Source organism: Urocitellus parryii, chromosome 3, assembly GCF_045843805.1.
Source record: "Urocitellus parryii isolate mUroPar1 chromosome 3, mUroPar1.hap1, whole genome shotgun sequence".
Lineage (NCBI taxonomy): Eukaryota > Metazoa > Chordata > Mammalia > Rodentia > Sciuridae > Urocitellus > Urocitellus parryii.
In genome coordinates, this window is record NC_135533.1 from 47,638,179 (window position 1) to 47,782,357 (window position 144,179).

Sequence of the window (144,179 nt, forward strand, 5' to 3'; positions counted from 1 at the left end):
ATAGGCAGCTTTTTAGCAAGGTGGGTGAATGATCAAGAATTAGGAGGAACTTTACTGCAATTTAATACTGGACACTCAAAACAAATAAGGGATTCAGGATGTCTTATAGTTCCACAGCCACAGCAGTGTCTGGAGTCACAAACCAGAACAATCCCTCCATGAACACAGTAAAGCAATAAAGAAATTAAAGGAACCCCCATTCTCAGGAAGACTGAGATGTGTTGGGGTACAGAGTATAGAGATCAGAGTCACTGCCCAAAAAAACCAGTAAGCAGTGCTGCACAGTATCCATGTGCAGTAAAGAAGCCCCATCTTTCCCTGTAATATGTGTGGACTGCAGTGGAAGGAACCATTTTGCAGCTGCCACGTGGGGGCTGACAGCTAGGGAAGCTGGTTATTGGAAGACCTGAATGTGACTTGAAAAACAAGCCAGGAAAATCCATGCTGTGTGATGGAGAGTGTGCCTAAGTGACCAGGACAAAATCAAGCATGGAGGGGGTTTACACAGGGGAATACTGGTCACAGAAACCCACTTGGACTCCCCTCTTCCATTTGACTGTTCATGGGACTGGCTGGGAGAGAAGCACATGACCAGGAATTCGAAAGGGCAAGGATGGGAGACATTGGGTTTGGAACTGAATCAGAAACCAGAAATCATGGGGTCTACAGGCAAAATAGTGCACTAACAACTAGCTCCTACACCATTCAAATGTAATACAAAGGAGATTCCTGAGGCACACTCTTTTCAGTGTGTACTGGAAATTGTACTGGGTCCTGGGGGTATGTTGACTTAAAATCTCCAGAACAATTAGCACCCAGCAAAGAAACCAGAGCATACCTAGGCTTACACCCCACCTCCAAGAGTTCCACCTCCAGGACTGATTCTCTCAGGCTAGCAACCCCACTCATCCTGAGGGTGGAGCTTGCATCATATACCAAACAACCCCACCTACCTCTTGAGAAGGGAAGCTGAGAGACGTTTGAACTCCAATGGAAATAAGTGTTTGATTTTTTGAGGTTTTTTTTTCTTTTTTCTTTCTCTCACATTTCTACCATTTTTGAAACCACGTATTTTTCATTTATTTGTATATTGAGAACTAGAATTTCTGAATAGTATATTAGAGGTTTTTATGTGTATTCTTTTATTTTTATTGTTCTCTATTTTTAATTAAAAAATTTACATTATATGTATTTTTCCTCTCACCTACTTCCCTAGATTCTCTTTCTTTTCTTCTGCTAACAGCCAACCTCTATTAATCCCTCTTTTATTCTTCCTATAGTTTTTAGTTCTGTCTTTTCTCCTCCTTTCTCATAAGCATCAAATCCTACACCACTTCTGTTCTCTCTTTGCCCACAATTTGAAATTGTAAACTCTTTTGAAAACTCACTGTTTATATTGTATATTGTAGACAATAATTAAACACATCTTTCCTGTGTATTGCAGCAAAACTATAGATGTCTTAATAGGAACTATTTGATTTAAGGCTGTATATTGTTTGCATTTGGTTCTGTTATTATTTGTCTTTCCTTATAATCGAGGTACTGGAAACCTTCAAGGGCACTATAATTCTACAGGGTATAAAGTGAACTGCCTCAGATCCATATTGCTAGATGGGTAGACACACAAACAACATGAAAAAACAAGGGTACAAATCACCTCAAACAAACTTTGATACTTCAATAATAAAACTCATTGACAATACAGTAGAAAAAATGACAGAGAAAGATGCACATAGTTAGACTGATTTTGACATAAAAAATTATTTAAAGAGTGAAATCAGAGATAAAATTCAAGAGGTAAAAGGTTACTTCAATAAAGATACAGAGATTTTAAAAAGAAATCAAGCAGAAATCCTTGAAATGAATAAATCAATAAACCAAATTAAAAATTCAACACAAATCACCACCAACAGACTAGACCACTTGGAAGACAGAATCTCAAGCAATGAAGACAAAATATATAATCTTGAAAATAAAGTTGACCATGAAGAAATTATGTTAAGAAACCATGAACAGAACTTCCAAGAACTATGGGATAACATGAAAAGACCAAATTTAAGATTTATCATGATAGATGAAGGCACAGAGGTATAAACTAAAGAAATGAACAATCTTTTCAATGAAATAATATCAGAAAATTTACCAAACCTAAAGAATGAAATAGAAAACCAAATACTAGAGGCTTACAGGATCCCAAATGTACAAAATCACAACAGACGCACACCAACACACATGATAATGAAAATGCCTAGTGCACAGAATAAGGATAGAATTTTAAAGGCTGTGAGAAAAAAATATATCAGATTACATTTAGTGGAAGACCAATTTGTATCTCAGCTGTTTTCTCTACTCAGACCCTCAAAGCTAGGAGGTCTCGGAATAATATATACCAAGCTCTGAAAGAAAATAGATGCCAACCAATAACTATATATCTAGCAAAACTAGACTTTAGATTTGAAGATGAAATAAACAATGATAAACAAAAGTTAAAAAATTCACAACTAGAAAGCCTACAGTACAGAAAATTCTTAACAAACTATTCCATGAAGATGAAATAAAGAAAAGAAAATGTGAAAACTAGCAAAGGGAGGAACTACATGAAAGGAATGGTCAAAGGAGAAACTAATTCAAATTAAAAACCAGAAATAAACCAAATTGACTGGGAATACAAATCATACCTCAATAATAATCTTGAATGTAAATGGCCTAAACTGATCAATCAAAAGATATAGACTGGCAGATTGGATTAAAAAACAATATCCAACAATGTTCTGTCTCCAAGAGACTCACCTCCTAGTCAAAGACATCCACAGACTGAAGGTGAAGGATGGGAAAAGACATATCACTCAAGGATTGCATAAACAAGCAGGGGTTTCTATCATCATATCATATAAAGTTGACTTCAAGCAAAATTTAATTAGAAGGGACAAAGAAGGACATTTCATTCTGCTTAATGGAATCATACATCAGCAAGACATAAAAATCATAAATATTTATGCCTCAAACAATGGAGCATCTATGTACATCAAACAAATCCTTCTCCATTTCAAGAATCAAATAGAACACAAGACAATAATACAGGGTGACATTAACACACCTCCCTCACCACTGGATAGATCCTCCAAACAAAAACTAAACAAAGAAACTATAGAAATAAATAATACAATCAATAATTTAGACTTAACAGACACATATTGAATATTGCATCCATCAATGAGCAAATACACTTTCTTTTCAGCAGCACAGGGATCTCTCTAAAAAAATTAGACCATATCTTATGCCACAAAGCAACTTTTAGCAAATACAAAAAAAAAAAAAAAAAAAAACACCCAAAACCCAGAGATAATACCTGCATTCTATCAGATCATAATGGAATAAAATTAGAAACCAATGATAAAATTAAAAACAGAAGCTACTCTAACAACTGAAGACTAATAATACAATACTGAATGACCAATGGGTAGCAGAAGAAATCAGGGAAGAAATAAAAGAATACTTAGAAATAGGGCTGAGGTTGTGGCTCAGTGCTACAGCACTTGCCTAGCATGCATGAGAACCTGGGTTCAATCCTCAGCACCACCTAAAGATAAATAAATAAAGATACTGTGTCCATCTACAACTAAAATATATATATTTAAAAAAGAATACTTAGAAATAATGGAAATAGCGATACAACATATCAAAGTCTTTGAGACACCATGACGGCAGTGCTAAGAGGAAAGTTCATTGCATTGAGCTTATTCTTTAAAAGAATAGAAAGTCAACAAATAAATAACCTAACATTACATCTCAAAGCCCTAGAAAAAGAAGAACAAATCAACACTAAAAGCAGTAGAAGACAGGAAATAATTGAAATAATTAAAACCAGTGGAAGACAGGAGCTAAAATCAATGAAATTTAAACAAAAAAAAATTCAAAAATTTTACAAAACAAAAAGTTGGCTCTTTGAAAAAATAAATGAAATTTGTAAATTCTTAGCCACACTAATGAAGAAAAAGAGAGAAAACTCAAATTTCTAAAATTCATGATAGAAAAGGAAATATGATGACAGACACTACTGAAACAGAGGATAATTAAAAACTTTTGAAAATTTACACTCCAATAAAATAGAAAATCTTGAAGACATTGATAAATTTCTAGAGACATATGACAAACTGAATGAGGAGGACATACACAATCTGAATGGATCAATCTGAAGCAATGAAATAGAAGATGCCATCAAAACCCTTCCAACTAAGAAAAGCCCAGAACCAGACAGATTCTCAGCCAAGTTCTACATTACTTTCAAAGACGAATTAGCACCAATGCTTCTCATATTATACCATGAAATAGAAAAGGAAGGAACCCTTCAAAATTCATTCCCTGAAGCTAGTATCACTCTGATAGCAATACCAAACAAAGACACATCAAGGAAAGAAAACTTCAGACCAGTGTCCCTGATGAACATAAATACAAAAATTCTGGCAAATCATATACAAAAACATATTAAAAAATACTGCACCAGGATCAAGTGGGGTTCGTCTTAAGGATACAAGTTTGGTTCAACATATGGAAATCAATAAATGTAATTCATCACAACAATAGACTTAAAGACAAGAATCATATGATCATCTCAATAGATGCAGAAAAAGAATTTGACAAAATACAGCACAGCTTCTTGTTCAAAACACTAGAAAAACTAGGGATAGTAGGAGCAAACCTCAACATTGTAAAATCAATCTATGCTATAACCAAAGCCAACATCATTCTATACGGAGAAACACTGAAGCATTCTCTCTAGGAACTGGAATAAGACAAGGATGCCCTCTTTCACCACTTTTATTCAACATTGTCCTTGAAATTCTATCCAGAGCAATTAGACAGAAGAAAGAAATTAAAGGGATACTAATAGTAAAAGAATTTGAAATATCAGTATTTGCCAACAACATGATTCTATATTTAGAAGATCCAAAAATTCCACCAGAAAACTTATAGAACTAATAAACGAATTCAACAAATTAGCAGGATATAAAATTAACACCCATAAATCAAATGCATTCCTATATATCAGTGATGAATCAACTGAAAGAGAACAACTATTCCATTCATGATAGCCTTAAAAAAATAGGTAATCAATCTAACAAAAGAGGTAAAAGACTTCAACAATGAAAACTACAGAACACTAAAGAAAGAAAACAACAATTTGTTCACATCTTCTTTAAAATCAACTGACCTGTAAGCTTTTTATAATTAAATACCTTTATTCATTTATATTCATTCATAAAGTAAAAATATGGACTAAATGGCTTTCTCAGTAGACCAATGGCAATTTTTATTACTTTTTCCTTCTAGTGATAGAAGTATTTCATTATAGTGGTGCATTTTCATAAAGAACTAGAGCCCATCAGATTCTTGTTCTAAATAATGCTTTGCACAGTGGATGGAATCAGCCTGTGACTAATCCCAACCTCAGCATGAGAAAGAATAGCTGATCATCCAACTCTCTTGAGAATTCTTAAACACACTCTTGAAGGAATTCAGAGCAATAATTGAAAGGCAGAGAGCTCTATTAAATCATCATTTTTTCCTAAGAGAATTAAAAGAGGGATTAGAAAATGTCAACAAATAATTTTTGGAAAAATCTCATAATTCACAAACTGACATTACTTTATGGAGAAGACTTAGAAAAATAATGCTGGTAATATCTACTTAGTAATTCAGATACTTTCACTTTGCCTCTTAGGAGGCACTTAATCAGACTCTGATGAAAATGAACACTATGAAAATTCTTTGAGAATATATGATTATGGTGTGATACATTTTTCAGTCCACACACTGACATTCTAAGTGTTTTTAAAAGGTACTACATCAGCCATTTAGATAATAGGAATGAAAAATAGATGAACTGTGAAGAATAAATTAGGGACATAAAAATGAGAATCAATATCACTCCTGCACAAAACTTATCGCTCCTCCCCTCAAAACTTTTCCTACATCAATAATGTAAAACAACACTGACCCTAAAGAGATGTTCAGGACATGTCTGGTCAACATGTGATCAGGAACACTTTAAGAATTTGATTAGATCTGAGTTCTTAAAAGAGCCCTTCTCAGTGAAAAGTAAACACAGAGGATAATAATTTGTGATTATTAATTGAGTAAAGTTGAATAAGACTGATCACCCAGGAAATTTTCTGCAAACCTTCAAGCTGTGTAAAATTCCTTTTATTTTTTTTCCCATTGATATAGACAAAATTAAAGGTTACATTAAATGTTTGCAGTCTTAGAATCTTTAAGGAGATTAGACATACTGTTACTTCAGGAAGAACTGGAAGTAACATTTTAAACACAATCAGTTATAATTTTTCTTTTTGTGCCTTGTCTGGCCACTCAAAAACATTTTTTAAGTTAAATATATTATTTCAATATAATTACAGATTCACATGCAGTTGTAGGAAATAATACAGGAAGATCTGTATCGTGTGCCCAATTCCTCTAAGGGTAAAGTCTTCTAAAACTATAACAAACTATCCCAACCAGGATATCAACATTGAGACACAGATGAAGCAGAAAGTTTCCACCACCACAAAGAGTCCCGTTTCCTTTCTATAGCCATACCCACGGTATTCTGTCCACACCCTCCTGACAGCCACTAGTTTGCTTTTCCATTTTTTTATAACTGGAATCATATAGTATATAACCTTGAAAGATTTTTTAATTCATTATAATTATCTAGAGATGCATCCAAGTTTTTACGTGTACTAATAGCATGCTCTTTTTAAAAAACTTAAATTTTTTTTTTTAGTTGTAGATGTACACAATGCCTTTATTTTATTAATTTATGAGGTGCTGAGTATCAAACACACTGCCCCATACATGCAAAGCAAGTGCTCTACCATTGAGCCACAACCCCAACCCAATAGTATGCTCTTTTGAAATGTGGAGTCATTCCATGGTGTGGATGTACCAAGTTCTTCTTAACTATTGACACATTAAGGGAATTCAGATTGTTTACAATTTTTTTAAAAAAATATTTTATTTTATAAGCTGTGATAAATATTCATATGTAATTTTTGTATCAACAAAAAATTTCATTTCTCAGGAGTACAATTCCTGGGTCAAATGGTGGTTTCACTTCTAGAAACTACCAATAGGCTTCCCAGAATGGGTGTGACTTTCCTACTCTCACTCACACTGAGTAATTTTCTCTTCATCCTTGACAACCCTTGGTGTTCTCATAGTTTCTTATTTTAGCCATTCTGATAAGTGAGTAGAAACATCCCACTGTGGTTTTAATTTGTATTTCCATAATGGTTGATATCAAACATCTTTTTGTGTTTATTTGACATCTGTATTTCCTTCTTGGTGAAATGACTCTTCATGTCTTTTGACCATTTTTTTAAATTGGATTGTTTGCTGAAATTTCATAGTTCTTTATATATCATAGATATTGATCTATGTCAAATATGTGGTTTGAAATTCTTTTTTCCCATCCAGTAACTTGTCTTTTTATTTTCTTGACAAGGTCTTTTGATGAGGAAGTTTTTAATTTTGATGGTGTCCAACTTAATTTTTTTCTTTCATAGACTGTGCTTTGACTGTCAAATCTAAAACTCTTAGCCAAGTCCTATATCCTAATGATTTTTTTTCCAATTTTTTTTCTAAAAGTGTAATTTTATATTTTACATTCAAACCCATGTATTTTTTTGTTTGTGCCATGTGAGTTGAAGTTCTTTTTTCTTTTTATACTTTTGACTATACATGCCCACTTACTCCAGCACTGTTTGTTGAAAAGGTCATCTTTCTGACATTAAAATGCTTTTCTACCTTCCTCAAGAATCAGTTAAGCATAATTATACAGGACTATTTCTGGGTTATTCTGTCATTGATGTATGTGTCTGTGCCTTCCCCAATACCATGCAGGCTTGATTACTATAGCTTTATAGTCTTTAAGTTAGGCAGACTCTTCATTACTGTCTCTGTCTGAATTTAAAGTCTATTCTCAACTTACTTGAGAGTTTTTATTGTGTTCCTAGAACCACCCTCATGACTGTTTCAGTATATGGAACATTTGGAGAATAGATTCAGAGAGGGTTTACTAAGATACAACAGTAAATTACAGCAACTAACACTTAGATGTGTAGTTATTATCTCTGCTTTCCATGTAAGTTTTTCCAGGAGACATACAGTATTTGAGATTGTTATTTAAAAATTCTCTTTCTTAAAATTTACGTTACGAAACTGTGGTATATATATACACTATGGAATATTACTCAGCATTAAAAGAGAATAAAATTATGGCATTTGCAGATGAATGGATGGAGTTGGAGAATATCATGCTAAGTGAAATAAGCCAATCTCAAAAAAACCAAAGACAGAATATTCTCTCTGATAAGTGGATGCTGAACCATAATGGGGGCGGGGTGCATGGGAAGAATGGAGGAACTTTGATTGGGCAAAGGGGCGGGAAGAAAGGGGTGGGAGGATGGGGGCAGGAAAGATGGTGGAATGAGATGGACATTATTACCCTAGGTACATGTATGACTGCACATGTAATGCGACTCTACAGGTGACCGTATTAGTAGACAAGAACATCAAAACAAACATTAAAATAGTATTGTATTTATTCAAGAATGCAGACTACAAAAAGAGCTTGCTAATTAGGGACATGAAAAATACATAAAAACTAAAATACAATTTCCTTTTTCTTTAGTACTGGGGATTGAACTCAGAGACACTCACCATTGAGCCACATCCCGATTCTTATTTTGTATTTTATTTAGAAACAGGGTCTCACTGAGTTGCTTAGTGTCTTGCCATCACTGAGGCTGGCTTTGAACTTGTGATCCTCCTGTCTCAACCTCTGGAGCTGCTGGGATTACTGGTGTGAGTCAACATGCCTGGCTCAATTTCTAAAGTTGAACATTTTTTTTACAAGTAAGAGCAAAATAGAACTATGAAATTATTGAACTTAAAGAAAAGTAATAGAAGCTATCTAAAATGAAGATTTTGATAATTTTGATAGAAAATGACTGAGGAAAAAAATACCCCACAAACAGGTACAATGTTCTTTGGGACAACTTCAGATAGCAAATATATGTATAATTGTAGTAGTCCCTGAAGGAAAGTGGGTAGAGAGAGAATGTTTTAAGGAATAATGGATGAAGTGTTCTTCCAAATATGATTTTTAAAAATCTGTAAGTACATTACATTGAAGTTTAATGAATCTCAAACACATAGAAACAAAGAAAATTACATCAAGCTGCCTCCCAAATAAATTGCTCAAAATTAGTAATGAAAGATGAATTGAAAAGGTGTCAGAGGAAAAAAAAGAGATTATATATATATATAAAATATATATATTATATATAAATGTGTGTGTGTGTGTGTGTGTGTGTGTGTATGAACAAAACAAGGCATAAAAACACTTTTCTTAAACCCAGGAGACTAAGGACAAACATCTTTAAATTCCAGGAGAGAAAAACATTGCCAGTGTGGAGTTTTATTTTCAATGAAAATATTCTTTAAAAATAAAGGCAAAATTGAGATTGTTTTCAAACCTAAAAAGGTAAAAGAATGAGAATTTTACAAAGTGGACATATAAATTATAAGACAGTAGGAAAGGAATGAAGAAAGAGTGAATTAAGCAAGACTTTTAAATTTTTTGTGTGTTTTAAAATAATTGTAAAAGATAATTGAGTAAGGCACAAAATAATAGCACAGTATTTTGGGTTTATGATATATGTAGGAATAAAATCTGTGAGAATAGTGAAGCCAGATTTAAAGTTAGGTAGTCAGTGTAGTTAAGTAAATCGGGTCTAATATCTATCGAGTGAAATCCAAAATGAAGGCCATGCTGGGAATGACTCAGGGAAAACACAGGACAATTCATGGAATGTTAATGAAGTCCTGAAAAGGCCCTAGGCCAAAGTCCACCTCAAAGAAGTGTTAACCAACAGCCCCAACAGATTTGGAGATAGCCCATCCCAGAGAAGTGATAATCCCATCCCAAAAGGTGATAATTAGGTCCACCTGTGTCCTAACCCTTCCCCCTTGCATTCCATCACCAAACCTATAAAAAAGGGGAAACAACCACACTTCCACGGATTCCACCTCTTGGGTCCCCTTCTTCCTCCGGGAGAAGTCTTTTCTGCTGTCCTTTAATAAACTTCTAATTTCTACTCTGACCTTGCCTCGGCGTGCTTCTTTGGTGTTGTTCTTCAACATTGGGGAAGCAAGGACTCATCACCGGTCAACAGTGGTAACAATAGCACAAAGTTATAAGGGAGTTATATAGAACAATATTATAAAAATCTTATGCATGAAATAGTCTAATATCACTTAAAAAAACTGTGATAATTTAAAGTTGCATACTACAACTCATAAATAACCACAAGAAGCAAATAAGTCAACAAGTGAAATAAGATAAATAATAAATCAGTCAATTCAAAAGAAGGTAATACTAAAGGGAAATGATACTCATAACAAATAGTGACATGGCTCCTTAGCCACTGAGCCACATAGCCAGCCCACTAAACCCTGGTGAGAAATATTGTGGAGGGGTGCAACTGGTGGACTGGGAAGGCTGGAGCATGGGCAGTGAGGAGAGGCCACAGCTGTGCCAGAGGCAACCATGCCACATAGGTCTGAAGCATAGCAAGTCAGGGCTCAGGCAAGCCAGGGCATGCCTTTCTGTCATTCTCTGTTGTTGGCCTAGCCCATGAGCTATGGGAAAATGGAAGTGGGGGCATACCAGAAAATTCAGACTCAAGGGCTAATCAATAGTGTTGATACTTTCCAACACATGATTAGCATCAACTTGGACCAATAGTGTTGATGAAACCAGATTTACAGATAGGTAGTTAGTGTCCTTAGGTAAATCTGGTCTAATATTGAGAATGAAGGCCAAATTGAGAATGGAGTCCAGGAAAAGGGGAATTGAAAATGTCCCCAAGGCCCAGAGCCCATCCCAAGGAAATGTTAATGAAGCAGCTCCCAACAAACGTGGAAATGCTAATCCAAAAGTCCTTCCAGCCCAGATTACTTCTTCAGCCCACCTGTTCCCCATCCTTTGGGCCTTCCCACCTACATTCCATCACTGCAAGATAACAGAACTAAGGACAGGAATGCCACAGGAATGTGGGAAAGCTGAAAGAAGACTTTAGCTATAAAAAGGGGAAGACATGGCTCTTCCACGGATTCCACCTCTTGGGTCCCCTTCTTCCTCCAGGGAGAAGTCTTTTCTGCTGTCCTTTAATAAAGCTTCAACTTTCCACTCTACACTTGCCTCTACGTGTTTCTCTGGTGTTATACTTCAGCATCTGGGAAGCAAGGACTACTCACCAGTAACATTGATACTTTCCAAGACCTAATTAGCATAAATTTGGACCAGTAATGTTGACCTAAGTTATATAAACCCCTAGACTAACACTTAAAGAGTGTAATGTAAAATTTCTTAAAATTTTAGCAAACATAACATAGCATTGTATAAGAAATATTCATAGTTCAAAGTATCTTGCCCAGAGTTATTTTAGTTCAATATAATTCAGAATGTTATTAAACAAGATAAAGAACTATAACATTATCTCACAAGGTAAAAAAGAAACATTTGACAAACTCTAACATCCATTTCTGATTAGAACCCTCAGCAAACTAACAATTGATTACATTCTTCAATCTGATAAACAGCCTATATGAAAGTTCTGCTGCTACCATTCATAATTAATAGTAAAAAATGCTTTGCCACTGAAAGAAAAAAAAAAACATAGATATTGTAATGCTAGAATAAAAAATAAAAGTATCCAGATTGGAAAGAAATAAATAATCACTAACTTATTCAGCAACCTCATTACTTATATAGAGAATCATATGAAACTTAGATTAAAAGCAACTAGATCTAATAAGTAATCTAGATCTAATAAGTAAATTTATTGAGGGTGCAGGACTCAAAGTGAATTAATATAAATGTATTTCTAAATTCTAGAAATAATCAATCATACATTGAAGCTCAAATACCACTTATAATATATTGAACAATGAAATGTAATAGCATCAAAAATGAAATACATAGGGATAAATATGTTTAGATGCAGAAAACTATGTAACAGTTCTCAGAGAAATGAAATATCTAAGCATATAGAGAGATGTGGTATGATTTATGGATCAGGAGACTCAAAGTTTTTTATATGATGTCAATAATCCCCAACTTGATTTTTATTGATTATGACTAGAGTTCATTAGGTTTCTATTCTGGTCTCAAATACTTTTACATCTGCAATATAGTTTACTTTAGATTTTCTATAATAGTAAAAATCTATAAATTCTCTCAAGAAGTGCAAAGTAAGGAGGAACCCTGGAAATCTGTCTCAAGACCCAACATCTAATATATAAAATTTGTTAGCAGAACTGAAGTCTTTCTTCAGGGTAAAAGCAGATTTCAAAGCAGTGATGTTAAAGTTGATCAAAAAGCCTTTCTTAGGGGCAGCTTTACCTTCTCTCCAAGCTGCTTCCAACAACATTCTCTCCACCCTCTTTCAGGATGACTTGAAAGAACATTGCATGAACAATAATTTGAAAAGTATTGCATGGACAATAAGACTTGAACTTCATATTCAAGCTTTATTTTAAAATGTATTCCTGGGAGAGGTAGAAAAACAGCTATTTGTAATTTCTTTATGTAGGAGGGTTGTAAGAAGCCATTATTCTTAGACACAGATTCTGAAACAGACATCTAATTCTTCTGAAGAGTACAACGCATTTGCAGGTCTTCAAAAAAAAAAAAAAAAAGACAATGTGTCAAGAAAGAAGATGAGCTAAATAAAAAATAGTAGAATAAGGCAATTAGAGTAAATAAGAAAAATAATAGAGCGTAGAGCAAAATGGCAGCCCAGTAAGATCTTCTGGCAACAGTCTCCCCATAGACACTCCAAGTCAAACAACTATTCATGCAGCCAGCTATCAGCTCCAGAGCTAAGGAAATCAGGTGAGAGATGGGAGTACCTGTTTTTAGTAGAGCAAAATGATAAGACACATTATGTAATCCTTCTCTGAACTCTAAGCAGCCAGGAGAAAAGAAATACCTTTTACTCAGGGGAAGAGAAAGAATGAAATCCTGGCCTTAGACTTGAAACTCAATATCAGACTTGCTTTGTTTGAAACCTAGTGCTGGGCAAAGCCCAAGACTCCCTATAGCCAGGCTAAAACTTGTGGATTGAGCTACTAGAATTGTGTTAGGCAGGCCAGGTGACAAAGAGACTGTTTTTATGACCCCTGATCCCACCTGGGCAGCAGAACTAGAAGCAGGACTCCACCCACTGAGGAGCAGGGCACAAAAACTAGCAGAGAGCTTTTTCTTAGAGCCCTGTGCAAAACCATGGCAAAACCAAGTACCTCTAGAAACTAAGGGTCCTGTACACAAGTCAGAGTGCAGAGGAAGAGCCTCTAGACCAGATCCAGCATCGGTCAGAGACTTGAATTTCAGATTTATCAGTCCCAGCTTGACGTGGGCCTGGGAAATATCCACCATTCTCCTGAGACTGTGCAGGTCCCTAAGGCTGGGACTCAGATACAACCCAGTTTAGTACTGTTATGGTTTGGATGTGAGGTGTCCTGCAAAAGCTCACATGTGAGACAATGCAAGAAGGTTCAGAGGAGAAATGATTGGGTTGTGAGAGTCTTAATCCTGTCAGTGAATTAATCCTGTGATAGGGGTTAACTGAGTGGTAACTGAAGTGGTAGGGTATGGCTGGAGGAGGTGGAAATTAGGGGTGTGGCTTTGGAGTGTAGGTTTGTATTTGGCAGGTAGAGTCTCTCTCCTTCTCCATCTGATTACCATGTGAGCTGCTTCTCTTTGCCCTACTCTTCCACCATGATGTTCAGCCTCACCTTGAGCCGTGAGGAATATACTTGACTGTCTATGGACTAAGACCTCTGAAACCATGAGCCCTCAAATAAACCTTTCCTCCTTTATAGTTGTTCTGGTCACGTCCTTTAGTCACAGCAGCAGAAAAGCTGACTAAAACAAGTACCAACTTTGTCACCCAAGGGAGTATCTGCACCACCCAACCCCCAACTTTAGGCAGCACAGCTATGAAGGCCAATGCTCACAGATGGAGCTATAGAACTACCCTGGCAGAGAACTACACCCCAGGGGAATAAACTCATGTGTTTAGCCTACTTAACTGCTAGCTGTGGCATGGATCTTTCTGCATCCCTGAGTCCATACAGGTCCTTGTAGCTATGAGAATCCGGTACAGCCCAGCTTAGCATCAGTCCTGGTGGACAACGGGGTGTCTTCACCAATACTACCTTAATTTGGGGCAGCATAGTATGGTGTAAGACCCCACTCATTGAATGCAAAAAGCAGAAATTTTACCCTGGGTTTTATATTGGATTAGTAAAACTCAATATTGGGCAGACCCTAACAATTCCAGGTCAGCAAGTGGATGGAACTTCTGGAACTGTTCCAGTGCCAGGGGAAGACATCTAGCTCCAGTCTATCAGATTTCTATTCTAGTTAGCATCACATATGGCTAGATGCAACTGTTTTAAGTCGTGAGTCCACTTTAGCAATTGTCTGTCCACAGATGTGTGAGCCTTGGTCCCAATCCAACATTATGCTATTTTAGTGTGCTATGAGTTCAGGGTGTACAAAGAGGTTGGTGGCTTGGTAGTCACACATATAACATAGGCATCTGGTGCTAGCCCATCCATGGTGACTGTCCAGAGCTGGGGAAAATCCTGAAGTGTCTGTTCTTAGCCAATAACTATGGTAGGCATCTGGTCTTGTGTGGCATTCAGGCAGAAGTCTTCAGGGACAGGCTATTTTCCCTGAGTACTCCCTGTTTCTTTCTGCATAGAGCACCAACAAAGTATTTGGGACAAACTTGGTCTTGGATTGCCCTCTAGTACTGAAACAGAAGCAATATATTAACAGCAGACTCCTAGAAAATCTGAACATAGGAAACATCTAGTATTGAAACAGTAGAAATGACTATAGGCTTAGAGAAAATAAGCATCCTGCTTAGAATTTCTGGGAAGACAGGCACAGACAAAAGCAGATTAGGAAGACTAGAATAAATACATTCAATGCTCATATTACAATGCGCAACAAAATTAAGAGCTTTAGGAAATTATGTAATCACCTAATACTCAAAATAAGATGCCAGAAACTAAGCAGGCAGTAATCAACATGGGACAATTCTCAGGCAGAGAATTTAAGGTAGTTGTTTTAAGGAAACTCAATGAAGAGAGAAATATTTCAATATTCTAATTTAAAATCTTAACAATGAGATATAAAAAATTTAAAAAAAAACAAGCAGAAATTTTTGAGCTGAAAAATACATTTAGAGAAATTAAATATGAACTTGGAGGTATCACTAACAGACTAGATGAAACAAGAAATAATAAACTCAAAGACAGCTTAGTTGGAAGGGAAAATAGTGAAGAATGAAGAAAGCTTATGGAAACTTCGAGACAGGATTAAAAGAGCAAATATTTGGGTTATTCATTTGAAGAGAAACTGGAAAATGCCAGAGGGGCAAAATACCTTATTTAGTCAGTTTTTTCATCACTGTAATCAAAATACCAGAAAAGAAAATGTTAGAGGATAATTTATTTGGTGCTCATGGTTCCAGAGGTCTCTGTCTGTAGATAGCTGGTTCCATTGCCCAAGATGAGTTGGCTCATCATCTGGGAAGTGTCCAGCAGAGGAAAGCTGCCTAGTTTGTGGAGGGGTCAGAAGAGAGAGAGAGAGAGAGAGAGAGAGAGAGAGAGAGAGAGAGAGAGAGAGAGATTGCAAAAGAGTAAGGGAGCTCCTGGGTAGGGAGAGGAGGACTGCTGGGTGTGCCTCCAGTGACCCACCCCCCCAGCCTGCTCGGCCTGCCTTACAACCCAGGCAGTCCATTTAAACTAGGATTAACTGATTACAGCTCTCACAGTCCAATTATTTCACCAGTGAATATCTCTGTATTAATAGGAGATTTGGGGGGACACCTCACATCCAAACCATAACACAAAGATATGATAGAAAACTTCCTAAACCTAGAGAAAAATGAATAAATCCAGCTGCAGGAAAGGCAAAGTTACCAGTCACATGAAAAATAATAAGAAGACTCTCAAGGGTCGGAGAGAAAAGAATCAACACATAGGGGTGTCCCAGTTTGACTGACAGCTGACTTCTCAATGAAAACCTTACAGGTCAGTATAGAGTGGCAGGAGATTTTCATAGTACAGAGGAAAACAAAATAATAAAAAAACTATTGTCAACCAAGGATTCTGTACTTGTAAAGTTATCCTTTAGAAATGAAAGAGGGATACATTTTCCTAAACAAAGGCTGAGATAATACATCTCCATCAAACCTGTTCTACAATAAATGCTAAAAAAAACACAAAACTTCCTCAAACTGAAAAAAAGAGATGTTAGTGACTAAGAAGAAGACATAGAAGGTATAAAACTTACTCAGAGTATTTATATAACAAATTTAGAATGTTCTAAATGAATGGATGATTCAACATATGCAAATTAATAAATACAATACACCATCTCAACAGAATGAAGGATGAAAACCATATGATCATCCCAATTGATGCAGAATAGTCTTTCAGTAAAATTTAACATCTTTTTAAGATAAAAATACTGAACAACTTAGGCTTACAATAAATGTACCTCATCTTAATAAAAGGATTTATAATAAGCCGACAGCTAACATTACATTGAATAAGAAAAAGCAGAAAACTTTCTTTCTAAGATCTGGAATATAACAGAGATGTTCACTTTCATCACTTTTATTCAGTACAGTGCTGGGAGTCCTAATCAGAGCAATTTGGAAAGATAGAGAAATAAAGGGTATCCAAGTTAGAAAGGAAGAAGTCAAATTGTCACTATTTGCAGCTGACACGATATTATACAAAGGAAACTCCCAAAACTTCACCCAAAGTTATTAGAACTAATAAACAGATTCAGCAAAGGCACAAAAATACAAAATTAGGATGTTGTTATATGTTGATAGTGAATTATACAAGTACAAAATGAAAGCAATTCCATTTACAATAGCTGCAAAAAAATCTAGGACTTTAACCAAAGATGTGGAAAAATATGTACAATGAAAATTATAAAATGTTGGTAAAAGATATTGAAAAGGACACAACAAATGAGAAGACATTCCCCATTTGTGGGTAGGAAGAATCAATATTCTTAAAATGTTCATTCTACCCAGGGCGATTTACAGATTCAATGCAATTTCTATCAAAATGTCAATGGTATTCTTCACAGAACTAGAAAAAACAATCCTAAAATTTATACAGAAGTACAAATTGCCCTGAATAGGCAAAGTCATTTTGAGCAAAAAAGAACAAAGCAAGAGGCATTATTCAATCTGGCTTCAAAACATGCTATAAACTATAGTAAGAAAAGTAGAACAGTATTGGCATAAACACAGAGGAATAGAATAGGGGGCCTAGAAGTTAACCCATGCATCTATAGCCAACTCAGTTTCCACAAAGTTGCTGGAAAACATTATTAGAGAAAGGAGTCTGTTTGATAAATGAGGTTGAGAAAATGGATGTCTACATGCAAAAGAATGAAGCTAGTTACAAAGATCAGCTTGAAATGGATTAAAGATTTAAATGAAAAACCTGACACTATGAAACTACTAGAAGAAAACATAGGGGAAATGCTTCAGAACATTGGAATAGTAGAAAAATGTTTTGGAAAAGATCCCCAAGGTCCAGCAAATTAAAGCAAAAATAGACAAATGGTATTACATAAAACTAAAAAGTTTCTGCATAGAAAAGGAAATACTCAACAGAGTGCAGAGACAAACTTCAGAACAGTAGAATATATTTGCAATGTATACATCTGACAAGGGGTTGCAATCAGAATACATAAGACACTCCAAAAATTCAATAGCAAAACCCAAGTACCCTGGTTAAAAAAAATGGGTGCTAGATCTAAATAGACATCTCTCAAAAGAAGACATACAGATGCCCAACAGCTACATTAAAAAAAAAAATGTTCAACATCACTAATCATCAGGGAAATGCAAATCAAGAACACAATGATATATTATTTCATCCCAGTAAAAATGGCTAACATCAGAAAGACTAAAGAGAAAAAAACTAATGTTGACAAGGATGTGGCAGAAACCCTTGCACACTATTGTGGGGAATGTAAATTAGTAGAGCTATTGTGGAAAGCAGGTTCCTGAAAAAATTAAAAATCGAACTGCCACATGTTCCAGCAATATTATTATTGGGTATATATCCAAAGGAAATGAGATGGGTATGTTGAAGAGAAATCAGAAATACCGTGTTCATTGTAACAATATTCACAATAGCCAAGAAGTGGAGACAATTTAAGTGTCTAATATCTAATTAATAAATCAAGAAAATGTGGTATACACAATGAAATACTATTCTGTGATAAAAATGAAATGAAATTCTACATTTGTGACAACACAGGACAGAGATCATTATTTTAAATAAAGGAAGTCAGGCAAAAAAAGACACATACCACATAATCTTATATATGGAATATGAAAAAGTTGATCTCATAAAAGTTGAGAAGAGAATGGTTTTACCAGATGCTGGGGATAGAATGTGGGGGGATAGGGACATATTGATAAATGGATACTAAATTTCAGTTAGGTAGTAGCAAGCAGCTCTGGGGTAGTATTGCACAATATGGTAATTACATATTATGGTTTGAATCTGGAATGTCCCCCAAGAGTTCATGTAGTAGGAAATGCATCTGTGTTCAGAAATACAATGATTGGATTGTGAGGAATCCAACCTCATCAATGGATTAATCCACTTGATAAAGTAATAATTTGAATGGACTACTAGGTGATAACCATAGGCAAACAGGTGGTATATGGCTGGAAGAAGTAGGTCACTGGAGACATGGCCTTGGGTTCTCTATCTGTCCCTACCCACTTGTTCACCTGCTTTCTTTGTTTCCTGACTGCCATGAGCTCAGATGCTTTTCTCTACCTTGCCTATGGTGTTTCTACAGTGGAGTTGGCCAACCATGAACTAAATCCTCTGAAACTGTAGTCCAGAATAAATCCTTGGTCCTTAAGTTGTTTTTGTCAGATGTTTTGGTCACAGTGACAAAAGCACTTCAGATAACAATTTTATACTGTACTCTTCAAAAAGCTAGAAGAAAGGATTTTGAGTTTTTAAATGGTAAACATTGGAGAAGTTATGTCTAATACGTTTAGCCTGATTTAAGTCTTATTCAATGTATTCATGTATCAAACATTCCATGGCACTCCATCAATATTTATAATGTTTATTTTTGTGTTTTAGTTAAACATAAAAAAATGAAAAAAAAATAGAAATATTGGCTATTATGTAAGGATTCAATAGCACATCAATTTTCTTTGAATAAAGTAAAGGATGTGAAACATTTTTGGTATTTTGATAGTCTTCGAGACATATTTGTTATATAACAATAACTACAAAGGCACAGAATTGACTCAGTAGCCCTGTCAGGCTTGCTGCTGAGGAGAGGTCCAAGGGCTAGTTCAGCACAGTTGGTGTAAGGAACTACAGCTGCCCAGATTCATCTAACCCTACAGGTAACACTCCAGGGACCTCTAACAACATGAGGGATTTTGAATTATCTAAAAATCCCTGAAGTGAAAACTAATGATGAAGATCATTTAGTGGAGAGGCTCATTCTAAATTAACATGTTGCATTGTTCCAATAAGACAGTGAGCTTTTTCTTCAGCATTATACCCAGAGTCTTAATTTTCTTCCATTTTTTGTATGTTGAATCTTGTAAATGGAAATTTACTTTTTAAATACACACACTGTTTGCTCTTTTACTTCCAATGTTCTCTCAACCAAGGATTGGTTGTGTAAAAATTGAATAATCCTCTGAAAATTTCTGCTTGGGGGTTATAAACTATGAATAACCTTTCTGACTTAACAATATTTTCTTTTTGTGCTTTCAATTAGATTCTGGCTAACAGTCTTCTGAAGCCTAGTGATTGTGTGTGAACATTTACTTCTGTGTGTTGTGCTGAGGAATAATACTAGTATCTAGTATTTAATTTTACTATGATTAGTCACTGCTCAAAATGCTTTATATTTATAAATTTATTTAATCCTCATGATAGTAGGGAAATAGTCTTATGCTATTAGTAGCTCATTTAAGAAAATTTCAGTGTATCTCAAAGGAGACTACATTGAGTGAGTACTAATCGCAAAGACTAGATCCAGTGAGAGCTATGGACCCACAGAACCTAGATTAAAACTCCAAGAAAAAGGAAATTAAAGAGAAGCAAAAAACTAAGTTGACTAAGTTAAACTCTGAAATCATGATTAAAACACTGAAATGACTAAATTGACTTTGATTTGGTTAGATTAATTGTTCTACAATAAGAAAACTTAAAGCTTGAGAATTAAATTATACCAAGCACATGCAAGCAGAAGGCTGTAAAATTATACCATATGCACTTAAATTTTAATACACAGTAACGATGACTGTGTATGGTATTTACTTTTTGTGGTGGGAAAGATAGGGTGGAATACTGGGTAGGGAAGATATTATTATAGTCTCCAGTATAACCAATGTGATAAATGAGTCTGGGAAAAGTTATTAACTCAATGTTTTACTGCTAATAAATGATGGAGTTTGAACTTGAGTCCATGTCTTCCAGATCCAATTGTGCATACTTTCATTTGGACCACATTTATTTCTATTATGTGATGGTGAGCCCTACCAAAAAAAATCAAAGGAGGGCAGCTTCTACTCTAAGTAAGAAAGAGGAACTATTAATTTGTTAACATTTTAACATTCTTTCATGGTCATCACTTTGGATTTTATCTCCTGGATTTCTTTAAACTTGACTCCATGTTTTGAGTGAAAAACCTAGTATGTCCCCTTGGATATATTGGGGACAGGCTAAAAGAGAGATTTGTGAGTCTGTGGGGGATGTCATTCATCAGCATCATGTTCAGATGATAAGTTCAGTGAAGTAAGATATACAGATTCTTTAACAACTGTTGCTATGTCTGAGAAAAAGGCCCACTTCAACTACATTCAGCTCCAATTTCCCTTTCTTCTCTGGTAATTTTGGGTGTGAAAGTAGAGTTGGGGGAGAAAATATCACCATATCAATTTATAACTGGTTAAAAAGAAAGAAGAAACAGGGCTTTAAAATTATTCTTGAGTTACTGTTCACTTTTGGCAGTATGAGAATAAAGATGAAAGAATTGGACCATGAAAAGAGTAACTATAAGTATTCTTATATACAGACTTAGATTAAGGAAACAATTTGACACAATATTACTCATGGATTATATATTATATATGGATTATATATTATTTCCATATTATCATATGGAAGCCAGTGATGAAATATTTAACAGAAGAACCATCACTTTTGAAGAACTAACAAAAGTTTTAGCAAAGCATGATTGTTTTTGTCCGAAGTTCACAAAAAAATATCAATCAGCTAAATTAATTTTTAAAAGGTACAACATAAAGGTTAGGAAACATCATTTATGATTCAGTTATTGATTATTAGACTCTTGAAAAATACAAAATGAAAGTATTTGATGTGCTTATGAATTAGAGTCTTTGTATATTTTCTTAAAAAGTATTTCTCAGTGATGATGCTGATGCATAGATTCTGAAAAGCTTCTTTTTTTTGTCACTAGGGATTGAACCCCAGGGCGCTTAAGCACTGAGCCACATCCCCAGACCTTTTTATGTTTTATTTTGAGACAGGGTCTTGCTAAGTTGTTTAGGGCCTCACTAAATTGCTGAGGCTGGCTTTGACCTCATGATTCTTCTGTCTCAGCGTCCTGAGTTGCTGGGATTATAGGTGCATACCACCATATCTGTCTAAAAGCTTTTTTAAAAAATTTGGAGATATAAAAGACATATTGGGAAACAAATATATATAACTCTATTTTTATTTCCACCTTATAGCAAAATGTGGAGGAAGGACTTGAGCTAAAAGTCTAAAGACAGAAGCAGAGAATATGTTATCTGAAAGGATATTAGACTACTTATTGTCTACTGGAAGGGTTATCATTACAAAATTTTACTAGAACTTCTGGTGTTATGCCTTCAGATCAGGGAAAGGGGGAAAATATTTGAAGTTGTTCTTTAGTAGTGTTCGGGCTATTCTGGGTCCTTTCTTTTTAAAAATATTTCAAACTTGTCACATTCAAATCTACCTTCCAAATCGGGAGGGGTTTTGATTGCAATTACTTTGAATTGACAGATAATTGGAGGGAATTAATACTTGTACAATTAGCGTCTCCTTATCTCTAAATATATCAATTTTTGCTGACATTGTTAGATTTAATCCTAGGCATGACAGTACCTTTTCCTTTTAAATTCTTAATTTTCTACTAGTTTGTTACTATGGTATGGGAATATAATTAATTTTTGTATAGTGATTTTGTATACAGATACTTCATCAAAACAGTAATTTTGGCTTTCTCTGTAGAAAACCATATCACATGTAAGAAAAAATTGTTTCCTAATTTACACTCTAATTATTTTGCCTCTTCTTTTGCTTTACTTCATTTCCGAGAGTTTCTGGTTCAGTGGAAGAGGTGTTAGCAGGCATTTTTGTTTAATTCTTCATGATAAAGGAAAAGCTTTAATCCTAACCACAATTTTAAATGTTAATCTTACTTTATTCTGGATTTGAAAATTAACTTTGAACTGGTGGATACACTATTAAGTTTGATGTTTATTACAGGTTATGTGTTATAGTCTTTCTGTTATTGTTGTTAGTCTTTGGTAGTTTCCTTTCAAATGATTTTTAAATTGTAAATGGATTTTTAGATCCACTGAACATTTTTTTCTTCCTATATTGAAATAATTGTCAGATTTTCTTCTCACTATGTTAATGTGAAGAATCCCATTAAATTACTTTTTAATATAAAACTTTCAATTGACTGATAATATGCACGACATTTATGGAATTTCAACATTAAACTCAAATTGAATTAGCACACACATAAGATATTATAAGATATTATGTTTTCAGATTCGGTTTCCTAATTCCTATTTTTAAAGATTCTTTAAAAATATATTTTGGGGCTGGGATATAACTCAGTGGTAGAACACTTGCATAGCATGCACAAGGCCCCGGGTTGCATCCCTAGCACCACCATCATCACCATCACCATCACCAACAACAAAATCAAACAGGAGAGAAAATTAGTCCATAATTTCCCCATCTTGTACCATTATTGTCTGGCTTTGATAGCTCATCAAATTAATTGGGGAGGTTTTTTTTTTAAAAATTTTTTCTGGTCTCTGAAACAGTTTACACAGAATTAAAATTCTGTTCTAAAAGATTCACAAAATTGGCTGATAAATTTGTCTAGTTTTATTATTTTATGAGTCTTACTTAAAATATCACATGAAACTTAATCTTAGCAATTTTTGAGTGCCCACTTGAATAGCATATTCCTTTTGCTAGATATTTGAGAATAGTTTTAGAATAAAGTTTCAGGTTATGTTTTTCTCACTTATGGGTACTTACACTTGTGACTTTAGACCTACGAATCTCCAAGAGAGATTTTGCCCACATTGGCCAAAACACAGAAATCCCCTCTAGAAGGTGAGTTTTTTTCCCCCTATCTCATACTTTGAGAATATAGTCCTTGGGATCTTAACTCTGTGTCCCCCCTCTACTCCTATGTTTGTGAATCTTTGGATTCTTGCTTATGCTTTCTTTGATGATGTCCATTGTTTTCTTACAGACACAGTGATATATATTATACAATAATTTCTATTATTTGGCCTCAAGATTTCCCAGATAGACAAAGACTCTCGTCTTTGGAAAAAAACCTTTGAATTTCTGTCTTGGTTACATGCTATTTTTATTGTTTGCTCCAGATTACTGAGGCTTGTCTCTGCAGTGGGGGGCCTATGTTGGATATTTGCATTTCCAGAACTTACTAGGATATTTTTACTGAATTAAAGTGCTTCCCTTGGGAATGACATGGCTAATGCTGCCCTGGAGTAACAATTTTAACTATTTCCCTTTTTAGATTATGTTAGAATAATAAAACTGAAACCATGTGTTCACTTTTACTCTTTCATTCCTTAGAACAACACACTCCCTACTAAAAATAAGAAAAAAAAAAAAAAACATCTAATTTGGTAAAATCTACATACTCGAGTAAAAGCAATTCATTAAAGAAACCAATATAATTTTGGAACAAAGCTGTTACACAAAGCTTCTTATGGAATATTTGGCTGTGGCTGACATATAAAAATGTATTTAATAATAATCTTTTCCACATAATAAGATGCGGTGCCCATACCAGGACTGAAAAGGTGCCATGATATGGTTTTGTCAATTGTTGCCAATAGTGCTATTTGGCAGTATTGGTTAAAAGTGTGCTTCACTACCTCCCAGACTAAAAAGGAGAGAACAAAGACAGGGATAGTAAGGAAGGTGAAAGTACTGGACACATTTGAGTGAGAGGAGCTGTGAACCTAGAGAAGTCAACAGGAATGGCAGCAGCTGGGGTGAGTGAAAGGTACACATGGCAGAGGAGGTTTCCAGGAGCTTGCATTAATAGAGAATAGGCAGTTAGTGAAATTGCTACTATTATCTAGACAAGATCCAATCCTAAGTAAGACACTGGAATTTAAAGTGACAAAGATTTCTAGTTAACCTTTAAGTGATGTTCAAGATAATAACAAAAACACTATCTACTGTGGAGTGGGAGGACAGAGATTTGTTTGATCATCTGTTTTGGACTGCCTTTTAGAAACTTTCAGAGACAGTATGTAACCCTCAAACTAAAAGAGCTTGAGAACTTTGATGTAAATGAGACAAATGTGGAATGCAGAAGTCATTTTCGAAATATCAGCCAAACACGAAGATGTGACAGGAGAATGTAGTCCTCAATTAGACAATTTTGACTTAAGTATTACCTTTCTTGTATTTAGCTGACAGCTGTTGGAAATAATTCATTAAAATTATTCAAGCTGAAATGTTTGTATTATTTTCTTGAGACCCAAACTTACTATAATTTGAAAAGTCATTTTATTTTTTCACAGTGAAAATGTATCCATCAAAGAATATAATTCAGCTATAATAAATTGAATGACTAGAAAAGACCAGAAAAATGTTCAGTACTATGGATCATAAATATATGTGTAGCATATAATAGGAAAGAAACAAGCAAACAGAAAGAACAAATAATTTTCACAAAGTACCAACATTATATTTTAAGATTTAGAAGCACAAATTTTTTTTTGAAAAAAAATTTACTTTGTATTGACTAATAAAGAGAAATAATAAACATGGAAAATGTATCATATATTGTTTAAAAAGAAATATTTTAAAAACTATGTTTAATTTCAAAAATAATTTTATTTTCAAACAGTCCAAACTAGTTCTTTAACATCTATAAAGGTGCCTATGAATATGAAAAATGGAAAAGGTGTGCTTTTGACCTTGTCTTCTATTTTATTTTTAGCATGAGAATTCTGTGATCTAATATCTCCATATTTTCCTAATTGTGCACATTGTTTTGTTTTGATTGCTATCTCATTTGCTGTAGTCCAATTTTGTAATGCCAATTAACCTTACGTTTTTTAGGTCTTCTTTATTTTTTGTTTGTCTGAGCATTAAGGGTTTTTCCCCTTATTTTCCTTTTGGTGTATCCATAAATATTTTATTTTTCTCTTTTAAATATGTCATTTTAATTTTTCATTTTCCCTCTGATATCTCCTTTCAATTTTGATATAATGAAGTTACATGACATTTTTCTAGTTTCATATACACAGTGATAATCATTTAGATTTCTATATCTCCTATTTTAATATGACATTTCTAAAATAAGATGAAAACTTATGCATGTTGTATACTTGCATAAATGTATTAATAGTTTTATAATGTTTAGGTTTCCTTTCTTACTATGCTGTGCTAGTTAGTGAAAATCTTAAAAGTTTTATACATAGATATCCAAAATGCTTTCTAAGTGCAAAGATCATAATAAAGTATGAAATATTAATTTATAAAGAGGGTCAAATAGAAATTAATCTTTATGAGTTTTCTGTTGTTTTAGTGGATTCAGCTTATAATTTTGGAATTTTGTACTACTTCAAATTTCTATTTTCATATGATATATATATATGTATATATATACATATATATATATTAAAATTTATCCAATTGGATTTTTTAAGTGAGGGATTTCATTTTGATTAAACTTTTTTCTACACACCAGATGGCCCTGGCTTTTTGTTTTTCAGGAAATTTCCTTGAAAAACAGCACAGAAATGATTTATCTAAGTACATAATTGTTATGCTTTATTTTCTGTTTTTAGTTTGATGGGAAATTTCTGAAATAATACATTGCTGTATGAAATGTTATACTGAACTTTGAACTTTAACCGTAAGATGAAGCAAATGACCTACCCTCTTAAAGGTCAAGCTATAAAGTATTCTTATGATGAAGCAAGATGCAGATAGCCTAAGAGCAAAATCTCAACCCCGGGGTTCTTGATGAAGCACGCAGACACTCTGGTTGCATCTCAAAAGCAATATGAACTTCAAGTTATGACAGCAGGCCTTGAGTATTCATTGAAATAGTAGTGGCTACACTGTGAATGATTTAAATGAGTCCTTAGTTATACAACCGCATCTTATAGTGGATTCTTAATGGTTCTTCAAAGTCGCCATGAAATGGTAAGAAATTTTGTGCTTGTCATGGCATGGTGTCATTAACAATTGCAGGAGCCCAAGAAGGGTAAGTGTTGAGGTCAAACATGGGTTCAATCCAAGTGAACATGCCGAGCATCACCACTGCAACACCCAAAATATTAACACCAAGTCCAGCTTTAACCTTGAACAGGAAAGAGCACAAGTCATTCAGAATAGAGAAACAAAACAAAACAAAACAAAAAACCCTTGAAAAAAATCTGACCTGGCATATTAAATCAGTATTCAAGTTTTGTGGTTTTATATTTCAGTCGATGAGTTTCAGGATACCACATGATAACTATCTTTCATCTTCATTTAATTATTATTATTAATTTACCCAGAAACATTCTGTAATTGGAATTTTAGAATGTATCTGTATCTGTACTCATTTTTCTTAGTGTTCCCATTTTTCTCTCTTACATCATAATTATGGTGTCCATTAAACAGTTTCACTTATCTTCATTAAAATAGAGATTGCCAAACTCCTGCTCTTGATCTGTCTTTGTTAGTACAGTGTTACCAGACCATAACTATGCACATTTGCTTGCATATTGTCTCTGGCTGCTTTCATGATCTAATGGCAGAATTGAATATTTGTAAGAACAGACAGTATGGTCCACAAAGCCTCACATATTACAGAGAATGTTTGCTCACTCCTGAATTTTCTGCATAAAACATGGATCCCCAAAGTAAAAGAGGGACACTTATCAATGACTATTATTGAGGTCTCCTTCTCTCTCTATCTAAGCCAGTCATATTTCAGAATCTTATTTTTATTAATCTCAACACACAAACACATACACACACAGCATCACATATATTGTATGAAGCACCTTTCTTTTTACTAGAAAGATATTATGTGACTTCTGCATAGAAACATTTCCAGAATTTTTATGTTTCAGGGATTTAGACACAGCAATCTAGGTCGAAGGAAGGGATCAGGGACTTACCTTGGAAATGGATTTGAATAACAAGCTCACCAAGGGACATTGGTTATACTCTTGTTTGTATAGGTTTGAAAGTTGTTGATGAAAATTGGGCTGTCTAGAATATTCTCAAAGAAGTTCTTAACTGACACTAGTTTTGCATTTGGCAGAAATGTGCATATTTTATCACTTAAATTTACCATTTTACTTGCTCATGAATTAGAACAAGAAAGATGCCTTTTTATCTATCAGGCACTAAACCCAACGTCTTATTTAGGAAAAATGTTGTTGCATCAATATTCGTGATAGCAACCCAGTTAGTGGATGGTGTTAACCCTATTTTTTCCTTTTGCCTGGGTCGAGGTGGATTCTGATCTTGACACGTGAAGTTTAAGTTGTGTTAAGCAATTCTGTTTTTCTCCTTTCCCCCCAACCACTCCTGATGTGTTCCTTACATCTTTATTTGCATGTACAAATTCTAATGCCATGTTCACTACTGATAATCACTGTTATAAACAAGTTCCTAATCAGTCATGTGTACATCTTCCGAAGCAGAACTTAGACCGCGCTTTTCCTGATGGTTGATTAGTGTTTAAAAGTAGAGCTTATTCAAGATATTACATGCACATAATAATGTGTATTGATATGGTAGCTTTTTTTTTTTTTTAGCTAACTCACCATGTCTATAACTTTCAGATGGCCATATGAGAAAACAATGGCATTGGGTGGATTTGCTACTGGTAGAAGGAATGCAAATGAAGTACACAGAGTAGAAGGCAGCAAAATATGAAGAGGGTTCACACGAATGGCTTCAGACTATTGTGAAAGATAAAAAGGTAAAAAGAGTTAAAGGAAAATTTTGAGAGTGGGCACCATGCATCAAAACAAGCACATTTTTTTATAATCAGCTTTCCCAGAAGGAAGTTGAAACCTGAAGGCATAAAATTACACACATAAATGATTATTTAAATATTATAGTCCAATTAATTTAGAAAATAAGATATCATTTATTCCAGACACTAAATAAAAATATCAACCTTAGATTATTATATAGTGATAGCCACTGTGTTAATTGTTTTCATATACAATATAGTTATACATAATATATAATATAATAAATGCAATGCACCTGCATATATATTTAAAATTTTTATGAGATGGCAACTATAACCCCAAATAACACATGAATACACTGAAGTCCAGAGAGGCTACAGCAACTTCTCTAAACATGCATCTAGTGAGTAGGAGAGGTTTGGTAAAGTCTCAGGTTCCTCTGACTCCAAAGCTTCTAATTATACCACAAACTTTATTGCTTCTGTGAACAATATTCTGGAAGGAGAAGTGTCAACATGAGATGTTTAAATCCTAAAGTTGCCAGGAAACACTGAGTCCCCCTTATAGCTGGAAAGGATTGAGAATGGCTCTCTCATTTATGTGTAAATGAAAACAAAACCTGGTCAGAAAGAAGATAAATGGTTCACTTAAAATTATGCTATTTGAACATGGAAAATAGTTCTCTTGAGTCAAGGTCACCGAAGGAAGCATTAATATAAAGTCCCTATAAATTACTTCTAGGAGGCCTACTTAGGTCAACAAAGATTCCACACCACAATATTCAAATAAGCAGTCCAATGAACACTACTTTTTGAAAGAGGAGAACATAAATGGGATAAATAAGATACTCACCAGTGGAGCTAATATTGGGAAGAGGATGGTGATGGTAGCTGGGTTACTGGCTACCTCTGTTAAAGATGTGACCATCAAAGAAGATATCAGAATTATTAGCCATACTGGTAATGAACCTAGAGGAGACAATTTATTTCCTATCCACTTAGATAGTCCTGATACCTATAAGACAAATTTGCAATATTTATTCATTAATAATTCATTTTAATTGGACAGAATTTACACACATGTAAAGCATTATTGGCTGAGAACTTAGTTTCCAAAATATAATTTTTAATTCTGTAACATTTTTTATCGTATGGCACCTCTGGATGGCTTTGGTGTGGAGGACTGATAAGTCTTATTTCAACATTATCAACATGCTTGAGAAAGTTTAAATTATCTTCCCACTTTGTTTTAATTACATTTTAATTTTATATACTAATATCTGTGGGTATTTTCATAACTCACTTAGTACTATGTGATTTTAAGAAAAGAACAGTCCCTCTAGCTCATCTCTCCCTACTCCTAAATTGTGTTAGAGGCAGCAACATTCAATTCTTATTGGCTATTTATAGCTACATTTAGAGACTAGTATAGTTATCCTTCAAAGTAATATTCTAATTATGCATTTTTTCCTAATTTTCAAAAGTAGACATTATTTACTGACTTTCTAATATATTACATGAGGATTTAATTTTCTTACACCATCCACCGTACATATATTGTCTCTTCATTCCTCCACAATCATACACCAATAATTATTGTTAAATCATGATTTAATGCTTACCAATATGATTGTACAAATATTTTTCCTAGCTGAGCCACTTGGCATTCTGGGATAATATTTACTTTTCTTTGATTATTTTCCCAGGAAATAATGCTTCATTCTTTTGTTTGCTTAGTTTTCCAAGTATCTATCACCAATGCATTATATTCTCCAATAAAACTGGAAAATTCTTCCCCAAACAGTTACTCTTATGAGATAATATTTTGTTATTTTATCTTCCCATTTCCTCCCTTGGAGATATCTATTCTGTAATATTCCCTCCTCCTACTCCATCTGGACTAGATAGTCTTTAAATCTACTCAAATAATATTCCAGGACTTCCATTTGCTCCTGTGAGTTCCCTTCTCCCTCCAGCTATGGGAATCCTTCCTTATTTATGTGTTATGCTGGGGGCAAACAGCCTTCTATTAATTCTTGAGAACTGGCGCATAGAAGGTAAATTTTGGGGAATCTTTGTATACCTGAAAACCTTTTTAATTTTATTTTTATATAATTTTTATAGTTCAGCATTTTTAAAATTTGAGATTTGAAATAACTGACATGCTGCGTATTTAAATTATTGGACCATTTCTTGCAGATTTCAGTTGGGCTCTTCAGCCAAATCACATATGTCCAAAAAACTGGCTGCACCCAGATTAGCAGATATATTATCCTGTTTTTCTTTTCTAAATGGAATGGAAAACCTACTTTGTGAGACAATTTCAATGGGCTATTATATAATATGCTTATGACAAACTAGGATTGGCATCAGAAATGCATGAAGTATGAGCAGCATACTCTCAGTTCAAAAACTGGCACAATATCACAGATGTGGGTACCAGATATCCCTTGTTATTTGTGGCTTTTATTTATATTGTTGTTTGTTTTTGTCTATGACTTTTAAATGGAAAAATACTACTATTTATGTGACAAAAATTCATCCTAGAGCACACAGACTTTAAGAATGGGTTTTATCTATGTGCAATTAGACATGGAAAAGATGACACCATCTCTATCCCCAGGGTTTCTGAAATTCTAAATGAAGCACTTTGATATTGGGCTCTTAATAGCTCTCTCAGTATAGAATCTCTATATCTTTATCTATGAGAAATTTCTTATATTTTTTGGGGGGGGGGATGTTCTTCCTCTTAATTTTTCTCTATTTCTAACATTTCTATTGATTTACTACATTTTTATTGGTTTACATTGGTTTATATTTTTTTATTGATGCTCTGCTATTAGCTTTTTGTTTGTTTGTTTTTTGTGGTGCTGGGGATTAAACCCAGGGTCTTGTGCATGTGAAGCAAGCACTCTGCCAATGGAGCTATATCCCTAGCCTGAATGATGCTCCCATATTCTTATCACTCATTTTGAACATTTACTTTCTTTTACTTTTTTATTGTATTTCTGGTATATGTTCAAATTTCATTTTTTAACACTGCTACCATTTTTTTTAATTTTTGCTGTTGTATTTCTCATCTTTAAGGGGCTCTTTTTCGTTTTATGCCAATTCCTTAAAAAAAAAAAATAACGTTCTGTTTCACATCTTTAATGTTTCCAGCATCTCTTAGAGGCATCAGAAGCAAATGTGTGTGTGTGTGTGTGTGTGTGTGTGTGTATTGCTTCACACATTTATTTTTCTTAATTTTTTCTGTTTATTTTTTCTTTGTTTTCGCATTTTATCTTTTGTTTCTGGGTAATGTGTCAGTGCACATTAGTGTAGTGATTCTTGACTACCATTCATTTTAAGAGAGAGAATAAATTGGTGATTGGAAGCTCTTTGTGCCAGGCAAGAACAGCTGAAAGAAAAACTTTATCATAGGCAACTGAGCGTGGGTCATTATCTCATTGGTAGAAGAGCAAACTTTAATTTTCAGTAAGCAGAGAGAAAGAACAGCAGCCTGGCTATTCAGGACGAGGGAAAGCATCCGAGAGACTCAGAGCCCCTTTTAGACTTTAAAGTCATCCTCAGTATAATAAATAGACAAGTGAACAAATAACAAATAAATCAATAATTATTAATAAATAAATAAATAATAAAAATTTAAAAATAAAATGAAACCATCCTCAGTATTCAGCTCTGGCTTGTACCTCAGTTTTCCCCACATCCTTCAGTGTCATCTGCAGCCAGCTCTTTCTGGCTCTTCCAGGATCTCATGGATAAAGCCCCTTGTTTCCCTTTACTCTTGTCTTTGTCGGCCTGCAAATTTCATCTTTCATTTCCTTCTACTTGGACAGTGTCAAATGTCCTCAAATGTCCTCTTTCCCTCTTCTAAACTTTTCATCGTCTCTTGTCTGTTCCTGACCCAGTCATACAGATGGTTTTTGTCTTTGTGAATTAATGCCTTTTTGTTCTGTTCTTTCCAGTTTGGAGGAGATGTGAGAAAACAGTGTTTAATCTTCCATGTTTATTTTGGGGGAAACTTTTGAGGAATGTGTGAAAAGGGAGGAGCATGAGTTATTCCTGCATAAGAGTTTGAAAGTGTTTACCAGTTTGTAAGAAGTCACCTTAAAACAAATCAAGGGAGCCAGGCATGGTGGTGCCCACCTGTAATCCCAGAGACTCTAGAGAATGAGGCAGGAGGATTGGAAGTTTGAGGTCAGCCTGGGCTACTTAGTGAGAACTTGTCTCAAAATAAAAACAATAAAAAATAAGAGTGGGTATGTAGCTCAGAGGTAAGGTATTTCTGAATTCAATCCCCCCTACTAAAGAAAAAAAAAAATCAAGGGACATTTAAGAGAGATATATAGCAGCAAAACCAATGTTGTAGCCATTCTGTCTCCCTGTTTTCAACTAGAAGGGTTTTTTGGCTCTGGATGATTGCCAAACTACTTAGAATTTTGAAGAAAAAATTTTTAAAAATTAACTGTTCCCAAATTGTTTGTAAAACCAGTGTCTACAGGCATATGCCTACAACCATATTTTTGGCTTAAATCTGGCCACTTATGGATAGAGTTATTCTGGGTATTCTTGTAGGAATTTGATTCTGAATACTAGGATTTTTATAGTAAATTAGACCTCCCTCCATGGCTTCCTTAAGTCTCCTGCTGAGAGAGCCTAGTGCATCAGACTAAATCTACACCTTTCTACTTCAGATATTTTTGCTCAAGGGTCTAGTTTATACTTTCAAGGTTATTTTAAATTTCTAGGATCCAGTCTGGACATATTCTGGGGAGGAGAGGTGAGCAAAAGATGTATTAGTGTCAGATTTTCCCATTCTGATTTCCTCGAAGTTCAAATGGGCAGACACAGGAATGGAAATTATTTATTCTGAGAATTCAGAGCTCATTATTGTTGAAATAGTAGAAAAGTGCAATTGTCTCATATTTCTACCATTTCTTTTTGAGTCATCTATGAGAGAAGCCATGTCTAGACCTAAAACAATTTTGTAAAATGCACTCAAAATTGAGACAATTTCCAAGACTTTTATCTTTGACTAAATCCTTTCTAAAAACTCAGTATCTAAATACTATGCAGAAAATTGACAAAAAACAAACAAACAAAAAAAACACAAAAAACAAACTTAGAAGCAATGAACAGACTCCCAATAGGTTACCAAGGAGAGAAGAGAGAACTATTTGTTTTGAGAAATATAAAAAGTTAACCTCTTATAAATCCAAAGGCTTGACCTTCCTATCACCCCATTTCCTTCAATTTGATGATTGAGTAAGGAAATGGAGCTACCATAAGCTTTGAGTATTGCACAAAAGTCTATGAAATCCAGACAAAAGTAGTTTTTAAGTCGTAAAACATTTATAAAAAATTTTTAGAGAAGAGATTTTTCTTCCAGCCACCTTACAATGACCAGGGCAATTAAAAGGGACCAGCACTGCTTTATAATGTCTGGATAGGTCAAAGCAACAGCTGAGTGTTTTCCCCAAGGTATTTTGATTTCTTTCTAAGGCTTGACATAATAGAATATTAGATACCTGCATGAAATTCTCTCTGGGCTTCAGTCAGTAAACACTTATTATAAAATTTGATACTAATTTTATTTCTAATTCTACTTTTTTTGAAAATAGGACCATGACATATTGAAATCCAAGAACGACTCAAATGAAATAAGGTAAAAGTATAACAAACAAAAGTATGTTTCACAAGGTATCACTTTAAATATCATTTTTATGTATTTTTTTCTTACCAAGCTAGTCTTCTAATATTATTGTATGGATTAAGAATTTTAATCTCCTTTGAATTATCTTTTTTGACACAGTAGAACACCATAAAAACTGTTTTATGCTTGTAGCCTATAAAAAATATTGAACTCTGAACTCACTTCATCAGTGTGGTACACTCACTGCATGGTTACTGAAATCTGCATCATTAAAATGACATAGTAAAGCTGAATATGTCAAAAGTTTGAATGTTTCTGTGTTCTTCTTTTGAACAGTCTAGTTAATTGTTAAATATCTTACAGAGTATTACCTCACAGCCATCTGCCAGGGCAAACCCTCCACCAACAAGAATGGCTATATCCCAAGGCATGAATGACTGGAATTCTTTCCAAGTAATCAGTGGAGAGTAACCAAAAGCAACTGAAAAAAAAAAAAAAAGCTACAGTTAAATAGTGCTTAGAATGTGCCACTATTCCCTGTTTTTATCAGTATTCTACATAGTCATCTAACAGGAAGTTTGTAAAATTTCTATAACTTGGAAAAAATCCTTTGGCAATATTTTGAAATACATTTAAGTAGATGATAACACTGTCACTTATAATGCTATTCATTCATTCATTCATTCATTCAACCATTCCACTACTTCTACTAATAACACAGTGAATTAGACTAGACATTTCTTTGTTATGTAGAATATTAACATTTCATTGGCTCTAATAGAATCACTGTACAATTTTAATTATTCTTCACTAAAATTTATTTGGATACTTTATTATTTTTTAAGTCAGGAGAATCATGACAAATTCGTCAGGATTCCATTTTAAAGGTAATCCAAAACTCAGATTAAAAAATTAAAATTGTATTTGTGGAAATGAAAGCAATTATCACAAAGATATCTCCTGATATTTGGGTTCTGAGCTTTCCATTTATTTGTTGATAAATAAGTTCATTTAGGAGCAAATTATCATTTAACATCTGTGTGTAAGAGGCAGCCTTCCGTATGATGAGATTATAAAGTTGCTTTTCAACCTCCTTTTTATCTCCTTCCCCTAAATTGGAACCAAACCAACCTTCACTGATGACTGAAATTTTGCTACAGAATTCCTTAATTGCATTAAGGCCATATATTCTTTCAAAATGAAACATCTCTGAAATGACCTCTTACCTAAATTTAACAGAATATATCTTATCTGCCATTTTAAAAATATGTTAAATGATGAGGGTTCCATGAAGGGTGGATCGGGACAACTTTTTGAGAGAAGGATTCAGATCTAGGAACCAGGGAAGCTAGAGATTACCACATTGGTCCCTCAGAGCTTGTCCTTGTTGGTATTTAGGGCTTTGATTGCTGTGCTTAGAGTCTTCAGGATCTCACAAGAATCAATGCTAAATATTCCACTATTCCTTAACACACATCAAGAATAATCCTAATCTCAAGTGAAGAGCAAAATGCATTATTTAATTCTACATAATGCTCTTCACACATATCATGTCCTGAATATCTGATACATTAATTGTTTATAGAAAGTGATGCAAAGAGTCAGATGGGTCAATCCCATGGCACAAAACACAGTTTCTTTCCAGTAAAAACAAAAAACAAAATACAAACAAAACAACAAACACTGTATGTATCTACTACTCTATTTCCAAACTTACAAATTATTTGTTATGTGTCTACTCATTGACAATATAGGACTCTGACTACTTAAAACATGCTGTGTTACTATAAAGTACAGACACAAATGAATCCTAGGTCTAAGGAGTGCACCTGTGAGAGAGTGTGTGCCCATGTAAATGCACACGCCTGTTTATCCATGGGTTGTAAATACAGTAAATGCTCCCACTGAATACCATTCCTTTTGAATGAATACCATCCCTAGGTTATGGCTATGTGGGATTGAGTTTCTTTTCTTCCATAAGTACTGTGAGGATGTAAATGCTCTTTCTCTTGAAATTCACATCACATTTTCATATCCTCAGCATTTACTATCAGGTTGTCATTAAGAAGTAATGACTTCCAAGTTTTTGTCTCTGTTTGCTGATATTAAGATTAATTATGATTATGACAAGGAAGTTGGTTTATTATAGGTCATGTAGTACTGTTCATACACAGCAGAACCCTAACTATGGTTCATAAGAAAGCCTATTGTTAACTTCTGCATGTTAGGTGATCTCTCTTGTGGGTGTAGGACAAGACGATACAGTGTGTAAATAGGGCATGCTAAGCCAGGAGTTGAGTCATCACGGACATTCCTTCTGTTCTAAGTGCTAACTGAAACTGATGGAATTTTGTAATTTTTTGCTCTTTTGTCAAATTCAATTAAAGTTAGTTATAAATGGTACTTAACCAGTTTCTCCTGTAGGTGTAGTTTTTGTCAGTGTTTTAGCTGGAATTATAAAAAAAAGGAGTCCTACAATTAAGGCAACAGTTGAATCTGTAACAAAACCAGGGTTCCTGAAAAAAAAATTGTGCATTAAAAAATGGCATTAAGAACTAGTGAGTTAAAACATCAATTGATTATGCCAATAGTACTTATTTAACAGGTGGCATAGCTTATTTACTCCATATAATCTGCTCTAAAATCTATGGATTTCCAACCAGATGACACAACTCCTTAGAACCCATCATCAGAACACATTCCCATTGCTCTCATATAGTTCTTCTTATTTTCAATATCACATTTAAATATGCTGACATATTAGGTCAACTGGCCAAATTTCCCTTTTAGGTAAGCTTGCAGATTTGTGAATCAATTTCTTGTTTGATTTGTTTCTTTTAATTATATTTGCAGAAAATTGAGGTTAAAACAATTTATGTAATGGGAAAAAGCCCATAACATCCTGCTCTTGAACTGTGACAAAACATAATAATGATAGAGTCTTCTTAAACTCTTCTATAAACCATAAAAAGGAACTGATCTGTTTTCTAAGACATAACACCTGCTTCTGCAGTTTTATGTCCTAGCCATGTCAGACAAATAAAGCCAACACATTTAATTCTTTGCACTCCAAGAAACTCAGTCAAGAATATTAATTCCTGGGATGGTTTATGAGATGCTCATAAATTATCACTGTACAAATTAAGAGTGACTCAGGAACAGATGGGGGTCTTAGAATCACCAGGCCATTCCAGCAAATAAGACAGGTTCCCCAAAGCCTCAACAGTTAAAAAGCACCTGGAAACCAGAAATAAATGAAACAGAGCATAGATAATTAGAATATAGTTTCAAAAGTCAGTAATATTAACTGAGTGCATTTTCATAGCCTGAGAAGACATGCATATACCATAAGGATTAATTTTCTATACTGTAACTCAGTAATTTTTATATTTTAAAAGCTTCTCAACTCTCATAATTTGCTTGAAAGATCTGAATAAATAAAGAAATGCCGCATCTTTCCCAATCTAACAAATTTTTAACAGGTTCTGTTTTCCTTAGACTTATTTTCTTTCATTTTGAATCAAAGCCTATCATAGCATAATTTGTTCTATAAACTTGACCAACACTAATAATTTACTTTCTTATTTTTTATTTTAGTTATAAATTTTAGTTGAATTTTTGCCAACTTGGGCAAGGCATCATGTAACTGCAGTTTGCTTTATATGAAAAGACACATTGAATTCTGTCCAGGTTCAAACAGATGGAATGAAAACATTAGGTGGTAGCTATAAATCTTAATATATCAGGCTAGGTTAGAAATTCTAAATGTCTAAAACCTCTGAGTAACAAATATATTCAACAGAAAATATATTTCAAATAAAATCAAATCATAAATATTGAATAATTTATTTTTGAAAGACTTTTAGAACTATTATTATTTGATTATGACTTTTATTTTTAGCTCATTATGGATTAGGTTGTCTCAATATTATAAAATATTAAGCTTATACACATTTCATTTGCTTTGTGTGTCTGACAATTAGATTTGTATTTTTCATCCTCTCTCAAACCTTTGTTCTCTTTCCTATTGTTTTTTTTCCTCCAAATTCTAGGTGACAGGAGCACCTGCCCATAACAAATGCACTGTTTTCCTGCTACAAACAAAGCATCTCCTGAATTACATTATCATTCCCTAAGGAGTAACACTTAGAAACTGATTAAACTGAATTTCCTATTGGGATTTTTGCCTGGTTTTTATTAGCTATTGTCTGGTTTCATTTAGTTCTTTCATACTAGTATTAAGAGAAAGATTTCCCCTACCTTGGATGATAGGAGTCAGATTTTAGAAAGTTTATGTTGGTCTATATTCTATTACAAAACCACAAAGTGCTAATCAACTATTTAATAATAACTTTCTTTGAATAATGTTGCTTTTTGTTGAGACCTCTCAAAATGAAAAGCATTACTCCTAAGGGAAGCCCAACTTTTATAACATGCTACCCTGTCATGTTGCTTGACTTGTGGGATCAGTAGAAATTTGGATTCAGATTTTGCACCTTTTAGATAATGGTGGCAATAACCCTAAACCAGAAGGCTCTGAGTCAGAGATAGAAGAGTTTCTTTATTCCATGTGGCCAGCATACATCTGACTCAAAATAATTTTGGTTTCTGTCTCCAAACTATATGGATTATTGCTGGGGATTGTAAAACAGGAAGTCCAAGTCAGAAATCTCCTGAATTTAGGAATGAGAGTACTCCATTGAAAGGTACGTTGGGAACACAAATCTCAAAACCAAATTATTCATATTGACATGTAGGATGGAAAATCTTGTTATAATTTCCCCCTTCACTTCACATGACTCAGCAATGACTCTGGTATACAAGACTTTGAGAGATAATATTAACTCTGCCAGGCTTCTAGTATTAGCTTTTAAAATCAGTCTTATTACTAATTCAGGAAATTCTTATCTTTGAAATGGAGGTTGGGCTGAATTTGTAGAGAACTAGTCCCACAATATACGTACATGGAAAGAATGACAAGCCCAGTCCTTCCATAGAGGGAAGGAATATCATAATAATAGTTAGTTGGATAAATTTATGTCAGATTATTCAGAGGCATTGAGTGGCATTTCTTTCATGTAATAAGCATTTGTATAGCTTTTTCTACAGGAAAAGGAGCAGCACTCTTCTGAGTGATATTATTGTCTGCATTTTGAAGATGAAGATGAAGAGGCAGTTCAGTGACTTGCCTAGAGTAAGTGGAAGAGCCCAGGAGTGGAACCCAGGCAGTGTGGCTCTGACGTCCATACTCCTGACCTCTACAGACTGCAACTTTTCTGCAGATGATATTTCCAATTTTGTAAGGAGGATATAGTCTTGCTTAATGTTCCCTGGTGTTCTATTATAGGATAGTATGGTTATCCTTTCTTAACCTTAGGTTTTATTTCTTATAATTATTTTTCCTGAAAAGATTAGAAATAAAAAAAATATCTTTGCAAAAGAAAGAAAGAAAAGAATCTCATAGTATCTTTTCAAGATACAGGAATTACGTAGGAGAGAAGTTCAGTATAAGACAGGGAAGTTCTGACAAGCCTAGCATGTAATACTTACTCTGAAAAAAGTTCAGACCAACCAGAGACAAAGCCAGGATCTCGGCTAAACCATAAAAGGGCCATTATAATGAAGAGAATCAAGGTCACGATTTCTTGATACCTGTGGAAAGACTCCAGTCATTTCTTTGTTTCTCTGTCAGGATATTTGTGAAAACTCTCTGAGCTATTGTCAAGAATAATTTTAGCAGAGCACTAAACTCTGTAAGAACTGGATATGTCTGGATATGTCCATGATTTGAGAGCATCATACAGTTGGGTAAAGCTCTCCCTCCTTGGTGGGCTCTCTCAGCTTCTTGTCATTCTATACTGGAAAATTCTAGTTCAACAGTGGCATGTATTTTATCATGTTTATCGTAAAAATTTAGCAAATTTCGTGTGTGAACCGAATATTACACCTTGTGGACAATTATGTGCTTATTTTATTTGCTTTTAAACAACTACTTGCAATCCGTGTGTGTGTGTGTGTGTGTGTGTGTGTGTGTGTGTGTGTAGCTTACCTCATTGGGCCAAGTTTTTTGTATTCTTGCTTGATCACCTCAGCACAAGCTTTTTCTTTGACAGTTTTGGTTTTGCCACATTTGAACAACTCCTTAAAACTGAAAAAGAAGTAAAGACTCTTAAGCAAAGGGTTCTTTCACCACTGCCCTCCTTTACAGAAGACATTTTTGTGATAACCTTTTATGATATGAAACTCACTGCTAAGAACAGAAATCTCTGCTTTCCAAATATTCCTCCCCTCTCTTTTTGGTTGTCTTCTCTGTTTTTACCTGGCTGACTCACTCCTCAATGCTTAATTATTGTTGCATATTTTCCATGATGTCTTCCACCAATCTCATAATTTTCCAAGTCTTTTGGTGTCATTGGAATTTTTCCATGTGCCACTCATCTCTAAAACTTTTTTATATGCTCCATCATTATATTACATTTAAAAACATATTTATTATAAATCTTGTTTGATAAACACATGTAAGTTTTATCCCAGTAGTTAGATAAATAATTTGAGGACAGGGACAGTGACAGTGTCATACATGTTTTCTTTGGCCCCATATCTCTTACCACTGACATACACAGTAAATACCTGACTCATCAACTGAACAGTACCTTTGGCAAATTTATGAGACAGTGGGTGTCAGGTCCATCAATTTTCACAAAATGCTCAATTTGAGTTTTTACACTAGAACAGGAAAGGCACCTAGATAGATCCTGGTCAGAATTTAAACTAGATCTATTCTCAAAAGTAAAACCAACAATATTGATTTTTTTCTGTAAGTTTCTGCACACTTGTCCTAATAGCACCTAGTAGATCTTCCAATTTATTTCCAGGAGTAACTGCTACTCTTTATTGCTTTTAGTTACTTATTTTCTTGACCATAGTTCCCTGTGACATAATTTTTCTGTCCTAAATTCCAGGGTTTTCAAAACTTTAAAGAGTTTTTGTGGAACACTGCTCTATATGGATTTCTTTTTTCTTTTGGTTAGTTTGTTTTTATAAATCCCTCCAGAGGGAGAAGAAAAATGGGGAGATGGCTAAATTCTTAGAGATTATCTCTTAGAATATTCTTGGGTAGCTTAGTTTAAGTTACGTGTAGATAGAGAAAGTGGACACATTTTCTTCTGGAGACTTTGGGTCACACATATGTACTTATGAGAGACCAAGTAGAAAGACTAGGATTATGAGATGGTAGTTTTCTCATCAAGGTACATGATGATTTAATCTATTTTCCCCCCACACATTTGCACTATTCAGCCTTGTTTGGAGTGTGATTCCCTTTGAAGGAGCAGAATTTCCTCAATTCTTAAGCTATCTGTTCTGTATTTTTATAATTATCCTCATGGGTAAAACCTAACCCATGAAAATAATTAGATGGATATTGTTGTTGTCCTATCAATGAGGGAATAATCATATTTTACAGTTTCAATTATGTTATTGAACAGTGCCAATCTCCAGACAATATTCCTTTTTCACAACAAAAATAGCACTATTATAAGAAACAAATCCATGAGCCACCTTGAGAATACTCACTGGAAAAGTATAGCTAATGAAAAAGATCACCTCTCTTAGAAGCTGCTCTCCACCCAGTGCACTACATATATACTCTCGGTCCCCTTGGTTGCAGATAGTAAATAGTTAAGTCAAAGCCAATTGGCTTTGCTACAAATGAAGGTTAGTTCCTTCATAAAGGAAATGATGAAGCATGTGCCAATGCATCAACCCCAACCTCTCCATTTAAATCAGTTCCAAGTCCCTGATAGATGAGCTACACTTCCCAAGTATAATGGAACATTTATAATGGGTGAATTAACTATGTTAACAGTCAACACACTAATCAGAATGTATGGTAGCCTGCCAGGGGAGGGGCTCATAATTTCTGTTGATCTAAAACCTCTGGAGGTAAAACCTCTGGAGGTGAACATCCCGGCAGACTGAAAAGGACACTGAAAAATTAGCCAGAACATGAAACTATGCTGTGTGTAACCAGTAGTGGACAGAAAGGGGACTGTTCAAACCTGCCACTCACCATGATTTATGGGTTTTGCCTAATGTATGCACTTCACAAGATTTTTTTTCTTCCTTTATCTTATTTATTTCTCTTTTCTGAGTTGTATTAAAATAATGACAGTGGTTGCACATATATTTTGTAAAGTCTTTATATGTAGCAACAGAGCAAAACAGCTGGGGGCCTGTGACCCGATCTTTTCATTGGCGCTGGACTCCTGTCCCCTTGTCTGACATTGCTACCTATACAACTGGGGAGGCCCAAAGGCTTGGGTTTCCTGGGAGGGGCACGGAGTATCAGCTGGCCTCTCCCCACTAATGCCCACCTGCTGAAGTCAGTGACATCCCACACATTTGCTTCAGCGGGAGGACTGCCACATGCTGCTCCCACAATCTGGACAGGATTATTTTTGTTAAATCATTAGTAACATCTTTCCACTACTAAAACCATTGGGCAGTTCTGGAGAAAAATCAGGAAGAATTGAGAGAGGAGCATGTCAGTCCTTATGTTACTAGGCTTGGAAATCCGTGGGCACAGGCAGGAAACCACACCCACCATACTATTTTGCTTTTCAAAAGAAGTACAAATAGCTGACTTCAGCCTCATTGTCTATGTGAATAATATGCTGTTTTATTTATAGGTCCTGGAAATTATTTAAATAAAACTCCACAAAAATGAATTTGAATTGTTTTATTTTTCTCTTTCTATTTTTCTTTTTGGAGTATTACTAAGTAAATTGAAAACAGAGGCTGCATTTTAGGTTTTCCTGAGAAGCTCTTCTTAATTTTCAGTGTCAGCTGTCGTCTAAATCGTATAACTCATTGCTGCTTATGAGATTTAATCCTAGCCAAAATAATATGCTAATATATATATATATATATATATATATATATATATATATATACATTTTATTGACATCAGCAATTCTTTATTGATCAGTGTATCTTATCTCGGGTACTATGTATTCGACTTGTACTCGTGTGTGTTAGAATCACAGTGTTGGAATCCATCTTTGTGAATTCTAACTTTTTACAGTTGAAGGAACTGAGACTTGAGACTAGATTAGGACTTGCAAAGATCATTCATCTGGCCTCTGAGAGGCCACAGTGTTATCCCTGTTTGCCCAATCCCTGAGATAATAGAGAATATTCTTAGATACTCAATTTACTTTATATGTTAGAGCCTGTTTCAATTTCGGTGCTAGCAAAAAGCAGGAAGCCCTGTGTGCTTTGGTTGAAAGTAACTTAATAACCCAAAGCCTCTCCCAACTGATGCCTATCTGCTGAAGTCAATGACATTGAGTCAAGTAGAAGGCCAAAACTTCTAAAAACTCCACTTTGACAAGTTGGATTGAGTCCTCTTCATAATGAGTTCCTTAGACCCTTCTGGCTTATGCATATTGTAGTGAATTAGGACTCAAAGAACACCTGGATGGATTTGCCTTATAGACTCTTCCACAGCCAACATTTCTTAAATGAGATTCTAGCTTACCTTTAAAATTTATTCATGCATATCAGTTTTGTGGGTAATAAAAAGATGGAAAAGCACCAGACAACTCGGAACCTGGACACCTTTATTTATTTTATTAACATAAAAAGTTGACTTATGGGGCTGGGGTTGTAGCTTAGTGGTTGAGTGTTTGTCTCGCATGTGTGAGTCACTGAGTTCAATCTTCAGCACCACATAAAATAAATAAATAAAGCAAAGATATTGTGTCCACCTATAAGTAAAAAAAAAGTTAAAAAAAAAAAAAAGTTGACTTACTTGAATCCTAGGAAAAGCCACTGAAGCCAGATCCAGGATAAGAGTAGAAGAATAATAGCAATTGGGAAGGAAAACAAAAACCATGATCCAAAGTTGAGGCAATCACAATCAGGATAGCGTCTGTATGGAAATACAGAGAAGCATTCAGAAGAGGCATGAGTGAAATCCCTTCCGATAGTCACTGGGAAGCAGTGGTCCACATTTCTTGTGCTGCTGGACAAGAGGGAAGTTCCGCCATGTATTTACCATTAAGCACAGTAGTTAGTTGTATTCCTTGTCTCCTTTCTTGATTCAGCAAATTTGTAATTATTGCTGCATCCCAGAAAAGCAAGAGTGGGTATGTTTTGATCTCTTTTCCCTTCGTTCAATCTGTAGCACTGTACTGACATTCATTAAATGCATAAGAAATGGGTATGCACGGGGAGTGTGTTTTTTTGTTACTACTCAAATCAGAATAGAAGAAAGACAAATTATCAGACTTGGGAACTGGTGAAAATTAACAGAAGTATCTGTTCCCATTTCACTTTGGAAGAGGGTTTCCTTTATTCTTAGGCAGGAGCTCTGATCTATCCTGTACTGCCTCTCATGGCTGTTTGCTTTTCCCTGATTCTTCTGTCCCAAACCACAGTCATCCTAGAGCCTCAGTAGCCCTTTCTTCCTAGATCCAGATGATGCTTTGGGGCTCAGTCAAATGAAATAAATCTGGGCCAGATGAGAACAGTAAAAATGTTCTTGGGAAAGCATCAACATCTTCTTTATTTCTTCTAGTTGCTATCAACTTTTTAACTCACATAATAGCAAAACAACAGTTTCTTTGCTGACCTCACATTCATTATTTAAAAATGTGGTCTAAATACCAATAAATTCTCATCTAGTTATCTATTTTACAAATACAGAAAAACAACAGGAAATTTAAGAAATTGTCTCTTTAACATTTTTTAAAGCAACAACAGAGTTGGAAATCTGAACAATATGGAAAATATACATAAATAATGAAAATATTACTAACATGCTTTAATATTTTTGAAATCACTAAGTACAGAAAACTTTATATAAATATATATTTTCTATTTAAATTACACCTTTCATTTTATTACTTACAAAGACCATATAAATAAATGCAGTGTTTCATATTACATTTATGTAGCAAATCTATGTACTTTAGAAAGTTCCTTATACTTTATGAGGGTTTCTAAGTGATGAACAACTTAAAAACTCATAGTAGGTATTCAAAATTAAAGATTTCTAAAGTTTTCTGCAATTTTTGTTGAGCTTATAAAAAGTTACTAATCTTTCTGGGGCCCTTGAGTTATCTTTATCAACTTGAGGATAATTTTTTATCTATGTTGTAGTGATCCAAGGATTAGTTTATGTTTTTTGAAACTAGAAAATGATAAATGATAAAAAGAAATGTTAGAAAATACATAGAATTAGATGAATACTTCATTATGTTCAGAAGGCTCTTGAAAATTGCTCATTTTTGAAAAAACTTTTTCTTTAGTTGGAAAACAAAATATGGGGAAAAGGCTTAAACTGATTTTCCATCAATTTTATTAGACTTGGATTTACAAAATGACCTTTGTGATTCTGTTCAGCCTAGAGATACTTGGAAATACTACATCGTTTCGGTTCAGAACAAGGCCTCATTTTTCACTCTCTATACATCATACCTGTACTACTCTCCCACCTGCTGGACAGAACCCTGCAAATATGTTTAGCAAATATGGGCTCTTCAGAATTTTTTCCTGAATGGATACTTTAAGAATAAGAAAGCTTGAAAGAGATAAACTTTTTTTTTTCCTTGAGAAGTAAGGAAATATATAAACAGCCACACAGAATTGTGACCTTTTGGTAGTCTTAACACATACTTGGAATGAATATTCTGAATTGCATTCTCTTTGCTCTGATGGACTTTCTCCGTGTTTTCTTATATTATACAAGTGAAGTGACTGCAAATATGTGCCTAAAGCAACATTGATCTTTTCTATCATAAGAAAGTCAATTCTGATAAAGTTCTTTTCATTTACCCAACACTAATTTGGGTGTCTACTCATGTTTGATCCAGGAGTATTCATGATAGGTACTCTTCTAACTATTGAGGATCCAATAGTAAATGAGAGGGATGCAGTCCAGATTCTCAAGAACCTTATACTAAAATAATGTATGCAGAAAATAAACAGAGAAGCAAATTCTGAAACAGAAAATTAAACAGAATAATGTAATAAAAAGCAATTAGAAGAAAGAAGAGAATTTACATAGTACGATCAGAGAAGGTGAAACTCAAGATGAGATATAAATTGTAAGAAGGAGAAAGGAAAAACAAGGATTGGCAAGAATGTGGATAAAAGGAAACCATTGCACATTGTTACCTTGTAAATTATATGTACAGCCATTATGGAAAGCACTGGATGCTCCTAAAAATTAAGAAAAAAATACTTCCATAGGATCCAGAAATCCCACTCGTGTGTGTGTGTGTGTGTGTGTGTGTGTGTGTGTGTATATATATATATATATATATATATATATATATATATATTTCCAAATGAAATGACTATGTTGAGGAGATATCTGTTCTCCTATGCTTATTCCAACAGTATTCACAATAACCAAGAAACAGATACAACCTAATGATCCATCAACTGATGAATGGGTCAAGAAATGTAGTACACATACACAAAATGGAATGTTATTCAATTGTCTAAAAGATGAAGTCATGTAATTTTTGTTAACATGAATAGACCTGGAAGATGTGTGTTGTGTAAATTAAGCTAGGGATAGACAAATGCCACATGATGTCATTCAGGTGGAATCTAAATAAAGTTCATGTCATTGAAGTTGAGAGTAAAACGATCATAATCAGAGGCCGGGGACAATTGTCTGGAAGGCAGGATGGAAAAAGTTAATCAATGAGTACCAAGCTACAGTTGGGTAGGAGAAATACAATCTCATGTTCCATTGCACAGTAGGATCACTATAGATAATAATGCAGTAAATGTTTCAAAAAAGCTAAAAGATAGGATTTTGAATGTTCACTATGAAGAAATGATGGTTGTTTGAAGAGATATAGATGCTTAAAGCCATTACTTGAACATTATCCAATGTATTTTGAAATAGCACCTGGTACCCCATAAAGATGTACAAGTTTTATGTGTTAGCTTAAGAAGTTTGGTGGTGAAGATGAAGAGAAGGCAATAGTTTTTAGATACATTTGGAATAAAATTTGAGAAATGGAGGAAAAAGGTCACATATTGAAATGGTGAAATCTGGGTCAAGACAGGTGGGCAGAGGACTAGGAAAGGGAGTGACGGCTGCTCAAAATTTCCTCTGGGAATGTTAACTTGAGATGGCTTTAGTTTACTAAGTGACCATTTTGGATATGCAGCTAGATAAGTGAGTCTAGAATTCAGAGGAAAAGGCAGGGATAGAGATATGAAATTGGCAATCATCAGTGTGTAGGTGGTATTATAAAGACATGGAAATGGGTGTGATACAGTGAGCGTTGATGCATGCTGAGTTGTCAAGGAAAGGCAGAGGTTTAGGAATGAGCAGATGAGCCAAGCACATTTAATTCTGATGAAAATCCTGTGATCAGGTCTTTATGTTTCCATTTTACACAGGAAGAAATCAAGTCCCAAGGGGTTAAGTGAAGTGCTCAAGGTCACAGATCATGTAGTTAAGCTGTATTTTTCAACCCATGAGGGAGTTTTATTTTAAAACACAACCACCTCTTTTCATTAAAGCACTGTGTTCTCGAATCCCATCAAGATCGAAATTTCCATATATATTATGGAGTACCCATAGCCAGAATGCAACTTTAAGTTTCTAAGGAAATTTAAAAACAAACTTTAGAAATGACTGCACCATAACACAGAGGCATGCTTTGACCTAAAGCATATGTGTGCTTAAATTTTGATACCTAGGAAGATAACATTGTCATTGCAGTTCTTATGATCAATGAAATACCCAGAAATACCAATGAAACACAAAGAAATGGCTTTGAAAGTATGGATGTAGTCATGGAAATTTACAACCTTGTAACAGATTTTGGCCATTAAGCCCCATAATAAGCTAGTGTCTACACTGATTATAGTTCCATTGATTAATGACTGTTTTGATTATTTCTGAGACAAAGCCACTTTTTAGTTTTGGATTTGTCTGCTTCCAGAGGGTTTTTTAAAAAATATTAACTGCTCATTATTCAGAAGCCAGGCTTCGATTTCTAACAGCGATAACAGAAATAGGAGCAGCAGCAATAATAGTAGCTACCATTGCTGACAAGTTGTCCTGTGTGCCAGGCTCTCTATTACAGTCACATGTGCACTATGTCTTTAAATACTTACAATAAGAAGTTTTAGTATTGCCCTCATTTTACACAGGAGGAAACTGACCTTCACAAGGTACAGCTAATATACAGCAGGCTTGAAATCTGAGCCAAAGTTTAAATACAAATTCTATAATGTTCAAATGTCTTCTACAGTATTTTACAGAGAAATTATTTCTAAAAAATTTAAGCTTATGAAGGGAAAATCCTGGTAACCTTTGAAGATGGCTATTGTTAGGTAATTGGTTTACCTCCTCCCTTTATTTAGTAAAGAGTACAGGGTGGGCAGATGGGCTTTGAATTAGGGCAAGCATAAATGGGTTTCCATTAGCACTCCTACATTATGAACCTATGGTATAATCCTCCACATACCTGTGGCTCTGCTTTCCACAATTTCAGTTATCCATGGTCAATCATGAACCAAAAAAATTAATTAATTATTAAATTAATTATTTTTTTTTACTCTTTCAGGACAGAAATTACATTCATCCAATTTTTATTATAGTAGTGATAGTACTGTTACAATGGCCCTATTTTGTTATTTGTTCATGTTATCAATCTCCAATTGTGCTAAATTTATAATTTAACTTTATCATAAGCATTTTTGAATAGGAAAAAACATTATCTGTATGGTTTGGTACTATCTGCACTTTGGTGCATCCACTGAGAGTCTTGGAACATACCCTTTGTGGATAAAGGGGGATTATTGTTATTTAACACATAGTAATCGTGACTGTGCTAATAGTTGGTAACACAACTTTCTTCTAAGCTGCTTTCTATACCCATGATTTCACAAATGACAACTATAAACTGAATAACATACTTTGATAACCTGAAGCTATGAAATATTACTTGCTATAGTCTTCCATTCTTTATCCAATAGATCTCTTCTTGTGTGTATTCAATTACAGAAGTTGTACTTGTTGGATAATACTGGTGCATTGGAACTTCTGTACCATGAAAGTAGTTATTGTCCATAATAATATATTGTTCTTCCTAAGTTTATTTATTTATTTATTTATTTATTTATTTTAAGAGAGTGAGAGAGGAGAGAGAGAGAGAGAGAGAGAGAGAGAGAGAGAGAGAGAGAATTTTTTTTTAATATTTATTTTTTAGTTCTCGGTGGACACAACATCTTTGCTGGTATGTGGTGCTGAGGATCGAACCTGGGCCGCACGCATGCCAGGCGAGCTCGCTACCACTTGAGCCACATCCCCAGCCCCCTAAGTTTATTTTGATAGAAAAGTGTTATTCAATTGCTTAGATAATTTCCAAGTACAATCAGCACTTTGTGTATTCCCTGTATGTCTTGATAGAGTTCATCTCAACCAGTATTTATTGATCACCTGCTGTACCCTTTGTGTGCTAACAGGAGAAGACAATGATGCATTCAGCCTTTATAAGGTTGTCATTATCAAGGAAGATGGTGGTGCTCATGAGACAAGTTTATAGAGATGTAAACTATATTTAATCTATATTATGATATAATAATATAATATATGATATAATAATATAATATATGATATAATATATATTTTGATAAGAGGAGAGAGGACTAATGGCTAAAGAGTAATTGCACAAAGTTTCAAATGGTATGATAACCACACAATGAAAGAGATATGTTGACATAATTGGCTGGTCTTTCAAGAATCAGAGCAGGAAGAAATGGGCTAATTACATCCTGGCACTTATTAATAACAGTGTTAGGAAAGGAACCGATCAGGGTAGATCATTGACCAAGTAGGATTTTCCTAATGAAAGAGCCAATAAAAACCTATAAGATTACAACAGGAGAGAGTAGGATAAAGAATATTTCTAAGGATTTGACAAGGTGAATAGTGAACTAATTACAGGGAAGCTTAGGATTTTCAGGATTTAGGTGCCACAGATATTAGATTATAAGATTAAGAATGACTTTAAAAATGAAAATGTTCTGTGTACTTCAAAAAAAAAAGCCAGGAAAAATGAATTTTAAGGTTTTCCCCACAAATAAATGATAGACATTTGAGGACATATAGTTGCTTATCCTAATTTGAATGTTACATAAGTGTATAGGGGTATCAAACATAACATGGTACTCCATAAATATGCAAATTTTGTGTCAACTTTTAAAAAAGGAATAAAAGAGGCATTTTGTGTGTTTCTACCTCCCAGGCTCTTGGAAGACTTGTAACCATCACTTAAAATATAAGCCTCAGCATCCTCATGTATAGAGTGAGGGTGTCTATATAGGATTTAAAATTTCTGCTTTCTCTTGTTCTCCTCATTCTTCCTGTTATCACCAAGGAGAAAATACCCTTCTTTCCCAAGACTAATATTTCCATCTTTGTTTTTAAGTCTATTCAATTCCCACCTGTTCCCACCTGACTCTGTATTCTGACAAATATGCTTTCTTCTGTTTTTTTCTTCTTCCTTCAAAACTTTATGTATCTATTTTTAGTTTCCTTCCCCTAATGTAAACCCAAACTGGCCTCCCACCCTTGTTCTAAAAGAACACTTTGCCTTTGGCCATACTCTGCATGTTCTGTTCTTTGTCAAACTTGAAAGAGTCACGTAACTTGTTGGCTTCTCCTCTCCACTACATACTTCTTCTTCAGCTCATCTGAATTGTACACCCACTGCCTTTTATTCCACTGAACCTGCTCACACTGCGGAGGACAACAGAGAGAACTGGAAGTTTTTTCTTAGCCATCAACCTCCATGACTTTCCTCTATCACCATAATAGCCCCAATTCTTTCTCCATTTTGAAAATGATCTTCCCTTTCTGCTTTCAAATCACCGCATGCTCCTAAGTTTCCTCCTACCTGTTTAACTTTTCTCACCTTCTTTCTTATCAATGTTTTTTCCTAAGAGTCTGACTGGAGTCTTTTAACTCACCCACCCCCATGTGACCATTTTAAGAATTTCATGTTTGTTTTTATAATAAGATTTCAAGGGAAGGCCTGGGAAGCCAGGCAAAATGTAGCAAGGTTGAAATCCCCACAGGCTGCCCAGAGGGTGATTCATGAAGCTGTAAGAAGGAAGCCAAAGCTGCAGTGGAGACATCCTGGACTAAGAAATGCTAGTAACATGGTATGTTTGCTGAGGAAAGCAGCTGGCTACAGACAGAACCAGTCTAAGAGAGAGGCTATGTTGGCTATAAGCTACAAGGCCTTTAGGTCAAGGCTGTCCAATTCCTTTGGAAATTGTATCTCAAGGCCACGTGCCACACACACATACTAGACATGGAGCTATAAGACTTGTTTGACCATCTGGGTTCTAGTTTTGATTTCTATGTCCCTATTTCTCCCTTTTGGAATGGATGTGTTTATTCTGTGCCATTTTGGTTTTGGATGTATGTAACTTGTTTTATTTTTATGTAACTTTTTATTTTGACAGAGGCTTACAATGAAGAGTTTACCTGGAGTCTCAGATGAAACTTTGGACTTGAGCTTTTGGACAATGCGGGAACTGTTAAGACTACAAGGATTCTTGGAGATGGAATAAGTGCATTTTTCATCATGAGATGGATATGAGTTTTTGGTATCAGGGGTGGAATGTTATGTTTTGAATATGATATGACCCCCCCAAATTTGTGTGTGAGACAAGCAGTGAAGGTGTCTATATAGGATTTAAAATTTCTGCTTTCTCTTGTTCAGAGGTGAGATGATCAGATTATGAAAGCTGTTATCTACCTGATGGATTAATCCATTTGGATTAATCCATTTGCTGGATTAATAATTGAGAGGAATACTTTACTCTGTGCCAACTATAAACAGTTAAGTTGTGGCTAAAGGAAGTAGCTCACTGGGGGCATGCCTTTGAGGTTTCTGTTTTGTCCCTGGTGCCTAACTTGCTCTCTCTGCTTGCTAGCTGCCTTGAGCTGAGCATCTTTCCTTCACCACACCTTTCTGCCATGATGTTCTGCCTCATCTCAGGCCCAGAATAATGTTGGCTGACCATGAACTAAGCTTTTGAAACCATGACCATAAAATAAACTTTTCTTCCTCTAAGTTGTTCTCATCAGATACTTAAATTACATTGGTGAAAAAGCTGACTACCATAACCCCAATTTATAACTAACTCAAGTAATGAGATTACAAATGTCTGCTAAAAATCTCCTTGTGGATATGCCATGTCAGTGTGTCCAGATTAAATTTACTAATTTCTCCCGTGAGACTGACTGTCCCCATTTTTCTCCAGAAGTTTATGTGACTTCTCTAGAAGTTCTCTATCTGGCAGTCATATAAACAAACATCTAGCCCTCCCTTCCTCTAAAGGACTCACACTTAATGACTAATGACCTTGTGATTATGCAGTGTCTTGAATCTAAATCTTGTCACTTCACAAGTAGCCTTTCATCATTTGTCAGTACTTTGGTAATAGACTCCTAATTGGTTTCCTGTCTCCAGACTCCTGGAATACCAATCAATCTGAATACTGCTACATCAAACTGTGTAAAACATACACAGACTATTCACCCTTTACAAAAAAAAAAAAAAAAACTGTTTCAGGTGTTTGGTATTTTGATTTTATGAATTATTTGCTCTCATTTTCTTTATGAATGTTCATCACTTAAAATTATTACAAACTGTCTTAAGGTTGTTACAAACTGTGTGGACAGATTTTTTTTTCTAATGATCAAAGATATTGTACATAACTGCAGTCTTCTTTTATGACCCATCTTTAGGTATCTTAGGGGAAAAATAACTTTTTAAGGAGGCAGTTTTGGAAGTCTGACTGACCTTGATTTGGTCCTCAAACTGCTAAGCTGAATTTCAATGTTCTCAACACTAGTAATAATAATAACCAACATTTGTTGAGCACATGTACACACTCTGTGCCAGCACTGCTTGAAGTGCTATTGATTTTGAATAAAAATCAATGCAGGGGGTGGTGGGGGGGGCGGGGAGAGAGAGAGAAGAGAGAAGAGAGAGAGAGAGAGAGAGAGAGAGAGAGAGAGAGAGAGAGATATCAAACTGTTTTCCTGCTATTTCTGAAAAGATAGTGAATTCAGAGAGTTTACATAATTTGTCCAAAGTTACCTAGCTGGTGAGTGGAAGAGCTGGGATTTGAACCCAGTCATTTTAAACCCAAAGCCTAAGATTTTAATCACCCTTATACATCTCTTTCATAAAAAAAATGTGTATTTTGCACATATGTACAAAATGATAATTGGTTTTGCTCGAAAAGATGGCAAGCAGTGTCAAAAGGAAAAGGTGACATTATCAGAGTGCATTTGTAAATAAAGGCAATTTTTCTCCAGCTCCAAACACCTGAACAAATAATATAATTTTGAGGATAGTTTTAAGTTTCTATAGCATTTCCAACAAAATTGAGTACACATTGTCCCATTGTAACTTTGGGATTTTGTTGTATTGTGTAAGGTCAGCATTTAAGAAAACATTCATTAAATACCAAGTTTGTTTAATCATATCAATTGCATTTTTCACATATGGTTATTCTCACTTCCCATTTATACTGGTATTTTCTACCAAAAGGGGATACTTTGATTTTTCTCCTAAATCTTTGAGCTTTTTCCTAGTTATTATTCTCACATAATTCCTAAGGTAAAGACAACATTTTGAAGAAAAAGCACTAAATTTCACAATATATTTTAAATATTTTCTAAATTTAAAGGAAATTTTTCTCAATTTTCTATGATTAGGCGTATTACAACAGACAATTAGGAAAAATAGTTAGCAAAACATTTTGCTCAAAATACTGCAATGCTCTTAATCTTTTACTACAAATGGATTAATGCATTCAAAGAGTTAAGAGAAAAATCAGATGACAGAAAAATTTGGTTGATTCATTGTGCAGAAATAGTCTAAATCAGCAGTTCTCTAACTCCAACAAGGATAAAACAATTAGAATTTGGTCTAAATGTTAGAAAATGGACTTTGCAGAGAGGGTCAAGATGTTAAATCTCTTTACTTGGGGAATTCATGATCAAGGATATCAGTTTAGCACTCAGAAAGGGATCAGGTCCACCTCCTGTCTAGGGTATATATTGAATATGTCTTCTCTGATACTGTGAATTTCATGTTTTCCACTTATAAACCAAATGCTTTTCAAAGACTCCTTCCTAATGTGGTTGAATGGTCATAAAACAATTAGTATACATGGAGATATGGACAATACCTCTGTTCTTTGTATATAATCTTTCATAGAATGCAGATTGGCATTCTTTGAGTCTTGCCTTTTTGGAGAAAATACGTATGCACAACATATTGCAAATAATTTCAGAGAGTTTGTAGAGTCTGTTGGCTCTGTTTCCTAGAGTATAGCTTTCTTGGTTCTGAATCTTCAATCTTTTTCTGTGAAAAGACTAAATCCTGTTTCTGGACTTCCTCAGTGCTATTAACCTTCTTAGAACTTTGACAATTGTATGTCCTCTTAGTACTTAAAATAAAAAACCTTGGCGGTATTATCAATTTGGGCTCCTTTATAAAACATGGGCTTCCAAACTATTGTCTTACTGCCCAATCTTTTAAATATTTTATTTCAAAAGCCAGGCCTTTTGTAATCATTACCTCTGTTCACCATTCATCACTTAAGTTCAGTCCCCAGAGCCTACATAAATTGTCCCATGCAAATGATTCTTTTTCACTTTTGCTAATTACCATTTGCAGAATTATTTGCCATGAAAAAATGTACCCACCAGAGTGGTCAGCCAAGAGTTATTTCTTCTCAGCTGACCTGAGGAATCTGCAGGCATAATTTAATTCACCAGATCCTGCATATTTAACTGTCAATCCAGAGGGAGATCTCTAGACCTATGACTGTCCTAATAGGAAAAAAAGGCAAGTTAATTCAGCTTAGCATCTCTGTCCATGGATTCTCTGAACCAGGTGAGAATAGGTTTTATAGTCTATGTGCTGTCTATTTGTTAAATTACCAATTTAACAATTTTACTTACGTGTTGAAATGCTCAGTGAAGATCAAGTTTGTGGAGGTACCAGTAGTTGTTGTCAATCCACCAATGGTAGAAGAGTAAGCAATAGACAAACACATAAGTTTACACATCATGTGATCCTTCTTTGACCGATATTTTGTTCCTGTGATTGAGTTCTGTTCAAATAGAAAATGTACTATGAGAACAGCTCCCTTTGAGGTCATAACAAGAAGTAATAACATTTTTTTAAACGAAATGACTGTGTCTTGATCCCGTTTAATTAATATCTTTGATGTCATTTGGACATGGGACCTGTTGAGAATAATTATAGTTAGATGAGGTCAAGAGGATGGTCCCTGGCCTGGTCTTTTTAAGAGGCAGCAGAAATTCTCTCTCTCTCTCTCTCTCTCTCTCTCTCTCTCTCTCCTCCCCCCCACCCCATGTAAAGATACAGTGAGAAGTTGGCCTTCTGCAACTCCAGGAATGAGAGCTCACCAGACACTAACCTTGCCAGATCTTTATTTTGTATTCCCAATTTCTAGTACTGTGAGAAATATTTTTTTGCTCATTAAGCCACCCAATCTTTGATATTTTGTTATGACAGCTTGAATGAATAATGTATATATCTTTCCATCCATAAAAATGTAAAAATAAAAAGTATTTAAAGTGACACCTGACACCGAAAATATTTGACATACATAACTGTATTCCCTAATCCTTCATTTTTATATCTGAATCAAATGATCCTTCATCTCTTTCCTTTTAACCATGAATTTTCACCACTTTTCTGCTATTATGGGTCAGTAAGTTTCTCATGGTCAGCAAAATTCTCAAACTCTTTTTTGGGAGTTCCCCCACCTTGGTGCTTTACTGGCTGATCTCCAAAAGATACCACTATCACTCCAGAAACTGAATACTTTTGATGTCATGTCTTCTTTGCATCCCATTATTTCTTTCTATCCTATATCACACAAAAATGAAATTCCTTTTCTTTAAGGATCATGTAATTTGGATATCTCTTTCCTCATTTATTTGACTACAATATTCTGATCTTTTAGGCACTGGGAGCTATCTTACATTACATTTTCACCTAACACCATAATTATCTTCCCTACTTTATATCCCATCAGCATCTGGATGACTATCACTTTCATGAATAACCCTTAAAATATCCTAGCTTCACAGATTTTTCATCTCATTTTTCAAAGACCTACAATTCTGCTTTGTCTCAGTTACCCTTTCCTATAGTTACACCTTGGATAGTGCATGTCTTCAACTGGTTCCACCAGGAAATCCTTACTACACATTTAAGTGTGTTGTTTAGGACTCCCTTGGGTGCAAGCCATACCAACTTCATTTTTGTTCTCACCCATGGCCTACTGTGTTGCTTTGATTCTTGTGGCCTATTTCAACATAGGTTGAAATGTAGGGAAAAATCAATAACTCTTCTGGTTTTTTCATTCAGCAATTTTTCAGTCAATTTAGTCAAAAAAGCAGCATCATTTCAGTAGTTTAGATGAACAAAGCCTCATTTAAAAACAAAATCCCCCCAAACTAATCTAAGATTTCATCTCATGCCAGTCAAAATGGAAGTTATCAAAAATACAAACAACAATAAGTGTTGGCAAGGATGTGGGGGAAAAGGCACATTCATACATTGCTGGTGGGACTGCAAATTGGTGCAACCAATCTGGAAAGCAGTATGGAGACTCCTTAGAAAACTTGGAATGGAATCACCATTTGACCCAGCTATCCCACTCCGGGGTCTATATCCAAAGGACTTAAAATAAGCATACTATAAGTAACACAGCCACATCAATGCTTACAGCAGCTTAATTCCATTGACCCCTTTTGAGTCTAGGGGGCAGACATCAACCTGGAAACAACCTAGATGCTCTTCAATAGATGAATGGATAGAGAAACTGTGGTACATATACACAATGAAATACTACTCAGCATTAAAAGAGAATAAAATTATGTCATTTGCACATAAATGGATGGAGTTGGAGAATACCTTGCTAAGCAAAGTAACCCAATCCCAAAAAACCAAAGGCCAAATGTTCACTCTGAAAAGTGGATGCCGATCCATAATGGGGATGTCATGGGAAAAATGGAGAAACTGTGATTAGGCAAAGGGGGAGGAGGAGAGGGAGCATGGGGGCCAGAAAGATGGTGAAGTGTGATGGACATCATTACCCTATGTACCTGTATGACTGCCCATAATGTACACATGGTGTACAACGCTACATCATGTACAACTAGAGAAATGAAACGTTGTGCTGCAATGTGTACAATGAATCAAAATGCATTATGCTGTCATATATGCCCAATTAGAATAAACAAATTTTTAAAACATTAAAAATAAATAAATAAAAACAAAAGCCCCAATTTAGGTAAACCTTCTCTCCTACCCTGAGTCAACCCTAAATGAAAGCTCACAGATAAAAGAAAGCCGGGGAGCTGGGTTTTTGGTGTCTTTCTTCTGACTTCCACCACTTGCTGGATTCAATTCTAAATCTTCTGCATTTAGAGTGGCAGGGATAGGCAGGATGAGGAGAGGGAGATACTTTAAGGTCTTATTTGAGTGGTATATGAGTTAAGATATAGCTTTAGTCTTTAGAGCTCTCCAGGCTTGGGGGATGTTCAAAATGACTCCATCTCATAAGCACTGTTACAAGTTTTTGAGAGGCTCTTATCACCAGATGTAACTGGTGCTGGGATGTGACTTGTGGGAGAGTGCTTGCCTTGCCTGCATGAAGTCCACTGCCACCCCTCAACACACACACACAGGAAAAAAAGAAAAAGAAAGAATATCAAATTGTTCCTTTTTCTTTGTCGCTAATGGATCTCTTTTTATCCTGTCGCCAAACCCTTTTGGAAGAATTTGCCTTTCAAATGACACCAAATACCATTTTTCCTCCAAGTTTCTTATAATTGGTCCAGGAGAAACTGGCATATCTGTTCTGTTGTCAGTGATAATATAGCTAAAACTCCACTAAGTAAGGAGAGTCAACCATGACCTTTTATTTTCAAATTTTCCAAGAGTGTATTAAACACAAATCCATTGACCCCTTCTGAGTCTAAGGGGCAGACATCAAGTTCTCAAGGAGGTGTTTTCTCAGAATCTATCTCACCAGGCTAAGTGTGAGATTCTTCCCTTTCCTCTTTCTTGATGGTATGGAGGTCAAAGATAGGGAAGTACTCCAAAATTCTCCATCAATAGCCTTCTTCATTTTTAACTCTCAGGTTAAGAGTATAAAACTTTTTTTTATTTTTCTTTTTGTTTTCTTGTTCTCAAGTCTTATGTATTTGGAATGTTGGAACATAATGTGCATGGTTGATATTGTAATGACTCATTTAACTACTCCATTCACTAAGAAATCAGCTGATTTACCAAAGCTTCTTCTTTTTTCCTCGTATTGAATTAATAACATGCTTACAGTTCTCCAACACCACTGGCAAATTTAGTCACGGAAGCATCTAGTTATTCCCACCCAGTGGATTGGTTTGCTCCTTTTTAAACTTCCCTCCATACTCAGCTTAGATTCCATGGTAAGCCAGTTAAGTAACCTTCTTTTAAAAATTCTAAACTTTGCTTTAACTTCCTTTGAACAGAAGTTATTTATCAAAACTCCAACTTTTGTTCTCTCTACATCATGTCTTCCACTGAAGAGCTAACCATTGATGGTGAAAATTGTTCATACAGTACAGCAGACTGCATTTCCTATATTCATGATCATACATGACTACTGCTATATCACACTGACCCTCATCTACTGTGTTTCTCTAAGTTACTTGTCTCCACCAGGAAATTTAAAAACTCCTCTGTTCTCTTATCAATTTTCTTAATGCTCTTTCTTACTCTTCCCAGGTAGCTTTGCCACCTACTTTCACAGAGTAAACAGAAACCAGCAGACAATGGTATTGCCTAGAAATGTAGAGAACTACCTGCTTCTGCCTCACCTCTCCTCCTTCTCTACAAACATACTGGTGTCAATGTCTCTCCTCCAAACCATCTCTTGGGTCATCTTAGAAACCTTCCTCTATAGACTATTGGAATTTTTATCAACATTTAATAATTTTCAAGACATCTTTACAAAAGAGCATAAAAGAAGTCCTTCTTAACTTATTCTCAATTAAATACTGCCCTACCTCATCTCCATTTTCACAGCCAAATCACTAAGGTTCACATTCATTGACTTCATTTCTTTAACCTCTTCAATCTGTCTCTCCATTCCACCCAAAATATGCTTCCTATGATCATCAGTAAGCTCTACATTGCTAAACTCCATAGGTACTTTTCAGGATCATCTTTGCAGATCTCTCAACAGCTTCTTCCTACTGAAATCTTTGGGTTTCTGTGAAATCTCACTCTACTGGTTTTTGTTCTGGATCTCTGATTATTACTTTGTCTCCTTTGACAATTCCTTTTTCTTTATCCTTCCTTAAAACTGTTTTCAGAAACCTGTTATAGTCATTTGTCTTTCTCACTTTAGTATTTTTACTTTAAAAATCATATTTTCATTGATTTAGTGATATACTAGACCATCAAACTCTGTCTTTAGCCCAGACTCCTTCTAGACCCGTATATCCAATTGACTGTTCAACATAATTTGAATGTCTTTATTGAAACTCCAATTCAAAAGTGTTCAAAACCAAACTCATGAATTCCTTCCTCAAACTCAGTTCTTTGAATTTAGCCAATGGTATCACCATCACCATAGTAACAAGCATTTACACTGTTCTTAGCATGCTATAAACACTGGTCTATATTAAAATCAGATAAACATTTCAATTCTTACAACACACTGAAGTGGGTAATATCAGTACACCACGTTACAAATGACAAGAGGCAGAGAGAAGTTGAATTAATTGCCCAGGGTCACAGTGCCTAAAATGACAGGCTTGGACCTGGAAACCATGTAGTCTTGCTTTGGAGTCCATACTTTCAGTCACTTTGCTGCATTTCTTGTTCTCCTTAAAAACATTCACTTCCTCATCTCACTAGTTTCTGTCAATTTTATCTGCATAAATGTGTAGGGAGTCTGTCTAGTTTTCTCTATTTCTACTGCTACCTGACCTAGGTTACTCAAGTAAGGTCTTTATGAGACTTCTTGCATGAATCTTTACCTATTTCAGACCTGCTGCACATACTGCAACCTTGCAAAAATCCAAAATGTCTTTAAGAAATTTATGAACACTTGTTGTCTTGTGCATTTGTGTATGTGGGTGTTAATATGTACTTTAAATACATTTTAAGGCTGTAGTGTGAAGAAAAGGTATGAAGTGTGCAAGAATTGGGACAAGGAAACCCATAAGGAGGAGGTTGTCACACTAACCCAGACCACATTCTTTCTCTTCAGCCATTCATCAGTTAAGAAGTTGTTTCTGTATCTTGGCTATTGAGAATAGTACTGTAAAGAATGTGAAGTGCAGATATTTCTTTGCAATATTGATTTCATTTCTCTTGGATATCCAGAAGTGGTATTGCTGGACCATATGGTAATACTATTTTTAATATTTTGAGGAAGATTTATAGTATTTTTCATAATGATCACACCAATTTACATGCCTGCCAAAGGAGTGAAAGTTTCTCTTTTCTGGAGGATGAACAGAATCACTGCTCTGCTCCATATAGATAAGCATGTGTCTGCGACATTTCCACAGTAAAATCTTTTGGCAAAATCACAATAAGGAAAAAATTACTACTCCCTAAAAGTCATCATGGGTGTGGGAATGGCATTTAGCATTACAGGGTATGGTACTTTGGATTGTAATTTACTTTTTAATTAACTTAAAGGTCAACCCCCAAAGGTATCTACTCTTCATCCAAAAGGAATAAATTTACTAATGTCTACATTTGCATTATATTTTCTACATGGGAATGATTTATATTTGCCATGTGATACAAATTTCCATTAAAAACTTGCAAAGCTGGTATGTAAATAGAATGGCAAAATAAGTTTAAAAATTTTTTATGAGTGATGCAATATGACAAATGAAATTTAGCACTTACATATTAAATATTTTGCTATAGGAAAGACATCAATCATAAATCAGAAAATGATGCATAATTTGAACATTATTGAATTGATAAAAAAGGACATTTAAAAGGTAATGTGTATATAATTTCTCATTGACATATTATTACTTATAAAAATACAGTTAAAGAAAAATTGAATTTAATATAAAAGCATAGCTGCAAATATTTGCATGCATACACACACAAAAATGATTAAAATGACAGATACAAAACAAATCAAAACAGAAAATAATTAATTCCTTATGAATTTACCATACTTTTTTTCTATATAAACATCTTTAATACATGATTAATGCACATTAATGCTACTGCACATGAATTGATGCTTATGCAAAAATGTATGATTAAGGCAGGCATTAAAATGTAGAGTAAATTCAAATTCCATAGTAAATGGAAACATTAAAAGATAATAATGCAAATTTAAGGTTAAGAGGAGGTGTTTTTGAGGTGGAATTGGAGATGAACAGTTGAATATGTTGGCAATAAACACAAGCCTCTTACATTTGAATTTATTACTATATTTGCCAAGGACATGTGATTGCTGAGCTGAACTAGTTGAAGAGATGACAATGAAACAAAGGGTAAAGATTGAGAATAGTAGTAAAGAGCAATGAGCCAAAAATGCAGCTTTCAGGAAAGCCTGAGATAAGCCACTATTTGAGTAGCTAGTGATGCAGAAATTATGAAAAAAAAAAAAAAGAGGTTAGGTTTTACAGCAAATTAGTCTTTAGTCTTCTGCTGGACAGGGGTTTTGACCTAAGACAAAGGGTTTTGCCCTATCCCAAGAACAGGTTAGAATAAATTATTTGGAGTAGAAACTTAGACCCTGACCCTGAGGACACATGTAGGCAGATACCAGGAAATAAAATAGTCACTACATTTCTTGGGAAGTAGAGAAGGAATCTTGCCAGAAGCCAAGTGCCAATGTCTCGGCTTGGCACAGAATCACGAGCCACCACACAGCTTTGTAGGTTCAAACAGCAATTCTTTATTCCCGATCTCAAAACAGCCTCCACACGCGTTCAGGGGCAATTCCAATATGTCCGATCCCAAATCCTACTCCACGAGGCTTTTTCCAAATCCCATTTTAATCTCACGAGAACTCAACGAGAACAAGCAACAGGAACACCCTAATCCCAGCAGCAATAATCTTCAACCTCAACTTCCCTAAAACTGCTATTGTCACGCCCTAAACCCAAGGACGGAGATACTTCCTGCAGGAATATACCCTAATCCTGGATCCACCCTGGTGATTGAGCAGGGTCACCTTTCTCAAACACACAAGCAAGGTCGCAGCAAATTTCCAAGGCAAGTCCATTTAATATGGGGTACACTGGCAAGGATTACGATGCGTCATACCTACTTGGTAATGGCCCTCAGCATCTCCCCCCTTCTGATTAATTAAACAACAAGCAATGTGGCTTAGGACCGTGCCTGGTAGGTTGTCCAATTCAACATGTGGTTCTTACCCGTCATGGGAGAGCTGACCTTTGGGCGTCAACTTCCTGTCTTAGGTTGAATCCACTGCAACCAGATCAACCTGTCACTGACTACCGGTCCAGCATTCAGCCATGCTTGTGGATAGGCCTAAGCACCAGTGGGGGGGTGAGGTTCTTGCCTCACCTCTGTTGGCCCCCAAATTTAACCTAGGTGCCAGTGGGGGGGTGAGGTTCTTGCCTCACCTCTGTTGGCCCCCAAATTTTAGACCATCACTAGTAGAAGGGAGGAAGACACAGAAATGCCACGACACCAAGCCAATAGACGGCTCCTTTGGAAAAATTGCGTCACTGGTGACACCATCAGCAAAGATGCCAGCATTACCACAATTAACATGGGGTGCACTGGCAAGGAAATTGCATCACTGGTGACACCATCAGCAGAATCTGTTGTGCATCTGTGTATGTGTGTGTGATGGTGTGTGTGAATGTATGCATTTTGTCCTAGAAGGACATTGCCATAGGTATATTATGAAAGGAAAAGTGTTCATGCAATCTGTAAGGAGACTTTTGAGAAATTAAATATACAGAATGTAATTTTTTAAAGACAAAAAATATATCCACATACTAGAAATAAGGCTAAAATGAAACATATATGTTAAAATATTTCCAATAGTTATTTTTTTTCTTTCTTTCTTTCTTTTTTTTTTTTTTTGGTACTGGGGATCGAACCCAGGGATGCTTAACCACCAAGCAACATCCTCAGCCCTTTTTAAATATTTTATTGAGAGACAGGATCTCACTGAGTTGCTAAGTACCTCACTAAATTGCTGAGACTGGCTTTGAACTTGCAATCTACTTGTCTCAGCTTCCTGAGTCTCTGGGATTATAGGCCTGTGCTACTGCACTGGGCTCCAATAGTTATTTCTTAATCATGCAATGAGTACTTGATCTTGATCTATTTTGTATCTTGTACAACCATAAAAAAGCGTTTATCAACATGTAAAAGAATCACAGACTTTACAGTAGATAGGTATTTAGAGAAGACCTGGTACAAAAAACTAAGTTTTCAGGAGAATGATATGAGACTAGTTATTCCACATTTGAAGCCAAAGTTCCTGTTTATGAGTTCCCTCTCAGTGATTTTTCTCTGCTACTATTTTGCCTTCTAGAAGACTCTTTTCTTATGTAAGTTTTAAACTCTACTTTTAGACTGCATTTAACCACATTTTATACTTATTTACCACAATCGTAACCTACTATATTTTAATTGAATTCCAATACCGCCACTCTTTAATTCTTCCATGCAAATATGTGACATCCAAGACTTTTCAAGTATGCCTTCCACATTTTCCAAGTAACTGAACATATTTCGACTAGGACATGACCAAAAGCAGACCCTATGACATCATCACAAAGATATGTCAGAACAGAAATCCCGCAGGCCCAGTTATAACTCACTTTTGCCACCTGGTGGCCATAATTACAGATTTCTGTGGCAAGTTATACATTTCCAACCTTGGTGCTAAAAATGCACATGTGAATCAGCATGGGCAAAATAAGTGGTCTCCATGGGGCTATGAAATATAATTCCCTGGGGTGAGTGTAATATTAAAACATTAAGGCTTCTAGTTATAGTTTAAATAATTATGAAGGAATAATTGGAAAAGACATAAGTTCCTGATAACTATTTTCTCCTTGCCAAAATTAGCTTCTTGATATTTTTGGATATTTATTTGCATTTACTTTAATAGTATTCACATGTGACATATCTTCATTTCTCAGTTGCAGCATAACAATTTTTCACTATCTTAGATGGTGAGAATTTACATTCTTTCAGAGCTTCCTTCACTGAATGAATTTTTATATGTCCATCTTCTGAACATTATAGCAGTATCATGATTTTTGCTTACAGCAGAGTACAGTGCTTCAGTGTGTTGTCTAGAGTGCTATTAAAATCCACAAGTAATATTGTTTGTGCTTGTTTGTGTAAATTTTCCTGTTCTCTCCCTCACTTCCTTAGTTTTTTAAGTGCATACCACTAGATCAGTCCCAGACATTCCCTTGTTGATTAGATTTCTCTGAAAGCAATCAGGTGATAGGTTACTTTAACCACATCAAATAGTCTATAAATTTCATTGACTGGGTAACATTCCTTCCAGAGTTTCCATGCATTGCCTAAAGTTTGTCCTTTCTCCCTCTTGCCACCCCCGAGAATAGCAAAAACCTACATAGATGGTAGCTACTTTAGCTGCATATTGATTATAGGCTGGAAATAAATGTAACTCAGGATTTTAAAGGCTTTTTTTCCTATTGTCTCTGATTTTCCAGTGTTGGGCAGAGAAGTATTCAGCCATTTGTATTTTTAATCTTTTTAAAGGAATCAGTTTTTTCCCCTCTTTTTAAAGTTTTTAGGATCCTCTCTCTACCCATAGTATTCTGAAAGTTCAAAGTTCAATTACACCTTCCCCTGTGTGAGTCCATTTCAGGCATGCTGCAGACACCCAGTAGGCCTTTAATGATAAAATTTGTATTCTTTAAAGTGGAAAATTTCATGCATTTTCAATCTATCTTCTATTTTCTCTGTTCTTTACCTAAAACTCCTATTATTCTCTTAATCTTATTTCTCCCTATTTTGTCTACTGAATTTTTCCACTTATGATTTTTACATCTTGACTTTTTAATATTTCTATATCTTATTATTTATTTTATATTTTTGTCTTCTTGTTTCTTTTGTAGAATGCTATTTGTATTTTATGATAGCAATTTCTTTGTTTACTTCTCTGCATGGAATAATGATATTTTCTTTTCTCAAGTGTTCATCTTCTTGCATAGATTTCCTGCAAGTAGTTGTTTCCTTTTTGTTTGTTTGGGATTCTATCTTTCATGCCTGAGGCTTTTTTCAGGTATCCAAGAATTTTCGCCCATATTTAAGGCAGTGAAAAGTTGCTTGAGACACTGCACATGTGTTTTGGGATTTGTTGGCTATAAACTTCACTGTGGTATTGTCTGACTGGACTGTTTTTTGAAAAATTCTAATGTCAGTATGTTTTTATTATTTCTCTGGTGCTGAGTGCATTCCTCAGGGAAGACTCTTCTGGTTTGCTGCCTGCCAACATCTTGAGGGCATTGACCTGCTACCAGGAGTAGTGGAGTAGAAGATAGGGTTCATGACATTCAGCAAATGAGCCCTCACTCAGAGCCCTATGTGTTATTGTGACATCCTTCCTGGACCTAGAATGCTGTCTGCTTCTCCTTACCCTTTTTTGTAACGTTTAAAGATCAGACTTTTGTTTGGTGGAGGAGGAGAAGTGGTATCCATGTGGAATTTAGGAAGACATGTAGGGATTTATCTGCTTCATAAGCAAATTTTGTAAACTTTGAAAGCAGCTTCTATGTAAACTGGATTATTTATTGAGTTTCTTTACTACTGATCTAGTATTTATGTTCCTGGATAACTGAATATTTTTCCACCCATATTTTTACTTTTTAATATCCAAAATGATTTCGTTGCCATCTCTTCTCTTGATATTTATATAATTGTGATTGTGACTTAAAACAGTCTATTTGTTCTTATATTAATGGAGACTCAGAATAAAGTGGAGGTAAATGGGTCTGTTTAATTAACCATCTTAATGGAAAATGCAACATGTATATTTTATTTTAAAAACAAGAAGTTGACTAAATCTTTACTAATAATTAATGCACAGATTGACCTTGGTGTCTTTATGGTAGATTCACATGTTGGTGGATGATGTCAAGAATAAAGGGAGGAATGCATAGAGCTCCATAGTGCACAGATATTGAGACATTGGGGTCCTGTCTCCCTTGTTTGCAATATTGAATTTCCATGTGCTCAGTTAAGTGGATATCAGATTATGTTAATTACTTCTAATTAAATCAGTCTTCCCATAAAATGCATAAGGCTTGCAAATAATTTCTATAAGGATATACTTTCTCTGACAAAACCACAGAATGAAATTAATACATAACTGAAGTGTGAGAAAACCTAAGAGAGGATTCTTCCCTTACTCTTGTGTGAGCTCTTCGTGAAGATCCAGTGGAGATCTGTTCAGTACTAACCTGAACAACACAGAGGAGCTGTAATAAAGTTTAAATGATCAAGGACACTCTTTGGGATAGGATTTACATCTATTTTATCTTGACTTTTTTATATTTGTATATCATGTTATTTATTTTATATTTTATATTTTTAGTTATTTTAGTTATTAAAGAACTATGTGACATATGGTGAATTGGGATATCAGCTTATATAGTAAGAGTAGGATAAACTAAGATATTTAAAATTTAGCATTCAAGACATAAAAACTCTTCATAAAAAGTATTATTTCTTTCATCAGTGATGAAAAATCATTAAATCAAGGATTGATTTACAAAATGGTATTACCCTAAATGTTAACTATTTAGAAACTTCCTTTGCAGTTTCTTGACTAAGCGCGAGCGCGCGCACACACACACACACACACACACTCAAAAAAAACATTGTTATTTCTATAGTGGTAAAACTGACTGAAACGGTTTAATATAGACAATATAGCAGATTTGTTGATTCATCATTTGACAAATCAAATTCCTTGTTAAACAAAATGTTATTTAAAACATTAAAATAATTTCCTAAAATGCATCACTGAACTAATACAAAAGTAAGGAATCTGTATTGACTACAAATAAAGTACAACTAGGCAATTTAAACTAAAGGAGTGATAAGTCAGGTTTACATGTGAGGGCTTCAGTTTATATTGTTGCAAAAAAAAAAATTGCAATGGAAGATAATGCCCAAGGTCAACTGAGTGGGGAGGAATCATATGGGAAAACATTCACAAAGTTGCCATCCCTTGTAGAAATAGAGAGCAATAAAATGCCAGACTGAGTTAAGGGAAAATATGAAGTCCTCTGAAAATTCCTAAATATGGGCATGGCTTTTAGCATAAAGTGGCATCACTTGTGTCTTCAAAGAAAAAAATAATAATATAATTCAAACTTTTATAAGCAGTTGCAATCCCAAACTTCAATAATTTCCATAGAAATTTTAAAAAATCCTAGCATTTCAACTAGCACAAAACATTCAAGAAAATAAGACAACAAAATGAAAATGATAAGAAAATAAAAATGGCCAAAGAGAGAAACCAATGAGGACACTGGTTGCTAAAGGTACTAGATGCAGAACATAAGTAAATAAATTTATTACTAATTAATTTGGAGAAGGGATTGAAAATATTAGCATAGAGAAAGAGATTGTGAAATAATCAAGCACATCTTAAAAAGAGGCAAATGGAATTTAAACACTCAGTGAATACTCAAAATGAAATAGAAATAGCTTCAGAGAGAATTACTGAGCTGGAAGATAAATCTAAGTTATTATCCATAATTCAATCCAGCAAGACAAGGAGAAGGAAAATAAAAAGAGATGTCAGTAATCTTAAAAGATAAAGTGAGAAAACTTAATATGGATTTAATTGGAAACTAGAGGGAAGGAATAAGGAAAACCAGAAAATTGAATATTGAAAAATGACACTTGAGACTTCTTAAGAATTATTGGACAGATCAATAAACAGAGACAGAAGGAATGTATTTTTAGGTATGTCAAAATGAAATTCTAGAGCACACACATAACTCTTTAATCAATGAGAAAAGATTGCTTACAAAGGAGTAATTCTTTAACTGATAGCTTGCTGATTTTTTCACAGGAGAAAAAAACCCAATGGAAATATATCTCAATGTAGAAAGAAAATATTAGGCAACCTAGCACTTCATAACCACACAAAAAAATTTTTGAAAATCATAAAGACCTTTCTATTAGCCAAAATCTTAAGAGTTTAACATCAAAAGACACTCTCGAAGTACATTCTGGCTCTTGGACAAGACTTGTAAGATTAATAAAATAAAAATATTTTTGGAAAGATTATTTGAATAAAATGTTTAGAAGCACAAGTAAAAATAATACATCAGTACTAAAGATATTAAATAAGTAGATATAAGAAATAACCAGGTATTTTTGCATGAATTCCTAGAAAATTGCAACTAATTCAAATAGAAGTAGAAAATCTGAATATTCCTAAAACCAGATGAATAATAAAATAAATTATAATTATATATGCTCTGTACTTTCATCTTTGCTGGTTCCATTAGCTGTAATACTAAATAGATGGAGAGAGATAGCACAACCACCTTGGACCAAAGGGTTCAATAATGAGGATTGTAGAGTACAAACAGAAAGAGGTACGGTATTCCAGAGTATGGAACCACCATAACAGCCTATTTCTAGCTATTTGACACTCCTGATCTTTTGAGTATTTGTTGCCATGGTAAAATCCACACCCTTAATAACAAACCAAAAAAAAAAAAACAAGCAAGAGAATAATTAATGCAAAATTTTGGACGGTGGCTATCTTTGTAAGGGTGTGGAGGTGATTGTGTGTGGAAGGAAATGGAATCAGATAAAGGCTCATGGAGATTTCTAGAAATTGTTATGTTCTATTTCTTAAACTGAATTGTGGTACATAACCATTTCATTCACTATGCTTTTTAAAAATACTGTTATATTTTACAATGTGCATAGTTATGAAATATTTCATAATAAAAATACATAAAAATTTGGGAACAAAATAAATATATTCCTTAAAAAAAAAACACCTCTGGAAGATGCCTAGGAACACACTGGTGAGGTTTTCAAGAAATGACATAAAGTATTCAAACAAGTTATGTAAGGTGGGATGTTTATAGTATAGATAAAGTATGAATGCTTCTAACATGTTCATGCTATTGGCTAGATAATATTTCAACAACATAGGATGTGAAGAACTACATTTTTGTAATTCATAAACTAAAGATACATGAGAGAAAAAATATTATCAACAGTCAATAATTTCTTTAATAAAAATTGTTGTGGTAACACAAAGAAGTATTGCCATCAATGGAATTAGGACTTTGACTTCAGTCAAAATAGAAATTTGAAAAGAGGTCTCATCTGTGGACTGCTGCTGTGCTTCCTAAAAGTGTCGGGGAGTCGTCTTCCTTTTCTGGATTATCTCCTCTATAAACACTGTCTCTGAACAACAGGATTTAGATGAGTAAAAGAGGACATCTAAAGAGTGTCAGGTGAAGACTGAGTGGCACTAACACTGACTTTGCCACTGAATTTTACCTAATCTAGGAAAAAGGAAGAGTAATCAGGAAAAAAAAATTCCCTATAGTACCTCTGTAATCCAAGATAAAATATTTTTTTCATATTTGTTCTAAGGGTCTGATGTTCTAGAATTGCTGTCTCCTTATTTGGTGAAACTAATGTCTCTCATTCTTAATATTAAGAAACATGCTCACTGCTGTACTTACCAGACCCTTTGAATTCTTGCAATAAGCATTTTCACTCCCAAATAAACAACACTTAATTTAAAACAAGCTGAAATTTGTTGTAAGAATTTTTTTCTTTGAACTTTTCCCTTTGAGGAACAGCAAGTTATAATAAATGAATGAAAAATAATTATCTCAGATTTTTCATTAAAAGCATACTGATTTTCCAGGTTGTTTCATTTGAAGTTGCCTGGAGGTTTAGACATTGAGCTAGAGTAAAATTCTGAGGTATCTTTTTGAATAATACTAAGACTTATTTGTGAGGGAAAGAACTAGTAACTCGATTCCTTTTTTTTTTTTTTTTGTAACTGCTAATTGATTTTTGATACCTAGAGCTCATTTCTCATGGAAACCATATGAATGATGGTTGATCTAGCTGCCTATCGGAACCTAACAAATAGATTCCCCCAGGTACAGTTAGTGTGCTTTTGAGGTCATCCTTTCCTTTCCCAGTTCCTTTTCCTCTCTAAAAACATTTCAGCTATGTTCAGAGAGTAATATAGGATTGATGGACAATACATCTATATCTACCTACCACTTTTATTTTAGATACCAGTAGGGAGTCCTTTTAATGTTCATGCATGTCCTGCAGTGAGAGAAGTTGGTGGATCCTGGAAAATATCTCTTTTTATACGCAGCATAGGAATGTAATTCTTAGATAGGAATGCTTCTAAATCACTTCCAGGAATCTGAGGGACTACTGAATATCTATCATCTTCAACAGTAACACATGATAATTACCACCTTTAGCAGTAAAAGTGGCAGCAAATTATCACCTCTATCATCTACATGAGAACTCTGTAGCTATTGACAAGAATTTTCAGGGAGACAAATTTTAGCTCCAAACCATTTTTTATCTTTCCACCTACAATGAAATTAATTGTGGCTCATGCCATAATTTTATCTTTAAACCTTTATCTATTTACTTCTTTTCTTATTATAGTTATATAAATATATACATATATATATATATGTGTGTGTGTATATATATATATATGTATATGTATGTATGTATGTATATATATACATATATATCTTGCATGGTTAATTGCAACTAGAGAAAATATCTAAAATTATTGACTTACTAAGCAATTATTTACTAAAAGTTTATTAATGTCATGTACTTTTCCAGATATTTGAGATACATAATAAATAAACAAATTCTCTACCACTGTAAATCTTGTGTTTTGGTGAAGAAAATAGTAAATTAAAAAATAAATAAAAATTAAGCAAATTATACATTTTATAAGAAGGGGATAGATACATGCTTCAGAAAAAGAAGGGAGTCAGAGGATTAGGAGGAGGGGTGTCAAATATAGCAACTGCAGTGAAACAGGGAAGTTAGAGCAGGCCTTGTTGACAAGGAAGCACTTGAGCAAATGTTAAATGTATATATTTTTCACCAATATTATTGTTATTATAGACTTAAAATTTTTTTCGGAGCAATTCTTAATTTTTTAAAAAATTATTAGGAACTTCCTATTTACTACATAACAAATTTCATATGGATCAGTGTGTATACTATTGTCCTTGGAAAGAAATATAGCTTTAAAAAATGAAGTAAGATTACTGGTCATCTTGGGTTTCTTTAATTGGATTTGTTCAAGGATTTGGATTAAAGAAATATTCTTAATTTTGTACTAAACAAATAGGGATTCAATGAATAATTATAGTTTTCATTAGAAATCAAATTCATCTTTTTTGGAAGGAACATGGCAAAATGGTGCAAATTATTTAAAAAAAATCAATCTAAGCTTTACATATTGTGTCTCATTGTTGAAATTTACTTTAAATCACTCACACCCAACAGGAAGTAATATTTAGATCTTCTTTGGCCTGCAGGTTAAGTTCAAAGTGAAACTACAGAGGTTTTATTTTGCTAACCTACCTACTCCAAGATGACATAAGACCAAACATATAACTGTAAATGTCCCTTATATTTTATAGTTAGATAAATTGCAGTTTCTTCCATATAATCTCATAGTGTTCAATTACCTAGTAAACCTGGCAGAGAACAGGTGCAGTTCATTATAATCACAACATAACCATATATGTTTATTCCTAAAAGAGAGTTATAATTGCTAAGAAATCAAGACATATCTTAAAGTACTATATCTAAAATAGTCCTTTTGTGCAAGTTCTTAAAACCAGTTTTCTAAGAGCAAAAAAAAAAAGTCCTTTAATTTTCCTTTTATATAAAGCTTAATTTTTAAATACTGGTACTAGAAAAACTGTAGGATCAGCATTTAATTTTGGTTTCCACTCCTTAACTTGGATATCAAATCTCCATTACCTAAAATGCACCCAAATTATCTTACCATTCTCCATGGAAAAGTTAGTCTCCATTAGAACAATGGAGGCATCTCCAACACCTGTCTCTTTCTCATCCCCAGTGCCTGATTAATCAAAAAGCTCAGGAGCTCATATCCCCTTGCCATGAACAGTGTGAGCAGAGTGAGATTCCCAAAGGCAGATGTTGTATGCTGCCCACCATCTCTGAGACTCCCTATTTCCCATAAAATGAACTGTAAGACTTCTTTGCATTGCATGAAGAGCAATCCTTAATCTAGCCAATCTATTTAACCACTGGACTCAACACAGCAGCTAATCACCTCTAGTAGCCCTGTAGAAGAGATGCCTGGAAAGCCAACTGTCTACGGAGTTGAGTCTTTGAATGAGGTGTACCCTCTGATTAGAATGTCAATTCCTTTCCTCATGTTTTGCATTCACTTAATAATTCATTGGTAAATACCTATTGAGTACCTTCTCTGTGTCAGGCAATAGAATATGCTAGGGTCTACCACAGTGCAAAGTAGCCATGTGCCTGTTCTCATGGGGTTTGCATTCTTCCTCTTGCACACACTATCATCTTCTCAGACCCCGGGTCTTCACAGTGTGCTCAGATTGAACTGATTCTCCTGCTTCTGACAGGCTTGGCCTCTGTGCAAGCCTCTGTTGTGGAGTTTATGTTAGACTTGTTTTGGAAGCCCATATTTGCCACTAGATCCTTAGCTGCTTACAATAGAGTGGGCCTTTTCATCAGCAAACCATCCTACAATTCTCTGGACAGAATTGAATATGAAATCACATTTAAAGGACTTTGACTCAAAGTTTAAGTGTCCTGCCAGAAAACTAGCTTTCTAAAGGTGACCACAAGAAAGTTACAGAGTGCATAAATATTCTTTCTAGTCAGGCTTGCCAATTTTCAGGATAGTTTTTGAAGTGCACTTCCATTGCGTTATTTTGAGACATACCTGGCTAACTATTGATTTTTTAATTATTTTTAAAAAAATTACTTCTATCCCTAATTATAACAATGTTTTAATAAGTATATTTGCAATTTGCCTCTTTAAAAATCCTTAATCTACATGTAACTAATGGCTTAAAACTAATCTTTGTGTGTATTTTCTCTTTATATAGAAATTACTCTTTCCTTGAAGATTTCTGTAAACTAGGAGAGTGGTTTTTTGTTTGTTTGTTTGTTTTTGTTTTTTCCCTATTGAGCTGCATGATAATGCATGATAGCCTGAGGATAAAACATATGCCCCACTCTTCTATTCCTAATGCCATGGTTACCGTAGGACTATTTCTATGCAGGATTATTTTGCAGTGGTCTCAAGATATATTGCTCCTAGTGCAACCTAGTATCCTACTTTCATATTGATTTATTCTGGGAAAGAAATTCTATGGGATAGTTTACAAAGATTGCCTTCCTTCCTTTAATATCTAGAATGGGTATGACTCTTTCACCTTTATTTGACAGAAAAAACTCATGAGTTCTGTATTGAATTTTTTAGTGGCAATGGTGACACTAAAACTATGTGATCATTTATAATTATATGAACAGAAGTGCTCAAAATTCATAACCTGGAACAATGAGAATGCTCCTTATGAAAATCAGGTTATTGGGTCAACAATATTTTCATAAGAATATGAAACAAATTCTGAGACTAGAATTTTATTTCTTTAAACTACATTAGCTAACTGCCATCATTTTGATTCTAGTAGACGTAGAAAATAATGATGCTAATTTTCAGAGCCTAAAGTGGTTCCTATCTGTATGATGATTTCAGTCTATCCTTGAAGCCTTACCAAACCATCAGATCACACTTTGATTTAGTCAGGCAAAGTATTTTTTGGGCAAAGAAGCAAGTACCATGGTTTAAAATACATATTTTATACAACTACAGCTCTAATGTAATTTCATATATAATTATTTAGAAAGAACCAAAATTCATATACCTTTTCCATATCCATCTTGCTTGAAACTTTCTCTGTATCATTACTGTATCTGAAAAATAAATTGGCCCTGTTTATAATCTTATTAAAATATAATTTGGAAAAATCCTAATCAAAATGTCAATGTTCTTTACTTTGGTTTTGTTTTCTCTTTCTTCTTACTTGTTTCTTGTCCAATAACAGTTTCTGCAAAACATTAAGTAAAAGGAAAACAATTTAAATGAGGGTTTATCATTGGGTTTCAAGTGTGTGTGTGTGTGTGTGTCTGTGCGTGTGCATGTGTGTGTATGAGAAAATGGAATTATTACTAGAAATTACAAATGAACAAATTCACCTTATATTGATATAGCATTCATCTTTAAAAAGTATTTTAGAAACACAAACATTCCCTACATTTTTCATTGCATGAAAGCAGTTCATCAGAGCCAGAAATAGCCACAGTCGTATTTGCTGTTGTATACAAATAGAATGTAGGAATTAAAGACTGCCAATATTGAGCAGTAAAGTAATTTTAGGAAAGGAAAAAATTTAACCTGGAAGTCTCCTGAGAGAGACATAACAGAATGTTTCATTGGATTGACTAGAGAGTAGAAAGGGCATTCTTCCTCTTTTTGCCAGAAAGTAGTAATTCAACAAATAGCTTAAGGTAAAATATTTTCGTAATGTAATTTCTTTGTAGAGATATTAGGGACTATAGAAGGAGGAAGATTAAATTCACACTGTGCATATATGGATAGTTAATTCAAAATATAACCCATGGTTCTTGAATGTATGCCTGTTGCCCAAATGACTAGACCCCACTGCAGCCATATCAACATGATACCATCAACTTCCATGACACGGTTGGCAGATTCATTGTAATAAGTCATCTGAGTGGCCTCGGCCTCTGCTTCAGCACTGATGATCTGCTGGGCCACAGCTTCCACGATGGGCATCACCATGGCAGTAGTAGAGGTGTTGCTAAGCCACATGGATAGGAGGGCAGTGCTGCTCATGAACCCCAGCGTCAGTCTGCAAGGAGAGAGTGTCACATGGATCTCAGCTCTGTCTCCAGAGGCTCTTAGATAATTGTAAGAGAGAGTAGTTGCTTTGAGTTAGGAGTTAAATTTTTCAAAACATGGAAAGTTAAGGTTCCTCCCAGAGGGTGAATGCTGAGTACAGTCATACATAGGTAGAAATCAAAGTAACACATGTAAGAGTGGAGTTTTCAAGGGATCTATCTCCTAGGGAACTATAAAAATTCTTTCTCTGAAAAACAGAAAAAAATCACTAAACTTACACCAAACTGCAAGTTGGTATGTGCCTAACAGCTTGTAATTTTACACTAATACATGAATACTCTTTTAAGATGACACCTTCAGATACAAGTAAGATGGAATTGCAATCAACTTTTGAATTTAGGGCCCCTTACTTTTTATCTTTTGGGCATATGTCTTTTTATTAGTATGTGTGCCAAGGCAATACAAGAACAAGGAGAGAGATATTTATACAACGTCTCTTTCCTTGTTTACTCTTCTGGTTCAACAATATATGATAGAGAAAATAGTTAAGTCACTTGCTAAAATGAGGTTGCAGAATTTTCTGTAGATTCTGTTACTTAGCTTTCCTGAATTGGCATTCCTTCCTGTTGTCAGGAACAGACTTTATTATATTCTCTTTTAGAGTAGTTGATCCTTAACTATAACATACCTAAGACTTTAGGATTTTAAACCATCACACTTGGGAAAAAACATGATCTCCTTTGAGTAGGAAGCCTTAAAAATTCATTTGGAACCCGTTTATAATGTTCTCTGACTTTCTTTTAAAATAGATTTACAAGAACAATTAGGTTCTATGCTTCTGACTCAGGTATAACGAATGTTTTCTGTGTTTCTATTTATTTTACTTTATCAAAGAAAAAGTGAAAAAAACTTTTAGAAATATACTTAAGTAAGAAATGATTAAAAAACAATGGAAGTACTTTTAATTCATGTATCTATTAGATGTGCAATCCTCCTATTAAAAAAAAAAGGTTGATATGAGGAATAGCTTCTGGTGAAAACACCTTAAATTGAAAAGCCACTTAGTAACATAATGGACAGGACTTTTGTCCTATTGTGCAGTACATTTTACCCAGCTCTGGGGCAATGACCAGAAAAGATACACTTCTATAGTACCTAAGAGGTATGGACCACCATTTCATATATATGTATATGTTATACAATTTTAAGTAACTTTTTCCAAATTGTTTGATATGAGTCATATATGTATATATATATACATATACATTACATATACATATACATATGTATATCCATTGTATTTAGCAAAACAATTTGTTTCATAAATAATAAACACAGATGCATCTATGCCCTTGAAGGAATTATGCAACTGAAGTCAATAAAACTTTCTTATATTCCAAAGAAAGATGAAAAGGAAAAATATCACCTAAGGCTTTCAAGCAAAATATCACTATGCAAATAATTCTGACATTGGAAATTTTCTTTAGTTTACATTCATGTGCTTAACAGGAGATGGAATAAAATCAAAATAGCTAATTCATTTAATAAAAAAAACAGTCATTTCAGTGAGGCTAAAATCAGTCAAAGGAGTGATTTTGCATTCTATAGATGGATGTTCTTAATTGATTGTTTTACTTTACAATAGTTGATTTTAAAAGAAAAAATGTTCACCTTGGAATTTTTCAGCACACATTTGTATTTTGTCAGTAATGTCTTTGTCTTTCGTTTATAACATCCTCCCTGTTGATAAAAGATGCTCTTGAACAAGTTCTGAATGTGTAATCACAAATAAACAAGATAGGAATAAAATCTCCTCTGAAGTCTATCAATCTTGCCTGTTGAAGTTCAAGGCTTCTCTCATCTTTGACTCCAATGGTGCATTAAGGTTAGAGAGTCGTGTGCATTTATCCCAAGCTCACTGTAATTAGACCTGCAGTGACAGGAGAGTTGTTGTTTTCTTCCCCTCCTACAACTCAAGCACACTTTATATCACTTTTATATTTGTAGAGGAAAAAAAACCCACAAGCGAAACTGGATGTGCATTACCTATTTGGTCATCTGCACGAAATGGTCTGTTCAGAATGTTGAACTGGAAGGAGTAAACAAGGTACTTACCGTGCTGGGTTCACACCCACCATCATCACCATCCTCAGAGCAATCCTCTTGTGCAAATTCCATTTTTCTATTGACGTTGCTAAACAGATGACTCCAATTAGCAGCAGGTGAAAGTCTTTGAAATAAGCAGATGCCACCTGAAATTACAATTAAATTCATGATTATTAATATTGGTGAGGGGAAAAATAACATAGCACAAGAAAGCCATTGTTGGGCTGCTCCTTTGACCTTCAAATAATAGTTTTCTATTTTGTTGAGACATGTCCATGTGTTTGAATACAAATGTAAATATCTTCTCCATTCTTACCCATTAATAATTCTGTCAAGAAAAATATACAGAAAGAAAAGCATATGCAAGTGCTTCTATTTATTTCTCCATCTATAATCTGGAGTTAATTTTTTATGTTTATAGTATAGTGACAATGACTAAGACTTGGGAAAGTCCTGAATCAAGCTCCTACCTATAAATCCCTGAATCACCACCAAACTGCAAATATCCTCTTATGTTTGCTTGGTACTGGGGATGCTTTACCACATCCCTAGTCAGGTTTTATTTATTTATTTTTTGGAGATAGTTCCTCACTAAGTTGCTGAGACTGGCCTCTAATTTGGGATCCTCTTGCCTCAGCCTCCCTAGGTGCTGGGATTACAGTCATGTATCCCCATGCCCAGCTCCAAATGTCCTCACCATCACCCACTATGTCATAACTACAGAGTCCTTCCTTCATATTATGAACGATTTGAACTTCAAAATTATTCATTACAAAACAAACACCCTGAAATGAAGGCCAATATTTTAAGATACTCTCAGGTAACATCATTCAGAGTTTAGCAATATCTGCAGACTCTTTGAGCAACCATTTGTGGCAATGCCCCCAAACACGTTAGGTATATGATTTTTTTTTCAAGAATTGTGTTTTTAAAAAATATAGAATTTTAACAAACCACAGTTTTCTTTTCTGTAGATCTTTCAATGAATGGGCTATTATATGACACATAGTTTTTTGAACTTATTTAATTATAATAAATTTATTTTAAAACTTTTAGTTGAAGAAACTCAAGGGGCTGATGTTCAAAAGAACTGATTTCAGGAGATGCTTGGCAGCACTGAAGCACAAAGCTATGCTGAAAGAAGAGGATTGCTAGAGAAAAGAACCCTTAAAAAATTTAATGATGTCTAGTAGAAGAAATGAGAGAGTTCTAATGATAGAAACCACAAAGGAAAATCAATTCTGATGTTAATTTTGCTATTTTTAATTGTATCTGTATAGCTGACTTGGTTTCAACCAAGAGCAAAAATTGCTGATTACTCTTTAGAATTTAAAATAGACAAGTGGACATATTCTTAACATTTTATGGAATGTCAATTTTGATGTTTTTCAAAGTATATATATACTTTGAAAATATATGCATATATATACACACACATATACATATACATTTACATTTTATAGCAACTGGGTAATAGAAAACACATAACTATATTTAACTTTCATATTATTTATTTATTACTTTAACATTAAAAATGTATTTGCCAGGCAACAAAAAAATGTAAAAGCATAGGATACAGAAATAAATGCTAGAAAACAGGGATGGAACTGGAGGAAATTAAGTGAAATAAGTCAGGCACAGCTCAGTGCCTGTAATCCCAGTGAGTAGGGAGGCTGGGGCAGGTGGATCTTGAATTCAAAGCCAGGCTCAGCAACTTAGTGAGGCCCTGTCTCAGAATAAAGATTAAAAAAGGTTGGAGATGAGGCTCAGTGTTTAAGCACTTCTGGGCTCAATCCCTGGTACAAAAATAAATAAATAAAAGAAAAGAAAAAATAAAAGAAAAATTGTCAGGCACAGAAAGACAAAATTCACAAGTGCTCACTCAAGTGGAAATTAAGAATATTGATTTCATAGATGTAGAGAAGAACAGTGGTCACTAGAAGTAGGAAGGCAGTGGAGAGAGGCAAGTTAGTTAACAGGTACTAAGTACAATTAGAGATGGAGAAATATGTTCTATAAGTTTTAATGCTCTATAGCACCACAGGCTACCTATAGTTCACAAGGATTTATTCCATATTTTATAAATAACTAGAAGAAAGGAATTAGAAGTTTCCAAACACAAAGAAATGATAACTATTTAAGCAGATAAAAATGTGAATTATCCTGATTTGGTCATTACACATACATATGTTGAAATATCAGGCAATTCTATAAATACATACAATATTATGTCTATTAAAAACAAGGAAATTTTCCTAAAGGGCTTTTCTCAACTTGCACTTCTTCAAGCTCAAATGTGCCTTTTTAAATATAATCCATTTTCTTTCCAAGCCATGTTTCTTTTCTCCTTAACATATTGCATTATGGAAATACTATTTGCTTACTTGCCCACTACCTGTCTTTCCTATTTTACTATATGTTCCTTGGGGAACAAAACTCTGTTTTGCTAACCATCACATATTGGTCATCTAGCACGGTTCTAGCACAGAATAGGAATTCAGTAAATAATGCTAACAAATTAGGGAGAGAGGGCAGGAAAGAGACGAGGACCAATCTATGGTCTCAGAGAGCCTAGATTCTGATTGTCCATGTCTGTCTCAGGCTTCTATCCACCTAGCCCTCTCTACCCTTTTCTTTCCATAAGTATTTCCATGTATTAATTTACTCTGGTTTCTAGACTTGCTGACCCTATTCTATGACTTGCTAACTTGGTTCATTCTGTCCCTTTGAGCTTTTCTTCTTGGTCTACTTTGAATCAGCTTTCATCTGCCCTTCTCATAAATGCTGCTATTCTACAAGATTCTTTATAGTCTTCGAGTTTTATGTATTTGATTACCAAGCCTTAGATTCAATTCTGTCTCTGACTAAAATAATGTCTTGCATGTGTACAGTAGGCATTCAATTAATATCTGTTAAATGGATTTGAGGATACCACAATCTTTATATCCTGGCAGGTAAGTCTTCTGAGTTCCAAAATGATAAGTCCATCTAGATACTTCCAGTTGAATTTCCCCAAAATATCTAAATACTGAACATATTCAAAGCGATACTTTTTATTTCCTCCCCATCGTTCAAACATGTTCTTTCTCTCCTGCCCCTTCTATAGTGATAACACTTCCATCTTCTCAGTTGCCTAAATCAGAAACTTCAGTGATTCCCTTTTTACGTCCAATATGTATGTATTCGTCACCAGGTTCAATTATTTCTAGGTCCTTCATATCTTTAAAAATTTGTTCAACTTTCTCTAAAAACATATTACTTCATTATTAAGATCCTCATCATTTCTCACCTTACTGTTACATGATCTGTCCTTTTCTAATTCTTCCAAGATACTGTCACTATCACTTTTCTAAAGGAAAAAATCTAAACACATGATTGACCTTTCTATACTTTTTTAGTAAATTACTTGGCTTCTAAAACCAAATCCATTATTTTTTACATGTCCTACAAAAACACCCAAATGTGGTCCCACTTGCTCCTTCCAGCATATTCTCTATTTCACTTGATTTCTTTTATATAGTTCCCCAAACAGAAATGGTTTAATATTAGCTTGTAATTTAACCTGAATGAGCCTTCCCCGAGTCTTAGCTACTCCTAATCTTCCTTTATGGATGAAATCAGATGTCAGTTCTTCCAAGACTCAGCTTCTTTGAGACTCTACATTTGGCTGGATAGTATTCCCTTGGTCATAACACATTTTAATCTATATGGTGATGATTTATTAATTTAACCATTCCTTCATTGGACTACATTAGTTTGAAGGAAGAATGTATGTTTTCTTGATTATTGTATTTATGGACATAGCACATGTCTGGCACATGCTGTCATTAAACAGATGCTTAATTAATACACTTCACAACTTAAGACACATGTTATTATACAGGAAAAGCAAGTTAAGAAACAGAGCAAGGAAATATCATAGGTGCATGAGAGATATCTCTCCAGGGCATGGCTGAGTGTCAGAATAAGTGGAGTAAATAAACACTTTTTCCTAGGGAACTGGAAAGTCTTTTACCAAGGCCTGATACTCAAGATTACTTTTGAAAGACGAAGAGATATTCCTCTGCCTTTATCTCTTTTGAAATTTGCTCATGTAAATAAGCCCCACTGACTGGTATGGTCTGAATATTGCTTAGTATCCCCCACTACCAATTCACATGTTGTAACCCAAAGTGAACCTAACCTTGGCTCCATTCTTATAAAAGAAGAGGCTTGAGGGTGCTCCTTGTACCATTCACCACAAGATGATGCAGCAATAAGGCAATGTCTTTGGAGCAGAAAGTGAATTCTTACTGTACACCAAATTTACCGGTACCTTGATCTTGGACTTCCCAGCTTCAACAAATTTTTGTTGTTTAAAATACCTAGTTTAATGTAGTTTGTTTTAGCAGTCTGAATGGACCAATGACACTGACTTTATTTTAGCAATAGTCAGAATTTAATGAAAGAATAAATGCAGAATCACTTTTTTATTTTTAATTTTTTTAGTTGTAGTTGGACAAAATACCTTTATTTTATTTATTTATTTTTATGAGGTGCTGAAGATCGAACCCAGCACCTCGAGTGTGCTAGGCGAGTGCTCCACTTGTTGAGCCTCAACCTTGTTGAGCCACAAGCCAGCCCCTGCAGAATCACTTTTAAAAATACAAAGGAACACTGAGAAGCAAACCACTACCGTAGTCCCTCCATATCTATAGTTTCACTTACTGTAATTTCAGAAAGTATTGTCAACTGTAATAGTAAATGGAAAATTTCAGATATAAATAATTCATAATTTTAAAATTGCACACTATTCTGAGTTGTTTGATGAAATCTCATACTGTCTCACTCTATTTTTCCCAGGATTTAAATCATTAATTTATCCAGTGTACCCATGCCTTATATATTACCTGAATGTTAGTCACTTGGTAGCTTTCTCAGTTACCAGATCAACTGTTATGATGTCACTGTGATTCTATTCCAGTAATCCTTCTGTTACTTAATTATTGCCCCAAAGCATGAGTGTACTGCATACTCCAGGGCATAAAACATGGAAGAACAGTTTAACTTTGGAACTATGTGGCAACAATATAGAGCAAATAAGGAAACACACACACACACACACACACACACATATATATATATATAATTACGTATTGGTTTCACTACTATCTGCAAAAGCAGGTATTAGTTTCACTACTATCTGAAATTTCAGGCATTTATTGCAAATCTTGTATATATTTTCCCAGCAGATAAGGGGTAACTACTGCATCAGTAAGTGATTAAACATAGGACTAACTTAAGGGCCATGTGATATTCCTCTGGTGTTTTGGTCATATTTTTTTGCTGCTGTAACTAAAAGACCTGATGAGCACAATTGTAGAAGAGGAAAAGTTCATTCGAGGGCTCACAGTTTCAGAGATTTTAGTCCATAGAAGACCCCTTGGGGCTAGTTGTGAGGCAGAAAGTCATGGCGGAAGAGTGTGGCAGAGGGAAGCCCCTCATATAATGATCAGAAAGCAGAGAGAGCAGTCTCCACTTGCCACATGCAAATATATACCCGAAAGCCCAATTCCCACTTCCTCCAGCCACATCCTACCACTTCCATTACTACTCAGTTAATCCCTAACAGGGGATTAATTCATTGATTTTGCGTTAAGACTCTCACAACCCAATCATTTCTCCTCTAATCTTGCATTGCCTCATACCATGAGCTTTTGGGGGACACCTCCCATCTAAACCATAACATCTGGTAATCTATTTAGCCTATATGAGAATGATCAGACATTGTAAAATGTCCAGAATTTAATGAAAGAATAAATGCAGAATCACTTTTTTTTATTTTTATTTTTTTTAGCTTTAGTTGGACACAATACCTTTATTTTATTTATTTATTTTTATGAGGTGCTGAGGATCAAACCCAGTGCATGGTGTGTGCTAGGTGAGTGCTCCACCGCTGAGTCACAAGCCAGACCCCACAGATAGTAAATATTTTAGACTTTATGATTTCTATTGCAATTAGTCAATTTTCTCATATAACAGAAAAGAGCCAAAGACAATAAATAAATAAATGGTCTTGAATATGTTTAATAAGACTATTTTTTTCTTAAATTAAAGTTAGTCACCAGGCTTGATTTGGTCCTCAGGCCTATATTTTCCCTATATTTTCCTTGATAGACCATGCAAACAAATATAACCTATAAACCAAATGAAATCAATAGTTAAGCCTAAGGAAGAATATTCTCTTTTCCATTGTATTAACCATTCTTTTTAGTTTTCAACAGAGTCAGAATATTTGAGGAAGAACATAAACTACAGACAGATGTGTGTGTTTGTATTTTCCAGGAGTTAATAGAAGAAGATGCTGTTGATTCATAAATGACACTGATAAATAAAACTATTTTCAGGACAAAATTGACATGTCAAGTAAAATACATGATATTTGAAATCTATTTGCAAGATTGACATAGTTATATTTCTATCCCCAAATGGTATTTTATAAGACAAACATGGACTTTTGCAATCATAGCACCTGGCTTCTCTTAAGTCACATAACTTATCAGTTGAGCAACCTTTGTGCAAATCAATAAGTTGTAAACATTAAATAGCATCTTATATCAAGTTAGTGAATTAAAAGAAATGATATTTTCTTAAAAGTGTTTTGTTATAATGCATGTGATTATAAAGTCTATTTTAAGTACTTACTTATGTTGTTTTTCTAAATCCAGTGGTCAGATTTCTATTTTTCATATAAACTGACTGATCATCACATTCAACAAGCAGGATAATTACTTCCTCCTTAAAAATGTACTTCACTTGGATTCCAGGGCCCCACACTTCCTGTTTTTTCTCCTACCTCAATAACCTCTCTTCTCATTTCCTTGGTTAGTACTTTCTCTTCTCACTACTTATTAATGTTGTATTCCCCCAGAACTCTGTTTTTTCTCCTCTTCACTTTTCTACCTTCACTCTCTATAAATGGCCTTAAGTCTTAGGGCTTTAAATTCCATCTATATACTGATGATTGTCAGATCTAATATGTACAGATTAGTTCTCCCTCATGAACTCTGTACTATAGATGAGATATACCCACATGTTTACTCAATAGCTTCACTTAGATATCCAACAAATTTATGTGTATAGCACTTTTCCAGGAGTCAGTTCTTCTATAATAAGTCTGCTGCACTCACAATCCTTCCCATTTCAATTAATGGTAACTCTATTTTCCAGGTGGCAGGCCAAAAACCCTAGGAGGCATTCTTGAATCTCTTCTTTCAATCTTATGCCATGTCCAATCAATCAGGAAAGTCTATTGGTTTTGCCTTCAAAATTTATCAGTAATAGAGACAATATCTCTATAACTACCCTTAGTCTGAATTACCATGGTCTCTTACATAGATCACAATAACCTACTATTTGTCTCCTTCCTTCTACCTTGTTTCTTAATACAGAAGCTTAAGGTATTCTTTTAAAATCAAAGTCAGGAGAGATTTAACACAGTGAATTAGAGGAAGGCTGCATTTCCAGTTGTTCCATGGCTCAGGATTCAAGAAGCAGGAGGACTGCTTCTTAGTGAAGTACTGGCAATCTACTGTTCACAGGGCAGAGATTCACTACAAGTTCACAGGGCAGAGATTCTGCTGCTGAATTAAACTCAGTCAAGTGATAGTGCCCTTTGTTCCACACAAAAACTAACCATGCTCAGACTTCAATGGTACTTGAATGCAAAGAATAAAACAGACAAAATTCCTCAAATAATGACCAAGCCCCAGGTAGAAACAGCTATTTAGGGGCAGATCGTCAGGACCCACTTATGGGATCTACTCCTACAGGGAAAAACAAAGAGAATTAACACCAAAAATGTTGACACCCCAAGTTGTGGTTTGAATATGACATATCCCCCTTAAAAGCTCATGTGTGAGACAATGCAAGAAGATTTGGAGGTGAAATGATTGGGTTATGAGAGCCTTAACCTAATCAGTGCATTAATCCATTGATAGAAATTACTGGGTCTTAACTGTAGGCAGGAAGAATGTGATTGAAGGAGGTAGATCATTGGGGGAATGCCTTTGAGGAATATATTTTGTTGTGGTGAGGAGAGCATTCTCTCTCTCCCTTTCTCTCTCTACCCACCCCATTTCCGGTGCCTTGTCCTCAACTGCTTTCCTCTACCACATTCTTCCACCATGCTGTTCTGCTTCATCTTGGGCCCCAAAGAATGGAGTCAGCTGTACAAGAACTAAGACTTCTGAAATCACGAGCCCCCAAATAAACTTTTCCTTTTCAAATTATTCTTGTCAGGTCTTTTGGTCACAGAAACAAAAAAAAAGCAAATGAGAAACAAGACCAAACTGACCATTAGAAATAAATTAACTCAAAATGGCAGAAATGAATACACATCTGTCTATAATAAACAAACGTTAATGGTTTCACCTCTCCAACCGAAAGACAGAGGCTGGCAGAATGGATTAAAAAACAAGATCAAACTATGCTCTTTGTAAGAGACTCACCTTATAGGCAAACACCGCCACAGGCTGAGAGTACAAAGATAGAAATTTATATATCATGTAAATGGAGGTTGAAAACAAGGAGTAGCTACTGTTATATTCAACAAAGCAGAACACAGGCCACAATTAATCAGAAGAGATCAAAAAGTTCATGTCATAGTCTAAGGGAAAAAAAATCCAACAAGAAGTTGTAACAATCATAATTATGCCCCAAACATTGGCATACCTAACCACAAAAAAAGACGACACTTGAACTAAAGCTTCAGATAGACTAGTACAATAATACTGGATGATTTCCTTTTAAAAAATATTTATTTATTTATTTATTTTTAGGTGTAGATGGACACACCACTATGCCTTTATTTTTATGTGGTTCTGAGGGTCGAACCCGGGTCTCACCCATGCTAGGGAAGTGCTCTACCACTGAACCACAATCCCAGACCAATACTGGATGATTTCAACACACATTTTTCACCATCAGACAGGTAATTCAGACATAAAATCAGTAAGGAACTTTTCAGATATGAAAATATTATAAATAAAATGTACTTAACAGGCATCTATAGAATATTTTATTCAACGGCTGAATATACTTTCTTCTTTGCTAAGAAGAGTTTTACCAAAAATGGAACTTTTACCAAAATAGATTATATTTTAGACTACAAAACAACTTTTATAAAATACAAAATAATAATATAATTCCTTGTATCTTATCAGATCATAATGAAAAGAAATTAGAGATCAGCATCAAAAAACTCCACAGAAACTATATAACCATATGGAGATGGAACAATATACTTTTGAATGATGAATGGGTAATAGAAGAAATCAGGGGAGAAATTTAAAATTTTTAGAATCAAATGGGAATAGAGATACACCAGTAACTCTTGGGCACTATGAAGGCCATTCTAAGAGGAAATTTTATATTTGTGAGTGTCTATATAAGAAAATCAGAAAGATTCCAAATATACAACCTAATGATGCAAGTCAAGACAATTGAAAAAGAAAAATAAAACAATTACAAAACCAGTTGAAGGAAGAAAATAACTAAAATCAGAGTCAAAATCAATGCAATTGAGAACTTAATAATAAGTGGATCAGTGAAATGAAGGGTTGGCTCTTTGAAAAGATAAACAAGATTGATAAGCCCTTATCCAAAATAACAGGGGTGGGAGCGGCAGAGAGAGAGAGACAAGCCTGAAGTTAGTATAATTAGAGATGAAGAAGAAGAAATCACCACAGACATCACAGAATGCAGAGGATCATTAGGCACTACTTTGAAAATTTGTACTCCAATAAATTGCAAAACTTAAAAGAAATGGGTACATCACTCTCCATAGATATGACCTGTCCTGCCTAAATTGACACAAGAGGATGTAGAAAATCTAAACAGACTAATAACTAGCATTGAGATGGAAGCAATAATAAAAAGTCTTCCAACAAAGAAAAATCTAGACCAGATTGATTGTCAACTGATTTTTACAATTTTTGATGTCTACAAGAGCTTTAAAGAAGAGTTAATTTCAATGTTCCTCAAATTATTTCATGAAATAGAAAGGGGTAAAACACTTCCAAATTCATTCTATGAAGCCAGCATCAACTAGATAACAAAAACCAGATAAGGGCACATCAAGTAAAGAAAACCACAGTCCAATATTCCTGATGAAATTAGATGTCAAAATTCTTAATAAAATATTAGCAAATTATATTCAACAAAATATTAAGATTGTACATCATGATAGAGTATATATTATTGTAGGGTTTCCAGGATGGTTTAGCATACACAAATTGATAAATCTAATTCACCACATGAAGACAATTAAAGACAAAATCACATAGTCATCTCAATAGATGCAGAGAATACATCAACAAAATTCAGCATTTATTAATTATAAAAACACTGAAGAAATGAGTAATAAAAGGAGCTTATATCAATGTTATAAAGGCTATCTATTATAAACCCAAAGCTGACATCATAGTGAATGAGGGAAATCTAAAGACAAGGATGTCCACTCTCACAACTCCTATTCAATATAGTACTATAAATTATAGCCAGAGCAATTAGACACAAAAAGGAAATAAAAAGGATAAAAATAGGAAAGGAAGAAGTCAACTTATCATTGTTTACAGACTATATGATCCTATACTAAGACAATCCAAAAAGCTCCACCAGAAGACTGCTATAACTAATAAAAAACAGATTTATCAAAATAGCATATTACACAATAAACATCCAAAATTCAAATATCTTTTCTAAACACCAATAAATCTGCTGAGAAAGAAATTAGGAAAATAATCCTATTCATGAAATCCTCAAAAATATAACTAAGAATAAATCTTACCAAGGAGGTAAAAAGTTTGAAGAATGAAATAGAAAAAGACACAAGAAGATGGAAAAACCTCCAATGTTCATAGATAGGCAGGATTAATATTGTTTAAATGGCTATACTGCCAAAAGCAACATACAGATTCAATGCAATCCCTACCAATGTACCAAACATTCCTCACAGAACTAGAAAAAAAAAGTCCTAAAATTCATTGGAAAGTATAAAAGTCCCAGAATAACCAAAGCAATTCTAAGCAAAAAAAAAAAAAAAATCAATGCTAGAGATATCACAATACCTGACTTCAAATTTCACTATAGACCTAAAGTAACAAAAACTTCATGGTAGTGTTATAAAACAAACACATTGACCGATAGAACAGAATAGAAGACACAAAAAGAAACTCTCCAGTTACAATCATCTGAACCTAGACAATAGGGCCAAAATCATACTCTACAAAAAAAAGGCAGCACTTTTAACAAATTGTGCTTGGAAAACTGTTATCCATACGTAGAATGACACTAAATCCTCATCTCTCACCCTGCACAAGAATCGACTCAATATTGACCAAACACCTAGAAATTAGAACAGAAACTGTAGAACTCCTGGAAGAAAATGTAAGGTCAACACTCCAATATATAGTACAGGTAATAACTTTTTCAAGAGGGCTCCTAAAGCTCAGGAAATAATATCAAAAATTGAGAAATGGGATGGCATCAAATTAAAAAGCTTCTGCATAGCAAAGAAAACAATTGAAAATGTAAAGAAATGTGGGAGAAAATCTTTGCTAGCTACTCTTCTTTTGATATAGGGATTGAACCCAGGGTCACTTAATCAGTAACTCACATCCCCAACCCTTTTTGTTTGTTTATTTTTATCTTGAGACTGGGTTTTGCTATGATGTTGCTCAGGGCATTATTAACTTGCTTAAAGCTGGCTTTAAACTTGTGATCAGGATGATATAATCCTATCATATCATCAGGCCTCAGCCTGCTGAGCCTCCAAGATTACAGGTGTACCTGGCTGCTAGCTACTTTTCTGATAGAGGATTAATGTCTAGAATACATAAAGAACTCAACAACTATAACACTAAAAACCAAAGAGCCCAATTAATCAGTGGGCAAATGAACTAACAAAAGAAAAAAATACACGTGGCCAACAAATATATGAAAAAAAAAAATGTTCAACATGGTTAGCAATTAAGGAAATGCAGATGAAACCTACAATGAAATTAGCTCCGGTCAGAATGGCAGTCATCAAGAATACAAACAATTTGTATACGGGGTAAAAGGGGGAGTTCATAATCCACTTGAATCAAACCGTGTAATATGATGTATTAAGAACTATGTAATGTTATGAACGACCAATAAAAAAAAAATAAATAAATAAAAAAATAAAAAAAAAAAATAAAAAAAAAAGAATACAAACAATAATAAATGCTAAAGAAGATGTAGGGGAAAAAAGGAACACTTACACATTTTGGAGGGAATATATATTAGTACAACCACTATGGAAATCAGTATTCAATTTCCTCAGAAGACTGGGAATAGGGCTGTGGCTGTGGCTCAGTGGTAGAGCACCTGCCTCACATGTATGAGGCGCTGGGTTCGATACTCAGAACCACATAAAAATAAATAAAGATATTAAAAAAAAGACTGGGAATAGAAACACCAATATGACCCAGATATATCACTCCTCATTATTAACTCTAAAGAATTAAGATTGTTATACCCTAGCCATACATGCATACCCAAGTTTATAGCAGCACAACTCACACAATTGCCAAACTATGAAACCAGACTAGGTGTCTGTCAATGGATGAATTAATTAAGAAAATGTGGTGCATATACACAATGGAGTTTTATTCAACCATAAAGAAGAATGAAATTTTGCCATTTGCAGGAAACCGAATGGAACTTAAGAACATTATGTTAAGTGAAACAAACTAAACTCAGAAAGTCAAGGGTCCTATGTTTTCACTCAGAGGTGAAAGCTACTGAGGAAAAAGGAAAAAGGAAGATGGGGGATCTCATGAACACTGAAGGGAGATAAGTAGAAGAGAGAAAAGGGACCAGAGGGAAGGGTGAGAGGAGGGAAAGGGAAAATACTGAGAAATGACAATGGCCAAATTATTGTGTGCATGTATGAATATTTAACACTAAATCCCACATTATGTGTAATCATTATGCAACAATAATAAATATGAGGAAAAAATATCAAAGTCTGAGTAATCATGTCATTTTTCTCTCAAACTCCCCTGAAGGTTTCACTTCATTAAGAGGTAAAACCTAACAATGACTTCCTTTGGCCCTATTTGGCCCAGTCCCTCCTCACATTACCTCCTTGACATCTTCTCTCATTCCTACCTTTACTCATTCTACTCCAGTCATACTGCAGACTTGACCTGCCTGAAGCCCTTTGCCCTGGATGTGCCCCCTTCTGCAGTGGTCATTCTCCAGATACTCAAATGGCTAACCTCTTCATCTCCTGTAAATCTTTGTCCAGTGTCACCATCTCCATGAGATCCACCCCAGCCAATATAAAACGGCTATTCTCTCTGTTCTTCAGTAATATTTTGCATTTTTACTTAGCATTAATTACCTTTCTAACTCAATATTTAATTCATCTATTAATCAGATATCTTGTTTTCTCTTTTTGTTCCCCTAAAAAGTTAGGGATCTTTTGTCTGTTTCTACTTGTTGATGTTTTTTCCAAGTGCCTGGAAATTTCTACCACATAAATATTTACTAAGTAAATATGTAACATAACATTTATATGTATATCATTATTTATATTTACATATACAAATGTGTACATATTTCACATTTATATATACAATTTATCTATAAACGTATTTTCAATAATAATAATAATATTGATACTTCTTATGGAATATCAAATTGGGCACACCACAAATGCTTTGAATTTCAGGTTTAATTCAACAGATATGAGAAGAGTTCAGTATTGGTCGATATTCTTCAACTAGAGTGATGTGCTCAATGAGATATAAGTGTTTAACATTGGCTTGCTAAATCAGTAAAGTAGGGTTAGAACTATGGTGGCCAAAGAGGTATTTAGGGCTCTGAACTTAGGCGAGGCATTAATGACACATTGTCCTATTCAATGACAGGTTTGATATTCAAAGATGCTGAAATAGGATGCAATGATAGTTCAATACTCTCAAAACTGAATATTGAAATTGTTAATAATGCTCATGATATTGTTTGTATCATTGTTTCCCATCAATTTACAACAACTGTTGAGAATGATACAACCATGGGGTATCATTGTTTCACATATGTTACAAAAATGGTGGAGTTGTGTTGCTTTATCATGTCCCACTTTTAGATGATTAAGATGACATGTTAAGGATTGTACAGTAATTAGAACAAATATTGAGTTTTAAGCTAAGGCCTTTAAACTTAATCTCTAGCTCTTCCCAGAATACCCTGAAGCTTTGGTCAACTATTAATGAATTAACGTCATTGACCCTGTCTTGATAAAGGATCACAAGACTGAAAAACTGCCTTCTCCACTAAAATTCCTAACTGTTTTGATCACTGTTAAGCTTTCTAGGTACAGAAAGTCACATAAAGTTTAAAACAAACTTAGGCTGAAATATCAGAGTGGAGATGATAATTTACTTTTACAGCAATCTGAATGTTTCCGGAGTGATCTATTCATTTTTTTTCTCCAGTATCTAAATATTTGCTAATATATATTGAACACTTATTTTGTAAAAACTTCACATTTATTGACTAATTTAAGTCTGAAGTATGGTTGACAAACTAGAGTTAGTTCTGGGAAGTAAAAAAGATGGTGGTGATTTAGTTGAGGGTGTTCAGTTTGAGGATGGAAGTTGTGGTCTAGAAATCTTAAAGACTAGAGGTGGAATGTATAGAGGAAATTATATTAATTTTAAAAACCTAAGCAATATTGTCATGCAAACAAAAGATAAGGTTTATTTGTAGATTCTTAGATGGTACATAATTTAACAAATGAAAGTGACTAAATTTCAGACTTTAGATCAATAAAGCGAAATTGCTTCAAAGTTAAAATTATTTAAGAATGATATGCTTATTAAAAGTGATATGGGTTAGTGAGGCCCATGATTCAGATAACTTTTAAAAACTGAAGGATCTATAAGAGATATTGTGGAAGAGATCCCCACCACAGGTGATAGTGGATCCAGAATTCTCTCCCAGATCTAAGATTCTGGGACTGTTAAGTTAGTATGAGGCTGGCTGGCATCTTTGGTGATAAAGGACTCTTGGGCAGGTTTCCTCAGCTACAGAGATATAATATTGGTACCTGTAAGTTTGAAGTCTGTGGCCCCTGAATACCACAAAGAGGCAGCACATTGGAACATTTAAGACACTCATTTTTTTTTTTTTATCTGATTCTATGGTAGCAGAATGTCAATATGGGGATAAGAGAAACTGAAGTACAGTCCTAGCCATGCTGTCCTCCTAACCAATGTTAATTAGAAAGAAAAGAGCTGTGGTTAGAAGGAGGAAGAAACACAGTAGGAAAAGAAGAGCAGGAAGGATCAGAAATGCAAAATGATTTTGAGTCGAAAATGAAGAATGATAAGACAATCAAGAAGGGAACAGATTGTCTCTCCAGAAAAACTGTAATCAGTGTTAAAAAAAAAAAAAAAATCTTCACCTACATTAAACACAAGCTTGCCTCAAGAGAGCAGTGTTGAACCCAGGAAAAAGACAGAAGTCCAAAGGTGATAAATTTCACTGACTGGCAACTTGAACTTGACCTTTTACCTGAGAACGTTTCAGCTGTGGTTTATTTTTATTTATTTTTTTTTTTTTATGGTTCTGAGATTGAATCCAGGGCCTTGTACAAGCGAGGCAAGCTCTCAACCAACTGAGCTATAGCCTCCGCCCCTCAGCTGTGGTTTACACAGTTGTTTGCTGGGTGTCAGAAGACAGCATGGAGATAGATATTCTGGTTTCATTGCGTTTCATGCTTTTAATGCAAAACTGAATCCATTTTCTTCAGATGGGTACCCTTAGATTGTATAAAGGTAAGAAACAGCTCTCAGCATGAGTAAACTCTTCTCAGCAAGAACAAAATAGAAATAAATACACATGAAAGTTGATTTGCCTTTATCTTTTGAAATGGCAGTTTTCAGAGAAAGAAAATGAGGAAGCTTTTTCTTCATTAAAAACAAAAATTATTCTCCAACACAGTGAGACCAAATTCTGGTGAATAGAACAACTAACTCCTGCAGGATGTGAATGAGTTGCCCCTTTTGTTGGGAGGGAGGCACCAACAATAGATGTCCTAAAGAGAAGATGAGACTTACAATTTTCCTACAGATACATGTGATTCCAGAATTTGAAACTTATGTTTGTTCCCTAGGGAGGGACACATAGGCAGAATCCCAGAGGAAAGGAACAACGGGAAGTTTGAAGGGACTTACATGGAAACTTTATCAACAGAATTACTGCTCCCTTTAAAAGCAGCTTTTCTAAAAAAAAAATAAGCACAAAATAAGGAATCTAATCATGACAACATTTGCAGAAGAACTTACGTGTGTAGAACGCATGATCCCAAACATGGGGAACATTAAACCAGGCAGCAAAGCTGTGACTGACAGAGGTAGAGCTTCTGTGATCCAAAATATGGCTACAACGAAGAGTACGTAGGCACATTCTGCTTCCTGGAAAGAACAGAGGCAAAACCCAAGGTGAAATCAAAAGCCTGGAGAAATCATCATTCAAACCAAAATCACATTTGCCAAATCACAGAAAAAGTAAGACTCTCTCGGAAGATCTCTGCATCTTAGAGTTGCCAGAAAATAATTTTTAGGGGTTTCAAGGGACAGCATTTAATATACATGAAAAACCAAAGACAGAAAAAATAACCCTCATTTCTTTCATTTTTCCATCAGAACAGAACACCATCTGGTTAATTTTCTGGGTTCATGTTTGTGCATTTGGATGTTTGTACTCACCTTCCTTTGGCCTCTAAAATGCATTCCCAATACTGCTGAGCAATAGCCAGGTAATAGCCTTTTCCTTGGGGCAGGACACCTGCCTCTTAATTGCATGCCTGGTTCCTGCTCAGGTAGGACTGATGTACCCCTACCTCTCACCCTTTCTAACTAAAAGAGGGAAAACATCCTAGGGAAATTTTTTGCTGTACTTGATCTCAAAGGAAGAACAATGATAATGAATGGTGGTATGGATAAGCCTGAAATCATCTTCTAAGTAACATGAACCTGGAGGCAAAGAACTTTCTATTCTTCTTTTTGAGAAAGACACCCAAGATCCTAGAGAGACTCAACAGGAATGTGACTTAATAGAATCGGTTGCTTTGGTTGGTATATAACTGTAAGTTTCTGTTTTAGGGCACTGATAAGAAGTGGTTAAAATTCATCATCATGTTTGACTTATATAATTTTGATAAACAATCACTTGGAATGTACTAAGGGATCCATAAAAGCTGGTATCTATTATATGGCTTTGTTTTGCTCTCACACTGCTTGCTCTCTGAAAATTCTGAGTTGCATTTGAAAAATTTACAAAAAAAAAAAATGTTACATGGGTTTCACGAGGTCTTTTATTTAAAGCTTATACAATTTCTAGCTCTGATGCCCTCTGTTTCACCTACCTCAGTCTGAGTCCTTTGGGCTTGGTATTAATCCCCCCAACATTCCTACACTTCCAGTGGGTTTCTAAGAGATTCTTAATAAGCCAGGATTGTGTCATTTCTTTATTGTGTTATCTTTTTAAAGAAAGAATAAAAGTGTTTTGATGTTGACAGTTTCTTACAGAGTCAGCATCTATCGTCTTGACAAATAATAAAACAGCAAAGCAACACTGAGCCTTGACTGTGTCTTCCTAAGATGCTCTCAAAAGAATTTGTGAATGCTAGTTTGATTTTAAATGCCTGTGTAGAAGAAAGGCTGTGCATTTTCTTGTAATGAGAACTCATAGATAACCCAAAATTTGTTCTTACAACTTTGTTTTCTATCATACTTGCATAGAACTTGGATTTCAAAGATAAAATGGACCCTTTTACTGTCTTGCTCCCTCATTACAATGAACCAGCCCCCTGGTACTACTTATTCCCCTGTTATTTTATCCATTAAATCTGAACCTCCACCTCCATCCAATTTCTGCACCCTGAGCAAGGCTGTTCTGAAATGGGATCATTCTGCAAGGATCCATTTTGACTTTGTCATTCCCTTACATACAGCCAGATTAAGGACTGACCATACCACTCACTCTCTGGAACACCAATCTCTACAGGTTTGCCATAATATCAGAGAAATAAACAGAACACATAAGACTAGCTAATTCTGATCCCACATATAACCTCTACAATAGGGGTTGAAACTTCATGTCAACCTGCGTTTCCTTCAGCAAGGAATTCCTCAAATGCTCTGATGGGACAGCTTAATGACAGAATAAAAAGCAAAATTAAAATCATTAAATTATTAGCTATCCTGGACTACTTTAGATTTTAGCTAGCACAGAGCTGACATAAAAACATAGTCTGTGACTTTCAGTTATTTTTGAAAACAATTCAAAATCCTCATCTTGCATTCAGTCTTCTCTACTCTAACAAGACTTATATCAATACTTATCAACACCAACACTCTATTTCTAAGGAGCCTTCTTTTATTTTCCTATGCTTATATTTTTATTAATTTTTTACTTATATATGACAACAGAATGCATTACAATTTTTATTACAAATATAAAGCACACATTTTTCATATCTCTGGTTGCATACAAAATATATTCACACCAATTGGTGTCTTCATGCATGTACTTTGAATAATGATGTCCATAACATTCCACCATCATTTTTAACCCCATGCCCCTTCTCTTCCCCTCCCACCCCTCTGCCCTATCTAAAGTTCCTCTATTCCTATCATGCTCCCCATCCCACTACCACTATGAATCAGCCTCCTTATATCAGAGAAAACATTCAGTATTTGGGTTTTGGGGATTGGCTAACTTCACTTAGCATTGTCTTCTCTAACTTCATCCATTTACAGGCAAATGCCACGATTTTATTCTCTTTTATTGCTGAGTAATATTCCATTGTGTATATATGCCATATTTTTTAATCCATTCATCTATTGAAGGGTATCTAGGTTGGTTCCACAGTTTAACTATTGTGAATCATGCTGCTATAAACATGGATGTGGCTGTGTCCCTGTAGTATGCTGTTTTTAAGTCCTTTGGGAATATACAGAAGAGAGGGATAGTTGGGTCAAATGGTGGTTCCATTCCCAGTTTTCCAAGGAATCTCCATACTGCTTTCCATATTGGCTGCACCAATTTGCAGTCCCACCAGCAGTGTATTAATGTACCTTCCCCCCTCATCCTCATCAACACTTATTGTTGTTTGTATTCCTAATAGCAGCCATTCTGACTGGAGTGAGATGAAATATTAGAGTAGTTTTGATTTGCTTTGTATTTCTCTAATTGCTAGCGATGATGAACATTTTTTTCATATATTTGTTGATTGACTGTATATCATCTTCTGAGAAGTGTCTGTTCAGGTCCTTGGCCTATTTATTGATTGGGTTTTCTTTTATTTTTATTTTTTTGTTGTTTAGCTTTTTGAGTTCTTTACACACCTTTTTTTATACTTGGGTTCTGATCCCTGCTCTTTGTCATGCAAACTTTGAACTCTAACTCAAATGTTCAACTATACAGTAAGCCTTCAGATTCCCTTCTATGCTAGTTTCTGCCGGTTTCTGCCCATATTCTAAACCCTTTGACCTTTTCTTACTACTTGGATAAAGTAGTTGTAAATATAGCAAGAAAATTATATTTGTTTGACTCAGAATGTTTTATTTGTATATGTGTGTATGTATTTACAAACCAGTAGATTTTATATTAAGAATACAGTGAATTTATGGCTTCTTTTTAGAAATGGAGAGATTCAGTTAACACCGAGATCATCTTCTTCCCTGGTGACAATTCTCCTGACCCAAGGAGAGCTTACTCCTGAGAGGCTGGCAGTGTTCTCCAGTTTTACAGAGCAGCACCACGCCACTTCCTACATTCTCTTACCTTCTTGGCTTTTGTCAGCACAGGAGTGAAATCTCTGCTCTTCCTGTAAAACTTTATCTCACCATCCCAGAATCAACACTTATTGCTCACTAGGTACCTTGTGTAATGCTTATGTGGTTCATGAATCAGCAACATCAGCCTGATCCAGGAGCTTGACAAATACAAGGTATCTGGCCCTTTCCTACAAGTATCGAACCAAGATCAGCATGTCAACTCCCCATGTGATTTTTGTCTATGTTAAAGTTTGAGAAGCACGGGGCTACACTCTTATCTAGTCTTCCCTCTCATCTTTAATTCTGGGTCCAGACTCTTGCTTCCAGGTAGTACCCTTCTTCCCAAGCTGAATATCTAGATTTATATAACCCATCTGGAAAATGTGTCCATCTTTCAACATGCAGCTCAGATTTATGCCTGTCTGTAGAGCTTCCCTCAGGCATAGGTGCACATTTTATGTCTTTACATATAAGTTCTATGAGACTATAATGGCATCTGGCTAAAGCACTGTATTTACATCATCCTACAATTGTGGGAATTACTCCATTTTTCCATATCTGAAGGAAACTGAATGTCTAAGAAAGGAGGAAAGCAGAGTTACCTGGGAGTACTCTATTTTTTATTTTTTTAATTAACACATAAATTCTATGCATTCATTATATCCATGATGTTTTGAAGTATATTTCTTTATGTAGATGTGTGTGTGTGTGTGTGTGTGTGTGTGTGTGTGTGTGTAGTGGAATGGCTAAATATAGCTAAATAACATATGCATTACCTCACATTATTATCATTTCTGTGATGAGATCACTTTACTTATGCTGTAATAACATTTTTCAAAAATACAGCATATTATTAACAGTAGCCAATATATTGCACAATAGACCTATTGACCTTATTCCTCCTATCTTTTGAGCAACATTGTCTCAACCCCCTACAACAACCACCCCAGTCTTCTCTACTTCTATGAGAGATCAACTTTTTTTAGATTCCATATATGAGTGAGATCATGCAGTGTTGGTCTTTTTTCATTGTTAAATCAAATACATTTAACATAATTTCCTCCAGATCCATCCAGATTTTCATAAATAAGAGGATTTAATTCCCTTTTGTGAATGGATGTATTCTATTGTATATATGAACCATATTTTCTTTTTTAAAGTATATTTTTAGATATAGTTGGGCACAATACCTTTATTTTATTTGTTTATTTTTATGCAGTGCTGAGGATCGAACCCAGCTCCTCACACATGCTAGGCAAGCACTCTACCACTGAGCCACAATCCCAGCCCAAGAATCATATTTTCTTTATGTTTTTATTCATTGAATATTAGGTTGATTACTAATCTTGCATATTGTGCTGTAATAAATAAGAGAATGCAAATAGCTTTTCTATAAACGAGTTCCATTTCCTTTGGATATATACCCAGTGCCAAGATTACTGCATCATTTTGTAGTCCTGTTTTTAATTTGTTGAGTAACCTTCATAGTGTTTTCTCTGGTGGCTGCACTAAGTCATATTTCCACCAATAGTGTGCAAGAGTTCCCTAATCTCTACATCCTCACCAGAGCTTGTTATCTTTTGTCTTTTTGATAATAGTCTAAAAGAAGTGAAATGATGTCTCGCTGTGGTTTTAACTTGCATTTCCCTAATGATTAGTAGTACTGAGCACTTTTAGTATATCTTTTGGCCATATGTATGTCTTCTTTTGAGAACTGTCCATTCAGGCTCTTTGCCCTGATTTCTTTATTTTCTTACTATTGGATCTTTTGAACTCTTTAAATACTTTGGATATCAACTTCTTACAAATAATAATAAGCCCTAATTAATAATGAGCTTAAGATAATAAACCCTGGTTATTGGTTCATTTTTTCTTACTAATGAGTTGTTTGAGCTCATATGTATTTTGAATACTAACGCTTTATAAGATGCATAGTTTGCAAATATTTTCTCCCATTAATTAGGTTGTCTTTTCACTCTATGGATTGTTTCCTTTGTTGTGCAGAATCTTTTTAATTTGATACAATCCCATTTGCCTAGTTTTGCTATTGTTTCTTATGCTTTTTGTTATTGAATTGATTTTTGTGCATGATGTGAGATAAAGGTCTAATTTTATTCTTCTGCATGTGGATATCCAGTTTTTCCAATACTATTTATTGAAGAGACTATCATTTCCCATGTGGGTTCGGCACCATGGTTGAAAAAAAATTTGTTGTAAATGCAGGGATTTATTTCTGGGTCTCTTTTTCATTCCATTGCTCTATGTGTCTGTTTTTATGCCAGTATCATGCTGTTTGGGTTACTAAAGCTTTATAGTATATTTTGAAGTCAGATAGTATGATGTCTCTAGCTTTGTTCTTTTTGCTGAAGATTACATTGGCTATTCAGGGTCTTTTAGGGATACATATAAATTTTAGAATTGTTTGAGTGTTCTTTAATGAGCAGGATGATCATCTGCCCCAGTTTTCTCAGGACAGTGCTAGTTTATACCTGTTGTACAGGTGATTCTTATTAGCATCCCCTTTCATTCTCAAAAGTTTCCCTCTTTAGCTGATAAATTGTGCACACATTCCATTGATGGGTCTATCCCGGGAATTCCTCCTTTCTCCAGTTCCCTTTCTTTCTTCTTTAAAAAAAAAAATTTCTTGTTGTTGTTGTCATGGACCTTTATTGTATTATTTATTTATATGGGAGTGCTGAGAATCAAACCCAGTGCCTCACACATGCTAGGAAAGCACTCTACCACTGAGCCACAACCCCAGTACCCAGTTCCCTTTCTTTATTCTATGATTTTTCTTGGAGTTGGGGTCAAGAAAGCATCTTTTCTCTTCAATATTCCCTAGGCATTCAATAACATAAGACTAATCCAAGAATAATCCCAAACGTTTTCTTAAGATAATATAAAAATAAAATTTATGGGGTTATTGGTATGCTTTGAAATAAAAAAGATCTCTGAATGTTTTTTCCAGGAATAAGAAAAGTACAAAATACAGAGGAGAGCAAACATTTTATCTTTTTCTGTTATGAGGGAAACAGATTCTTCTGATGAAGAAGAAAACTCAGAAGTTATCTATGTTACAACTCAGAAAGGGTCCTGGCAATTCAATTCATAGAATCATCTTTGAGGTAGAAAATACAATGGCTCCATTTTGTCATTAGAAATTCATAGATTTATCCATTATCTCAAGCTACATCATCCTTTTTTTTCCTGTTGATCTCTTCTAGAGTTCGGAGGGTTTTTTGTTTCTTTGTTGTTACTTCTCTCTCTTTCTCTACCTTTTTAAGAGGCCCCTTACTCCCAGATCAGAAACACCACACACTGTCAATGCCAATGCCCATTACCAGCACCACTACTACCACAAAAGAGCAATGAGAAATTACTGAAATGTGTACACTTAGAAATGGTTAAAATGCTAAATTTTATGTCACATGTATTTTCTCACAATAAAAATTAAGGGGGAAAAAAAGAACAATGAGAAAATACTGAAGCAGCAATAAAAGAACCAATTGTCAAATAAAAGAGAAAGTGAATCTTTTATCCCCCTGCTCAACTCAAGTCTAGTGGAAGTCACTGATACAGCTGATATCATTATTATAATTAACTCTGCATCCAGAAAGAGTACACATTTTAATCAAATTCTGTCCCAGAGATAGCAAAGGACTTTAGAATTATGAATTCTTGAACTGAGTGGCAGAAACAAAAGTAATGTCTACTTTCATCTTGTGAAGAAATACACATAAATGAAAATGATTTGGAATTCTTACCAAAAAAACTTTTAAAATCATAATTCCTTTTCAAAATCCTATATATGAAACAAACAAGAGGAGGAATAGAAGGAAGAGGAGGAGAAAGAGGACAAAGGAAAATCTTTAGGAAACTTGTTCAAAAATAAAAATGACCATTGTCTGTCTGCTCAAAACCCTCTATAAACCTTAGCTGTTCCAAAATTTTACATCAAGAAGTTCAGCAGACAAACCACGTTCAGCCAGGCACAGGCAGCTGTGTGGAATACAGATGTCACAGATTCCATTAGCTCACAGACAGGGCAATGCCACTTAACCCCTGTTGCCTGCTCTGGGTGTGCTCTGGCCCTCCCTGGCCTTTTCACAGCTGTCTCCATCCTTCCTACTGCAAGGAGCTTCTGCCACAGTAAGAGTGATAATCAGTCACAGGAAGGTCCTGTTACTTTACATTAAAATATCAAAGAAGTAAAAGGTTTTTAGCTGTAAGTTTCAAAAGAGTTTTAAAACTTACAAAACATCCAAAACAGATGGAGAGTAATACGTATTTGTATACCTTATCATAGTTAACAAACATTGACATTTCTCCACATTAGCTTGAATTTTTCAAAATAAACAAAACATTTCAGTGAAAGAAGACTGATGAGTGCCACCTCCCCATGACCTTCTCCTCTGGGCGTGACAATGTCAATCACTGTGTGGAAGGTAGACTTTGTCCTTTTTGTCCTTGATTGTGTTATTTTGGTACATGTAGAGATTAATATCTTAATAAGCAACATATGGATTTAGAATTAATGATAATATGATATACTTATTTTGATATAATCTTAAGATACATTTTATATATTTATTTTGATTTAATATTTAGATAGCATTTTGTAACTTTGTTTCTTTTTATTCATTTATTTGGCTCAAATGAATTCATGTTGATAAATGTGTAACTATTGTCAATTCATTTTAAGTGGATATAGCATACCTTTTTATGACTATATTAGGCATTTATTTGCTTGTGTTTCTGCTGGTGACTGTTTGCCACCCCTCCCCGATTTTTCAAAAAAGTTGTTCTGAGCATCTTAGTGCTTAGCTCCACATGGATATAGGAAAGAGATATTCTATGCTGGCATAGAAAGCAAATAGCAAAATTTAGTGGTGGAAGCATCCATTTGAACTTTCCTAGTTATTGCCCATTTTCTGTCCAAGACAGTTGTACTAATTTATATCAGCAATAATGATATGAAAAGGTCCTCCCTCCTCCCCTGTTTCTACTCTTTAAAAATAATTTATTATAATATTATCACTTCTTAAATTTCTATAGCTCTTCAACAAGATTTATAATTTGTATGACAAGATGCTTATCTTACATTTCTATGAAACTTGCCCTGTTAATTTTAAGCTTTTATTCTTTTTTTTTTTTAACAATTAACATCAAACTTTTATGCTGGGAATGCCTTCTTGACCTTTGGTCCTTGGCCTACTCTTTATAGTCATGCCCCAGTATATTAGTCTGTTTTACATTGCTATAACAAAATATTGAGGACGGATAATATGCAAAGAGGTATATGTTTCCCAGAGTTTTGGAGACTGAAAGTCCAAGACGAATTGGGCCCTTTTCTTTGGCTTCTGATGTGGGCCTCATGGTGAATGGCATCCGAATAGGGACTGTATGCGAGAGGGGTCACATGGTGAAACAGGAAGCCAGAGACCAGGAAGGGATCACTCTTGGCTCTTTTTATAATAATTCACTATTATGGAAACTAATTGGGGTCTCAGAAGAATACTTTAGTCCCCTTCAGAAAGCAGCATCTTCAATGACCTAATTACATCCTACTAAGCCCCATGTCTTAAAGGTTTCATAACCTTTAAACATCATTACACTGGGGACCAAGCTTCCACCACATGAACCCTTCAGGTTATACCAAAACCATATCCAAATCATAGCACCTGTTAGCCAAACTTCCTTCATCATTGCAAGTCTGTTGCAGATCCAAAGCTGAGCCTCCCTCTCATTATCTCCCCTAATTACTCAACAGGACCCTGGACCCGCTATATCTTTTTCTGTGAACCACAGAGTTAAATTCCCATCATATTGTTCTGAGGATGGAACCAATTCCCATCTTACTCTCAATAGACTATTCTCTTCTACTGGTTAATTTAATGCTGTTTGAAGCCTCTAGACTGGCTTGATGGGCACCTCTCACCCAACCATCCCAGAGGGATCATGGTGGTCCTTTTCCAGTAATTCCCCTTTACCCCTGTCTATGGTCTACTTATCTCCCCCCTAGATTCCCTTATATGCACCTTAGTATGGCTGGAGCTCCCACTAGTATTCCAGGTTCATACCACCTCCACCTCCCTCAACAAGTGTGGGGCAGGACAATTGTGGCAGCTATTTTGGTGCAGTAGATGTTTCTTATGTGGGAAAAAAGTCAACATCAGCTACAGGAGGCCCAGTTAGTCATGGCCAAGGAACTATACTACCAGCTACAATTGAGAACCAATGGTCTTGAGACTCTTGCTGCCTCCCTTGGCTGTTGGGGGCCATGGTCTTAGACAATACCATTGTTCTCAACTATCTTTTGGCTTCCCAGGAAAGATTTTGTTCCCTGGTCAATAAATTCTGTAGATGATGGGTAGATGATGTTTGTTAGATAGCTCAGGTGCTCTGTGACTTTAAACAAACCCAGATCAATATTACTCAGATCATTACCCACATTCAAGAAATTCCTCTGTCCTTTGATTATTCTTCTGGTTGACTTCCACAGCCTCCAGGACACTTAACTCTCCTTATTTAACTCTCCATGGCCTTCCATTATTCTTCTTTGCATTCCTTTGGATTTGACTCCTCCTCATCCTCCTTCAGAAGATCTACTTGTTAACATCTGACTGACCATGGGGTACACTTTCCAGCCTGGCACTCTCTAGATTATTGACCACTACATTGTCAGGGTACTGAGTGTAGTAAAACACAAGAGACTCTAAAATTAATGGCAGACATAAGGCCAATGTAGGCATTTTACAAGCTGATATTTTGTGCGACTTGGCAGTATAGTGGAACCTAGACCAGAGCTTTTCAATCCTGACTCTGTAGTTTTCAAAAGACAAGGCCACCTCAGCACAGGTTAGAACAAACTTTTCTCTTACAAGAATAACTTAAAATTCCTTTATGAAACTGGAAACTGATACAGGCTGAATTGATGTATGAAGAAGGGGTAAAAATTGCCCAGACTAAAAATGATCCAATTGGTCAGTGGTCATCTGTGTCTGGCCCATGCTATGGCCTGCTGCTGCCGTTCAACCCATTCATACATGAATGCTATCAGAAGAAACTGCTGGAGCATTCATTGGTATCTAAGATTCATCTTTGTTGAGAATTGAACCAAAATAGAGAAGTTGCCCCAGGGTAAACTGGTTAACTAGAACCACATGGAACCCCAAACACAGCACATCTGTGTGTGTGTGTGTGTGTGTGTTTTTAATTAACTCTCACAGTTACTATTTTAATTTCTAACTCTTTTTATAGTCACCTATTCTTGCTTTATTCTTCCATTTTTAAAACATTATTTTTGTGGGTTTTTTTCCTTTCCTCATTTACTGATTTCCCTATTGTTTACTTGGAATTTCTTAATTGTCCTATTATATCTTAAAATTTTATTTTTGGATTTATCCTGGGTGGTAGTTGTTTTATTTGGGGGCTTTCTCTTTCTGTACTCATCCTTCTTTATCCAGAAGTTTTACAGTTGCCTCCTATGAATCCTTAGTTCTCAGTCCAGACTGGGTCTTCCTTTCCAGCTGGGGTTCCCTTTCTGCCAGGACAACCTAGACACAGGTCTCTGTCTGGGACAGGAAGCTGGGGTGAGGCCCCTTCTGGCTGGGTGGCCAGTTTGTCTGCTTCTCATGAACTGCCATATGCTGTGCTTATCCAACTCTTTTTTTTTTTCTTTTATAGCTTCAAGAAAACCATTCTCTAGTTTGGCACTGAATTGATTCTGACCCCAGAATGATCTGGAGCAACTTTATACCACAGGTTCGCACTTTCTCATCTGTGTTCTACTATTCTGTGTCATCACATGTCTTGATCCCAATAGAAAACACTAAATCCATCTGAGGTGTAAGATTCTGTAGTATGGGAACCTCTTTCTCTTTGCTTTGTTCCTCTTCTTTTTCTTTCCCCTCTGTGTCATCACATGTCTTGATCCCAATAGAAAACACTAAATCCATCTGAGGTGTAAGATTCTGTAGTATAGGAACCTCTTTCTCTTTGCTTTGTTCCTCTTCTTTTTCTGTCCCCTCCTCGCCTGGCACCAGATACCTTGACCCTTACTCTAGTGGGCAGGTTGGCTTTCCATTTTTCTCAGAGCTGTCATCTTTCTTTCCAACAAACAGAACTACAGCTAAAACGTTTACTCACAGATGTGAATTCCCATAGCTGTCATGCTCCCACTTCCCAGGGCCCCATTAGCTAGGTCATAGTTATATCTTGTCTTAACTACTTCAACTAACTGGAGCCAGGGGACTTCCTGAAGACATAGGAAAGGCAAATAAAGTCCTGACTAGGAAATTGGGGTAATAACTTTATTTTTTTTTCCTCTCACAAATTTCAGACTGTAAAATTATCTTGGGAAATGAGGCTGTTTGTATTTAAATATCACCTTGATTTTCTTTTAAATTATAGCCTCAGATGGGATTAAAATATAAATTCTGCTTTAAAAAAATCTTTTTTTCTTCCTTTTCTCTTTTTTCTTAATGATGCACTTACTAATATCTGGGAGAAATTTGGCTGATGAATTAGTACTTATGTGGGTACAATCTTCTCTTAGCACAGCTTGAGAAAAGCAGGACCAATCACAAGTCTCAATCACTGGAATTGATTTTCTAAAGGGAACACAAAGCAATTAAGAAACCAAGAAGACCATGCATTCTAAGTCTCTGTGTTACAAGAAAAACACTATGATTATCTAACAGAGCCTGTGAAAGGCTTTACACAGTTCATGATATACTTACCCCTACTGTGGTAGTGATTTCTCAAGATTCAATCCATACTAATTATAAAGCTTAAAATGTTGAAATGTCCTCATCTTGGGACATGGAGAGTGTGAAGGAGCTCAACTACAAAGTCAAAGAAAAATAGCTAGTATTTTTGTTTTTTGTTTATTTTTATACAAATGGGGTAGCAGAAAAGAATTGGTGGCTCCACTATGCCAATCACCTGTTTTGCACTCAACCTCTGCACCTACCCAACACCAGCTGTGGATTTTAAACCCACACACAGTGGAGCTAGAAATAACCATAGAGATCATCTAGTTCTCCAAACTGATCCAGTGTTTGATGGGACCAAAATGAAATCTATGAATTAATTTTCAAATCATCTAGGGACTTTTCTAAATATGCAGTTTCCTGTGCTTCCAATCCAGAGTTTGAGATGTTACACAAATACCTCAGGTAAGTCTGGGACAGTTGATGTACAGATATTTGAGTCTTAAATGACAGTCTTGTTCATTCGAAGGATGAGGAAATTGGCACCAGAGGTATATGTCAGAATCACCTGGAAAACTCAAGAATATGCTAATATTCTGAATATTCATAATAAGGTAAGTCAAAGACAGGTGGGGCTATGGAATGGTGAGACTCCCTCAGTCTCTTTGCCATCACGGTCAAGTTTACTCTGTACTCTAGTCTGAGAGAGGCTTCATCTCAATGTGTGTTTTGTGATTGCAAATGCAGGAACAATGTAGTAGGGCAAACTGAGAATGACTCTTAAGAATCTGAAATGAACAGATCAGATCACTGTGAAAGAGCAATGCCATTGATGTGCTTGGGAGTCAGACAGACTTGTGTTCAGATGAGACCAGGTGCTTTCAGGGTAGTATGGCCACAGATCAGACTTATGTTCAAATGTTCTTGCTACCTTTATGGACTGTGAGGCTCTGGATAAATTTCTCACATAATTGTTGAACTGTAAAATAGATATAATAGTGACTATTTCTAATACTTGTTATGAGGATAATTGTGACCATTCACATTTATTATTGTTGCCAAACAAGGTGAAAAAAAAATAAGCCCATAACGGGAGAAAAATTAAGCTTTGTGAAAGAGACACCTCCTCATTACGCCTACATTCTTGTTCTGCCTCTGGGTCACTCTTCAATCTGTTAGAAGCTAATTATTGACAATCTAGTTATTGACTGTCTCCTTTGGGAGATAGTTTGGTACTTAGAGAGACAGAAATTGTAAAATACGTTCCATGCCCTTTAGTTATTTGCCATTTGGAGGGGGAGGCAAAGGTAACAGCCAAATGGAATGCATACCATAATGAAGGGCAATGTAGCTACCATGCACTGAGACCTGGAGGAATCATTCTCAGTTCACAGCACAGCCTGAAACTTCCCAAGAAGGATAGGGCAAAAGGAGAGGGTGTTCTAGCAGGAAGACACACATGAGCAAAAGCAGAGGGTAGAAAGAGTTGTGGGCATGCTAGGAACTGCAAATGCTAACATGGAAACTTGAGCATGGGGGTTTGAGGGAAGTTGTTAGAATGAATGACAAAATCTCGAATATCCATCAGTGTATACGTGCTTCCTGTAGATATTTTTCCCTCTGATGGTGAAAGAAAGTCATCAAAGAAGTTTAACTAGAGATACAATAGGACCAGGCTGGCATTTTGAAAGTACTACTCTGGCAGGAGACTTTGAAGGAGAGAGTGTGCAATGTGATGCATGAAAAAAAGAGATGCAGAAATCCTCCAGGAGGGCAGGGCCAATAGGAAGGAAGAGTAGAGAGCAGGTGGGGCAGAGAGGAGATTTAGGAGGATTCAGATGCAGGAGATAAAGCACGATCTGAGTGATGGGACTAATGGATGATGGAAGTGACACAAAGGTTTCAGGCCTGAGAACAGGGTGAAGGGAAGCAGCTGTCTCTGGAATAGAAAAAAATAGAAGGAACTGCAGGTCAAGGGCCAGTGGGATTGTGAATGGTTGGGGGAATGGAGGAGCTGGTGAGAGATGAGTCTATTCACCTGTCAATTACACATTCACAGCACAAATTATTTTTTTAATCATTTGGCAAATGTTTATATATCGCCTTATTTTATGATTAATGTTTGTGATTGTATATGTTGACTTTTCAGCAATATTCTGCAAGGTACTCAAAGGCAGAAATATTAATTTAAATTTTTGCTTATATCACACCGTTAACTGACCCAACAGTTGGAGATCAAAGTTTATGTAAAATATTCATGATATAAAAAATATCAAATTTGGATATTCTGGTTTTGTTCATCTGTCACATCATTATTAGCATGATGTTTTTCCTGTTTTTTCCCCACATCATTTCCACTTTCTTTAGTGTCTAAAATGTCCACTTCCTTTACGTTTATAGCATAATGTCCTGTGTCTTAAATCCATACATTTTAAATGAACATTTAAAACAATGTTAGTTGTTCTAGTAACATATGTAATTGTTCAATTTGGCACTTTAAAAGCTCTTTATGATTTCCTGTAATTTCTCCCCTTCCTCCCCTTTCACTTAGTCTTTTTTATAGTTCTCTCCCACTCATTTTCATGTTCTTAACAGCCCTCCTAACCTCCTTCCTTCCCCTGCTAGTAGATCCTTTGTCCCTTTAAGGTTTATATTTCCTTATAATCATTATATTTCGCTCATCTATCAATTGTTTTTTTTTTTTTAAATTTAGCACTAAGGCTCATTATATGCCAATTGAAAGTCACAATGCCTCAAGTGACCACATCATGAAGGAGATTCAGGCAGCACAGATTAGGGGCAGAAATGGAGCTGGCCCTCTCAGCCAAGTCCACACTCCTGGCTCCTGCTGTCTCAGGCACTGATGCCCTTCCATGTCTCCTCTCTCATTCTTGAATTCTTCTCTCTTTAAGTCTTTCTAGGTTATAAAATATTTTCTACAGAAAGCCAGAAGAAGTACCTGAGAAAAAAAAACAGAAATCTTTCCTGAATTTTACAACCCATCAACTAGAGAATACTGCTTGTCTTTTCCTTGTAGCAAGGAGTCCTAATTAGTAGATAAACTGAATGGAGTGAGGCATAACTAGAAGACAGACACTTACAAATACAATATGTCATTCAATTTTCTCCTTACTTCTCATCTTTTTGTTTCAGGAATAGAAATATAGAGAAAAACCAAGCTCTGGAAAAATAAGTAATAAAATAGTACTAAAATTTACAAAATGATAGAAATAGTCATAGAAGATCACAGTTATGTAGGGAACCTCATTAGAACTATGGCATGTAGCTGAGACTGGTTTTTACAACTTATTGTGAAATACTTAAGGACTTTCCTTTCCAAAATGAGAAAGTTCAGTGTAAATATTTCATTTAAACAAACAAATAGGAATTATATTATAAGCTTGTTTACTGATCATTAACTACTCATAGGGGAAGAACTGGGTACTTTTATATTTAGGTGACAATTATAAAATATTTGTGGTGCATCAGTATAAATAAATAAGGAAACAAAAGTTCCTTAGGAAAGGTACATCCATGCCAGTGCAATAGGAATGCCCTTGTTACTACCCTGGAAGCTGAAAAGACACACATATTCATTTGTAATTAAGATTGCTGGCTCTGGTCAGACAGATGTTGATTGAAAACTTCTGCATAGCCAACTTACATGATTTTGTCTCTTTTTTTTAATTAGCACATTTTGGATCATAATAATAATACAGAATTCATAAAGATTAAATTTGAGCTTCTATTTGACTTATGTCCATAAGCTCCTGGGGTGAAGCATGTTCTCCTTTGCCAGAAAATATCATTCCCATGAAAACACTGAAAAACACAGTCCCAAGATCCCTGCCAGCTAGAGAAATTAGTATACTAGCCCAATAGCACAACTAATGGTAAGCATTTAGACACAGGTATGAAGGTAAGTGGTATCATATCTTGATGCACCAACATGCCCAGCTTGTATAGCTGGGACTCTGGGACAATGAGCAGTTGTCACATTTCTGAGTAGTCCCTTGCTTCAGTTTTCAAAGACCTCTCTCCAGTGATTAGAATCACTACAATGCTCTAGCTTAAAGACTTTGATTGGCATCATGTCAATTGAGGAAGTGGCTAAGATAGATCTCCTGCTGTTCTGCCTGTCAGGAACTCTATGATAAAGTGAACTACCTGAGTTGCTGATAAATGATTAAAAAACCACTGAGAGTAAATCTTCAAAAACAAAATATATAGAAAAGTCTAAAACAAAATCACTGTTAATCCATGACTTCTGAGTTCTGACAAAACCCAAGTTTAAAACCATTTTCTACAGCATCTTGATGGCCTTTACTGAGGCCTTCCAATGTGAAATAAGAATGATAGCACATAGGTAATCACTTGTTGGTTTGCAGTAAAGGGTAAATAAGACAATTTGGGCAACTTGGTTGTCAGAATGTCTGAACAGAGTGTGCTCTCTTGCAAAGCCAGTCCTTTCTCCTTCCTTTTCAACATTACCTTGAAAATCTTCCCAGGGTTTCTACTAATGACACATTTTTGACAGGAGGTAGAATTAAGGTAGGAGAACCATCTATAAAAATTACTCAATGGCCAGTGAGTAAGAAAATGAAAATATCAGTCAATAATTCATTGTTCCATTGGTTCTGTATTATGTATATTTATCGTGGGTTTGAAAGACAATCTTGGCTTTTGCTTTGTTCAAATTCTTCATGTTACAGTGTCTCTACAAACAGATTTTTCTAGTTAGTAACCTAAAAGTTAATAGTAAATTGATTTGCATCCAAGTCAAAGTAAACCTCTATTTAAGTTTCATAACTTTAAAAGGTCCAAATACCCTGGAAAAGATGTACTGATTTCATTGTAGGAAAGAGTTAAAATAATATTCTTTAAGTTTAAATAGCAGCTGATGGAATGATTAAATATGTATTTAAAGTGGCCAAAAACTGAAATCATATTATCATACTGGTAAAAACTCCTATTAACATCCACTGAGTTTTAACAAATGAGTTGATTAGAAGGAAAGAAAAGAGGAGCATGTTCACAAATGCATCTTAATGCTCCTGGGTTTGCACAGACCTAATGTATTTTTGCCATAGCATCCTGGAACAAAGAAATCACTGGCTGCATTCCTTAGCAATGGTGTACTTTCCAGCTAACAAATCATACACTCAAACCATTGCTTTTTATTTATTTACTTGTTCTTTGTTTCAATGAATTTACATTCATTTTTTTGAAAATTATGGGTGATAGAATGTCATGTGTTCATATGTCAAAGGAGAAGCACAGTTAATGTACCATCATGATCTAAATTTGCCTTGATTATTTAATTTCCTGTGTTCTCTGCCGAGCAAAGACCTTATGCCTGGACTAATGCAGAAATATTCAACTATAGCAGGGGTCCAGGTATGAACCAAGGTGTAATCATGATAGGATTCATGATTCATTCATTTCCCCAGGTCTGGGGAAAACCATGGGACCCTGGTGGGGTGGAATAGAAAGGGAAGGCATCATGCCTATTAGATGGAATATCAAGTTCTCTGTGGAGTGAAGGGGGAATTCAGACTATAGCCCTGGGTTGGTGCCTCTGTTTTGCCATATGCTGTGGCTGCCAGTATACACTGGGGCCTATTCTCAGGAAAAGGGATCTCCCCCTGGGGTGCTGCAACTGGTAGGTTGTCTCCTGTCAGGCAACCTCCCACTGTGAAGCAGGGCCTAGTCCCTTTGCCAGCATTGCAGGTGGAATAGACCTTAGCAGAGTCTAAAAGATCTTTCTATAACTTCACAAGGATTTCCCTTAGAGATTCCCAGATAGGAGGCAAAGACTTCTGACAGAGGTGGGGGGGGGGGCATGGTATTACAATTAATAGGATTTTATCTTGTTAATCTTGAATAATGCTTGCTAGAGAAGAACATCAGCAATGTTCTCTTCCACTAAGAGAAGCAGTTGTGCATCGTGGCATGGTGGGAATTGCCCCAGCTGTGGAGTCAACCACTGGGAGGCCCAGGATGCTGCACTTACTGAGAGCCAGAAGCTGCTTCAAGTAAGTGCTTGATGAACATTTACCATATGACCCTCAGAGTAAGCCTGCCATCATTCCAACTTACATATGATAAAACAAAACAGAAGAACAGAGAAACCATGGAACTTATTCCTGTCACACAGCATGCAAGTGCTAAATCTGGGACCTGAGGCAAAGATGCTGGCTCCAAAGCCTGTTTTCTTGCCACCAGGTGACACTTGTGGCTGGCATAGAGAAGGTGCTCACTCACTAAGTTTTTTTTTTTTTTTTTTTTTTTTTAATTCAAATCACTTCACCATGAGATTAAAATGCATTGAGTTTATTATTCTGGACTTAGTACACTGATTATTTTCTAAAGCAAACAGACAAATGCTTCCAAGAGCAGCAATAATGAAATAAAATCCAAAATTACCATAACACGATACAATGATTTATTAAAGTTTCTGATTAGACAAGGAAAATTACCTCATGCTTTCACTATCTCCTTATGCCACAAGGAAACTAAATTTCCAGGACGTTCTATGACCTGCACCAAGCTACAGAGCTGGACTCTGAGATTCCCCATTATTCCTCTCGCTCTCTACTCCAGCGTCACATTGCTGGGATGTTCCCTGGGGGTGGGTAACTTGAACCAGAAGATCTCAAGGGCTGAACTTCATCTGTTCTTCTTCTCATCTAGTTGACAGAGAAAAATTCCAATTGACTGGGATATTCAATGACTCTGGTTAATCATACTGAGAATCAACTAACACTAACCATTAAAAAGGAGGAAAAGGACCAAACACAATGAAAAACCATCCTGACTTCAAGCATAAAGTATCACCACTCATTCTGCTCTGCGCCAAGCAAGTAAGCAACAGGAATAAAGGACAATTAATATAAATCAGGAAACCCACCAGCAGTCTCCAGGTTTACTTACCTTAGCGTGGAGGACGAGAGGAAGCGGCAGTAGAACCAGCACACTGAACACCACAAGGAGAAGTTGTCGATAAGCCAAAATATAACTGAGGAGTTTCATTGTCTAGAGCAGGTGGGTTGGAAAGCATCTTCCTCAAATTAAGGCAGGTGTTAAATAACCAACCTGGATTAATGTTTTTCCAGCACACCACCTTCATTCACTGCCCTAGTCAGACTAACATTAGTTAAAATTAAATCTCCTTTTTTATTGTTTTACTATCACAATTAGAATAGAGAGATAAGCCCAATAGCATTTGCAAGAAATCAAAAGGAAAACTGTGTTTCCCTTTCTTTTTTTGTACAAGTTAACTCTAGACTGAGAAGCCCAGGGAAGGCAGAATGGAGAAGTTGGCTGCCTTTGCCCACACTGCGTCCCGTCAGTCCCCTCTGCCCTTTTGATGTCTCAGTATCTCCTAACAGGAGTCATCACCGCACTGTGGTGGTGTATGAGCCCATCTCCACAGGAGTCTCCAGTGTCCTTTCTAAGAAAGTCTATTATCCATTTCTGAATTGAAATGGCAACTCCAGTAGTAAGTATCTCAGTGTATGTCAGTGGAAAAAGGAGAGTTTTGGGTGTTGAGGAATTTTCCAGGTGCTTTGCAGATTGTGTACTGAGGCAGCCTTCTGCAAAAATAATGGAAGAACCATACACTACTGTGTGTCTACATGAGGATGAAGGGGACAGCCTCGGGAGGAGAGAGAAAGGAGGGTGGGTAGGATTGGGGTGCAAATGATGAAAGCCTGTTATATACATTTACAAATATGACACAACGAAGCCTCCTCATCTATATAATTAATACAAACTAATAAACAAATCAATGGCAAATTTCCTCTCTAGGTTGAAAGCAAAGTTCTGTGTATCTCTTAGAGCCTATTGTCATTTTGTTAGGAAACCAAAAGTAACCATAAAATCTTACACAAGCTTTCTGCTTTTAGACCTTCATAGGCTTGAATTGATACACACTGCTGATGTTGACGTTGTAATTATCAGGAAATCTGCATGGAGAAGAGGCACTAGGATTATTCCAAGGTGTATATATTGTGTGTGTGCAAATACACATACATGCATACACAGGCATGTGAGTATGTGTGAAGATGGGAGCTGTTCCAAACTATATTTTGAAACTCCTTAGAGATAGGGGCTCTAGTTAGTTTCTCATTGTGATGTGAATTAATTATGCATTAAACTTCTACTAAGTAACTACTGTGCACTCAGCCTTGGGTATAAAGAAAACACACTCCAAGCCCTCCTCTAATTTATCATTAGTTTTTCTTGACACAAATAACCTTAGTCCTATGTAATCTATGACTAGCATTTAGACCTTATTTCTGATTCTACATGAATGTAACTCTGATTTCTTTTCCTGTCAAGGAAATAATTTCCTTTACCAGCACTCACCATATTAATATAAAATAAACAGCATTTTTCTTTCTTAAAAAAATATAAATTTCTAGACAAATTACAATGCAGTGGTTCAGGAAAATCAGACTAGTAAACAGAAAAATAACTTTCCAAATCAGAAAGATGTATTATATCACAGATGTCTCAGATGAAAGAAACGACATTTACTAGTAATAAATAGTGAGCAATAATAAATAAATAGTAACAATATAATGTTTAAAAAACACATTAGAAGAACTGAATTGCTCAAATGAGTCGTGATACTTATTTTTTTTTTTCATTATCACCCTGTCCTGTTCATTGCATGCTTTTTTTGGTCTATATTCTGAAGAAACCACTTCTGTTCTCAGATTTCTTTAGGCCACCTGGTGAGACCATTTGAACCTCACTTTCTTATCTTAGATGATTTTACCTAGTGAGATGACACCAAAAAATAAAAAGGCATCTTTGTGACATTTAAGGGAAATGAAGGCCCATACATACATGCAGGGAACTGTGGCACTTAAACCAGGCAGAGGCTAAAGGAAAAGCACTTGACATTTATTAGCGACTCTGTTCTGTGCCTCTCTTCTGGTGCCCATTTCTCACTAGAGGAAGACTCAGGACCCTCCTATGGAGACTGAAGCTAAATTACCAGCTTGGTCTTCCGTGGCTATCCATGATTACAGAATGGTTCTACCTTCTGTTTAATGTCCAGCCATTCTCTTGTTCCTCAGTGATTTTCTTCTCTCTGCTGTCACAGAGAGAAAAGCACTGACACAATAATTCCATTAAATATGAGTGATCAATATGAGTTGGATGTCTGCAACACTAACTAGGGAATAAAGCTCCAGGAGATCTTGGGGCTTCTTGGGCACATATCTTCAGGCTTCCTTTAAATTTCGTCATGTGATTGGTCAGTTCCAGGCCAAATCCAGATCAGATACAATTGTCAATCTTTACCTGTTCTTTCTACAGAAAACATGAATCTCTTAATATATCAAATTATGTTATGTTTAATCCAAATTGAACCACATCATTGCACGATCATGGATTACACCATTTAAAACATTCTTTACAAATATATATATATATATATATATATAAACAGTGTGTTGGCACATGCCTATAATCCCATCTACTCAGGAGGCTGAGGCAGCAGGAGTGCAAGTTCAAGGCCAGCCTCAGCAACTTAACAAGACCCTGCCTACAAAAAAAAAAAAAAAAAAAATATATATATATATATATATATATATATACACACACAAACACACACACACACATACACACACGTATATATATGTTGCTGGGACTGTAGCTCAGTGGGAAAGCACTTGCCTAGCTTGCACAACACCCTAGGCTCAATCACCAATACTGCAAAAAGAAAATAAAGAATTACAAATACTGTTGATGTATTTATTATTATTTGCTCTGTGCCAGAAAGTTTACATTTGCCACCTCATTTAATATTCAAAACCCAATATAAGATCTGTATATCTGTATTATTATTACTATTTATATTTTGTCCATTTGGAAACAAAATTCAAAGAGATCGAGTAAAATATTCCAACTACTTAGTAGCATAACGATTTGAATACAGTTCTTTCTGGTTCCTAAAGAAATAGGTTTTGTACTATGTTATGTGTCTACAATAATGCCTACTCATTTGATACTAAACTCTAATCATCAAATCTGGAATTTGTATGTAGTCACCTCATTGATAAATTTAGGGATGCAGTTCTGAGGTTTGCCATTGAGCATCATGAACGGACATAAATTGTATGAAACTCTGGTTAAGGCACAAAGGAAAGAAGAGTTCCTTATCTTTATTAAAGAAGCTGGATCATCTTCTGTGCTTGGGTTGCGCAGACAATCAGCATATGGGGAATGGAATTCCCCATTCCATTCTTTTCTCAGAACCATTTCTGGTTCTTTCTTTATTGTGTCATATTTATTCTCAAATTTGTAATTTTTTTTAAGTGTCTCCCTCTTCCAAGAATACAATTCCCTTCTCTCTCTCATCCTTGAAGTTTGATTTTCCAGGCTCATCTCAAATCTGCTGCTCTCTATAAATCATCCTGACAATTCCATTCTTTGCCCAAGTTCCTAGTCCCTGAGTTTGCGTGTACCCACCCAGGGTGTTCTTGGTCCAACTGCATCTGAATATCCTAGAATGCTGGACAAAAATGCAGATACTTGCGAATAGGATCAAAATGAGGCTTGGGAATCTTCATGTTTAGTTGGCTCCTACCTAATATCTATGTACACTTAAACTTGAGAATCATTGATTTTGTGTCTATAAGATACATTTTTGCCTGGAAGTAGAATGACTTACATTATTTACTATTTTAATAATTCATGTAAATCTCAAATCCTTAATAAGATTGTTAATTCTTTGAGTACAGAGGCCATTCATTTACTTCTTTTGCATCCTAGTATCCTTAGAAAAGTTCTTGGTAACAGTAAATACTTAGAGGATAGTTTCTCTAAACTTACCCATGAGTATAAATACATGGAAACCAATTAGCTTCATTGCTTAAATGGTATGGTTTACAAGAGAAACCTGTCAATAAAATGCTTAGGTTTGCAAAAAGATATAGCTTCACAGCAGGGAACATTTGCAGCATTGCAAATATCCCCATACATCCTGATATTTTTTTAAAAAATTGTGTATACTTAGTATACACTTTTTTTGGTGGGGGGGAGTACCAGGTATTGAACTCAGGGGCACTCAACCACTGAGCCACTTTCCAGCCCTATTTTGTACTTTATTTAAAAACAGGGTCTCACTGAGTTGCTTAGTGCCTCGCTTTTGCTAAGGCTGTCTTTGAACTCATAATCCTCCTGTCTCAGCCTCCCCAGCCCCTGGGATTACAGGTATGCACCACCATGTCAGGCTTACACTTTTATTAGGAGGAAAAAAAAAACACACAACGAAAGTCAACATGATTTTCTTGTTGGTAGAAACAACTGAGTGTATTCATATATAAAAGGACAATGCATTTGCTTCTGTCATGTATTCCCATGTTATTTCTTCTTAGAGCATTTGGAGTTTGAAGTACATGCCAGTTATAGTTAATTGTTATTGTTGAGACTATTGGTCAAGGAATGCAAACCAAGGTTTCTCCTGACATTCACTGGTTGTTAAGTCTTAAATAACTCCTAATTCTGAAACTCACTATTGGTGAATTTCTATTTATATACTCTAGATTAATAAATTTCAAAGACTTTAGGCAATACATAGCAGAGTGCCATTTGTGAGCTTAGCCCTCCGTGTTTTTCAGATACCATTCAAATCAAGAAGATTTATTTTTGCCTTACTAGCATCTAGTAACCATTTGCTTGGGCTCTTTTTAATGTTCTCAGTTTCTTCATGTTCACTCATCTCTCTATTCTTGAAAGAGCTGATTAACCCTCTCAAAGAAAAGACAACATAGAGATAAATTGTGTGTCCTGAAATTTTCCAGGCCCAGGTCAATTAGCTATGAGTTTTTCTTTTCATTTCCTAAAATAAAACCTAGTTACCTAAGGTAGCATAATCTACCCTGGAGTCTCTAAATTCAGACACAAGTCCCCAAATACTTAAATGGGCATCATTTATTAACCATGGCTTCAATAATCATTCTTCCAGTGTCATAAAGTCAATGACTGACTGAACAGATAAAGATTGAACTGTGTCCTCAGAGGCCAGGGCCTGTTCTTCTGTGAACCGAGAAGCCAGAAGCAAAGCAAATTCCAAAAGAGGAGGAGGAGGGCCCAGCTCTTGAAAAGACAGCCCTGCCAGAGTCTCTGCACTTGAACCAAAGCGCGGCAGGTCACCAGGGCAGGGAGGAATGGTTTCTCTCGCCCACGTCTGGGTTCATTTTTAACTTGGGTCCTCTAGGAGATGAAAGGCAGATGTTCAGGGATGGAAAAGAGTGAGGTGAAGATGTGTAGAGAAAAGGAAGAAGAGAAGGAACAATCCAGAACATTAGCACACTGTTAGAAGAGGGAATAAACAATATGCTAGTTTATAAACCCATTGTGTTAGAGAATAAGTAAAAATAAGTGTATGCATAATTTATAGAGGGTCATATTTTCTCCCTGGGGTCTCTGGTTTTATGACTTGCAGATGAACACAATTAATTATTGCTTACCTAAGTCTGTAGTGTTGCTATTTAATAATGCCAATGGGTCACACCTAATCTTTGAAGAATTAAGATCATCTATAGAGCTAACTTGACATGAAACAGGAGATGTCAACCTTGCTAATGGTTTAGTATTACAAAAGGCTGTTTTCTCCCAAAGAGTATGCATGGTAAAGCAAAATGACCTCTGACGTCTATTATAATAAATATCAAATTCTTTTATAAATTAGATGAGAGAGAATGGTTACTCTCTGTGGTCTGATGATGTGCTTATTTCTACTTATTATGGTAAGATTTATTTCCTGGTATAGGAAAAAAATTGCCTATTTTGTGTTCAATCAACATTTTTGGGGGGAGAAGGGGGTAGCAAAGATTGAATCCAGGAGCACTTAACACCAAGTCACATTCCCAGTCATATATATATATATATATATATATATATATATATATATATATATATACTATTTTGAGACAGAGTCTTGCTAAGTTTCTTAGGGCCTGGTTAAGTTGCTGAAGCTGGTTTTGAACTTGCAGTCCTTCTGCCTCAGCCTCCTGAGCCACTGGGATTACAGGTGTGCACCACCAGCATGCCCAACTTCAATTGACTTTTTAATATTGAACTTTTACAATTACCCAGTTTGCTTTTCTTTTTTTGTGAGGAATAACATGATGTAAACATTTTGGGGTGGGTACTTTTCATATAGTAGGAGTTTAATAACATCTAACATATAAGTAAGTGAATGAAGAGGAAAAGAAATGATAAAAAAATAAAAGAATTCTAAAGTACTGAAAGAAAAAGAAATTAGAGAGAAAGAGGAAGTTGAGTAAACCCAAGCACTGGCTACTCTCTCCTCTCCTGCCAGCCACCTCTCCTGATAGTTGTGTTCCCCCATTCCTAATACATGCATTGGTATTGTAATCCTCGTGAGAGCTTTTAGGCCATTCCTAGATGTAGCCAGGATTCCTGAGTGAAGCATAAATTAAATTAGCACCTGGGTGGAAATGCAGACAGAGGTCAAGGTGCTCTGAGAACACAGCTGTGATTCCAGGACTCTCAGAAATGCAGTCACTACCACATAATCCCACCTGATCTGATTAACCATATAGAGAAGCCTTTTGACGTTGCATTTACTCCTCCTGCAAAGTCAAAAGTCTTCTCTGTATAGTTTGAGTCCATCCCATTTATTGATTCTTGATTTTAATTCTTGCGCCCCAGGAGTCTGGGGCCTAATCCCACATGATGGAGATTAGGGCCTACTTTTTCTTCTATTAGATGCAGGGTATCTGGTTTTATTTTAGGTCCTTGATCCATTTTGAGTTGAGTTTGGTGCATGGTGAGAGATAGGGGTCTAATTTCATTTTGTTGCATATAGACTTCCAGTTTTCCCAGCACCATTTGTTGAAGAGATTGTTTTCTATATAGTTAAATTCAGTCAGTCAGACACGGCCTTTGAGTATATGTTATGGTTAGACATGAGGTGCCCCCCCCCCAAACTCTTGTGTTAATGCAGGAGGTAAAATGAATAGACTATGAGAGTTCTAACCTCATCAGTGGGTTAATCCACTTACTGGGTTAATCCAGATAGTGACTGTAGGAAAGTGGGTCATGTTGCTGGAGAAAGTAAGTCCCTGGGAATGTGCCTTGTAGACTTTGTATTTTGTTCCTGGCTCCTCACCCTCTCTGCTTCCTAGCCACTATAAGCTGAATATCTTTTCTCTTCCATATCCTTCTGCCATATGTTCTGCCTCTCCTGGGGATCAGGGCAATGGAGTCTGTTGTCAGTGGACTAGACTCTGAAACTGTGAGCTAATATAAACATTTATTCCTCTACATGTTTTAGTTGGGTATTTTGACCACAGCAATGAATGGCAAACTAGCACAGTAGAGCTGGAGAGACTTATCTAAAGAAGTGGGTTAGGTCAACCTTTCCCTTCGTGGTCTCAGTTCTGCTATAAAGATATTGTTGCTCCAAGTCGAATGTGTCCATTTTTTCTCTCTTGGGGAAAAAAAAATATAAAACCCTGTATTTTTTCCACCACTATATTTTCATCAAAAATACTGTCCCTTTGAAATATCTCCTGCTCTAATGACAATAAAAAGATAAAATATTAACATAGTTCCTAATGGTGATTTTAAGTATAATAAATGGCAATGACCCAATCCAGTTTACTGTCAAGTTGACCTGTCTTCTTTTAGCAAATTTTACCTAAGTGTAGAATATTTCACAGTATGTTATTAACATGGAGGTGGGAAGTTAGCCAGGCTGCCCTCTTTTCAGTAATTTTCTGTTGGCATAGCTACAGCCTTCTCTGCTCTCCACCACTTGGCTTCTTTTATTATTTGGAGTTGTTGACAAATTTCATTTTAATGGATTCACAGAGGTACATTTTCAGAATAACACTTTCTTCTCAACTTCTATCATAGTGCAGTTAAACTACATCAATCGACAGACCATAAGGTTGCAGCTCAACATATACTTTTGGCCTGGATGAACAAATGATTATGGTAAGGTGTAGTTTGAATTCGGGTAGGTTTTAAAAGAAATTAGGCTGCTACATGTTGGATCCAGTTTTTCCCTCAAAAGTTCAAGTGCTAAAAGCTTAGTCCCCAATAGCAGTATTGAGGGGCAGTAGTGCTCAGAGGGAGAAGATTAAGTCATTGCAGCTCCACCTTTGTGAATGATTAATGTCTCATGAGGTTATGTTAGTGCTCTCAAGACTGGATTAGTTCTCCTGGGATTTAGGTACTTCAGGACTGGATTAGCTACTGTGAGAATGGCTTTCTATTAAGTAGGTCAGCCTCCTATGTCTCTCTCTTGCCATGTGACCTCTCTTCTACATGAACTCAGTGTCCATCCACCAAAAGCCCCTCATCAGAATCCAAGCAGAACTTCAAAACTATGCATCAAAATAAACCTGTTCTCTTCAAATAATACCTGGCCTCAGGTATTTTGTCATAACAACAGATAGCAGAGGATATAAAATGGACATAACTAAGTCTTCTTAGTAAGTGAATTGATGTGCATAAGATCTGGTGCCTACCAGAGGGAAGACAGCCTGACTTGGCAAAGCACTCCGAGTGGTTTGGTGGAGCATAAGATGAGTGTATTGAAGAGCAATTGATTCTACCTGCTCTGTTATTTTGCATCATAATCTCCATTTTCATAGTCTCTAAAACAATTAATTATAAATTCTCATGACAAAAGCCTTAATCTAATACAGTTTTCTGGATTTTTTGAGAGTCTAATACTTTTGATTTGAAAAATTGTTCTAGGCCCCTGTGAAACATCCATGCCAAACACACACACACACACACACACACACACACACACACACACACATACACACATATATATATAATTCTTTCCCAGGCACCCTTGAATTCCTCTAATGATGGATGACTCATTTTTTCTTCCAGATATAACATCTCCTCTCCTCCCTTTAGCTACTGTTTTAATTCTACTTGAGATCACTGGGGAAAGACTTCAGCTCATCTTCCATGAGACATCTTTTTTGTATATGAAGTGTTACCTTTTAAATTTGCTTCAACTAATACTTAGGTCTCAAATTTTAAGTCGCTTCACTATCCTTGTACTCATCTTTGAGGAAGAACATGCATTAGTCCCTCCCACCCCACAACCCTATGTTTACAGTCTGGTTTCTGAACAGAAATGTCCTATTTCAGATTGTTTGTTAGTGAGGACCAGGACTAGAATCTCACCTTCCTGGTTCATGGTTTTTATAGCCATGCAAGCTAAATTGAATCAATTTTTTGACATTTCCCCCTTACATTGAGGAAACATTTTAACCTTACTATCCAATGCATATTCAAAATATTTTTCCATGTGTGACAGCTAGGTAATCTATATTTTGTCATAGAAATAAATATAGCAAAATTTTCCTTTGTCTTGTTAGATTTGTACAAGTTTTAAATTGCCATGATTTTTGTCATTCATCAGAATACTAAAGGGACATAGTCCTTTTTCCCCTCCTTAAGGCAAAACTTATACTCAACTTCACCAACTAATTTTTTCTCAGTACTTTTAAATATGTGTTTGGGTAAGAAGAGTTAGTGATTATTCTGTTTTTATCACTGATATCTCCAAAGAAAGAAGGATTATCATCTAATAAATATTTTTAAAATTAAAAATGTACATATTCTCTAGAAAGGAAACATTATCAGTACTAAATATACCTGAATATGTAGCTGCCCTGGAAATACTGGAAATGCTAATGTATTCCTCCTGGCCAATCTTCTGTCTTTTTTTCTCTTGTGGAAATGTGATATCCTGGGTGGTATCAGCAACAGCCACTCAGGGAATCAGTAGAGGCCACTGGAGTCAGAGAGAGAGCAAGAACTGGGAAAGGCGAAGTCAGAGAGAGAGAGAGAGAGAGAGAGAGAGTAAACTGAGCTCTGATTGCTCCTCTGAGGAGAAGGAGGTATCATCTAAAATTATGGACACCCAAAGAGAGAAAATTCAAATTACTGCTATCAAGATTTTTGCATCTGTCATATCAGGGATCTCCAACAATCTCATGATTATAGATGAGGCTTGGGGTAGTTAAGCACCTTGCTTGAGTTCTTTTAAATTCTGATTCAGATCTGCTGGACTCTAAAGCTACTAATTGTGACCTCATGTAAACTCTATCATTAGTTAGGTGCCAACAGTGAGAAGGACACAGACAGACTCCCATGCTAAGGATACTTAAAGTCAGAAGGGGCTAGAGTTACTTCTAAATCCTGTCTAATTTGGTGTTTCTGGCCAGGATGTGGAGGATAAGATGCAGCCCCTGTCGGGTGATGCTACATGGCACCCTGAACATAGCACTTGTTCCTAACCAGGTGGGTAGTCTGTTCTTGGATCAGTAACAGGCTGGTGTAGTAATTTAGAAAATCTAGCAGAGATGAGGCAGGTGGCAGTTAGTGACCATGGAAGTATTTGGTGGTCACCTCATGGACCAGGATATCAATGTCATGGCCAGGGTTACAGAATGAACTAGTATAATAAGCATGGAGAGATTTCTGGGACATAGAACTTTGAATTTAAAATTAGAACATTATCAGGCAAACCAGAATGTACGGTCAGCCTGGCAGAGCATTGAGCAGATTTCCAGCCTCTGTTAACCAAAGAGGTGGAGGTAATGTTGACGCTTTCCTTTCAATCATACAGCTCACTCTATCATCCTCAAGGACTCTCGATTTTACCTTCTACAGTGCTCTCAAGTTTTCTTGCCTCCTCAACTCCTTGACCACTGTTCTTGTTCAGACTCTCACCATTGCTCATGATTATCGGAACTATGAACTAGTCTCTGTATCCATTCCTGACACCTTGCACAAAGCCACATGTTCCCCAGTGCCACCATAGGCATCTTCCCAAATAAAACTGAACATGTTGTTTCCCTGTGCATACCTAGCAATGGATTTCCACTCTGGAAAGAAGAGAGTCCAATCTCCACACATATTTTCCAAAGTTCTATGGAATTCAAAGCCAGCCTATGTCTTCAGCCTCTTCTTCCCAAATTAGCCTGCCTCACAGGCTAATATAAATTCTTTCCTACAAAATAGCTTCCATCCCTCCAAAAGACCAGATCAAGCCAAACCAATCCAAAACTCGTGCTCTTTACCTACAAGCTTCTCCATCTGATTTTCATTCTGCTTTGGACACTCTTCTAAGACTTGGCCCTTTATAAATTTTGTTTTCATCTTTCAAAACCTTTTGTAATGAGATGATGAAATACCTACAGGAATTATCTCTACGTAGTCCCTTTTGTGATTGGAAAGAAATTATTGATGGGGATCAGCAGTGACTTCTAGAAGGCCACAGTGCTTTATCAATTAAATGAAATGTCAGTACAATCTTATACCTGGAAAGCATTAGCTACGTCTACAAGCTGCCTGCTGTGCCTCAGGACTGCCTTTCTTTTTAGCATTTGCCCTAATAACATAAGCTAGAACTGCAGCAAATTCAAAGAACAAAAGGAAGCTCAATGTTTGTCAATCGATATTTAATCCCTTTAAGGAGGATGATTAATGATGATTTTGTAGGATCACTTGTTTTCTAGGTATGGCCCTAGGACCAGTGGCATCAGTGTCACCTGGGAACTTGTCAAAAAGGTAAATTAGAAGACCCATGAATCATATTAAATCAGAGATGGAGGAGAGAGCAGGAGACTAGGAAATTCTGGTTTAACAAGGGTTTAAAATAATTCTCATACATTTAAACTTGAGAGAACCATTGCTCCAGTAAGTGGATTTTAATAGCTATCTGAATTAAAATCATGTGTGGTCCCCAATATGGCAATGTGGGAAGTGGTAGAACCTTTTAGAAGCTGGGCCTCATAGGATGTCCTTAGGCCATAGTGGATGTGCCCTTGGAAAGAATGAAGGTAAATCTCCTAGGCCTCCTGAACTCTCACAAGAGCAAGTTGTTGCCCAACCCCTGAATTGTTGTCTGGTTCCCTATTTTGCTATATGATTTCTTTCTCACACACTTTCCCACCATGATGAGTTCATCAGAAACAAAACCAATGAGGCCTTTCCATTCTCAGATTTTTGAACCTCTGAACCTATACATTGAATAGAACTCTGTTATTTATAAAAAATAGCTTGCCTCAGGTATTTTAATATAGTAACAAAAGGGACAAATACATAAACAGAAATGGAATTGCTGGATCACACAGTAGTTTGATTTCTAATTTGCTGAGGAAACTTTGACTGTTTTCCATATGGCTGCATCAGTTTACAGTCTTCCTCATAATTTTTAAAGTAGTATTTTGTTTTATTATATCATTTATTTTTTAATCTCATCTATAAATCTATCATTTATCCAGCCATCTGTTCATTCCCAGAGCAGCAAAAGCCCCAGCATATTGTTTACTGATCCTACAGAAAAACTTGGAGGACTCAACAGAGAGTGTTTGGACATTTTATTACTCACATGTCCCTTGGCAGAGATAGGCCAGGCTGCAATGAGCGCCACATGATGCCTACAAACGGGTAGAAATTCTGTGTAGATGAATTTCTTGCTTTTTTTTTTCCTTTTCTTTTCTTTACTTTTTTTAAAACCAGGGATTGAACTCAGAAGCGCTTAACCACTGAGCCACATCCCCAACCCCTTTTTATATTTTATTAGAGACAGGGTCTTGCTGAGTTGCTCAAGGCCTCGCCAAACTTAGCTGAGGCTGAGTTTAAACTTGCAATCCTCCTGCATCAGCCTCCCGAGTCACTGGGATTACAGTCATGCACCATGTGCCTGGCCAGATGGATTTCTTATGAGCACATTCCTTTATTTTACAACCAAAATCACTCTGCTTTGATCTCCACCTAAAGATTATAGAGACAGGGAAGTGGCCTGTTTCCTTATCCTGTGTTTCACATTCCTTAGAGTACCTCTTATCTCACACCAGGAACAAGAAGTCTTCCTAGGCTCCAACTTGTGTTTATCACAATAACATCCACCTCATTCCCTTTAAAAACCTGAATTTTAAATCTCACTTCCTTTGAAAATATTCCCTTTTAGTAAAAGAATAGTTAGGGGAAGGGACAAGAGGAGAGGAAGAGATGGAAGACCAGGAAAAAAAAAGCCCAAGTTACTGCTTTCACCAGAAATACAGGTGATAGTTACATTCAAATAATTTATAGTATTTTAAATTTAATTTATTATGTGTTGGTTTAGTGCTAGGGATATAAGAAGGCTTTTAAGACATGATCACCACCCTCAAAAAGTTTGTGGTATAGTAAAGAAAAACAATACGTGAACAAGAAAAAAGAAACTGAGAGATTGATCTAAACCATTTAGGGGAGAGTTTGGACACAAAAAAGGGATGGTTAAATATACTGGTGTGTGAGAAATAGAAAGGCTGTAGGACCATTTTCAGGAGAGAGTATTCAGCCTTAATTGAATCTAATTGTAGCCATTTTAATGACAGCCCTCCCCTTTGCTAACCCAAATTTTAAAATTAGCCAATCGCATAGATTGTACCCCTGAGTCCTCCAATCAGGGCAAAGGGCAGCGCTGCATTAGAGATACAAACAGGCGGACGGCCAGTCCAGGCACTCTGGTTAACCATGTTCTGCAGCACTGCCCTTCTGTCAGAAGTAAAAGTTTGCTTTGCTCACCCACTTGTGAACACGTGTCTGATTTCTTGCGGCACTTTGGTATTTACCACAGGTGTAAGACCATGGAGGGCAAATGCTCAAAGCAAAGGAGGTAATTGAAACAAGCTCATTATCCAAGTAGATATTTCCAGGTGAACACCTGGAGGAAGGCGTTTACAGCCAAGGGTAGACCCAGGTCGGGGGAATCAGGGTGATTAAAGAAGCACTTGCTGAAGTAGGTGGGGGTTAGAGTGATAAACTGAAAGAAGTGAGGCTGGATGAATTTTTTAAAAGGTAAAGGCATTTGTTCATGAGGTATACAGTTTATACCTAGCACCAGGGACTATACTAGGGACAACAAAGATGAAGAATACATAGTGCTTACCTTTGAGAAACTCACAGCTGGGTGAGGCCATTATAAACAAATCTTATTCCCACAATGTGATAGGTATCAAAATAGTGACTTGCAGGACACATTGTGAGAATCTAGAGGAAAAATTGCATAACTCTGCCACAGGGCACGTAGAGAATAAAGGTCAGGCTTAATCTGAGACATGAAGAAGTGGGCATCTACTGGGTGGATGGGAGTAGAGTTACAGGTAATCCAAGCAAAAGATTAAAAAAAAAAGCCACCTACAGGGTTTCATGTGTTGTCCATCATTGCTTGGATTCTAGTCTCTCTATGGATGAATGCTCTAGGGAGAGGCTGGTGAAGTCCGTGGAACCTGAAGGAGGATGGCTTATAAATACCAGATTATGAAACCTTCTACACTCACCAACAAGGTAGGTCCACAAGGAGTCTGCTTCCTCTATCACCTCACTTCTGAATCTAAATGCTGCATGAGTAGCATCATCAATTGAGTCTAGGTCTCATGATTGGGCCCTTACTAGAAGGGCAAATGGGCCCAAGCCAGAGCCCATAGATATCTGGTTTCTACCCTAGAAAGGCAGAGTGGTTCATGTGTCAAAATCTTTCCAAGAGATAGTACATATAGCCCAAAAGTGCTGCACTGTTATGGCAGACGGCAACTCACCTGGCAATGGAGCTAATGACAGGCTAACCTGAGAAGAGTTCAAAACATTCTGCAATAATTCAGGTGAAGTGTGAACTCTGAAGCCAACCATGGGACTGGAAAAGAGACATCACACCGAAACATCTGAACGTTCAGGAGGTGGAGTCTATGGATCAGACGACATATTTAATAAGAGTTCTTTTTTTTTTTTTTTTATTGTTGGTCGTTCAAAACATTACATAGTTCCTCATACATCATATTTCACAGTTTGATTCAAATGAGTTATGAACTCCCAATTTTATCCCGTATACAGATTGCTGCATCACATCAGTTACCCTTCCATTGATTGACATATTGCCTTTCTAGTGTCTGATGTATTCTGCTGTCTATATATAAGAGTTCTTGAGAGAAAATGGGATTGTGGGCCTATCTTGAGGGACAGGGAGAATCTTACTGGAACTGGGAAGAAATGAAAGTGATTATGTTAAAGGATGGAGACTTTTTTTAAAAAAAATGGGAATGGAGGCTTTTAAAAGATTTGCTTTTCATGATGAAGAAATTTGCTTTTTGACTCTTTTGTCTTCCAACAACACTGATCGAGTGAAATGATCTTGAATTTATAAAGCACTTGGTTGTATTCAAGGAATTGAAATGTTCATGCAAAAAAAAATATTAGAGTTGAGCTTTTCAGCCAGTCATGAGATGTTACTTTTCCTGGCAGTTAGTCCTATCTAGTTAATGGCTGACTCAACAGTTCAGTGGCTTGCTTTTTTAAATACATAGTTTGTGTCCCTGTGTAGTATCTATAGAGAACACTTTTCCCTATATTGTTGAATGGTGATAGATAGCGATTACAATCAAACCAGTGGAACTATGATCTAAAATACCGAAAGGATGAATTGCTTTTCATCCCATCCTACCATGAATCTTTTCCCCTCAATTAGGGCCTATTTAAATTTCTTGGGGTATCAAAGGGAGGCAGTAGTGGGCCTGATATATCCCCACCATAAATTTGGCAGCTGGAAAACTTGGTGCTGGGCCATGTAGAGGCATGTAGCTTTAATTGGTAGGCATAGCCTCCCCCCCAGTCAAATACACAGAAGCAGGCCCTGGAGCAGAGCAAGTCCTTTCTATATAATCCTACTTCCTCACCACTCTCACAAGTTCCTTAAGACCTTTGTTTGACAGGACCTAACTCTTTTTCATCAGTGGATTTGGGACAGTGACAACTCTTTCTTTATATTTAGGTCTAGGAAATGTAAGTGCTCATATTCTCTCCAAAGCAGTTATCGAATAAATAAGGCTCCTCCAGATCTGTCTTAATGGATTCTTTTTATCTAAGCATCTCTACCTAGCTACTGTTATATACCCTAAAAAATCTGCTCTTCATCTTTTGATTCTGTCATTCTTATAAAAACAAGCAATAAATCACAAAGTGCTCCAGACACCTTTGTACTGTCATAAAACATAGACAAGTGATTCTGGATTTTTCAGAGCAATCTTTATTTAGGTGCATATGACATAAATGATCTAAGAAACAGACAGCTCTGATGCAATGGAAAGAGGCTCCGGCATGGTGTTGTCAATTGTTATGGTTTGGATGTGAGGTGTCCCCCAAAAGCTCATGTGTGGGAAAATGCAAGAAGCTTTAGAGGAGAAATGATTGGGTTTATGACGGTCTTAACTAAATCAGTGGATTAATCTGCCGACAGGATTAACTGAGCAGTAACTGAAGGCAATTAGGATGTGGCTGGAGGTGAATCATTGGGGAATGCCTTTGGGGTATATATTTTGAATCTAATGAAGTCTCTCTCTGCTTCCTGATCATCATGTGAGCCATTTCCCTCCACTGCACTCTTTTGCCATCATGTTCTGCTGCACCTGGAGCCCTGAGCAATGGAAACTGCTATCCGTGGACCAAGACCTCTGAAACCATGAGACCCACATAAACTTTTCTTCCCCTAAAATTGTTCTTGTCAGGTCTTTTAGTCACAGCAGTGAAAAGACTGACTAAAACATCAGTCTTGAGCTCTAATCTTCATTCTGCTGATTGATTTTATACTCTAAATTAGGAGATAATCAGCAATTGTGCGTTATCTAAAACACAGGACTGTATTGAGGACATTGAGATGTTTGTGGAAATACTATTAATTTCTAAGAGATGCACCAACAGATGCATCATAGATGCAGCATAGGAATAAAAAGAAAGTCATATACTCAGGCCCAGCTTGCCTTTGAGGTCCTGGGTTTCTCTCAACCCTGAGGAAACGCTGTTCCTTCTCCCTCCTTCACCCTTCCCTAAGTCACTGTGATTGGCTTCCACTGGACATGCACTCCACATCAAGACTTTGCAAATTGGGTCTCTCTAGCAGCAACTCTCTATATTCTACTCCTATTTCTGCTGACCACCTCTTGTCCCTCCTTCAAATCTCAGCATCTATCCACTCTTTGGATAAACCTTCTAACCCATGAGTGATATAGATCCAAGTAGACCCTCATAGTTTTGGTATTTTTGCTGTATATTTTGCTGTATAGTATTTCTCAGAATTGTAATTAAGCAATCATTTCTATAATTAGTGGTATAATATTGGTATTTACCAATATAATTTCTATAAGATCAGGTGTGATTTTTGTCTGATGATTACAATCTTGCTCACAGGTCTTTGTACAGAGCCTGGATTATGGAAGACATTCAATAAGTATTTGTGGAGTAAAGTAATTTCGTTTGCTGTGTACTTTCATATTTTTGTATATGCCAATAGATTTCATTGGAAGAGGCTTCTCGCTGCTTCAACTAGGTATTTCTTCTTTCCTGAATGAATTAATTCAGATCTCCCTTCCACCAGACATTCTTTCAGGTCCTAGGTAACTCTTAAATGCCATTATAGTGCCTTGAATTTTCCTCCATTACAGAGGCTACACAGATTTACCTGGGTTTTATTAATAAGTACCGGAACAACACCAGAGCAGGCAAACTAGACATTCTTGGTTGGAGTGCTGCATATAATCTTTTAAAAGAATCTTTCTGGTGGTGCTGCTAAAAGCCAGGGTTAAGAACCACTGAGTACATTGTACTATATCTTCATCAAATTTACATTCTATCTCTGCCAGGAGACCAACTCTTTGATTGCAAAGACTTGTTCATTGGCCTGCCCTCTGGATATGGCACAGAACTAAGCATTTTGGTGAGTATTCATGAAATGTTTTGAATGAGTGGGTAGGCGGGTGTTTGTTATAGGGAGAGAACAGGTCAATATCAAGTGACTTTTCCCTCAGATATTGGTGATAAAGGAATGCCTTAATTGAGGTCATGATCCAACTATGACATGAAGGGATTCTCTATTGAGAGAGAAAAATATATAGTGATTGATTATTGACAAAATTCAAGACGACTTGTTGCCTCTTGGATAATAACATAGTATTTCAATCATATACAGAGTTTTCCAACAGTATTTGGTTGGAAGAGAGTAATTGGATTCAGGCCTATTATGAATGGAAACTGACATGTACAAGAGTTTCACAAAAAAGACAAACATATGTTAGTAGAACAATCATTGTGTTTTCTTTTAAATCCCCAATATAGATCCACAAAATAAGACAGGAGATAGAGAAAAAAAGTGCATTTCACCCAAAAATTATTTGCTAAGAACCACCCTGCTTTAATCAGTATGGACTTTGGGACAAAGTATGAATTAATTGTTTAACGCATGGGGTGTTCTGCTGGCTTGCAAAAGATTGGAGCTTTCCATGTCTTAGAGTAGGGTTATATAAACCTGTTGAACTCATATTTATGTGAATATATACCTTTTCCTAGGGAGGACAGCGTATAAATTTCATCAATCTTTCACGAATCCATTTTCAAAAAAAGAGTCACTACTACAGGGAGTTTGTGGCCCCTATTAAACCTTGTGGCATCGTCAGCCTGGTGTGAACCAAGTACATGCTTGGTCTTCTGATCCAGACTAAGTAGACCTAGCACTCTCAGCACAGTCTCACTTCAGTCACACAGTGATCCTGAGTCATCCTGCCTCCCTCTGTCTTAATGTTACGATTTTATCCCTCATGGCCATTCAGTTTAAACCTAACTCATTTGATTTAGAATTCTCCGAATTTGTACCATCTCAACTCTCTTCTTTGACATTTATTTCCTGATCACATATTCAGAATCTTCAAGCTCAGTTCTTTTGGATTATGTTTCTAATATATACAGAATGTTTCAGGCCATGATCTGTAAGAGAACCCCAGGGGACAGTAGATTTCACCAGGCAGATGGAATAAGAGCTTGTGAGTGAAAATGATATGAGTCCATCAGAAAAATAAGAGAAGATTCATCTAGAGAGAACAGGCTTAAGGAAGGGGTGAATTACCAAAGAACTAGTCCTTGGGTGGAGGTCATGAGTGACCTCATGTGAGAGAACTTTCCTGGGGAAGTACAGGTAGAATTTGGACTTCAGTGAGTTAAAAGGTGAATGGGAAAGAGTAATGAAGTCAGTAAAATGCCCAACTCTAAAGGGAAAAAGAGAGGGAGATGCTAGGTATTAGGCTGCTCAATTAATTTAGAGAAAAGCCTATATATGCTTTTAAAAGGATGGAATAAGGAAGAATATTTTAAAGGCAAAAGTATGTAAATGGCACAGTATCCCAATGTGAGAAAAATAAATCTATTTTTACATTTTTACTCTTTATTATTTTAATTATACATATTTATGGGGTACGGTGTAATAATTAAATGCATGCATACAGTCTATAATGATCAAATCAGGGTAGTTAAATCAACTCTCCATTCAGTAAACTTTCACATTAACATTATATTGCTCTCAAACTTCTCAGAACAGTATTTTTACTCTCTTCTTTCTCAGTTTCTACTTCTTCCTTATCCCCTGACAATCTTGTCTTTTCACTATTGCCTTTTCATATCCCCCCACCTGACAATCACGGAAGAGAATCCCCATCTTTTGCCACCTCTGTCTCCCTCTCTGCTCACTTCCCAGATGTTGAAGCCACACTGGATTTCCTGCTTGGTTTACCCCCATCAGTTCCTTCTTTGTTTTCCATTGTCACTCTTTTCAAGTTGTTTGGCTTCTGTACCTAGTAGGCATTCACAACTCTGTGACTCCTGGTGCACAGGTCAGAGGTACCACAAGTGTATGGTGTATTGCAGCCATGAGTAAAGGTCAGATCTTTACTTTGAATTTCTTGGGTTCACTTTCTAGTCCATCCAATTATGCTCATATGACCTCAGACAGGTCATTCACCTTTGCAGTCAAAAATAAATATGACAGTTTTTCTTAATTTGTAGTTCGTTGCAAGAACTCGGTGACTTAATGTGCTTAGAATACTACCTGACCTATATTGTTTAATGTTATTTGACCCATAAAGAACTGTATTATTTTTCATTGTGCTAATTTAAATATATAACTGCTTTCTATATCACCTGCATGTTCATAGATGCCTTTGTTTGAAGGTTCTCTATCTGCTTTATCCTTTAATCCAGATTCAGAAACTGTAAGTACCTGGTGTAGAATATAATGAAATGAAAGGACAACCACCTCATAGTGTTGAACACTCGTATCATCCACAGCCCAATTGTGCTACGGCAGTGGGATGGGTTGCTAAGAGACCAAAAGAAGACACCCCGAAATGGGCTGAGACATAGGTTTATTGAAAAATGCTTATGAGGAATGTCCAATGGCAGTGGATTCAACAAGTAGCACTTCCATTTCTCCTGGTGCCTTTGGTACTTTGCCAGAATGATGAGTGGTGACCAGCTGGACGAGCAGCACCTCCATACCTCAGGATGCTTTGTCCAGTGGCAGCTGGCTGGACGGGTGCTTATCTTCCTCACAGTGCTCTGCTACACACCCATCACTGTGCTTTAACATTTGGGGCAAGGGAGAGCCAGTCAAGAGGGAGAGAGGGCAGAGATGGATCAGATTTGCAATAATGTAAAGAAAGAATGGGAAGCTGCAAAAGTGAATCCAGAAAGCGCAACAAGCAGGGAAAGCCTAGTGCTGGTTTAAGAGAGAATGGTGCTGATAGTGTTACTAGTTTAGAGATCTAAACAGATTAACAAATATTCACTAGTAAATAAAACCAGAAAGACTTGGTAGCACATTGGATATAGGAGTTAGGAAGAGGAAGATGTCAAGGAAAAAACACCTACATTTTACCTGACTGGTCTTCAGTTCTTTATAGGTACCAGCCTTTACCCCCAAACACAACTTTCAGGAATTCTTTTTATTTTGCTTGCTGGGATAATTATATTCCTTTTCTTTTGCATCTGGTTAATTCCTATTTCTTCCACAATCTCAGTTCATTTCCATATTAGTATCTTTAGCCCACAACTAAGTTTTCTGAGGAATCTCCATTTTTCCTCAGCTCCTAGCAAAAACTGTGTGCAAAAGTTACTGAATCAATTCATGAAGAAATTATGACCTAAGGCTTTTAGTGCACTTGGAGCCTTAAGTCCACGTAGAAGTTCTTTCTTCAAAGAACTTCCCACTCTCCACCTTCTCCTGCTTCTCATACATTCTCACCACAGCTCAAGTCACCTCTGACCAGGCTGCACACTGCTTGAGAGAAGGAATGCTGTGTTTTTTCTATAGTCCTCACAACTCCTAGTGTGATGTTTTGAATGTAGTAGATGCTCAAACACCATTCCGAATGAATGAAAGAGGAAGTGAATAAATGCATGACCTGCTATGCTTAAACTCATTCCATTGCTCTGACTCCTGTGACCCTCAGGCTCTGGGCCACCTGATTGGATGTAAGGTTTTATATATGTTATGTTCACAGTTATTTGGAATCAGACAAACCTATGTTAAAATATGAATTCTGGTTTTGCTGACTTTGTAACTATTGTTGAATTATATAACCACTTTAAGACTCAGTATCCTCATTTATAAAATGGGGATAATAGGAGTATGTTGTTTTCTCTTTATAAGTAGGAATAATAGGAGAGTTATTATGAGGATTAAATCAGAGGAGGCACACAAAGCGCTTTGCACAGTACCTTGGCATATGGAGAGCACTTAATACTCAATAAAAGCTGGCCATTGTTGTTATAATGATAGTAATTGATAATAACAATTTATAAATGTTGGCTATTTAGCCCACACTGATTTTTCCTTTCTCTGAATTCTATTGTCCTAGAGTCAGTTCTGCCCAGTTTGGCCCTCATTATTCTCTTACCATTGCATATGTACAGGTTTTGCCTCCTCAATTCAAGAGCAGGCTCCTAGAGGGCTTCTAACACAAAGCCAACCTCATAGTAGGGATGCCTTATGAACTTGCTGATTGGTTGATGGGTTTTGCCTCCAAGCTGCTGAAATGAAACTTAATAATATCACCAAGGGAAACAATTCAGATCAGGAGTGGACCCTTTTCTGAATCCTTGGAAAGCTAATTAAGGGAGTGAGGTTTGTGCTGTAGCACTAGATACAATGCTAGAATAGAACAATTAATGTTCTTGTTGGAATAAGAATGGAAGCCATCCCTTGTATCAAATGTGCTGAACCTAGACTCCAGAGCTTAGACAAGCTATTCTGTCTATAAATGCAATATCTACTCTGTTTTTGCAAACATTTGTTTGCTTTCAGACTAGGACTTCCTTCTCCGAAGGTGCAGATTTGTTTGCTGTCAACACCTGTGATATGAAACTCCTTCTTCATTCTGATGATAATTAAGGATGTGGCAAAGAGAACAGAGAATGAGCATAAGCATTCAGAAATCAATGAAGAATATGTATGAATGAAAATCACCTCCTTCTTAGACTGAATTATAAATGCTCCCATAATTTGCCTTTTAGTATATATAATTCAACACATAGAAAACTTGGCTTTAAATGAACGAATGTGAGAATAAATTGCAATAAAAGCAGAAAAGAAGGAAAGAAACTACGTAAAAGATCCCGTGAGAGCTTGGGAGGGGTTTGCTCTCTTTTTTAAGCAACTACTTGTTTTAATTCTTCCTTCCTAATTGCTACTATCACACCATTTCCTCTTCCAGCTCTGCTACTCTGTGCTGCTAGACCTACTTATGTCTTCTATGATACTTCAAAAACATGGCCAGGAATGGTGGTGGTGCATGTCTGTAATCCTAGCAGCTCCAGAGGCTGAGGCAGGAAAAGTTCAAAGACATTCTCAATAAAAGCAAGGCACTAAGCAACTCAGTGAGACCCTGTATCTAAACAAAATACAAAATAGGGCTGGGGATGTGGTTCAGTGGTTGAGTGCTCCTGAGTTCAATCCCCAGTACCAAAAAAAAAAAAAAAGCAACCAACTAAACAAAAAACCCTCATGTATATTTTTCCTCTTTACCTTCCCAATTCACTAAGTTCCATGCTCTATTTTTTTCTTTTTTGTTGTTGTTGTTTGTTTTGTTGTGGTATTGGAGATTGAACACCATAGCACTAGATACAATGTAGCACTAGATACAATGCAAGAATAGAATAATTAATGTTCTTGTTGAAATAAGAATGGAACTCTTTGGATTCTGGACAAAGTTTTAACTCTACCACTGACCTACACTTCCAGAACCATCCCTACTTTTTTTTAATTTTTAATTTTTGAAAGGGTCTCATTAAATTGCCCAAGTTGACCTTGAACTTGCCATCCCCCTACCCTTATACTCCCAAGTCACTGGAATTACTTGCCTAGCTTCATGCTGCCTTAGTCAAGGTTATTCAGAGAAACAGAACCAGTAGATCTATCTATAGATAGAGAGATAGATATTTAGATAGAGATGTGTAAGAAGCAATCTATTATGGAAATTGGCTTACTTGATTACAGAAGCCAAGAGTCTCCCAGAATGTCACCTGCAAGCTGAAGAACTGTAAATGAGAAAAAGTCCAATTTTGCTGCAACTTAATAAAGCCAGAGGCAAAGTAATAGCGGGGGGATGCTCTATTCAGTGGCTAAAGAATGGGAAAATGGGAGCTCTGCTCACAAATATCTTCCCAATTCCCAGGCAGCTGAGAAGTTATAGATACAGTATAGGAATATTGAGGGAGAAAGAGACCAACAACAGGAGGTAATGTTCATGTCTTCTCTGGAGACAGCTGGAGATCTTCCAGGAACTCTCGTGTCACCTCTTTTTATTCCTTTCAGGGTCTGGTATTTCTGGTCATGATTCTGGTAGACTTGAAGGTGGGGAGAGTGATGAGGCAAGTCTAGGTTAAGTTAACCCCTTGTTACGATTCTGGACAAAGTTTAAATGATCAACATGTTTACATCCAAAGCTCAGTGAAGACTGACCCAAAGGCTAAAGGCAGCAAGGGAACAGACACAATATCAAGGAGAGATGCCAAACCTTTCCATTCCATTCCAACCACCCATTAGCCATCTGCAGACCTGAGAGAAGAGTGAGTGTGTTCAACCTTCAAGTCCCTTAAATGTAACCTAGCAACTGTTATCCCTAAACCCAGAGGGCAGAGTGTTACCTACAGCAAAGCTAGTGGGAGACTAATAATGTATATCACTCAGCTGTGTGATCTCCAAAATTAGTGATTTTTAACTCAACAAAAAGTAAGTGAAGCTACATGGCTTATTTAGGTTTTCCCAAAGTAAGGGAACCAGAAAGGCCATTGGTGCAATTTATTCTGAGTCCAAAGGTCTGTGAGCCAGGGGTGCCAATGATGTCACTCCCTTCTGATGCCAAAGACCCGAGAACCACTGGGCTGGGAAGGAGATGCTGGTGTAAGTTTTGCAGTCCAAAGGCTCAAGAACCAGGATCTCAGACATCCAAGGAGTAGAGAAGCTGGATGTCCCAGCTCCAGCGGGAGAAGGAAGAATTTGCTCTTCCTTAGTCTTTTTGTCTCATTTGGGCCTTTAACAGATGGAATGATGCCTGTCCATGTTGGCCAGGGTGGATCTTCTTTACTCAGTTCACTGATTCAAAAGATGAAGTCTTCCAGAAACACCCACACAGACAGACCCAGAAACAGTTTTACCAGCTCTCCAAGAAACAACTAGCCCAGTCAATTTTACATGTAAAATTAATCATCAAATCTAACACCCTAATATTAACGAGTATAACAATCTGCAGGAACATTTGTTGAACAATCACGTATTAAGCATTTACTAAGTTTCTAAGACTGTATTAAATACTTACACGTTATTAAACATTTACTATGTGTCTGATCCCATGCTAAATCCTTCCAGGTATTTGATTCCCCAGTACCACTATGAAGCAATACCACTTACTGCCTCTGGATAGCATGAAGTTGCTACATCCGCCATTTGCCACTCCAGCTAAGTGTTAGATCCTGCCAGTTTCATTCCTGAATTTGACATTTTCCCCACTTGGGCTGCCATTAAATCCTTATCTAGTTTTTTTTTTTTTCTTAACATATTTGTGAGTCTGCATTTTCAATCTCCTCATCCTTCATTCACTCATATTTTAACTTTACCCACTCCCTATGGATGCATTCCTCCACGGTTGGCTTCTCCAATGCTGTTCTCAGCATCATCCCACACTCACCACGCTTCTGGTATTCCAGCCCTTAATCATGCACTGCCTGCCCTGTCTGCTTCTATCTTCTAGCCCAGAGTGCTACTAAGAAATCATCCATCAGCTGGGAAGACCTAAAGCCCTATGCAGAATTATATATACATTTGCTCATCCCTTGCCAACCTCAACTGGGATCTTGCTGCTGCTTTGCAATTCATTTTCCTAGCTTTTATTGATTTCCTGGTATTTTCCTTGCCTATGGCCACAAAATGAAACTTGAAAGTCACGGGGTTTCAAGAAAAATATCTTTGGATTGGGAAAAGAAACTGCTTTTAATTCTCTACTCCTTTGATTTAAGGTATAATTTAATTACAAAAATATAGCAGAAGAAGGGATAGAAAACATATCATTCAACATATAGACAATGTTTTATATTTTACATAACTATTTTTTATATTTTTTTAGTTGTAGGTGGACACAATACCTTTATTTTATTTTTTTTTTAATGTGGTGCTGAGGATGGAACCCAGTGCCTCATGTTCTACCACTGAACCATACCCCCAGACCCTTTACATAACTTTTTGAACTCTTTGTTATAACTATGTACAACAGATGGGGGGGAACACCAAGAATAAGTAATGTAATTTATTTTTTTCTTAATAATTATATTATGTTATCAACTCATGTGCTTATGTTCTACTTCCTCATCTATAATGTAAGATTTTTGATCATAGAACAAAATAAGCTGGCATAAAAATGTTTCTGTTTGAACACTGATTTCAGCACATACTGTGTGTCCTTTGTCAAGTTACTTAACAACTCTGTATTTCCAGTTTTTTTCCTTCTTCTTAAATAAGGTTACATAACGGCAATAATGAAAGTATTTACCCTGTAAGAATGTGAAAATTAAATGAACTAATGCAGTAAAATGCTCAATATATTACATAATAGATTTGATTACTAGAACATAGTAATCACAAAATAAAAATTACCAGTTAAAATGACTCATTGTTATTATTATTAACAAGTTGATAGCGGTTACACACTAAACACAACTCAGTTGGAATGCAAATAATCCACTTTTTGCAAATCAATACTGCTTCAGTAGGGATGGATTTTTAATCCAAATTAGGACATTTTTGAGAGTTAAAGGAGATGCTGTAATATTTGTGCTAGGACCACCATAGTTCTGTGTTTTCTCACTTAAAACCAGAGAGTAATTTCACTCTAGCATGTCATTTCCCAAAAGTCCAATTTAATAGCACTGTTCCCTTCCTTTCCCAAATTGGTTTTAAATATATAAATGCTAAACAGCTGGTGAGAACATAATATTTCTTATAATTTTATTATCCAGCATCAATTATAATGCCAAATTTTTAATTAATTCTACAATAAGCAATTGCTAATTGCTATTTACTCACTGGTATTCCTGTAATGGGTAGCTGTCTGTGCATGCCTATATATATATAAGTAAATTCTTTGCACAAATTATCTTGGGAATGGTATGGTGAGTTCCCCAGACAGCACAGGAAGGTCCAGATATCTGTCATCATTCACATGTGCTATTGTCTAGAAGCATCCATACATGTATATCATATGTTTGTATTCCTCCTGCATTTTTTGTTGTTGTTTTTATTGTGCGATTAGCTGTCTCTTTGATGGTCAATGCCAGATTCTAAAAAAAAAAGGTACCGCCATATACTCTCCAGTTAGGTAGAAACACACATTAATCTCAGATAACAAACAGGTCTTACTAGTTCTATCTCTCCCCCACCCCCACCCCACCCCCGCCATCCTTTCTTTAAGCACAAAACACAATGAGGGCTAAATAAATATTTGCTAATAAATATTTGTAATAAATACAGGGTGGCATTGAAAAAAAATTGATATAAACATTTAAAAATAAAGTCAATTCATTCTGCTTTATTTTCTGTAGATTCATTTTCATTCCTGTCACGTTGAATAAATAGAGCAATGAATTTTGTGAGACTCCATATACAATTTTCCTAAAGGGGTATTCATTTACAATGCCAAAAGCAAAAGGAAAACAAATGATTTTTTTCCTCTCTTACATTGACCTACTTCACAATGTCAAAAGGCCACTTTATTTTAATTAGTAATTTATTAATTTTGGAATAAAAAATGCCTTCCTTCTTCCCACACCTTCATTCTTCCTTGACACCAACCCCACCACCATCAAAACAACAAAAACAAGAGAAAATGAAGAGCGGCCTTTGTCTCAGCCCCAATTCTATTTCTTGTCATCACCGCAAAACCAAGGGGAGAAATTTTCCTCCCCACAATCTGTGCTGCCCTAAGGGCTAGTAAAAGCTTTCTGTGAAGCAAAAGGCTTTGCAGATCCATCATAAGAAAATAAGAGATGGCAATCTTATGTTTTCCTACTAGCTTTTTGCAGAAATATGTCCAGCTTTCTTTCTTTGTCATTAAAAGCAAAATAGACCTTTTGAGGTATTTTTATTTGTAATGAAATATTTATTCTGTATCCGTGTAAATAAATCTACCGATCTGACTGATGCAAAGTCACTGCTGTGATTTAAATGTGTCCCCCAAACTCATGAAACTCAGCACTTGAACACTTTGAGTTCATAATGGTTGGTAAAGAACAGAGCATCCAGGCAGATAATATGGATACCAATGCACAAATCCAGGAGAATCAACAAACCAGAGAGACATCCTAACTTTCTCTATTAAACAAAATACAAGAGCATCCACTGTTACACTGTTCCCCATTGAGATTTAGAAGTCCATTCTAAACTATTTTTAATTCTCCAGCCTGGAACTAACTCTTTCAGACTCCAATCAGACTTTTCATCTTGTCAAGGCCTTTTTTTGAATTTCTCACCCATATGATATATTTATTGTTTCTACCCCAAAGAAAATCACCAGTGAGATTCCTCAGTACTCTAGCTTCCTGTCTGAACTTCTCTCCCAAGACTCAGCCAGATCTCCTGTGAACCAAGCAGTCAAAGAAGATTGCTCACTTAAGGTCTTGTTTGGTTTGACACCATTGTTCCTTTTGTATCAGTTACTGTGAGATTTTTCCTTCATGTTTCTTTTTTTCAAATCCTACAAGAAAAAATACGTTTCAAATTAAAAAAAAAAAAAAGACATCATACCTATTTGTGTGTGTGTGTGTGTGTTTTAGAGAGAGAGAGAGAGAGAGAGAGAGAGAGAGAGAGAATTTTTTAATATTTATTTTTTAGTTTTTGGTGGACACAACATCTTTATTTTATTTTTATGTGGTGCTGAGGATCGAACCCAGCGCCCGCACATGCCAGGCCAGCGCGCCACCGCTTGAGCCACATCCCCAGCCCTCTAGTGTGTTTTTATAGGATATATTTTGGTTTGAAGTTTCTCAAGGAAAAAAGACTTCTGAGTTTCCAGGACAAGTTCTACTTATTATGAAGTGGCAAAGTTCACTAGATTAAACTTGGTTTGTTACATTTTCCCTCCTCCTTATGTCTACAGCCCTCCCTCATGTCCTATCACCTCCTCAAATCCTGACTGTAATTCTAGCTACTCATGGTTCCTTTCTACAATGTCCCATAAAGGTTCACAGTTCCCCTGTTCTTTATATCTCTGTCCTACTCACTCATTTGTTCATTCTGCAAATATTTGTTAAGTACCTACTATGTGCCTATCACTCTGCTAGATGCTTGGGGTACAACAATAAAAACATGAGCATGTTTCTACCCTACAATTGCATTTGGTGATGTGGAAGACAGCAAGCAAGCAAACAAATCAGTTCCAAATTATGGGAATGCTCTGAAGAAATCAATGAGGAGGTAAGAGGGAAAATAATGGAAAGAAGGCCGCTTAAGGTAGTCAGGTAAACCTTTCTGAAATTCAAAAGCTAAGAAAGAGCCAGTCATGAAAAGCGAAGGTAGGCAGTTCTCAACTATTAATTTTATGAGTGATTTTTATTCTATAAATATTTAAGAGCTTTGACTCTGTAGTCTTAAAGAGGTTTTAGTTTGGGGGTTCACATCTTGATTCTACAACCATATATTCTTGCAAAATGAATGATAATATCTAGTTCAGAGGTGGTGTAAGAATTAAAGAGATAAAAACTGGTGTGGGTGGTGCATGCCTGTAATCCCAGCAGCTCAGGAGGCAGAGGCAGAATTGCAAGTTCAAAGCCAGCCTCAGTGATTTAGTAAGGCCCTAAGTGACTTAGCAAGACCTGGTCTCAAAAAAAAAAAAAAAAAAAAAAAATCAGTCTGGGGAAGTGGCTCAGTGCCCCTGGGTTCAATCCCTGGTACAAAAATAAAGCATTAATGGGATCATGAGATCATGAGATCATGAATAAATAGCATACTTAACCAGTGAGTATCCATTGCATTACTTAGCTATTACTACATAACAAACCATCCAAAACTACTTGGCTTAAAATGACATACACCCACGTGTGTATGGTCAGTTGGAGGTTGCTCTAGATTAGACTTTGTTCCACTTGAGGTCTGATCTTCTCCAATTATATCATTCTGGGACGCAGCAGGAAGGGACAACAGCTTTCTCAAGGAAGTATGGTGTGTTCATCAGCTTTTTTTTGGTTACTATTACACATACCTGAGGTAGTCGGCTTATAAAGAGAAAAGGTTTATTTCAGCTAACAGTTCCAGAGGTGCCAGTTCATGATAAGTTGGCTTTATTTCTTTTAGGCCTATAGCAAGGCAGCATATCCTGGTGGTAGCAGGCAGCAGAGCAAAATTCCCTTCTTGGTCAGGAAGCCAAAGAAACAAAGGGACCAAGGTCTCAAAATCTTTCTTGGGTGTACCCTCAATGCTCTAAAGAACTCCTCCTGGGCTCACTTCCTGAAGTTTCCATCATCTCCCAGTAACAGCACCATTTTAGATACCAACCTATCAACACACAGACCTTTGGGTGACTTTTTAGATCTAAAGTGCAGTATATGGCAGTGACGGAAATATGAGATCAAGGTATAAAACATGCAATTATAATTTCTCTTCTTTCTCCTTTTTCCTTCCTTCTTTCCTTCCTTCCTTCCATCCTTCCTTCCTTCCTTCTTTCCTTTCTTTTTTATTTTCTTCTTTTGATGCTAGGGATTGAACCCAAGAGTGCTTTACCACTGAGTCACAATCCCCAGTCCTTTTTATCTTTTATTTTGAAACAGGTCTCACTAAGTTGCTGAGAATCTTGCTAAGTTTCTGAGGCTGGCCTTGAATTTGTGATCCTCTTGCCTCAGCCTCCTAATGAAATTATATTTCCAGTCTCCTAATGTTCCTCTGACCAAAGCAAGGCATATGGCTAAGCCCAAAGTCAAAAGGCAGGGAATTATATTCAGTCCACCATTTATCCCAAACAACTCACATCCTAAGCCTAGCTATAAAGATTTTTTTAACAACAATTGAATCTACCACAATTACTGTAGTTGAAAATAACCAAACATGTTAGCTTACTCAGAAGTGTTTACATTTTCTTGAAACTGTTATTCACACATAGACATGAATAAATGGGATCTACAGCAAATAATTGCCATATAGTAAGAAACAGTTTCTTCTTATTCAGTAACTGGCAGAACACACTCTCCCAATCTATTTTTTATACATTTAGAAATTAGTTTTTTATTGGGTTTCTACCAGAAGGTCACACTTTGTATTTTTCTTTTAAAATCATTATTATAGAACCACTTTAGTTGAAAATCATTACACTGATTGATCCTCATGCAAGACTAGCCATTCTTCAGAAGAGACTTACATATGCATTGACCCACAAAAGCAGAGTATGGGAGTAACATAATCAATTTAATGTCTTTATGGAACAAACAGAGAGCTGAATGATTAGGCAGGTCGTGCAAAAGCCTCATTCTGGGTAACTTCAAGCCACCAGTCAGACTCATTTTACAGAAGAGGAAGAAAAAAAAATGGAGAGTCAGGAACATAGGAAATAACCATTAGGAGCTAGGAGACTCCTATTTCCATGGTGGGTGAGGACACTAATTCCTGATGAAATCAATCCAGCCAAATTACCTTGTATTGGCACCATGATGGTTCAGGGAGAAAGGCATCCTGCATGCCAAATCCAAGCATGAGAGCTGCCGTCTGTGGCTCACTTCACAGGCTCGCCAGAGCTTCAGAATCACAGAGGAGTTGAAAGGTTGTCTGGAGACGAAATAATTACCCCTCACATTCTGTGTTGCTTTTATAAAAGAGCCAATAGGACCTAAGGTGAACAAAATTGTCCACGATCGTATTTGAGTTTTCATTTACTGGCCTTTGC

At 35.8% G+C, this 144,179-nt stretch overlaps 1 protein-coding gene across 1 annotated transcript; it reads right to left on the reverse strand.

Annotated features, from left to right (window-relative positions):
- Window positions 1-26,686: 26,686 nt before the first annotated feature.
- Slc13a1 (solute carrier family 13 member 1) lies at window positions 26,687-112,911 on the reverse strand. The gene is made up of 15 exons (XM_026388727.2): window positions 112,813-112,911; window positions 93,668-93,796; window positions 77,316-77,452; window positions 75,023-75,210; window positions 74,334-74,385; window positions 74,203-74,251; window positions 55,135-55,286; window positions 43,912-44,031; window positions 40,147-40,245; window positions 39,648-39,749; window positions 36,507-36,613; window positions 34,469-34,578; window positions 29,295-29,456; window positions 28,287-28,424; window positions 26,687-26,824 (listed from the first exon to the last, which is right to left on the reverse strand). Exons 1-15 carry the CDS (start codon window positions 112,909-112,911, stop codon window positions 26,687-26,689), a joined length of 1,782 nt encoding a protein of 593 aa, XP_026244512.2.
- Window positions 112,912-144,179: the final 31,268 nt, after the last annotated feature.

Excerpts from the sequence above, each read along its gene's own strand:
- Slc13a1 (XM_026388727.2), bottom strand. The coding sequence starts at position 112,911 with ATGAAACTCCTCAGTTATATTTTGGCTTATCGACAACTTCTCCTTGTG. Across the intron at positions 40,246-43,911 it reads TGGCTTTTCCTAGGATTCAA|TTTTAAGGAGTTGTTCAAAT; the intron begins GTAAGTCAACTT and ends CTTCTTTTTCAG. Across the intron at positions 36,614-39,647 it reads TGGTCTGAACTTTTTTCAGA|GAACCCTGGTTTTGTTACAG; the intron begins GTAAGTATTACA and ends TTTTTTTTTCAG.